At 44.7% G+C, this 144,179-nt stretch overlaps 1 protein-coding gene, 3 long non-coding RNA genes and 2 pseudogenes across 5 annotated transcripts; 4 read left to right on the top strand and 2 right to left on the bottom strand.

The window, feature by feature from the left end:
• The first annotated feature begins 27,606 nt into the window (after positions 1-27,606).
• Positions 27,607-37,532, top strand: LOC124251372 (uncharacterized). Of its 2 annotated transcripts, none has more exons than XR_006891739.1 (3): positions 27,607-27,797; positions 35,535-35,636; positions 37,447-37,532. It is a non-coding gene; the product is annotated as an uncharacterized LOC124251372 (long non-coding RNA). The 2 variants fall into 2 exon arrangements; XR_006891740.1 differs by lacking the exon at positions 37,447-37,532 and adding an exon at positions 34,314-34,395 and having other exon boundaries at positions 35,535-35,772.
• Positions 37,533-42,613: 5,081 nt separating this feature from the next.
• LOC124250373 (carcinoembryonic antigen-related cell adhesion molecule 1-like) lies at positions 42,614-95,159 on the top strand (annotated as a pseudogene).
• LOC124251374 (uncharacterized) lies at positions 57,104-65,290 on the bottom strand. The gene is made up of 3 exons (XR_006891742.1): positions 65,188-65,290; positions 60,498-60,548; positions 57,104-57,622 (listed from the first exon to the last, which is right to left on the bottom strand). It is a non-coding gene; the product is annotated as an uncharacterized LOC124251374 (long non-coding RNA).
• On the top strand, positions 65,345-76,399 carry LOC124251369 (C-X-C motif chemokine 17-like). The gene is made up of 4 exons (XM_046684125.1): positions 65,345-65,533; positions 72,210-72,290; positions 72,943-73,044; positions 75,989-76,399. The coding sequence occupies exons 1-4, from the start codon at positions 65,455-65,457 to the stop codon at positions 76,084-76,086; spliced, it is 360 nt and encodes a 119-aa protein (XP_046540081.1). The 5' UTR covers positions 65,345-65,454; the 3' UTR covers positions 76,087-76,399.
• LOC124251351 (hormone-sensitive lipase-like) lies at positions 76,535-78,860 on the top strand (annotated as a pseudogene).
• Positions 95,160-111,327: 16,168 nt separating the features above from the next.
• LOC124251373 (uncharacterized) lies at positions 111,328-129,081 on the bottom strand. The gene is made up of 3 exons (XR_006891741.1): positions 129,010-129,081; positions 127,084-127,259; positions 111,328-111,405 (listed from the first exon to the last, which is right to left on the bottom strand). It is a non-coding gene; the product is annotated as an uncharacterized LOC124251373 (long non-coding RNA).
• Positions 129,082-144,179: the final 15,098 nt, after the last annotated feature.

Genomic DNA, 144,179 nt, shown 5'->3' with positions numbered 1-144,179 from the left:
GGTAAGGGCTATGCCAGCTGGCTGCAGTTTAGATTTAGCTATAGTATTCCATAAACCCATTAAGACCTATAGCCAGCTTGTAAAATAGCAAAAATCTGAACTTTGGCTTTAATTTTTTTAAAAAACTGACACCAAGGCCTTGATCCCATTTCTGCTCTCCCCATGCCATCTCTGCACCAGTTCTTCAATTGGTTTAATGAGAAATGCGTCCAAAGTTATCTATGATGAATCATTCGTTGATAACAGAAATATTTACTGAGCATCTATTATGTGACAGAAACTTTTCTAGGCCCCAGGAATGCAACAATGAGACACGGAGGCCCTGCCTACAAGATGCTTACAGTACATTCACCAGGTGGTCTCAGGAGAGCATAATAAGTGCTATAAAAGGGGTGAGCACTGGGAACTGCAGGATCATAAACTGGGGTTGGTATGTTAGTGTAGGATTACAGAAGAAGTAATGTTTAAACCAAGGCCTGAAGGATAACTAAAACTGGCAAGAAAATAAAGAGGCAGGACAACAGTGTTCTAGGCAGACCAAGTAAGTACAAAGTCCCTGACGATATAGAGAGCAGGGGCATTTAAGGAAGTAAACTAGTTTGGTGTGACTAGAGCAGAAAGTGCAAGAACTGGGGTGGGGTGAGGGGCAGGGATGGCACAAATGAAGCTGGAGAAGACTGAGGTCTTTTAAATTTGTAACATGACAAAAAACTTGGGAGCTGCACTGAAAAGAACGAAGTGCATCCTGGAGCAATAGAAAATGATTAAAGGACTTTAATAATGGAAAAAGATATGCTCAGAATTTTATTTTCTAAAAAAACTCTAGCTACACCATGGACCATGAATTAGAAGGGGAATGGAATTAGACTGGAGGCAAGGAGGGGAGTCAGAGAGAAGACCTTTGCCGTGATCTAGAGAAGGAAAAGGTGGTTGCTGAATTACTGGTGTGAGTAAGGTTGGAAAAATGATTGGACAGGTTAGAGAGATATTTAAGTGGCAGCATTGTCATAACTCAGCGACTGACTAGATGAGAGAATGACAAAGGGAGGACTCAAGGATGTGGCCAGGTTTCTGGCAGAGATCACTGTGGGTACTAGCCACTATAAATGTACATATTTTAAAGAATCAGGTTTGGGGTAAGGGAAGTTCAGTGTTGGACATGTTGATTATTCAAAAGCAGATATCCAATACAAGTTGAGATATATGACTCAACAGAAGGTAATTATAACTGAACTCACAGAGGGACCAGCAAGTATACATAGAAAGAGAAGAGGGCATAAGACAGAACTCTAAAGACCACTGACACTTATGGGATGTGCAGATCAGAGCAGGTGGCCAAACTGAAAAGGAACGGCCAGATTGGTGGGAAGCCACAGAGTGAGGGCCACGGCAGCAGCTCCAGAGTCAAGCAGTGGTCAACAGTGGCGAGTGCTTGTGACATCAGGTAAAGCAAAGCTGAGAAGGGTTTGTTGTATTTGGGGATGTCTTCACCATTGGAGACCTTGGTTAGAGAGTTTTAATTGCACAACAGGAAGAAAAAGTCAACTCCTTGATGCTGAGGAGTAGATGGGAGATAAGTAAATGGGGACAGTGACTAAAGACAACTCTATAAAGAAGTTTGTTTATTAAAAAAGAAGAGAGTGATATCATGGAAGTCAACAAGAGAAAAAAGGTTCAGAATTGGTTTTTTTGGTAAAAATATAAGAAAGATCTAAATATATTTAAATATTAAAATAGATACAGGGAGTTTATAGTTTTATATTACATTCATAACCTTACCTCTAAATTCCCCCTTCTTCTCACAGGAGACCCGGAGGGAAGATCTATCCTATAATATGTTAGATGCTAAGTATTTTAAGCCAGAGCAGCTTCACCGCAGACTTGACTTACTAACATCTTCTCAAACAGGAAGCCTCTAGTACCTCATTAGAATCTGCTCTCCTACCAGGTCTTTTCCCTATTTGTGGCCACACATAATATAAAACTACTGATTTTCTCATCTTTTAAAATAGTCTATATTCTTCTAAAATGGAACTTTTAAAACTATAAGTATTTGCTAATTATAAAGATCCAATGGAGATATGCAAATGGTTGCTGTCTCTCTTCCTGTATTGGCAGTAGAATCTCCATTGCTACCTCAGCGGGAGTGCTTATTTGATATTGTTTTTAGAGGAGCTGTGGTTTCAGAGATAGAAAAGGGAAGAATCTGTCAAAGTAGTAAGTGCATAGGAGGTGCTGAACCTGAGACTGACTCCCAGAAAGGCGATCCTACCTGCCCATTGGGTAATTACTCAAAGATAGCACCTTCACTCTGCCTAAAATTCTCACCCCACTTTATTAAACTACTTGCTATTTCACCCAATTCATTTAGCAAATGATTCTGTGAACGGTAGAGAACTTTCAACTATACACGAATCACTTGAACAGTCAGACTGCTTTTCCCCGCTACGTAACTCCCATCTACCACCCTGAGTTGGGAGATTCAATGGGGTGGAGTTGGGAAGAGGACTCAAAAGCAAGGAATATGTGGGCTTTAAGTGAGGAACAGGGTGGACCTAGGTCAGATATTACAGTGGAGGGCTAGTGGAAGCATCGAAGTCCTATGTGCCTGAAATCTTGGAAAAGGGAAAAGACTTCAGATGAAAAGTATTCAGGAGATGAAAAGCTATCAAAGGTAGGCATCGTTTTAAAAGGGTGCCTCATGTTAATTCAGTTGCAGGAAAGGCAAAATAGAACTTTTCCTTTCTCTAGAGTATTTACAACATCCAGACCCTAAGTATATTAGTGAGGGTTCTCCAGGGAAACAGAAGCAAAAAGATGGCTATATATCTAGATATAGAGATAGATAGATAGATAGATATAAAGAAAGACATTTATAAGGAATTGGCTCACATGATGATAGAGGTTGGGAAGTCCCAATCTGCAGCGTGAGTGAGAAAGCTAGGGATACAAGACAGCCAATGGTATAGTTCCAGTCTGAAGGCCAGCAGGCTCAAGACCCAGGGGAGCCAAAGTTTCAGTTCAACTCTGAAGGCAGGAAAAAGCAGATGTCCCAGCTTGAAGACCTTCATGCAGGAGGAATTCTCTCTTAGTCAGAGTAAGGTCAAGCTTTTTGTTCTATTCGAGTCTTCAGTGAGGATGAGGTCCAGCCACATCAGGAAGGGCAATCTGTTTTACTCAGTCTACTGATTTAAATATTAATCTCATCTAAAAACAGCCTCACAAAAACACCGAGAAAACTCTTTGACCAAACATCTAGGCACCCCATGGCCCAGTCAAGTTGACACATAAAATTAACCATCACACTAAGTTAGTAATACAGTTCAGTCACATCATCCATTCAACATTTACAAGGCCCTGGGCTATGGAATACATATAGTTAAATTATTTATATATGATAACCCATATATAATTCTGGTAGGGTAGTATGAAGTACCATGAGGGGGTCTAAAAGTTGACATGTTTGGGGTAGGGAGAGACTATTTCTTCGACAGGGTCTCAGGGAAAGAGTGTAGCATTTCAGCAGGACATTGAAGGATGATGATAGTGGCATAAAGGAAAAGGACATTCCTAATGAAGGAAAGAAACAAAAGACAAAGAATTAGGAAAATGTGGAGTGTCGTCTTGTTCAACTGCAGTTTAAAGTGCAGGAGGAATAAGGAAAGTCATTTTTCTAATGGTAGCTGGTAAAGGGAACCCAGAGCTTCCCAATCTCCATAATACGACGTTCCAAGAATCTACAACCTTTGCCCCAAGGCTTTCTGAAATTGTTTCAGTTCAACTGCTAAATATTTCTGGGAAGTAACTTACTTCCCATTCTGCTAACTTCTGCCATTTTAGAGTTCTCTCCTTCTCAGGGATTAGATACGCCCAGTTACCCCTATTAGGCTACAGATTTAAAAGCTTTCTTAAGGGAAATCATCACCTAATCAATCTTTACATGATATTTCATGAAACATATTTCAAGTCCAAAACAACGAATTTCAAATTCATGAACCAAAACTAGCATCACCTACTATGTATCACGCACTGTGAAAAGTCCTGGGAATACAAAGTAAATCAAAATACATTTTCTGCCCTAAAGGAATCCACTGTCTACTTTGAAACAGACTCATCATAAGATGGAGAATGTCTTTGGAGAAATCTTGAGAAGGCCATGCAAAATATATCTTCAAGGTTAGCTCTAACCTGGAAACAATTTTGCCTGGTTTGTGACCTCAGGAAAAAGGGTACACACCTTACTTTCAAATCAGTGCTTAGTGGCTGCTAGCACAAGACAAAGCATGGGAGCTAACCAACAGGTACCAGGCACTTCCAAGTATCAGGCTTGTGTTAGGCTTGGGAGATACAAAGAGGAGTGAGATATATAAGAAGCACTTCTCAAATGTCTCCCATTCACCAGGTACTATGGCAGGTACTAGAGACATGGACCCTAAAGATGGAAAGGAGAATCCTGGAGAATAAGGAAGCAGCAATCACAGCTAACTCAACTTATGCTGTCCCTGGGGTTTCCCTAGCTAAATTGCCCAAGTTTTAGCTCATCTTCCCTCAGCTCATCTATTCCATTTGTTCTCCACTTTGATAGTCAAAGTGCTCTCCCTAAAACACAAATCTGATCATGTCAATTCCCTGCCTAAAATCTAGATGCCACCTCCATCACCTTGAGGATAAAATCCAAACTTCTTCTCCCAGCATGCCAGGCTCTTCATAATCTTTTCCCTGCTTATTTCTAACCCCCATCCCTCTATACTCTCTGTTACAACATACTCAGCTACTTGCAGTATCCTGAATATAGGTAATCCCTCACATCACTGACTTTAGATGTGTTATTGCCTCTGCCTGGAAGGCCCTTCCCTCAATTTTTACTTCTCCTTTAGAATTTAGCTCTTGGAAAGAAAACAAAAGAAAAGAAAAAGTCTTCTCTGACTGGCCTCAACACTTCCACCCTCACCCCAGGATGAGTTAGGAGACCCTCCTCTGTGCTCCTGTAACATCCACCTGTCCCTCAATCACAACATTTGTTATTCTGATCTGTAATTGTCTATTTATTTGACTGTTTCTCTCATAAGTCTATGAGCTCCATAAGGATCACACAAAGGGGTTCCTGGACCAGATTCCAAGTTTGTGTGGAGGGTTCACCACACCAACAAGCTGTTCTCAGATGCCAGCAGAGTGTCTGAAACTTCAACTCAATTCTGACAGTACCTATTCAGAGATAGTATCAGATTCCACATGATGAGAGCTCAGTCTTATAAGATTTCCCCTCTCCCCATTCAGACACCAGCCACAAGTCCCAGGTTGTTAACTGTGCTTCTGAGAAACCAGCTACAATCTGGAGGTGCCAACAAGCCCCTCCAACTCAGGAGGCCAATCTCAAGTCAACGTTATTACCTGTACGTTTGACTAACTGGCTATAAATCATAGGTTCCCACGAGTCCCTCCTCAGGTTTGATTAATTTGCTAGAACAGCTGACAGAACTCAAGGAAACACCTACTTACATTTACCAGTTTATTAAAGGATATGATAAGTGATAAAGATGAACATTCAGATGACAGAGATGAGTAGGGCAAGGTATGAGGGAAAGGGCGCAAGGCTTCCATGCCTCTCCAGGCAGGCCACTCTCTCGGCACCTCTATGTGTTCACCAACCTGGAAGCTCTCCAAAAAAATGCTCAACTAGCTGTCCTTGGGTTTTTATGGAGGCTTCATTACATAGGCGTGATTGACTAAGTCATTGGCCATTGGCTGTTGATTCAACATCAAGCCCCTGTCACCTCCCCAAAAATCAGGGGGTGGGACCAAAAGTTCCAATCCTCTGATCACATGGCTGGTTCTTCTGGCAACTAGCTCCCACCTTGGGTGGGGTCCAAAAGTCACCTTCATTAATATAAACAAGAAATGCCAAGAGTTTTGGAAGTTGTGAGCCAGGAACTGTGGACCAAGACCACATATATATATGAGAAATTTATATTTGGTCATTTAGATGTATTTCTCATAAATCACAATCACAATCACTAAAATCTTTACTTTCTATTCCCATTAGTATACCCAGTGCCTACTTTAAGGCTTAGTATCTAGTAGGCATTCAAGAAACTAAGTACCTACTAAGGGAATGAATGAATGAATGAATGAAAAGTTACCAGAATCCATGTGTGAGACACATGGAAAAGTCTTCAGTTTAATAAATATTTATTTGGTACCTATAATGTAAGTAGTATCTTGCCAGACACTTTAAAAATCAGAAACAAAGATTTAGTTTCTATCCTTAAGTTGCTTTCAGAGGAGCATGAGAAATTGAATATGTACTAAGATAAAGAACAAGGTGTAATAACAGTGCAATAGGTACTATTAAAGTTATAAAAAGGGCTATGGGGCAGCCATGGCCACCACCACCTACTTTATAGGGTTTCTCTTCCAACCACCCTAGTTAAGCTGACTAGGTTGGAACGAATCTTTTCTACCTAGCTCAGCCAAGACTGACTAATTTTCCAGTGGGAACTAACAACAAGAACAAGAAAAGAAAAATACATAGAATTTTTTTTGAAAAGGCAGAAATTTTTGAACAAAGACAACAGAAGCCTAACAAGAGAATTCTCACTGGATATCACATGCTTAGGTCTGAACTTCCTTGGATGACAGATCCAGGCTCCTCAGGACCCTAAACAGCATTCCGAGTCTGACCTGACTTACTTTTCACTCTCTTTCACTAAACCTGGGCAAAACTGGAGGTAAGCAGATCCTGACCAATGGGAGAGCAGAGCCATTCTCTTTCTGCCCTCTAGGCTCCTCTCCTGATCTTTAGCCTGACCTGAGCACACCCAGCAGCAGCCTCCTTTGCCCTACCTAGAGAACACTCCAATTCTGAGACCCTGGAATTTCTTCTGCTGCCTGAAACTCACCTCCTCTCTATCTTTTTCTTTTAAACCTTTCTGAAATATATGCCTTACCCTGATCTTTGTCAAGTTGACACATAAAATTAGCCATCACACTAAGATGGTTCTACCCTTTGGGGTATCTTCATATTTTTCACCAAGGGCAACATCTGGGCCAGGCTGCAATGGCAGGTTTCTGCTTCCTGAGGTCTTCCTCATGTCCATTCTGGCCAAAATGATAGAAAATAGGTTCTTTTCCCATTTCAAAATCCCTTACCCAGACTCATATAATGTCAATGGAAGCACAGATAATTCTAATAAGTTTTGGGAAAACAATTTGGCAGTATTTATCACGAACCCAAGTAACTCCTTTCACCAAATTATCTATTCACTTTAATAAATCTAGCCCAGGAAATAACAAGAAATGCAAACTGAACTTAATGAAAAACATGTTTATTGTAGCAATATTTAAAAGAATAAAAAATTGGAAATAACCCAGATGTCCAATAGAGAAATTATTGTTACTAATTTTTCACTAATATAATGTTAAACAGCCATCTTCTAAATGTTTGTAAAAATTTTAATAATATGAAAACATTCATAACAAATGAAAAAAATCAGTTTACAAAGTTATATACATAGTGTTATCTCAATAAGCAGAAAAATGGGCCAAAGAAAATCTAAATATATCCACGTTTCCAGGTGGTGCCATTAAGGGAATCTTTTCTTCTACTCTACAAAATTTCTATAATAAGCATGTATTGCTTTTACAATCAGCAAAAATATTTTTTTTTAAATATATGCCCTTTAGTGGACCTCAAATTAGTGGAGTACCTGATGCATATTAGGCACTTGATAAATATGTGTTGAATTAATTAATTAATAGAGGAAGAGAGCTCCCATTTGATGTCTGAGGAACATGAAGCAGAGGAAGTTAACTGCACTGACAATGAGGAGGCCTAGATCTGAGAGACCCTGAGAAATTAAGGCCTCTCCTCATCCATAAAACGGAGGGAGCCCCTGCCTAACCTCCCTCAGGAGACTGGTGAGAAGCAAATGAGACAATGCCTGTGAAACTACTTTGTAAATTGGAAATCTCTACACAACGTAAAAATGTAAAGATGGACAATAAGGAACTCCTGTTATTTTTGCTCTTTTCGGTTTACTGCAGAACAGGAATGATATACACCTGAAGCCCACCGAATAATCTCTCCTTTCCTGGAACAGCTGACCAATTTCCCCACTTCTTCTCCAGGTGCCCCAAGAACGGGTGTCTCCTGGCGAGGAATCTTGCAGAACTCAAATTATTATAGATTTATAACATCAAAGTCCCTAAAACATACAGGAAAGACCTTCCCCACCCACACCTGGAGTCTCTAACAAGCGGCAGAAAGAAGCTTCATGCTTGACATTGCACTGGCTTCCTAAATACTCCCTCTGCTTCCAGTTTCTCCCTTCCAACCAATTCTGCACTTTCTCATCAAAATAATCTCCTCTATCACAGAATCACAGACTCCTTAGCTACAGAAACTCCTTTATAATCACATGGTCCAAACTCCCTACTTTAAAGATGAGGGATCTAAGATCCAGAGAGGTTAAAAGAATAAGTGACTGAATCAAGGTCATAATATTAATGCCATTTCTCTCCTCAAAAATCTTCAGATAAACACCAATCTTTTTAGTGTGGCATTCAAAGCCCTCACAACAGCACCAACCTACCTATTGAACCTCATCTCCCTCTAGTCTCCCCCATAAACCATTTGTTCCAACCCAACCAGTTTCTTCTCCGTCTCCTGAACTTATGCTGCTTGGCCTCACCTTGGATGTTTTCCTGGAATGCCCCTCCACCTTCCTCTCCAACCGTTGCACATTCTCAAGGGGCACCTGTTCAGGAAGCCCGCTCTGGCCAGTTTAGCCCATAGGGCAGCTCTCTCACCTCTGAACTCCCAAAGCTCTCACTGTCCATTACACCTGCTGACCTGTGTTATAGAACATGCGATCCTGATGCTGTGAACTATGTTTACCTGTCATACTGCCTCTCTCCACACCCAGACTATAACCGCCTTAAAGATGAAGGATTATATTTTCTATTTCCCCACATCCCCCACTGCACCCACGCGTGACTGACAACATTTACTGAGCACCTATGGCATGTAAGTTGCTGTTCTAAGTGATTCATGTATGTTATTTCACTTGATCCTCACAATTTTGTCACAGATGAGAAAACTGAAGCTAAGAGAAGACGAATAAATGGTCAAAGTCAAACAACTAAAAAGTGGCAGAGACATCATGGGAATCCACGTCCCTCAGCCTCCAAAAGCCTTCAGCCATAAGCCACGCTGCCTCTAGCCCAGTCAGCGCCTGGTGTGGGGCAGGTGTGCCGGAACCTCACTGCTGACCGAGCCATTCCCCAGGCCAGGTGGAGAGCCAAAGTACACATGACAGGGAAACAGAGCCAGCTTGATACTCCCTCCTCAGAAGCCCACATGTGGGTTTTCCTGGGTCCTTGTAGGGTCTCCTTAGCTTCCTGGCATTAACCCTTCACCCTGTGCCAATTTAGGCAGCAGCCCCACTCTGTTCCACAGGTAGCTTATCTGGGAGCCCTGACCAAATGGGCAAGACATCAGGAAATGAAAATCCAAATTCCTCTGAAGTAGAATCAAAAAGCGATTCTTGAGCAACTGGCTCACTGGAAGGGAGCCCCTCCCTGTGAAAATCTGGTTACAGTTTCTGTGTTTTCCTTTTGGGGCCTGTCAGGAAACTTTGGGATGACAGGGACAAGACTTTTGCCAACAAACCCTGTAGTACAGAACTAGGTTGGAGGAAGCCCTGACACTGTGCAAACCCCCAGGTCGGCAGGAGAACCCTTATCTCTCCTGCCTCACCCTGACCCAGGGCCACATCTTCCTCATGCCCACGTGGAAGCAGGCTTCTCAGCTCTGGTGGTAACAGCTACCATTTACTCAGTGCCTACTGTGTGCCAACCTCTATACCCAGTGCTTCAAATTTTATCTCAATTAAGCCCTTGTTAACATTCTGTGAACTACACAGTCTACTGCAGTAGTTAAGGACGCAGGTTGTGGGGTTGGACTGTCCAAGTTCAGAATCCCAGCTCTATCACTTACAAGTTACATTAATTTGGGCCTGCTAAATAACTTCTCTGTGTCCCAGCTTCCTCATCCGAAAAATGACAAATATGTTAGTACTTAATTCCTAGAAATGTATGAGGATTAACTGAATTAATATGTGTAAAGTGCTCAATACATGTTAGCTAGTATTATAACTATTATGTAGACATCATCTCCATTTTATAGATGTAGCAATGAAGCTTAGAGAGCTTACATCACTCGCCAAGGTCAAACAGCTAATAAAAGAAAAGCAAAGATTTAAATCCAGATCTGCTCTACTTGATTCCAAAGGCACATGGACACCTGACACATCCCACTGCTTGAGACCTCTCTCTGTCTCTCCTCTCTCTATCTCTGTCTCCCTCTATCTCTATCTTTCTCTTGCTAACAGTGCTTAGCGAGCAGCTGGGCTGGTGAAGAGCCACAACAGGACCCATATTAGAATTAAGTTCCCAGGGTCATCCTGGAGAAGTAGAAATGTGCAGGGGCCAGAGCCAACCCTAAGAACATGGGGTCTGGAAAAACTTCACTCAACCGCCCCCAAATCATTTTACACAAGTGGCATCAGGCTAAAATGATTATCAAAGGCAATACTGAAGGAGAAAAGAAGTCACAAAAGGGCAACACAAAGCCTTAGTAGAATGGGTTTTCAACAGAGAGGGGGTGTCCCACCCCAGCTGACTTACCGCCTCAGTATGATAGAGGGGACACAATATAGTAGAGTGAGTACGGTATCTAGAGGGGATACCATATGGTAGAGGGGATACCATACAGTAGAGGGATAGAAAAATTTTGGCACCAGTTGGTTTGAGCATTTCTAGCCATCTTTCTCTCTGCCTCACCCTCAGCTACTGCTCAATCTCCTGGTCTCAAGTGAGTAAAGTAAGTGCAATTCCCTAGAGACAATTCCCCAAGGCCTCAAATTGACCTACCTTCTCACTGCTAATGTTCTTAAGAGTAGCTAACAAATCCTGTTTCCAGTCCCTCAAGGAAATACACTCAATCTCTATCTCTGGGAGTGCTGGAGGGCACGCTGTCATAGCCTGAGCAGCTGAGAAATGAGCTGAGGGATGATCAGAGATGCCATCCCCACCATATCACATACCACAGCATTCCTTAAGGAGCTCAGTTTCCTACTTCCCATGGTCCCTGTGCTCCTGAAAAGGAGAGACAGAAAATGCAAGGGCTGGACCCCTGCCTCACTCTCCTCCATCATTCCGGCATCTCACCTCACCTGTCTGGTTCTGAGAGTCCAAAGGCTATGAGTGATAAAGAGTTGGGTACTGAGGGAATTAGGCCCAGAAAGCCTTGTTCAGGAAAAGACCAACGATTAGCTCCTTAGGATAGTGACTGAATTTCATTTATCTTTGAAAATTCAGTGCGTGGCCCTTGATAGGTAGGTGACAGTATCAGTGAAATTAAATTGTTTTTAAAGGTCAGAATGCCTAAATATTGGATTGAAATAAGCCACAAATCTGACCCATTTCCAGCTTCTCAACTTGGCTCTAATCTTCCCAGAACAGGATGATACCTCTGCTATAGAAGCTCTCAAATCCCCTGGGTGCTACTCACAAATACAAGGTGTGGTGATGGCTAAACAATCAACACCTAATTTATGTCAACTGACCTCAGACTGTTCGGGAAGTTCTGGGGTTCATCCTCCACCTCCCCATACCCTCACACATTGTATACACACCCAAGGATAAAACAAGGTGAATTGCAGACCAGATTAAGGAAATTTCCAACATCTTTTTAATCAGCCCTCTGACAACACAAGTTACCAGTACATTGCGCAAAAGCAGAAACATAAAGAGAGCAAACCTATCTCCTGAATTACTTCCTCTCAACATCAACTGCCATTTACCACACACTCTGACCCACATGCACACACGCAGGCACATGTAATACTATTTTGCACATTCATAGCACCCACTGTAAACGCTTAATTGGCAGCTACATACAAGATATTAAGATGCCACACGGGCTCATGTATCTGTTATGCTGGCCCTCAGACAATATTAAGAATATAACCCCACCCCACCCTTCACCATATATGAATGCTGGGAGCTACAGCATACATTTGTGTCTCTCTGTGCCCTGTGTGTTCTGTTAGGCTCAATGGGTAATGAAGAAGAGATGAAGCAGAGACTCTGAAGTTTATGAGAATTTTCTGGTATCTGTTTCAGGGACCCACAGGCAGGAAATAGGAAAGTTATCGAAAAAATCATAACCCACTCCGGAAATGGTCATGATGCTCAGGGGTAGATTGTGGAAGAGGGGGGAGAACAGGGAGGGAAGTCCCATCAAACCAAATCATGAGAAATCTGTGCAATGGCAGGGAACCTACCAAGCAGGCCGTCCTTCCCCAGGGCCCAGGGGGCCCCGGGCTCCAGAGACTCTCTTCACCACACCCACAGTGGGCATCTTCAGGCCACTGAAACACAGAGCTGTGCAAGAGGAGGCACAAACAAAACCAACTGTCTGCTCATTTGGGGGAAGGCAGTCACATGAGACAGAAATAAAGAAGAAGCATCCAGGGCTCTGCCACACCTGCCCCCGCCTCCCTGCTGCTAATCACAGAAGCAGAACTTGAGAGCAAGAAGGAACATGCACGATGATCCCACCCAAATCCAACAATTTTCAGATAAGAAAACTCAAGTGCAGAGTGAGGGAGTGACTTTCCCAAGGTAACAAAGGAAACTGATAACTTAGCTGATACGGAACCAGCTCGCTTCACTCTCAGCCCAGGGTCCTCCCCACACCTCTGGATCTCCCCAAGGCCACAGTGTGTGAACAACCCCAAAATTGAACCATGTAAAACTCTCCATTTTCCTCATTCAAGGTAGAGAGTGTAAGTGGATCAGCCCTGCAAACTTGCTAGTGGATGAGAGAAAGATTCACATTTCCTCCTGTTTATCAGCATCACCTGGTTCCGAGCCCTTAGGGAGATTAACCCTCCATTTCTGAAATGATGAGGACATGTGCAGACCACCGCTGTGGGTGACAGGGTTTCCACTTTATATCCCAGACTGCAACTCCACTCTCGCCACCACTGCTCTCAGTATGAAGCAGTTAAACTTCATGGAAAGTTCCCCCTCCACATGAGAGCCTGGCTGGGCTTGAGAGGAACCACAGGGCAACTGCTCCTCTTCCAGGGCACATCCCCCACTAAGCACCAAACCACACCATGTTCCCCTGTCCTCCTCTGTCTCTGTCTCACCCAGGTGGTAAGCTACCCAGGTGTCAAGCAGAGAAGTGAAACCCACCCCTGAGGGGGAGTGGGTGGGGTGAGGTTAAAAACGGGAGAGAAGCAAATGAAGGGTGAAAGGAAAATGTAAATAAAAGATACTGCCTCAAAATACCCCTTCCAGCATAACATCTGCATGACTTCATCCATTCTCGGAGTGGAATGCACCCTCCAACACCCCAGAGAAACAAAGAAACATAGACTACAATTTCGCTTTCAGAAGGACAAGACCCAAACTGCAGGGGACTAGAGAAGCCAAGATTCCAGTGCCTTCCAGAACCCAGACACCCAGCCCCAACTCAGTAAGTCTCAAATATCAGTGTTTGAGAAATTCTGCTTTCAGTTGGTCCAAGGTGAGACCTAAGATCTCAATTTTTAACAATCATCTCAGATAATTCTGATACAGATGATCTGAGAACCACTCTACGAGAAGTCCTACTATATCACTTCCCCACTGGACTGCTGAGAGGTTAAGAGCACCCGCTATGGAGTCCCCCAGGCAGTCTGGCTGCAAATTCTGGCTCTAACTCATGAACTGCAAGGCCCAGCACGAATGACTACCTTAGTCCCCTCATCTGTAACATGGGGCTAATAAAAGCACCTACTGCCTGTGCTCTTGTAAGGATCAAATGAGATAATCCAGTTATTTAAAATATTTAGCATACTGCCTGGCATGTAGTAAACACATGGTATTTGTTGGCTATAACTTGTTCTATTACTACCCACTTAGTTGTTCTAGTTGTCAGTTGTACAATAATTAGTAAATACACTATGTTTTTTGGCTATTAGTGTTTTATGTTGCAATATGTACATATAAAACTCATTACTCCCAGGAAATTGACAGGTCAAGTAATTTTTAAGCTACAAGGAGCCTTCCAAGGAGATTTCCAGCCTAGCAGCCTAGCTATTAGCTTAATCCTTCTAAATTACTTCTTCTCCTTTGCCCTCCTAGTCTCACCTTTTCCCTTTCTGCCCCATGGACTTGGTGTTCTCAACAAAACTTTAAATTTACATTGTGCTTTTAAGTTTTATAACGAGTGTTAAAGTGTTTTATAGGATGTGGTTTGATTGCCTGCTTTTCTCTATTATCTTTTCCAAAAGTCCTTTCTTTCTTTTAGGCAATTAATATGTGACTCCCACGCTAAGAATATCTGTCTGGGACAAAACCTTGCAAAGTCACTCTGATCAACAGAGAAAATGCTGAAGGAGAGTAGAACCCAGCCTTGTAGCTTATGAAAAGGACACCAGGCTGAGCAGTACCCCACAGGCACAGACTCTGAGCTCATTCCCTCTTCTCCATCTCAGCCTCCACTGCTTACTTGCTCTAAACCCAGTCTCCTTCTAGAGCTTCTCCCCAGTGCCCATATAGTATTTCCACCTAGACAGTCCCTAGTCATAGTATCTAAACATCCAAAGCTGAGTTTAGCATCTCACCCCCTAGCCAACCAATCCTTCATCCTTATCTCAGGGCTAATGACATCTGATCCACCCAAGAGCTCAAACTGAAAACAGCTCTGAATCATCTTCTGGCCTCCTCCTTACCACTCCCTCCTCTCTGGTCACTCACCAAGGCCCGTCAATTCTTCAAATGGCTCTCCTGTCCCCTGTTCTCCATGTCCTCTGACCTCCCAGTTCAGATCTCAGACTCTCATGCGGACTCTCCTCTTCCACAGTTCTCCCAATAAATCAGCTGTCAGAGTGCATGTCCCAAAACACAGGTCTGACCAGGTCACTTTCCACTTAATGCCTCTGGTAGATCCCCACTCACAAGAGTCCCCCCACTCCTTAGGCTAATCGTCAAGACTTTCACAAGTTGGTAGGACCCCATCCTTCCTGCTACCAAAGAGAGCTCCAGTATAAAACGAGGCCAAAAGTAGCCACCCACTCCACTCTAGCCTAAAAGGCCAGCCAACTGGATACATGATACCTGGCAGTTGGTCCCCTCTCATACAGACTTTAACCAAATTTATTGTATCTTTGTGGTGGATCCTTGGGCTCTGAAGGGATGATATAGACTTCAGTGAGGAAGAGGAAAGACAATGCACGGCCAGGGCATTCAAGCTGTAGGGCTTGAGTTCCTCTAGTCAAATCTCCCCATTGTGCGGCAGGCAAAACTAAGGCCTAGAGAAATAAGTCTCCTCATTCAAGGTCAGAGCTCAGTCACCAGCACCAGGACCCAGATGTCCTAGCCCACAAATCTGCTTCTTCTGCCAACAGGCCTAGAAGACTTTCCTGAGCACAACTGTCTGGGGTCCCCAAAAGCTTCCCGTTTCCATGGTCACAACTTAGGACCCCTATGCCACCCACAAGCCTGCAGATTCCAAGATGACCTGGAAGGGACAGAACAGGAAGTCTTGAGCTTTGGCACAAGTTCAGGTGAAACTCCTGGGCCCGAACACAAAGGGCCTTTGACTGTAGAAAAAAGTAGGCCCATTGTCTTGTGGGTGGAACCAAATCATAGCAGGAGCAAGGAAACCAGCTTTGTACCCAGAGATCAGGACTTGGCCCTAAAATCCCAGCATGGAGCGGAGGAAGGGAGAAAGGAACACACACTTTAATAGAGGCAGTTAAGTAACAACAGTTCTTACTTACCCCTGTTTTTTCTCTTTTATTGTTATTGGCTTTTTTCCCTCACAGAGCACTCTGCGTGGCCTCTGAGTCCCCAGGGATCTAGGAGGGCCAGGAAAAGGTCTGGCTTTCTAGAGGGCAGAGGAATCAAGATGAGATTTAGATGGCTCTATTATGAGATGATTAGTAGAGAAAGGAGCCACATTATCATTTCCCCAATTGCTGGTGAAAGAAACAAAAACAAAAACAACTAAAAGAGCTACACATCCACCCCTCAACAAACAAAACAAACTCTCCTGCAAAATACAGGGGCCTATTTGGGGATGTGGACCCTCGCCACTTCAGAGATGCAAGAAACAAGAGGAGGGAAAAGTAGAAGAGCCTGAGCCTTAAACAACAAATATTTCAAAACGAGCACATTCTCCACAGCTACCAAGTCCAAAGCTACTTTATATGTTTCTGAGTTGCCAGAATGTCTTGTTTCCCCCCAATAAAAGGTCTCTGACCATATTCCTTGGTGCCTAGAGGTGCATTCCTGAAGTGATGGACCATTTAGATTGAAGGACAAAGTCTCACGCTTCCCCTCAGGACAAAGTCTATCATTTCTCCTCTCCTTCCCTTGCACAAGCTGTACCACTACCTGCAACATCCTTCCTTCTCCTGCCCTTCCCCTTATCAAACTCAAATGGCATGCTCTTGTGGAGATCTTGAAGGAGCTCCCAAAGGCAAATGAATGGTTCCTTCTCTGTGCTCCCACAGTACATTGAACATACCTTTATTTATAACATCATGAAATAATTATATTTAATATTTTTATTTTGGAAAATTAGGATAAAATATGAGCAAGAAAATACCACCCATATTCCATTTTCCCCCTATAATCTAGATTTAACCATTGTTTAACATTTTGGCATGTATTTTCCAGTCTCTTTTTCTGTGTTGCAGACTGACCTTGCAGAATGCAAAGACTATATACTTTCTTTTTCCAGTTGTTATAGTTCTGGAGGTCAGAAGTCCAAAATGGGTTTCACTGGCCAAAATCAAGGCGTCAGTAGGATGGTATTCCTTCTGGAGGTTCAAAGAGAAAATAACTTTCTCATCTGATCTAGTTTTTAGAGGCCACCTACATTCCTTGGATCACAGCCCCTTTCCATCTTCAAAGACAGTGAGGGCTGGTGAAGTCTTTCTCATGCAGTATCATTCTTCACTTATCAGGGCCCTTGAGGTTACATGTGGCCCGCCTGGATCATCTGGAGTACCCTTATCATCTCAAGATCCTTAACATCATCACATCTACAAAGTTCCTTTTCGCATGTAAAGTAACATTCACAGGTTCCAGGGGTTAGGATGTGGACATTTTGGGGAGGCCAGTACTCTGCCCACCACAGGTACACTTTCTAAACTTTACCCACAACGAAAAATTACTTTGTCTTCCTTCTTTTTCATTTTTCTTCTGATATGGAGGCAAGAGCACAAGCTTTGAGGTGAAACACACTAGCTCTGTCATTAATTGGCTGGATGACCCTGACTGAGTCACTTCACCTCCCTTAGACTCCTTTACTCAGCTGTAACACAGGTTAACTCTCACTGCATTAGGAAATGACAGTAAAAGAGTACATTAAGACACATAAGGCAGTAAACTTAGTGCTGGTATGTGATGAGCCCTCAGTAAACACTCTTTGCAATCCTTTCCTTTTGCCATCCCATTTTCTCTCACTCTTGCCCATCTTCTCCTTCACCTCCTTTCTCTTCAGTGACTTAGTCCAACCTCAGTCTAACCATTTAGCAAAGAAGGCCATATGATCCATCTCTTATGATTCTGCTTCAATACTTTTTAGGATGGAGCCTAATATCTACTTAAGGCAGCCCGCTATATTTATATGGAAAGGTCTGTTTCTTTAAAAAAAAAAGTCCTTTATGTTCACTTAAAACTTATAAATACTTCCTCATAGACATGCCAGTCCTAATTTTGCCCTGTTAATTTATACATTCATTAACTTGTTTCATCCTTCTTCAGTCTTTTTCTTTACACCTTATAAATAAGGACAGCACAGAGACAAAAGTAATGCCCATGCCACAATAGGGAATTCCTTTAGCAAGATGAATGCTATTTGAAAGACATCTCCTGAAATCCATCTCTAGGCCTGGCTTTCAGCAAAACCATTTAATTCTAGAACACATTCCCAAACCCCCAGGGACAATAACTGTGACAGAAGCCACACAACCTCTGAGTATTTCTGCCTTGGATTAAGACATTTTCCAGAATATTGTTCATAAGCTACTGCTATCCAACCCTTCCACTCTACACTCTTCATTTTTATCTCCAGCTAGCCTACCAGGACCCCAGCTAGAAAATGCCTCTCCATGCTAGAAGACCAGGGTGGCACACAGTTACTCAGAACTCAGTATGTGCCAGGCACTATCCTTGGGGCTTCATATTATAGCTACAACCTTCACAAAAAAATCTCATGAGAGATATCATCCCTATTTTCACAGATTAAAAAAAACTGAGTCAGGGGCCGGCCCAGTGGCTGAATGGTTAAGTTTGCGCGCTCCGCTTCAGTGACCCAGGGTTTTGCCGATTCAGATCCTGGGCGCGGACGTGGCACTGCTCATCAGGCCATGCTGAGGCAGCATCCCACATGCCACGACTAGCAGGACCCATAACTAAAATATACAACTATGTACTAGGGGGATTTTGGAAGGAAAAGCAATAAAAAAAAAAACCGAGTCAGAGAAGTTAAGTAATTTACCCAACATCACCCAACTTATAATTTAACCTCATCTCCCACCCATATACATGTTAATAATTTAATCTTGTCAAGGACACCCTAAGATTTCTAAGCTCTCCTGAATAAAATCCACCTTCCAGAATGATGTTTGCCACCTCCATTTTCAAGACTCAACCGTCAGCATTTTCTTTTCTGTCTTGCCCTTCACTTACGCACCTCTTCCCTGACACTACACGCACAATTACACATCCCTTCATAAAAGTTCAATGTCTTTGGGGAAGAAACAGAGTCAGATACCTGGTCCCCATGAATAGTCATTTTTACTGAATTGTCAACTATTTGCACAGCCATTCTCTGGCCATAAAAATGGTGAACTAAGGAAAGATAGGGTAATGAGAAGGAAGCAGGAGGGAGAGTTCCTGCATTGGTCACTAAGGGGAGGAGACTCCAAATGCAGAAACAGTCATAAAACACACCCAGATCATGTGGCCTTTGAACAATGGCAGCCCCACCTGTTTCTTTCCATGCCTATTGGCATCTGACTTCCTTCTCACCCTACTCTTTCCGGCCTTGTTTTCTCAGACCACCTAGAGGCCTGGGCCTGGGACCAAACCAGAGCACCCTGCACTGAGCTGTGTGGGTGGAGGGAGCAGAGAAGCGAGTAAAGTGTTCAGTTTATAGGGGACCTGACTCACCTATGTCCATATCACTTGGGCAGGGAATGGATTATAAAAGGGCTGCTATGCAAGACTCATGGTTTAAGGAGTTTTACTAGGGAGTCACACTTCCTTAATGCTGTCTGAGAGGAAAGGGGTGGATGTGGGAAGCTTCACAGCTTTCTCCCATTTAGATACCCATTGTCCCTCCCTCTCCCTCTGTGGGGTTATGTTCCTCTATCCAGAGATCACTTATTTACTAAGTTGGGTCCCAGGAAAAAAATCGCGGTTGAATTCCTTTAAGCCCAAGCACTCAATTCAGTTCAAGAGTGTCTCTCATCTTAGTGATGACCAGACACAAACATCTTTTAAAAGCTTTGCAAGAAATTTTTTTTTCAATTTTATTTTTTTTCCTTTTTCTCCCCAAAGCCCCCCGGTACATAGTTGTATATTCTTCGTTGTGGGTCCTTCTAGTTGTGGTATGTGGGACACTGCCTCAGCGTGGTCTGACGAGCAGTGCCATGTCCGCGCCCAGGATTCGAACCAATGAAACACTGGGCCGCCTGCAGTGGAGCGCGTGAACTTAATCACTCGGCCACGGGGCAGGAAATTTTGACAAAAGCCTTTGTACCACCCACAATCCCTCTGGGCACCACTGTGCTACACACAATAGGATGGAACATACTGTGTGCTGGGGACCTTTATGTTTGCACCTCATCTAACGATCACCATGATCCTCTGACATCAGGACTATTCTCCCTGTTTTGCAAATGAGAAACCAAAACCAAGAGGTTAATTAATGTGTCCCTTATCCAAGAACTAGGAAAAGATGGAACCAGGATTCAGACTCATATAGTTTTGAATCTAGAGCTCATGTTTTCACTCTACACCATCCCAGTGACTAGAATTCAAAGAATGGAAAGATGGCTGCTTCTAACAGAAATGCTTATAAAAGTCTTGAGTGAAGAGACAGGATCTGAATGGGACTTACAATGAAGAATAATTCAGGAGGCTGAGCAAGAGGGCAAGGGTATTATAGAAAGAAGGAAAAGAACTAGAATCAATTCAGACATGAGAAAGTAAAATGCAGGTTAAGGTCTTACTGTGTAGATCAAGGGAGCCGACTGAGACCATGATACAGGGTTTTTGAATGGCAGCCTAAGGAAAGTGAACTTCATCCTGCAGATGACAGCAGTCACTGGAATGCTTTCAGAAGTTCAGGAACAGGACAAAACAGCATTTTTAGGAAGATTACTCTGGAAATTACCAGGCAAGATGACTTAAGGAAGTGGTTCTCAACTCCGGAAACTAATTACCTGGAAGTTTCTTGCTTTTCTTTTTTTAACTTTTCCTTTAACATAATTTCAGACATTCAAAAATGTTCCAAAAGTAGTCAAAATTCCAATATACCCTTCACTCAACTTCCCCAAATATTAGTGTTGTAGATAACCTCAGTACAATTATCAAAATCAATAAATTATCATTGATAGAATACAGTGAACATTATCTACAGATCTCATTCAAATTTTATCAACCTTCCCACTAATGTCCTTTGTCTAAACTAGGATCTAATCTAGGATCATACTTTGCATTTAGTTGTTTTATCTCCTTAGTCTCTTTAATGTGGGCCAGTTCCTCAGACTTCCTTTTACATTCATGACCTTAATATTTTTGAAGAGAATAGGCCAGTTATTTTCTAGAATGACCCTCAGTTTGGGCTTATCTAATATTTCCTCATGATTAAACTTAGGATATGAACTTTTGGCAAGAATACCACAGAAATGAGGCTATGCCTAGTCAGTCCATCATATCAGGTCCGTCATATCAATATCTTTCCTTACTGGAGATGTTAACTTTGAACACTTCACTAAGATTTCTCCACTATAAACTGAATATTTTATGTGGAAGCTTTTTAAAACTACAAATACCTGGGCCATACCATAGACCAAAGAATTCACACTTTCTTGGGATAAGGCACAATCATTAGTAGGTTTTGAATGTGCTGCAGGTGACTCTAACCAGATCCAGGGTTGGAAGCAACCCTCTTAGAAAGTGAAGATTAGAATCCTGGAAATCAGCAAGGAAGCCAGTCCTTGGGCCTCTCTTTTTAAAATAGCAGCCAGTTCCAGGCACAGATAAACATATCTGGACTTTAGCACGGACCCATGGTAGGGAAAAGGAAAGGCCAAAAATCCCCTCATTGAGAAACTCACGAGTGAGTAGACTGCTGTCCAATAAGAAGAGAAGGCAGGACACTCAGTGAAGTGCCCAGCCCTCCTGGTCTACTTTCTCTCCAGACATCAGAGAAACCTTTGCTCCAGTAAAAACACATACCATAAAATTTTACTGTCATAAGCCTGATATGAGCTCCTAATTGCCACTGAGGGAGGGAATTATGGATCATGTGATATAAATATACCACCACACAGGCAAACACAAACACTTCCGGGTACAGCTGAATCAATAATTCACAGAATCTAGGTCAGAGGTACATAACATGCCTTAAACAACCTTGCCCTTGCCACTTGGTCTTTTGCGCTTAATCTTTTGTGAAATAAGAAAGTACGGACACTGTTTTAAATTTCATGAAATAGGAAAGTGTACACAACTCCTGTCACCAGACTGTTGAAGCAATTAATACCCTGCTCAACTTCCTTAGTGTTATTATCTTGGGGTTTCCATAAAGAGATTTCAGCAACCCCATCCTTGAAGGGGCTGTCTGATAAAATGTAAAGGAAACACAAATTTAACAAAAATCCAGAGGCAAGAAGGACACTGAGGAGAGCTAGCCCTAAAGTATCCAAAAACTAGCAGGATCTGGTGCTGCTGGTGCAGGAGGAGCCACTGCTGGTCAATAAGTGACAAAAGAGAAGGCAGCTCAAACACCTAGGGAGTACTAACAAAGACTTAACTCAACTACCTCTCAATTACTACACAGTCAATTATCCCTCAAGCCTCTCTAAGGGATTTCACTGACAGAGCTGGCACATAATTAAGTGCTAACACATGGGTGAAATAATTTATAGAAGGGTGGGATCAACTAGGTCAGGAATGGCTGGGAAAGGGTTCAGGAAACAGGTGGGATTCAGTTTAGCATTTGAATGCTTAAGTCTTAGGGAAACAGAAACAAGGAGAAACACAAACACAGGGAATCAGGTGTCAGACACCACTGTAGATGCTAGTTTTGAAGGAGATTTCAGGAATGAGAGTGGGTTTGCGTATGTTACTTTATTTACTCCTCTCAACCACTGTATGGGCTTATTTCAAAGGAGGATGGTGATCCTCAGAAAGTGAAGTAACTTACCAAGGTCGGTGGTGGATCTGGGATTAGAAAGTAGCTACATCCAACTCCAAAGCCCACGCCAATACCGCTACCACTGAGAGAGGACTGAACACAGTATGTTCAGGGCAGAGGAAGGGGCAGGGACGGCTATAGCAGAAAGACAGGGTTAAGACACAGGGCAGTTAGGTAAGCTTGCTAACATGGGACCTTGTGTTGTACAGCCATGAAAACTAGACAGAGACATTTGAACTTGGTCTTCTGGTTACAGAAGAGCCACTGAAAGTTTTGAGTAAGGGAGAAACCAAAGTGAAGACTGAGCAAAGACCAATGGGATTGAGGTGAAAATGGGAGTTCTGGGTTCCTAAGCTAATGAGATGCCACTAACAACGGTAAAGGGAGCCACACAGTATAATGAAGTGAGAAATGGACTAAGAGTCAGAAGCTTGGGTTTAAATGCAAAAAGTTATGTGATAAAGTCATGGATATGACAGACAAGTCACATTCTCTCTCTGGACTCCAGTTTCTCTTCATCCACAAATCGGGTGAAGTGAAAATTAATCTCTAAATGACCTCTAAAGTTTTCTTACTTCAAGTGTGGTCCACCAACCAGCAGCAAGTCATCACCAAAAAGCTTATGAGAAATTCAAAATCAGGCCCCACCAGAGAATCAGATCTGTAGTTAAACAAGATCCTCAGGTGATCGGTAAGTGCGTTAAAGTTTGAGACACTTTTCTAAAATGTTCAGACTCACCTCAACTCTGTCACTTCACAGGAAAAAGGAAAAACAAAACACAAATGTCTCCCTTCTCACTTCATCTGTACTCTTCCTAATCCTAACTTCTCTCAGATTTGCCCTCTTCGGGGTAGAGGTCTTAGGAACATCGGTGGGGCAACGCTGCCTCTTTGTGGTCATGATCAGTAAATGCACTTAATCTTAGCACACTCCGTAATGAAGGTGGGGTAGGATTGGCAGAGGGGGTAAAGTCCAAATCAGATTAGATAAGAGACTCACAACCAACCACGATGACTGGAAATAAATGTCAGACAGAGCTCAGCCTGCGTCATCATGTCACATTTCAAAGGGCAGTTTTTATAATACCTAATAAAATGTGGTCTTAGTGTGAAACCTGGGCTTCAGGCCTCAACGTGCCCTTACAACCTTCAAAAAAACGCACTGTGACAGTTATTTTCAGACCTCCAGGCCCTGCTGGAACTCTGCCAGTAAACTTGCAGTTTTCCAAGGAAACTAACTTTACTGTGTCAGCTGTTTCTCCTCCTGAGTCAAAATGGGTCTGATGCATACTCACCAGTCTTAGTCCTACTCTGCATAGGCACTGAAATAAGTTTAATACCTTTTCACACAACAGACCTTCAAAGACTTGTGAACAACAACCATGTACCCCTGGATCTTCTCTCAGCCATTTCCAAAATGACGTGTTTTGAAGTCCCTGCACCCCCCTATCATTTTACAGTGGGCAAGTGAAGTGTGTCAACCACAGGGGAAACTGAATTCTGGGAGTGTTCTAACTAGAGCAGCAGAGCCACAGGACCACCCGCTTCCCCGTTCTGGGCACTATACCTATATACAGAAAGCCAAAGGCCACTCAGCTGATTTGAGGTTACTGCTCTTCCTACTTGTGCTGCTGCTCAGGCCTCCCATGCTTGTGTAGGTGTATATTTTCTTTTAGTTTTATTTTTTAAGAAATATATATTAGAGTCTGCTATCTAATATGCACCTGAGAGACAAAGATGAATCAGACATGGTCCCCGCCCTCACTGAGCTCTGGGTTATGCAGGGAACCCAATTCTAAGCCAGACATTACAGTTCAGTGAGAAACACCTTGATATAGGTGAACTCAGACTTTTGCGGACCATCTCATCAACCCCATGAAAATCTTCCGCTCTTGGTTTTCTGGGCAGTTTTCCTCATTTCAAGCTCAAAGTTTTAAAAAAAGACAAAAGAAAAAATTTTTAATGTCCAGATGATCCTTTTGCAGTCATGGTTGAATTGGGCATTTCCTTCTGGCTAACCCAAGGTGTTGGAGGCTCCCACTTCATTCTTTATGTCCTCTTTCTCCTATTAGCGCTCACCACATGTGCACATACAGCAGCCAGGTAGCTGCACACTGACAGAAATTCTATCAAGTCAGGAAACTTGAGTTTTAGTCCTGTGGCTTTGAGGCTAACTGACAGTGTGATGTTGAACAAATCATATAACTTCCCTGCGCTGTAATTTCTACTTCCGTAAAATCGGGCAGTTGGACTAGATTTCCATGGGTCTATGTCTATAGTGAGAGCTTATCAGAGACACAATCCCCCCTTACTCCTCTTGGCAACCACCACCTGGCAAATATCAGGCACACATTAGGTGCTCAAATGTTCACTGAATGTGAGTACAAATAAATGATGCTTATTAGAGCAACATGAATCACGGAATTGATTGACAAATATTTCTGAATGTCTGCTAAGTACACTATAGAGTGGGAAGACCAAATAGCTGTGGCAGAATAATATTTTCTCCCCACTTTCCCCTTACCTCTTTCCCAGCAGAGGGTTTTTGTAAGTCAGAGAGACTGTGCTGGCACAAATAATGTTCTGGAAGTGGGCTCTAAGTAGTTGACAATATTAACAAGAGGAAAGTCTGTTTGTCTTGGGGGTGTTTTATATCAATGGACTTGAGAGACCCAAAGCCCCCTCCCATGGTACATAGGACCCAACACCCCACCCCAAGTCTATGGAGGGAAACACCAGACAGAGTAAACTGATGGGGAGAGGGGACTTGGGGAGAGCAGAGGAGTAAACAGACTGGGACACCTGGAGGAAGGTCTGAGGAGGAGCTCCCTGATCATGAGCAGCCTCAGAGGGGACTGATGGCAACTCAGTGTGAAAAGCAAAGCACCCCCATAAGCTTCTATGTGTATGTGTGATCATTTATCAGTAAAATCTTCTTTCTGGTAACAGACTGCACTTTCACATGCTTTCTAACACTTCAGGCCTAGTTAAAGTGTTATAAAAATGTCATTCCGTTCAACAAGCATTTATAGAGTACTCACAAAGTGCCAGGCCCTGCACAAGTTCAGGAAAACAAAAATGAACAAAACCCAGCTCTTCTTCTCTGCACTGCCCTCCTCTGTGCCCTCCGCCAACCCAAACATACCCCACCTTTGAGTCCCAGCAGAAATTCCACTGACCCAGAGTCTTTAGAGCTACTCTGAGGGCACAGTGAACTCCCACTGATACTGGCTCTACAAAAGGTTGACATAAGGGAAGCCATATTGTAGAAAGGAAACCATATTGTAACTTTAAATGACCTCTGACTAACTAGCCCAGACATGCTCTGCAGATTTTGTGGTCCCTCCCGGCTGCTTTAAGATGATAACTTTTGTTCTTTTGAGTTCCTTAGGAATGTGATGACCCCCAGGCAGAGAGCCTATGCTGATAGCCATCATCAATGACATCGGCAAGATCAGGGTATAAGGCAGCTGCTCCATTCCCTGATGCATATCTAGTAAAACAAAGGACTACCAGGAAATGGGACCAGATGTCTGCCCCAACCAGAGACCAGCTATCTCCCCCACCCAGAGACTGGCCCCATATATAACTGGCCTGTAGTCTTTGTTATGTGAGATGGTTCTTTTGGACATGAGTCAGCCATCTTCCCTCTTGCTAGCAAGCTGTAATAAAGTCCCTTCTCTCCTACCACTTTGCCTCCTGACTATTGGCATGTCTTGCAGTGAGGAGATAACCCCACCTTGGGCGGTAACACCACCACTTATGAAATTTGGTTCCACTTATATCTTGAGATTTTATGAAGGGTATGTAATCTACCTAGTTACTCTTGAGCTTTCTGAGGACAGATACCATTGTTAGAATTTTCCAGAGAGAAGTCACACCAGTGGTTTATATAAGACCAAGCTCAGATCAAACTCAAGCCTTCAACTCGAGGACAATCTCCACTGCCAAACACAATGCCTGGCCCAGTGTTTTATAAATCTTCTGTAGCAAAGTCTAGAATCACCTTTCCAATGTGTCAACAGGCAGGGATAATCTGAAAATCAAGAGGGTAAGAATGATCAAACAAAAAATCAAAAAGGGTGTGAGTCATGCCTTGCCTATTCCCACTTCTAGGGTCAAAGTCACACCACCTGTTCTCATTCCTGGCTGGAGGGTGCGGGTGAGGACTTCCTGGTTAACCATCCTTTCAGTCCCCACAAATTTCACCCAGCACTCAAGCTCACCTCTCCTATTTTGTTGAGCACTTTTCCTAAAGTCTCTGGAACAGGAGTAGAGTTGAGTAAGTGCTGCTGTTCTGCAACCTTAATGTTCACTACAAGTCATAGTACCTCCTTCTTTTGCCTTGGACTGTTTCCAAACAAGGTCTGGAGCCAAAAGCCCCAGCAGGCTGGGCAAACAGCCTAAAAGGCTCCATCCTTCCTGTGGTTCCTATTTCTGAAACCCTGTTTCTTGGATCTGAAGCCCTGGGGGTCTTCCATCAACCTGCTCCCCTCTCCTTTAGGCTGGAGCAACTAAGCCACAGCCACCTTCCTGACGAATAACAAGAAGGCCTGTTGTAACCCAGTGCTCCAGGGGCAGTGTTTTGGGCAAGAGAGAATAGCCTCTCCTCCTTGATCTCTCTGCTTCCCACTTCATGTGGACACAGAATTGGAGGAAATTGTCAACAGAGTGAGAACAGGCTCACTTCCCATGCAAGAATATTACTGTTACTGATACTGTGCCAAGGAGGGGAGTGGGGACGACAGAGTGGAAACAGACCATGTCATCCTCTCTTCCGCCAATGCTTATACTCACTTTCTGGCCAGGTATTAAGGTAGACGGTGTCACTACAAGGTACAAGGAAATTCAAATGCGCAAAAAGACTTGGGGAAGAAATCATAACACATTGCGGGGTAGGGAGGCTGGATGGGAGGGAACAAGTATTACTGCCAGGTTATTAGTCACCTTCTTATGTTCTTAAGAATGCTTTATTTCTGTTATTTGGCCAGTTGCACCTCCCAGAGTCCTGTAAAGCACATGGCCCAACCCGTTACCTAACAAGGCCAATGACATTTTGCTGATCTCCACTCTAATGGGAACACTGGCCTGGCATTAAAACGCAAGCACAGACTGCCCAGCCAAGTACCGAGGCCTTGGCCATCCCTATAAGTCAGCAGCCTTGAACTGTAAACCTTCCACACCCTCTTCAAGTGACTTAGAGCAGCACCAACTGTCACCATGAAAGCTCTAGTCTCTTCCCTCCTTCTATTGCCGCCACTAACGCTGACATAGGTGGTCGCCAGCAGCCCAAATCCAGGTAAGTAAGATTAATTTTCTATAAAGGGGAATAAGGAGGGAGAAAATGTGACAAAAAACATGCATTGAAATGTAGCCCCTTTTAGCTACAGGGATTTGGAGCAAGTTATCCTCTCTCAGTGCTCATTTCCTCATTTACAAAATGGAGAAAACTGTACTTACGTCAAAGAGTGTTGTGAGAGTTAAATGAGACAGTGTATATAAAAATGTTGGAAACTGTAGCTGGCAAAAAATAAAATAAAATACTGGCTCAACAAAGATTTGCTCTCCTACCTTCCCCCTAATCCCTTTTCCAGAAAAGTAATGAATCTCCTCAAGGCCAACCTTGGTTGTGGTGGTGTAAAGGTGTGGAAAGCAATTATACCTTCCTAGAAGATAAAGAAGTCCTTGCTTATATTCTTTATAGCACACCAGACATGCCACTAACAATTTTTAATGCTATTTATTGATAAAGTAATATCTAGAAAAATCCTGGTTTTCCATATTTGAAGCTTTAGCCATACCAAGCTCAGTTCTAACACCTCCTCTTTTGGGAAGCAGAACTTTGATTGTTGGTTCTGAATCGGCTCCAGTTTCACTACAGTTCAAGTGGCCCAGCCCTTAGCAGAACAACCATGCAGAAGAGAGCTCATCCCCATGTATGTTTCTGCTTGACAGAACCAGCTCCCTAAAGGCTACTTTGAGGTGAAACGGCTTTGTTACATACTGAGCATCAACTCCGTGCTTAAAATCAGAAGTTCACTGTACTCCACCCCAATTTCAAACTTCCTCTCCCTTGTAGAGAGAGCTCTCTGGAAGCTGCTGGGCCCCATAGCCCTAGTGCCTAGACCAACCTTCTGGAAGGGAAGGCTTTTCTATCACTATGACAGACACCAAGACTAGAGTCCTCAGCCTGGATTCAAAGCTCTAACCACAATCTGCCTTTCCAGTCCACTCCCCTCCACCACTAACCAATGTTCTATGCTGCACCTAAACCAGACTGTTTATGTTCCCTAAACAGGTCTTGTGCTTTCCTACCAGCTCTACTTTGTTCATACACGCAGCTCAAAACCACCTCCCCCCACAACCTCTCTTGATTCCTCCCATGATCGGATGTGAGTGCTTCCTCCTGTGAGTGTTCTTAGCCTTAATTTGACTCTCTCTCTGAACTTAGCATATTTGGCCTTAGACTGAAGGTGTTGCTGTGCCTCTCCTGCCTCCACCCCCTGCCCTTCTACACTGTAATCTCCTTGGTGGCACAATATACTGTATTGCTTCCATATCCCTCACATTATCCAGCACAGCGCTCAGTAAATATTTGCTAGGTGAAAGAATAAATCCTCAAGTTTCTAAGTTCAAAATGTTGCCCTTGGAAAACTCTACACCTGGGTTTAATAGCAGCTCTACTGACATTCGAGGATGGATAATTCTTTGTTGTAGGGTGGTTTTCTGTGTATTGTAAGATGTTTAGCAGCATCTGCATGGCCTCTACTGACTGGATGCCAACAGAAGCCTCTCTATGCCCTCCCCCTTAGTTAAGAGAGCTCCAGACGTTGCCAAATGTCCCCTGGAGGGGGAAACCACTCTCCTGTTGACAATCACTGCTCTACATCAATAGTTCTCAAACCTGGACCTTTAGACTCAGCCTTGAAGTCAGGGGAACCTAGATCTAAATCCTGGCTCTGCCTCTTACTTTGCAACCCTGGAGAAGTTGCTTAACTTATGGGAGCCTCAGTTTTATCCTCTTAAAATGAATAAAACACCAGTTAGTACATAGAATTGTTGTGAAGACAAAATGATCTATCATGTGCACCTAGTAGGGCTTCAACAAATGAACGGAGTAGAATTTCTAAGTAGCTCCTAGAGAACAAGGACAATGACCTGGGGAAAGCTCACTGTGCCACCAGGTAGCGTAATTACTAACCACATTGGATGAGAGTTGCCCACTCAATTCTTGCAACATCCACTAAATCTGTCTAGAGGAAATGACACCCCCCACCTATCTGCTAAAAATAAAACCTGATCTAACTTTCTCTCTTAAAATAACTATGTACATGCTCAATATGCTTTTCACAGAAAAGAGGGGAAAAAATAGATTACAATATGTGATAATGTTAGGAAATAAATTACTTCTAATAATACATTACTCCTTACTTTTAATATTACTTATTAATTATAAAATTTCTTATAATAACAGATAACATGTGTTGAGCAAACCTATGTGGCAGGCATTGTTCTAAACACTTCATACTTATTACCTCATTCTGTCCTCACTGAAATCTAATGTATTTTTTAATTTTTAACTTGTCATTTTACAGACTTAAAAAATACTGTAAACGTAATCAGAGTTTCAATGTATCCTTCATTCAGTTTTCTTCAAATAATATCTTACATGACCATAATACTATTATCAAAACCAAGAAATTAGCATTGAAATAATACTATTAACTAATGTACAAGTATTCAAATTTTGCTAATCATCCCACTAATGTCCTTTTTCTGGTCCAGAATCCAATCCAGGATCCTACACTGAATAAAGTTATCTTGTCTCCTTGGTCTCCTCCAATCTAACGTAGTTCCCCAGCCTTCTTTGTCTTTCATGACCTCGACACTTTTGAAGAGTACTTGTCAGTTATTTTGTGCAATGTCCCTCAATTTGGGTTTGTCTGATGTTTCCTCATGATTAAGTTCAGATAATGCATTTTTGGCAAAAATACCACACAAGTACATGTGCCTTCTTGGTGCATCCCATCAGAAGGCCCACGATATCAATAATTCTTATTACCAGTGATGTTAACTTTGAACACTTGGTTAAGGGAGTGTCGGCCAGGTTTCTCTACTGTAAAGTTACTATTTTTCCCATTGTAACCAATAAGAATCTTGTGGACAGATACTCTGAGATGATGTGAATAACCTGTTTCTTCTCATCACAATTTTGTCCATTAATTTTTAAAGCCCATTGATGATTCTTGCCTACAACAAGCGTTACTGCGGTGCTGGCCAAATGGTGATTTTCTGTTTACATCATTCCTTCTACATTAATTCCACTATACTATAAGAGCTGTTCCTCCTCTCCCAATTATTTATTTATTCAATTATTTATTTATATAAGTAAAGATTCATAAATCTTTGTGGATTATTATCCATTACTATCATTATTTATTATGTTACCCATATTGTCTCAAAATTGGCCATGGATAGCTCCTTCAAGTTCTGTCTTTTTCACATATCATTTGCTTTGCAAATTCTGACTTTCTGACACCACAAGATGTTCCAGACTCATCTTGGATGAAATTTCCTGCCCCGGCTCTGGAATCAGCCATTTCTCCAAGGACCCCTGGTTCCTTACATGGGAGAATGGTATTCACAAACCATGACACTAGGTATGGCCCATTGCTACTAGGTGCTATTCCTTCCAGGCCCTCTAGTGGACAGAGCTAGAAACAGACGCATGCATACACACACTAATGTGCTATTAGCCCTGTTTTACAAATTAGGTAAATGAGGCACAGAATAGTTAAGCAACTTGTCCAAAATCACAAAGCTAATATGTAGTGGAACTGAGAAGTCAAAATAATGATGGATCTACCACAAATCCTCATAAGTGGAACTAACTTCTTTACACACATAAGTCAGCAGAAAGCAATAAGCCTAGCATTCCAGCATAGACTCTCTCTTTGGGAAAAAACTAGAAGTCCATGAAAATAACCACAATAACCATCATGTACTGAACACTTACTTGGGCACTGAGCACTGGGCACACACAGTAGCTCATTTAATCCTAACTCTGCAAGGTGGATACTATTATCCTCCTTTCAAAAATCAGAGAACCGAGACCAAAGAAGCTAAGTCACTTGTGCAAGACTTACAGAGTTCAGAGAGAGAACAATAGTTGATCCCAGTTCTCTCTGGATATAAAGTCCATGCTTATTCCACTGTTTCATTATTTTCCAAGTTTCATTTTAGGTAGAACACAAATTAGCTTTTACTTTAATAATTCTATGTTTATTTGAGTGCATGTTAGAAAAAAATCAAAGAATATATCAAACTTGTAATCTCACAGATAATATTGCATAGGAAGAATCTGTTTTGTAAATTTAATTTAAAGAAAAGGTATGAAGTAAATAATAGTAGAAGCGATACAAGATATAGCAAAAATAATAAAGGTGGCCCATATATGTCTGAGAATTGAGAGACACTGGACTATAGTAATGTGCAGCTTCATTGTCAGAGCTGCACAAAGAAAAACATACTGAGAATCTTGGACCTGTGTTTTAGCTCCAGATATGTCACCATTACCTTTGTGAACTTGGGCATTTCATTCCTTCTCCCTGGGGCTCAGTTTCCTCATTGGAAAAAAAAAGTGATAGTGATTTAATTAATTGGAACAACCCTTTAAAAGTAATTTGGTAAGGATATCAAGAGACGTAAAGCTATTCTTAATTCTCAACCCACTAATTCCACTTTGGGAATCTTGACGAAGACAATCCAACATTTGGGAAACAGTTGCAATGTGGAGCACATATACTTGCTGGGAGTGTTATGCAGTCATTAAAAATGTTATGAAGATGACATAGCAACATGACTATAAAGTGAACAAAAATTTGTGGGGCTGGCCCGGTGGTGCAGTAGGTAAGTTCACATGCTCTGCTTCGGTGGCGCGGGGTTTACCAGTTCGAATCTGGTGTGCAGACCTCCACACAGCTTGGCAGCCATGCTGTGGCAGCCATCCCAAATATAAAGTAGAGGAAGATGGGGATGGATGTTAGCTCAGGGCCAGTCTTTCCCAGCAAAAAGAGGAGGATTGGAGGCAGGGATAATCTTCCTTAAAAAACAAAAGAAATTTGTTCACATGCCATGCTTATTATCATATACAGAACATCATATGCTGGAAACATACTAAAATACCAAGAGTTAGTAAGGGTAAAGATTTCTTTATTTGTACTTTCCAAATTTTCTCTAATATAACTATATTACATTTAGAATGAAAAAACTTATCTATGAAGGGATTCAACTAAATAATCTCCAAGATTCCTTCTGGCTCTAACTTTCTGTGGTTTTCCTCTGGAACCAGGAGTACAGGTCAGGTGAGAGTGAACTATTAGAACACTTGGGATGGCAGGGGCTATGGATGCCTGTTTACATTACTTTAACAGCTCTCAAAACAGCACATGAGAACATTTGGAAACTAGCTCTCAGGGAAATGATGCAACACCCTCCATCTGTGTGGCAGAAAAGGCATGAGTCTGGGAAATAGGAGACCTGGATTGAACCAGATGATCTCTGAGGGCCCTCTCTAGACAACTTGTCCAAACGTTTACTGAATAAACATTTACCAAGTGCCTACCATGGATCAGGAAGCATGTAGCTGAATGACTACTGAGCCACTGATTCAGGGTCTAATGAGGGAGAAAGAGCTTTAGTTTGCTAGGGCTGCCATAACAAAATACCACAGACTGGGTGGCTTAAACAACAGAAATTTATTTTCTCACAGTTCCAGAGGCCAGAAGTCCACAATCAAAGTATCAGCAAGTTTGGTTTCTTCCGAGGCCTCTCTTCCTGGCTTGCAGATCACCACCTACTTGCTATAACTTCACATGATGTTTCCTCTGTGCACGTACATCCCTGGCATTCCAGTGTCTCTTTGTGTTTCCAAATTTCTTCTTCTTATAGGGACTCCAGTCAGATTGGGTCAGGGCCCACCATAATGGCCTCATTTTAACTCTATCACATCTTCAAAGGCTCTGTCTCCAAATACATTCATTCTGAAGTACTGGGGGTTAGGGCTTCAACATGAATTTTGCGGGGACAAATTCAGCCCACAACAGGTGTCAAACAACAAACTCTAACTGTGCAATAATAGAGCTGCATTCAAACACCGTGAGGAACCATGTGAAGGCTGACGGGGAATATCAGAACTACTACACAGAGGAAGCATCAGCTGGGCCCAGTTCTAGCTCCAGAATCTCAAGTCTATAAACCATCATCCTCAATTTCCATAAAATATTTTAAGTATCCCCAAATGGGCATAAGACAGCATCAGGTGATAAGACAGACTTGAATAGAGGCCAACAGAGGAATGGATTTGTTCCAGAGGAACAAAGGTAAATACCATCCTCTTATGCTTGAACTAGGATTATGGATTCGAATACAGCAAACTTGGAGGTCAGTGAAGACTCTGACTAGTTTATGGGATAATCTGCTCCTTTCTCTCATCTCTTAAGCCATGAGGATTTTAATGTGTGTTTTACCGGAGATGGGGAAGTAAGGTCTTGATCGATCCCCACCTTTTGTCCTCTCTTCCATCCAGAAGCCATTCTGTCTCCATCCACCTCCAGCTGAGCATTTCTCTAGGCTGGATTTAAACCTCATTCCTATTCCATTTAAAATACTCCTCTCTTAAAGTAGCCCAGATCTCCGAGCACAAAAAGGAAGAGAAATGGAACTGTACTGACTTAGGTAGCACAATGTTAGGTGACAATTTCTGTTGGTTCCTTCCCTTTTCATCGCCTAGAAGTGACCAATTTCCTTCCAACAGTGGTTGCCAGAGGCCCCAGGGACCAATGCCAGGCTTCTGGGAGGCAGGATCCTGGCAGGCTGCCAAGAATGTGAGTGCAAAGGTCAGTAACTTAGCATCAACCACAGCAATGCACCATCATGATCCCAACTCTCTCCCTTGAGTCCCTCTGAGACCGGTGCAGATGTTAACTGAGCTGACCTCACCCATTCCCTTCTCCACCAGCCCACTACATGCAGCACCAATGCTTGTTTTCTTCCAGAGTCACAGGCAAGAGCAGGACTCCTCCAAGGTCCCAGGGAGAGCTGGCTGAATCTCTGGCTGCCCTCTCCCCCTGACCCTTTTCCCCAAGAACTCAGGGCTGCTTTCCAACAGCTTCTTGGATCTGATTCTCAAACTTATTATACTCATAGGTAAGACTGAACTCAGGCGAAATGCCTTTCTTAAGGTAATGCATCCACTAAAAGGCAGACACCTAGGTCTTATTCCTCATTTTTTGGTCTCCTTAATGATATCCTGATGCCCCCTCCAAACCTGCCACAAAATTCTTGCCAATATAGCTCAGGCAAAACAACTCAGAAGTGCTGGGGATCATATAACTGGATACCTCCACTGATCTGTGTTGACCCTTTTCCTCATCCCTCTGCAGTAGGAAACAGGAAAAAGAAGGCAGGAAGATGTTAAGTAAAACCCTGCTCTACTCTTGACTCTCAAACATATTAACCTGCCATCTTGTTGGGTATTCCACCGGAGGCCTTGGGCCCAAGAAAGTGGGTCTGTGGGCGCCTGCAGGAAAGAATCCAAGTGAGAGTCACAGAATAAAGTACAAAACAGTTTTATTAAACAATTAAGGAAGACTTAGGTAAAGGAAAGGGACAGGCTACAGAGAGCCTGGGCTGTGACAGAAAGCAGAGTAGCCTCAAGCTGGGTCGAGGGGGATTCTTTAAGGGGTTCTGGATGGGGAAAGTGGTCACCGCAGCTGGGGATTGGACCTTGGGATGCATGATCAGTTGGCTGATTGGTCCTGGAGCTGCATGTTCAATTTGTGGTCCCTCTGCAAACTGAGTGGTTTGCAGCAGGCATGGACAGGTTGCTGAATTGCTCCATTTGCAGGATGTGTAGTAAACTACAGGTGGATGTGGCTTGATGTATGTGTAGACTTGTTTAACCTAGGGGTCCACCTAGTCCACCAAGATGCCTGTCTCAAACCCTCTGGTCTAACCAATAACCCTGTTATTTTAGATTGGTTCCTGAGAGCCCCTAAGAGAAAACTCATGACAATACCTGGGCTGCCACAGAAGCAGTGTCCCCGTGATAATTTCAAAGTCAATGTGAAGAAAACCAGTAAGTTTCAAAAGAAAGACCTTTCTTAAAGCAAAGTCCCTCTGTGAAATCAACCAAGGATAAAGCAGGGGTTAAGAATAGACAAGAGAGGTGAAATGAAGACCAGGATAAGCACATATCTCAGCCCCTCCTACTCAATGTCAACTTGTGGGGAAATAAGAAGAGGAATAAAAGCAGGACATAATTCTCCTCATACTAGAAAATATTAAACAAATTCTTAGATTTAAAACCCCATTGATTCTCAAAATGGAGAGAGATGGAGCTGGTGGAGACCTGGTCATTGACCTCTGAAGATGACACCAGTGTCAGCGTCAAACAGATTTTGATTCCTCCCTAGTCTAGCAGTTTTTAAAGGTCATAAAAAGGAAATTGGTTGGGGCTGGCTCCATAGCCAAGTGGTTAAATTTCCCCATCTTCTGCTTTGGTGGCTCTGGTTTACGGGTTCACATCCCAAGCATGAACCTACTCAACTCACTGGCCATGCTGTGCGGGTGTCCCACACACAAAAAATAGAGAGGGATTGGCACAGATGTTAGCTCAGGGCTAATCTTCCTCAAGCAAAAAAAAAAAAGAGGAGAATTGGCAAGGGATATTACCTCAGGGCTAAGCCTCCAGAAAAAAAAAATAACAGTAATACAAAAAGGAAATTGGCAAATATTAAACTGATTAATATTATATTATCAAGAATGGTGTAAACTAGAATCTTTATCACTGTTGATGGAAATAAAATACAATTTGGCAGTACTTATCAAAAACTTAAATGTGTGTACTGTTTAACCCAGTAATCTCACTTCAGGAAATCTCTAGGATAGAATACTAGCATGGATACTCAAAGATATGTGTACAAGAATACTAATTATAGCAATATTTGTATTGAAAAATAAATGGAGATAAAATGTGTTCCTCAAAAGCAAATTGGGAAATTGTGCAGTTTTCAAAAACAAGGAGGTAAATCATTAAGTGTTGATCACAAAGTTATCCACAATATATCAAGTGAAAAAAAGATGCAGAGACTCCTACTTCACACTTTTCATGAAAATAAATTTCAGGTGGATTAAAGATTAAATTTAAAAGATAAATTTATATGGGAATATAAGAGAATATATTCATGACCTTGGGGAGCAAAAATATTTCTTAAATAAAATACAAAAGTAAAAAGCCACAAAAGAAAAGATTAATAAATCTGACTTCATTGAAGTTAAGAAATTTTGGTCATCGAAAGAATAAAATGACAGTATAAAAGTAGGAGATGATATCTGCAACATATATAACTGACAAAGGATTAATATTGAGAATACAGAAAGAATTCCTACAGACCAATGAAAAAAAGGCAGGCAACACAACAAACAGGCAAAAGACTTCAATAGGCACTTCGGAGACAAGGAAATCCAAGTAGCTAATCAACATATGAAATGGTACTCAATCTTACTAGCAAGTGGGAAAATGCAAATTAAAACCAAACAGATAACACTCTACATCATCAGATTGGCAAAAATGTTAAAGTCTGATAATACCAAGTGTTGACAAGAGTAGGAGAGAGAAACTCTCATATCCTGCTAATGAGAGTGTAAATTGGTAAATCACTTTGAAAAAGTGCTGGCAGTTATCTAGTAAAGTTTAAGTGCTGTGACTAACCAACACCTTCCTTAGGTATATACTCAAAAGGAATGCAGGCTTATATACACCAGGAGATGTGTAAAAATTTCATAGCAGCATTGCTCATTAACTACCCCAAACTGAAAACTGAGCAATGAATGAACAAATGGTGGTACATTCGAATATTATACATAATATATATATGCTATTCCAGAAGGTCACCCAGAAAGATACAGGATACTACACCCTACAAGCTTTGGAGAGAAATTTGCAAAGTGAGTTAGGAACTGGACAACTCCGTGTATACTGTGAGTGACTCTTCTTTGACCTCTGGGTGTTGGGTGGGGTGAATTTTACTTCACACACACAGGATTGACACGCCTGAACTATGCCTACACCCACCTCTGCATTGTCTCATGTTGGGGTTTGAGCATTTAGTGCAGGACACACACAGTGGAGACAAACATCAAAAGATCAGAATTCACTTCCCCCAATGCACCCCATGTAAACATTCCCTGAAGAGAGAAGGACCACTCTAGACTGATGGGAGTAACTCAGCAGATGGAGATTAGTCTCAGCCCAGCACCCGGTGCCCCTCCATGGGACTATGACCTTGAGAAAGACCCTGCAGGGCTTGGTCAGGGCCTGGTCTGAGAGGCCCTCTCGGATTCTCACAGCAAAGCTCAGCCCAGGAAGCCTTTGTCTAGACCACTGTCCCAGAGTTCCTGACTCCAGTGATCCTGAGGAGCCTATGCCAGGGTTGGGTTTTGGCCTCCTGGGCAGGGCTGACTGGTAGCAATGATTTCCCAGATGCCCAAGTCCCAAAGTTCCTGAGCTGGTCACCAGCCAGGCCTCAGCCCCAAGAACCACATCTTGGCAGGGACAGAGCCTGATCCTTCACCTGAGACTCAGCATGGAGAGCACAGATGGACACGGTCTCCAAGCCATTAGCCAACTACTCTAGGGGACTTAGGATCTCCAGAAAAGGTCACTGTCCCCAGGAGAGAAATGGGAGAATAGATGCTCCTGGGAGTGCCTCATGCACCAAGGATCAGACCAAGGGAGCCCTCTCTCTTGGATGAAATAATAACAGATACTGTTTTGGAAGCATCTCCTCAATACCAAGCTTTAAGTCAGGTATTTCAGGATTTTCTAAGGTTAACTCAGCATGGGGAACCTGAGATCATTTACCATTTCTCTGATTTTATTTAGGGAAAACTGAGGCACAGGCACTGTACCAGGGCCCCACAGACCATGGGTGGCAGACCAGAGTCACTCAAGGTTGTCTGTAGTCATAGTCCCATCCTCCCCTCCACCTAGGGGAACTTAATAAGGCATCTGTGGACCCTGAGAGCAGCTGTTGGGACAGGCCCTTTCTTAGTTTTCCCCAGCTCAGAGGGAAAGATTCTAGCCTGGGGGAGTGGGAGCAAACGGAGAATTAATCTGTGTTTACTCTAGAACAAAATTACCTGTATCAACAATCAGAGACAATGCTAGGAATGCCCAGGCCACCCCTTCTGGTGGCCGATCCACACCTCCCTGCACTGGACTTGAAATCACTTGTTTCCTGATGGGTTGGTGTCACTTCCACTGGAAGATAAAGGAAAGCACTTTGCCTTTTCCCTTCCCACTCTACACCTGCTGACAGCACATATTGACACTTGAGAAAATCTGTGCTTTCTCTCGGACACAGAAGAGGTGGCCTTACATTCTCTGCATGCTCAAATCCTCATGCATTTGTCTTGAGATACACAAGCCTGCCATATTCTTTTAAAGACAGACTGTCTGGGAGCTGAGAGATGCCAACACTGACTGAAGATTCTTGGGAGGAATAAAGATACTATACAGGGCAATTTTCTCTATTACCTGCACAGAAGAGTTACCCACACCTGTCATCACAACCAGCAACTCCAACCCCATGGAGCACGAGGACCCTGTAGTGTTACTGTGAACCTAAGACTCAGAAGACCACCTATGTGTGGTCAATCAGTAGTCACAGCCTGAAAGTAATAGGTCACGTTTTTGAAAAAAATTTTATTTTCAAAATTTTTTGAATAATCACCATACCATTTCCCACAGTAACCGCATCATTTTACCTTCCTGTCAACAATGAACAAGGGTTCCAATTTTTTCATATCCTCTCCAGCACCTGCTATTTTCTGGGTTTTTTGATAGTAGCCTTCTAATAGATAGGAGGGGTTATATCACTGTAGTGTTAAGTGCTTTGCCCATTTTTCAATTTGCCATTTTTCAAACAAAAATTCATATTCAATTTCAGTATTTGCTGTTATTGTTGAGTTTAGGAGTTCCTTGTGTATTCTGCATATTAACCCTCTATTTACATATAATTTGCAAACTATTTTCTCCCATTCCATAGGACACCTTTCACTCTGTCGATTGTGTCCTTTGATGAACTGAAGATTTTTATTTTGACAAAGTCCAATTTATCTATTTTTTCTTTGTGTTTGCATGCATTCCTAGTGTCATATTAAAGAAATCATTGCCAAATCCAATGTCATGAAGCTTTCTCCCTATATTTTCTTCGATGAGTTTTATAGTTTTAGGGCTCACTTTAGGATATGATCCATTTTGAGTTAATTTTTGTATATGGTGGAAGGCAATGGTCCAGCTTTTCTCCTGCATGTGGATATCCAGTTTTCCAACACCATTTGTTGAAAAGACTGTCCTTTCTCCCATGAGTGGTCTTGGCTCCCTTATCGAAATCATCTGGTCATATACTTGAGGCTTTATTTCTGCATCTCTATTGTATTCTATGATCTTTATGTCTGTATTTATGCCCGTGCCACACTATTTTGATTCTTTAGCTTTGTGGTAAGTCTTGAAATCAGGAAGTGTGAGCCCTCAAATTTTTCTCCTTTTTCAAGATTGTTTTAACTATTTGGGGTCCTTTAAGATTTCATATGAATTTTAGGTTGGATTTTTCTATTTCACAAAAACAGCCATTTGGATTTTGATAGGGATTTTATCCTATACATAGACAGTTTGGGGTATATTTGCATCTTAACAATACTAATTCTTCCCACCCATGAACATGGATGTCTTTCCATTATTTGTGTCATCTTTAATTTTTTTCACAAGATTTGGTAGTTTTCAGCGTGTACATCTTTTATTTCCTTGGTTAAGTTTATTCCTAAGTATTTTATTCTTTTTTTTTTTAAAGATTGGCACCTGAGCTAACAACTGTTGCCAATCTTCTTTTGTTTCCCCTTCTTCTTCTTCTCCCCAAAGCCCCCAGTACATAGTTGTATATCCTAGTTGGGAGTGCTTCTGGTTGTGGCATGTGGGATGCCGCCTCAACATGGCCTGATGAGTGGTGCCATGTCTGCACCCAGGATCCGCACCTGCAAAATCCTGAGCCAATGAAGCAGAGCGTGTGAACTTAACCACTCAGCCACGGTGCCAGCCCCAGTATTTTATTCGTTTTGATGCTATTGTAAATGGAATTGTTTTCTTAATTTCCTTTTTGGATTATTATTGTATATAAATGTAACTGATTTTGAGCATTGATTTCATCTTTTGCAACTTTGCTGAATTTATTAGTTCTAACAGTTTTTGTGTGTGTGTGTGTGTGTGTGAAATCTCTAGGATTTTCTGCATATAAGAGTATGTCTTCTGCTAAAAGACATAACTTTTCTTCTTCCTGTCCAGTTTGGAGGCCTTTTATTTCTTCTTCTTGCCTAATTGTTCTGGCTAGAGCTCCTATACTATGTTGAATAGAAGTAGTGAGAGCAGCATCCTGGTCTTGTTCATGATCTTAGAGGACAATTTTCTGTGTTTCATGATTGAGTATGATGTTAGCTGTGGGCTTTTCATTTATGCCCTTTGTCGTATTGAGTAGTTTCCTTCTGTTCCTAACAGTGCCTGTCTTTTGTTAAAACTGTAACACTTCCCTCTAGAGATTTCCTTCACATAATATTTAAACCATGGACCTGGAAGTAAAAGTCCTCTTCAGAGTGAGAAATCCTTTAGATTGGAAACTCTTCAATTTCTTTTATTTATTTATTTTTAATTGCAGTAACATTGGATTATAACATTATATAGCTTTCGGATGTACATCATAATATATTTTGAATTCTGTGTAGATTACATTATGTTCACCACTCAAAAACTAATTATAGTCCATCCCCTCACATGTGAGCCTAATCACCCCTTTTGCCCTCCCCCCTTCCCCTAGGGTAACCCACCAATCCAATCTCCATTGCTATGTGTTTGTTTGTCGTCGTTTTTATCTTCTACTTATGAGTGAGATCATACGGTATCTGACTTTCTCCCTCTGACTTATTTCACTCAGCATAATACCCTCAAGGTCCATCCATTTTGTCACAAATGGCCAGATTTCATCATTTCTTATGGCTGAGTAGTATTCCATTGTGTATAAATATCACATCTTCTTTATCCATTCATCCCTTATGGGCACCTAGGTTGCTTCCAAGTCAAAGACTGAGCAGGGATGTCCTCATTCCCTAATAAATAATATTTAATAAGAAGTAAATCCATTCTCACTTTATATAAAGTTCCCTTGGCCCCAGGGACAGAGCTGGCAAGTCTGCCATCCCAAACACATATGAAAGTGTATATAGCAAATGGGACCTGATCTTTTTTGTATTCAAAGACAGTTCTAGAAAATGGTCAATGAAAGTTCATGGGAGAAAAATTCAAACCTTGATGAGGTCGTAGGACATGTGGGATGAGAAGTGGTTCCTGGTGTTGATACTACAAAGATGTCCAGGAGGACTGGTCAGGGATCATTCTGGCGTGATATGGGGGTCAAATAGAAAGAGGCAGCCTTCTCCTTACAGATCATCACCTGAACAAAGACACTTGACCTCCTGCTGAGGGTCAGGGCTATCTTCTGGGTCACCTTTACAGAATTCACTATGGCCCTGTGAGTGGCTAAGATCTCTGAGGAAGGAGCATGGCTCCAGGCCCCAGGCTGACTCAGAGTCAGTGACCTCCTCTGTTTCTCCACAGACCCAGTGGCACAGCCCTCCTCCCAAGTCAGCAATGCAACAGTCACAGAACACAAGGACACCATGGTCCTGACCTGCTTCACAAATGACACTGGTATTTCCATCCAGTGATTCTTCAGTGACCAGAGTCTGTGGCTCACAGAGAAGATGAAGCTGTCCCAGGACAACAGCACCCTCACCATAGACCCCTTCAGGAGGGAGGATGCTGGGGATTTTCAGTGTGAGGTCTCCAACACAATCAGTTCCAGTAAAAGTGACCCCATCAGGGTGACTGCAAAATATGAGTCACCCTCTTCCCCTCCTATATATTGTTGAATTCTAAATAGAGATTTTTTTTTCTGATCTGTAAAATGATGGTTATGATGTACTTTATAGAATTGTGAATAGGCAATGGTAAAAGGTGGAATAATTGAGCCAATAAATGTTCAAAAATGTGAACTGACATTGTCAGTTCTTTTACTTGTCCACAAGCTGCCTGAGAATCTTGTGGGGTATGGCTGGTACAAAGGCATGTAATAGACACACAACAAATTACCCCAGGGCCTGGTCACAATGATCAAGAGACAATATACCCCAATGGTTCCAAGCTGTTCCAGAACGTCACTCATGAGGATGCAGGATGCTATACCCTACAAATCATAAAGAAAAATTTTCACAGTGAAGTAGGTATTGGACAACTCTGCATATACCATGAGCGATTCCTCTCTGACCTCTGAGTGCTGGGTGGGTTGAATCCTACTTCACACACACAGGAGTGACAGGTCTGACCTGTGCCTACAACCCCCTCTGCATTACATCTTATGTTGGAGTTTGAGCACTTGTTGCAGGACACACACAGTGGAGACAAATTGCAAAAGATTGGAATTCCTTTCCTGGAATCTGGATCCTGAAGACATTCCCCAAAGAGAGAAGGACCAGTCTGAGGGGAGTAACTCAAGAGAAGGAGATCAGTCTCAGTCCAGCCCCCTGGGCCCCTCCATGGGCCTATGACCTTGAGAAAGACCCTGCAGGGCTTGGTCAGGGACTGGACTGAGTGGTCCCCTGGAATCCTCGCAGAAAAGCTCAGCCCAGGGAAGCCCCACCCTAGACCCTGTCCCAGGGCCTCTGACTCCAGTGACCAGGGCTGACTGGGAGCAATGATTTCCCAGCTGCCCAACTTTTGAGGTCCTGTGCTGGTTTCCAGCCAGGGCTCAGCCTCAAGAGCCACATCTGGAAAGAGGGGGAGCCTGCTCCTTCACCTGAGATTTGGCAGGGAAAGCACAGATGTACAAGGTCCATAGGCCACTATCCAACTGCCCTGGGGGCATAAGGGACTCCAGAGGATGGTCAGCATCCCCAGGGAGGAATGGAGGACAGAAGATGCTGCTGGCAGTTCCTCATCCACCAGGGATCAGTCCCAGGGAGATCTCTCATGAACACAAATAATAGTAGTTCCCTTCTATTTTGGCAGCTCCTCCATATTAAGTTTTAGGTCAGGTATTTGGGATGTTTTAAGGTCAATTTATAGACAACATGGTAACTCAGAAACCAGAGACCATTTATTTGATTTTATCCAGAGGAAACTGAGGCACAGGGAGATACAGTCATTGAATCAGGGTCACACAGCCCATGAGCAGCAGATCAGAGTCATGGCAAGATCCCAATGCAACTACAGCCCCAATCTCTCCACCACACAGGGGCCTTATTAGGCATCTATGGACCCCAAGACCAGCCATTTGATCTAATTCTTTCCTCTTAGGGACCCACAGCTCAAGGTAGATTTTCTGGTCTGGGGAGTGAGAGCAAATGAAGAATTTATCTGTTTTTATTGAAGAACCAAATTACCTACCTCAACAACCAGAGTCAGTGCCAGGAATGTTCAGGCCTCTCCTTGAGGTGGCCAATCGACACCTTCCTGCACTGGACTTGAAATCACTTATGTGTTTCCTGATGTGTTGGTGTCACTCCCACTGGAGTACAAAAGAAAGGACTTTGCCATCTCACTCCTCACTCTATACCTGCAACCAGCACAGGTCCCAGTAACTCAATTGCTCTTTCATGAAGGAGGGAATGAATGAATGCTGAATGAATGAATGAATGAATGACCCCTAATCTCCTCTGTGACTGGAACCTGGATGCAGAGTCCTAGGAGGTTATGGCAACACCTGTTCCCCGTCTCTCCAGGGGCAGAGATCCTCGTTCCATCCCTCTGACCACCAGCCCCTAAGGCCTCTCTGAGAGGAGAGTATCATGATGACTGTGCAGCTGCTCAGCATGGGAAGGTTTTCAGGGCTACATTGGTCCTGCCCCTGGGGCAACCATGGGCTCTTGGTCTCTGGGGTCTTTGAAGTCACTTGTAACCCCCACTGCTCACAGCTTAGGATGTTACTGGCTCTCTCTGCTCTTTCCATGTCCCTCATCTTCCTCCTCCTTCATTCCAGCTTCGACTGCCCCCCGCTCTGCAGAGCTCACTCCACCTTCAAGGCTTCCCTAGATTCTCCTGCTAACACCTGTGGTCAGGCCCACCCTCCCAGGCAATAGTAAAGGACACAGAAACCAATGGGAGCAGCAGCCCCTTGAGCCTCCCTCATGAGTCAGATTTCCTGGGTCACCAGAAGAAGGAGCTTCTGCTGTGCCCCCTTCCAGGGCTCTTTCCTTCCATGATGCCAACAAGTGAACCATGTCACATGACAGGGATGTTTGACCCCTAGATCTACTCACTACATGACTCAACCAGAGACTCAAAGACAGAACAACAGGTCTGTAGTGGCCAAAAGCTCACAGGGTCATTTCACCCCTTTGAATCCTGACTCACATCCTCATCCTTATGAGGCTCCTGGTCTCCAGTGGTTCCTGAGACGTTCCCAAGTTGCTGGCCAGACCCTGTTCCGTCTAACTGGTTTACTGTCTATTTCACACACACGGGTCCTCACGATTACACCTTTACCATAGGGTGGGATGCTTTCAACTGGTGAGATCCTTAGACGCTGCCTAGTTTGGATGAATTTGATCAAATTTCTGTTTCCTGAAGTCAAAAGAAAGCCACGTGCAAGTGTTACATCTTCTTCACATTTTATCTGACTGTCCATACAAATTGGTGACAGAGACCTTTTGCCTAAATTTACTAACACAACATTTTGTGTAATTTCATAGCATTCCTCCCTTTATATAACACAGACACCTCAGACTTTCCCCTTGAGCAATTCTCTCCTCTTAACAGGACTCTCTCTACCCAGGAAGTCACTGATTTCAGACCTACTTTGGCATTTTCGTTGATCATAATGTGATCCTGCTTGGACTGCAGAACTTGGTCAATGACCTTTAGTGCTCTCTAGAGAGATATTCCTCCAGAAATTGGTCTTAGGTCTTTGTGCATTAATTTTCAATTTAGCAATAATTTGACTTCTCCTCAGGTTTCTGTCTCATAACTGTGTTTACAAATGGTCCATGAAGGCTAGATTCCCCCCTTTCCACCGGTCACCTCTTCTGCATTTGAAAATATCCAGTAGTGTATCAGGAAAGATCAACATGGTCCTCACTGCCCTCTGCAGTGGGAGAAGAGACTTTAAAAACTAAGGGCACAGCACATGGTTCTGCTGCCAAAGCCAGCCAGCTCCTGCCTGTCCCCCTCACTCTTTTCTGGATCACTTCTAATCTTAACTGCTCTATCCTTTAAGGAGTCACTGTCTCATGTCAGTCACCATGGAACACCTGGGCAGACCTGCCCCACTTCATGGCCCTCCAGCCTGGGTACTGAACTTACCTCTTGGCTTGTGCCTGATCTCGCCATATACAGTTTTGCTCAAATACTCAATTCCAGGCTATGCTGCTCAGTCCTCTCTGGGTTTAAGAACTATAAGAAGGCCCTTCATTATCCATCTTTACAACAGCCCTGGAAATCAAGGCGTCAGGGAAAACACAACTAGGCTGGGCGATGTGTAGGTCTGTGTAATTGAAAGGGCCTCAGCACCTGCACTTTCCAGGTGAGGACCCCAAGGTTGGTCAGACATTTAACAGGTCAGTGAAGAACCAGGAGAAGCTCTTGGTGGTCTCTGACTCCCAGTCCTATGTCTTTCCATGACTAACCCTGATGCTTATTTAACTTGGGAAGTCTGTGTTTTCTCCCAGACATAGAGCAGGCAGCCTTACATTCTCTGAGCACTCAGATCCTCATGCATTTGTCTTGAGATACACAGACCTACCATATTCTTTTAAGGACTCAGGTTGGCTGAGAAGTGAGAGATACCAACTCTGATTGAAGATGCCTTTGGAGGAATCAAAGATACTGCACAGGGCAATCTTCTCTCTGTTACCTGCATAGCAGATTTACCCACATCCATCATCACGAGCAACGACTGCAACCTCGTGGAGCACGAGGACACTGTAGTGTTAGCATGTGAACCTGATACTCAGGACACCAGCAAAATGTGGTTGATCAACAATCAGAGCCTCCCTGACAGTGCCAGGCTTCAGTTGTCCCTGGACAACAGGACTTTCACTTTACTCCATGTCACAAGGAATGAAACAGGACTCTATGAGTGTGAAACCTGGAACCCAATGAGTGTCTATTGCAGTGACCCATTCTTCTTGAATGTTCTGTGTGAGTAACTTCTGTCCCTATCTGGCCCTGACAGGTGGCCCAAATCCACACTTCCAGAGGCCAGGCCACATCCATCCCTCTCCAATCCAAGTACATGGACTGTCACCCCTGGACACCCAGGCGGGCCATGCCTTCTTGTGCCAGGCCAATCTGGGTAGGTGCAGCCTTGAGCCAACACTAGGAAGAGATAGGCTGCTCCTGTCTTGATAGGCTGGGGGTCAACAACAGAAGGAGCAGTGCCAAAAAGTTTACAGTTTATGGAGAGGGCTAAGAAAGCACCAGCCTTTTGTTAAAACTGACCACTTGAGAGATTTCCTTCTGTGCGATATTCAATCCACAGGCTAGGAAGTAAAAGTCCTATTCATACTTAGAAATCCTTTAGATTGGAACTTCTCCAGGTTCTAAGGTCATGAAGACTGGCTGGGGTGTGCTTATTGTCTAATAAATTATTTAATAAAAAGGAAACACCTTCCTTTCTCTATATATAGCTACCATACTAAAGAAGAGGACTGATCATTCATTAAGTCACAGAAAGCTCTAGCAAAGGGTCATACAAAAGCCAATGGGAGAAAAATTCCATCTGATGATGAGGACACTGGACATGTGGCCTGAGAAGAGGTCCCTGGTACTCTGATACTATGGAGATATCCAGGGGAACCATTCTGAGATTATCTGGGGGTGATCTAGAGATCAAAGGGGAAGGTATAGCCCTCCCCTACAGATTGTCACTGGAACAAAGACACTGTAACTTTTGCAGGGGTCAGGGCCATCGTCTCAGTCGCTGTTATAGAACTCACTGTAGTATCTGAGAGCTGGTTGAGATCTCTGAGGAAGGAGTATGGCCCCAAGCCCCAGGCTTACTCTCAGTCAGTCATCTCCTCTGTTTCTCCACACGCCCAGTAGCACAGCCCTTGTCAACACTCATTTGTTTTTAATATATATATATATATAATAGCCATCCTAGTGGGTGTGAGGTGGTATCTCATTGTGGTTTTGATTTATATTTTCCTAATGATTAGTGATGCTGAACATATTTTCATGTGCTTATTGGCCATCTGCATATCTTCTTTTGAAACGTCTGTTCAAGCTCTTTGTCTATTTTTTGATTGCTTTTGTTGTTGTTGTTGAGTTGTAGTTCTCTATATATTCTGGATGTTAATCCCTTATCAGATATATGATTCATAAATATTTCATCCCACTACATGAGCTGTTTTTTTACTTTGTTGATAGTGTTCTTTGATACACAAAAGATTTTAATTTTGCTGAAGTTCAATTTATCTATTTTTTTCTGTTGACTATGCCTTTGCTTTCACATCCAAGAAATCATTGCCAAATCCAAAGTCATAAGGCGTTCACCCAATGTTTTCTCCTAAGACTTTTTATAGTTTTAGCTCTCACGTTTATGTTTTTGATCCATTTTGAGTTAATCTTTTGTATGTGGAGTTAAGTGAGGGTTCAATTTCATTCTTTTGAATGGATATCTAGTTTTCCCAGCACCACTTGCTGAAAAGACTGTCTTTTCCCCATTGAATGGTCTTGGCACCCCTGTCAAAAACCATTAGATGATATATGTGAGGGTTTATTTCTGGCTCTGTATTCTATTCCATTGGTCTTTATGTCTGTCTTTATGCTAGTACCACACTATTTTGATTACCATACCTTTGTAGTAAATTTTGAAATCAGGAAGCATGAGTCCTCCAGGTTTGTTCTTTTTCAAGATTATTTTGGACATTTGAGTCCCTTGAAATTCCACATGAACTTTAGGATGGACTTTTCTATTTCTGCAAAAAAAAAAATGTCATTGGGACTTTGATAGGGATTGCGTTTACTCTGTCAATAACTTTGGGTATTATCATCATCTTAACAATATTAAGTCTTCTAATCCATGAACACAGAATGTCTTTCCATTTATTTATCTTTTTTTCCTTTCAGCAATATTTTGTAGCTTTTCAGTATACACGTCTTTCACCTCCTTGTTAACTCCTAAGTACTTTATTCTTTTTGGTGTTATTGTAAATGGAATTCTCTCTTAATTTCCTATTCAGATTGTTCGTTATTAGTCTATACAAACACAACCGATTGTTGTATGTTGATTTTGTATCCTGCAACTTTACTGAATTCATTTCTTAGTTCTAACAGTTTTTATAGAATCTTTATGGTTTTATATACATATGTTTATGCCATCTGCAAAGAGACGTAATTGTATTTCCTTTTCAATTTGGAAGCACTGTTTCTTTTTTTGTTTTCTTTTAAGATTTTATTTTTTTCCTTTTTCTCCCCAAAGTCCCCCAGTACATAGTTGTATATTCTTTGTTGTGGGTCCTTCTAGTTGTGGCATGTGGGATGCTGCCTCAGCGTGGTTTGATGAGCAGTGCCATGCCCGCGCCCAGGATCGAACCAACGAAACACTGGGCCACCTGCAGCGGAGCACGCAAACTTAACCACTCGGCCACGGGGCCAGCCTCTAGAAGCATTGTTTCTTTTTCCGGCCTAATTGTTCTGGATTTCTGGACTATGTTGAATAGGGGTGGTCAAAACAGCATCCTCTTCTTTCTCCTGATCTTAGATGAAAAGCTTTCAGTGTTTCACCACATATGTTAGCTGAGGGCCTTTCATATAAGGCCATGATTATGTTGCAGTTGTTTTCTTCTATTCCTGACTGCCAGTATTTTGTTAAATCGGTAACCAGTTCTCTAGAGATTTCACTTACCATGACAGTCATTCCGAAGACCTGGAGGTAGAAGTCCTCTTCAAAGTGAGAAATCCTTTAGTTTGAAACTCTTCAATACCTAAGGTTATGAAGACTAAGTGGAGCCATCTTTATTTAACAAGAAGTAAATGTCTTCTCTGCTATATAAAATTCCCTTGGCCCCAGAGACGGGCAGAGTTGGCAAGCCTGCCTTCCTCAAGATACATGGAAGTGTATTTACAGAATAGGATCTGATCTTTTTAAAGTCAAAGAAAGTTCTAGAAAAAATTCAATGAAAGTTCATGAGAGAAAATCTGCACTTGATGATGAGGATGCTGGACACATGACCTGAGAAGATGTTCCTAGTGCTGATACCATGGAGATGTCCAGGGTAACTGCTCAAGCTAATCCCAGGTGATCTGGGGGTTATAGAGGAAGTGCAGCCCTCTCTTTACAGATTGTCACCTGAATAAAGAATTGCAACCTTGTTCACAGAATCACAGCCGTACTCTGGGTTACCTTTACTGAGTTCACTGGGGCTCTGTGAGTGGCTGAGATGTCTGAGGAAGGACTGTGGCCCCAGACCCCAGGCCCATTCTCAGTCAGTCACCTCCACTGTTTCTCCACACACCCAGCTGCACAGTAACAGAAAATAAGGACACCATGGTCCTGACCAGCCTCATAAATGATACCGGTATCCATCCAATGATTCTTCAATAACTAGAGTCTGTGGTTCACAGAGAGGATGAAGCTGTCCCAAGACAAGAGCACCTTCACCACAGACTCTGTCAGGAGGGAGGATGCCAAGGATTATCAGTGTGAGGCCTCCAACGTGGTCAGTCCCCACAAAAGCAACCTCCTCAGGCTGGATGTGAAATGTAAGTGATCACTTGCCCCCATCCTATATCTTCCTGGGAAGATGACTCTATCAATATTGTACAAAATGGATAGAAGTCACAGGGGGGAGAATATCAATCAAGAGCCCATTTACAGTAAACAAAATGGCAAAGTGGTTAAGAGCTCAGTCTCTGAATCAAATATATTAGGTTTCTTATCCTGGTTCTGGCATTTACTTGTGATCTTGCACAAGATTGTTTTTTTTTTTCTGTACTGATTTTAATGTGGTAAAATATACATAAGATTTACCATTTTTAAGTGTACAGTTCTGTGGCATTAAGTACATTCATATTGTTGTGCAATCATTACCACTATCCATCCAGAACTTTTTCATCTTATCATACTAAAACTCTGTACCCATTAAAGAATAACTTCTTACTTGCCCACACCAATCTCTGGCAACCACCATTCTACTCTTTTTCTCTATAAATTTGATTATTCTAGATACTTTGAATAAGCTGAATCAAATGATATTTGTCCTTTTGAGTCTGACTTATTTCACTTAGCATATAATGTCTTCAGTGTTCCATCCATGGTGTATCATATATCAGAATTTCATTCCTTTTTAAGGCTGCATTATATTCCCAGTATATATATATGACATTTTATTTATCAGTCATCAGTCCATGAACTTGCGTGTTATTTCCATCTTTTGACTATTGTGAATAATGCTGCTATGACTATGGGTGTACAAATATCTGTTCAAATGTTTGCTTTCAATTCTTTTGCTTATAAACCCAGAAATGGAATTGCCTGATCAAATAACAATTCTTTGTTAAATTTTTTTATGAATTGCCATACTATTTTCCAAAGTGGCTGCACCATTTAACATTCCCACCAGCAAAGCGTAAAAGTTCCAATTTTTCCACATCCTTGTCCATGCTTATTGTTTTCTGTTTGTTTGTTTTTTTATAATAGCAATCCTAATGGGTGTGAAGTGGAATCTCATTGTGGTTTTGATTTGCATTTCCCTTAAGGTTAGTGATACTGAGCATCTTTTCACGTGGTTATTAACCATTTGTATATCTTTGGAGAAATGTCTATTCAGTTCCTCTGCCCATTTTTAAATTGGGCTTTTTTGTTGTTGTTTTGTTGATGTGTAATAGTTCTTTATATAGTCTGAATATCAATCCCTTATCAGATATATGATTTGCAAATTATTTCTCCCATTCTATGGGTCATCTTTTCACTTTGTTGGTAGTGTCCCTTGCAGCACAAAAGTTTTTAATTTTTAAGTCCAATTTATCTATTTTGTCTTTGTTGTCTGTGCTTTTGGCTTCCTAATCAAGAAATCATTGCCAAGCCGAATGTCATGAAGCTTTCACTCTATGTTTTCTTCTAAGAGCTTTATGGTTTTAGCTCTCACATTTACGCCTTTGATACATTGTGAGTTGATTTTTTATTTACTGTTAGGTGAGCATTCACCTTCATTCTTTTGCATGGATATACTGTTTACTCAATACCATTTGTTGAAAAAGACTGTCCTTTCCCCATTGAATGGTCTTCATAGCCTTGTCAAAAATCATGTGACCATATATGTGAGGGTTTATTTCTAGGCTGTCTATTACATTGGTCTTTATGCTAGTATCACACACTTTTGATTACTGAGGCTTTGCAGGAAATTTTGAAATCAGGAAGTGTGAGTCCTCCAGTTTGTTCTTTTTCCAGATTGTTTTGACTATTCGGGGTCTCCTGAAATTCCATATAGATTTTAGGATGGATTTGTTATTTCTGCAAAAAAAGGTCATTGGGGTTTTGCTATGGATTGCAGTGAATGTGTAGATCATTTGGGGTCATATTGTCATCTTAACAATATTAAGTCTTCCAATTCATGAACACAGAATGCTTTTCCATTTATTTATGTTTTCTTTAGTTGCTTTCAGCAGTGTTTTGTAGTTTTTTTCAGTGTATAAGCTCTCATCTCCTTAAATTAACTCGTAGATATTTTATTCTTTTTGATGCTATTGTAAATAAACTTTTCTTAATTTCTGTCGTGAATTGTTCATTGTTCGTGTAGAGAAACACAACTGACCTTTACGTATTGATTTAGTCTCCTGCAGCTTTGCTGAATTTCTTTATTAGTTCTAACAGTTTTTTGTGAGATCTTTAGGGTTTTCTACATATACGATCATATTATCTGCAAACAGAGATGATTTTACTTCTTCTTTTCCAATTTGGATGCCTTTTATTTCTCTTTCTTGGCTAATTGTTGGCTAGGATTTTCAATACTATTTTAAATAGCAAAAGCAGGCATCCTTGTCTTATTCCTGATATTAGAAGAAAATCTTAAGGTCTTTCATCATTGAGTATGTTAGCTGTGTGTTTTTGACACATGGCTTGTATCATGTTGAGGTAGTTTCCTTCTATTCCTAGCTTGAATGATTTTATCATGAAAGAATGTTGAATTTTGTCAAATGCTTTTTCTGATTTAATCTCCTTACTAATTATAGGTCTATTCATATTTTCTATTTCTTTATGATTCCATCTTGGTAGGTTTTGTGTTTCTAAAAATTGCCAATTTATCTAAGTTATCCAACTTGTTGGCATACAATTATTCATAGCACTCTTAAAATTCTTACTATTTCTGTAGAATTCGTAACAATGTTTCCACTTTCATTCCTGATTTTAGTGATTTGAATCTTCTCTTTGTTTCTTAGTCAATCTAGTTAAAGCTTTGTCAATTTTGTTAATCTTTTTTGAAAAATCAACTTTTGATTTTGTTTTTCCATGGTCTACTTTATTTATCTCCAATGTAATCTTTATTATTTCCTTCCTTATGCTAGCTTTGGGCTTAGCTTGTTCTTCTTTTCTAGTTCCTTAAGTTGTAAAATTAGGTTGTTTATTTGGAATCTTTCTTCTTTTTTAATGTAAGCAATTACAGTTAGAAATTTCTTGCACAAGATTCTTAACTTCATTGAGCATCAGCCAATCAACTGAAAATCACAATAAGAGTACACTTGGCCCTCGACAGGCACAGGGTCTGCATCCATGTGGTCAACCAACATGGACTGAAAGCCCTACTATAATTGCATCTAAGATAAATACATGCAGACTCTTTTTTTCTTGTTATTATTCCCTAAACAATACAGTATAAGAACTATTTACATAACATTTACATTGTATTGGGTATTATAAGTAATCTAGAGATGATTTAAAGTAAACAGAAGGATATGCAAATATTATGCCATTTTATATAAGGGACTTGAGTATCTGTGGATTTGGGTATCCACAGGGGTCCTGGAACCAATCCCCCATGGATACTGAGCAATGACTGTACCTGCTTCATGGAATTGTTGTAAAATTTTAATGTAATATCCAATTAAAACTTTAGGAAAATGCCACACAAAAGGAAATGTTCTATAAGTGATAGCTGCTATTAATTACTACTATTATCATTAGCCTCTATGAAATCAAGCAGTCATAAATTTAAGGACTACCTCATTCTACATCCACCATTTACTAGAAATATGACTTTGGGTAAGTTCTTTCACCACCGTAAGCCTCAATTTTTTCATCTGTAAAATGGAAATAATGTCTATCTGACAGGGTTATTATATGAATAAAATGAGATATATGAAAAGTATATAGCACAGAGCCTGGCACATGGTAAAAGCTTTATAACAATCGCTAACATTAGCATTAATCATCAGTCTTGAGTTGAGTTGTGAGGGAAACAGAAATAGAAAAGAAGAAACAGATGCAAAATGTGATATATATTTGGGGGAGGGGAGGTATAACACAAAAAAAAACCCACTGGGACATGGTTACTGATTAAATATAGGAGAGAAGAAAAGGAGTTGACTGCAAAGTTTCAAGTGTGGTATGTTAGATTTCATCCTGAGACGCAGTCAAGACGGGATTAGACACACAATATATTTATTGGGGAAAATGCCTGTGAAGGAAAGTGGAGTGGAAGGAGCTTGGGAGATTCCTCAGACCATGACGCAGATCTGACCTTATGAAGGAGAAAGAGAAGGAAGGAAGCTTTAGCTTGCAATTCAGTTCTAAGAGAGTGTCTACAAGGCTGACAGGGAGTCCTTGAGCGAAAGTCACCCATCAGAGGAAAGTTGTTTCTCCCAGAACTGGGATTGCTTTCATATCCCTGCTGGGAGCTTGTGGAAAGCACGGTCTCTGTGCAGTGAATGGTGGTGGAGAGTATGATGGCATTTCTTAGTGTTTCACTTTCTCCAAGGCTAACCACCATGCTTGTGAGAGGGAAGGAGACTTCAACTCTGTCTCTGGGCCTGCATCTCCTCCTCCTACTTCCTAAACCCCTGCTTCTCAGCACTAATTCCTGAAGGTCTCATCTTCCCTAGTCTTCAGGCTTCCTATACCCCAATGTCTATTGGACATGGTTATTCCTATCCTCCTCTGGTTTAGAGGGGGCAGATCCAACTATGTTCCTCTGTCCCTTAGTCAGGGAAGCCAAGGTCCAAGAAGGAAAACAAATGAGGAAAGGAAAGGAGGGGCAGGAAAAAGCAAGTTGTGTGCTCTCTCAGTCATAGGAGGAGGAGGGATGGATAAGATGGGAAGAGAACCTAAGAAAAAACAGAAACAATGGCTTCTTAGGCAATAAATAAAGTTAGAAAGAAAATACCATCTACCTAGAAAAGGGGAAAGGTGTCAGGATAGAAGGAGGCTCAGAAGCAGTTGATAAAGAATGGACCTAAATGTGCACACCCAGCAAACAGGAAAGGAGTAAACACCAGAAGGAATTAAGGGTAGACTGAGGAAGGAGGCCCTGAGAGGAAAGACAGTACCAATCATGTTGGAAATGAACATTGAGGAGCCCCGAGGAATTATCTGCTGACAGTGTCCTTCCTCATTCAAGGAGCAAAGATCCCATGCTTGGGAATAGCAGTCACAGTGTCTGATATTTATACAGGGTATGTGACCAGTGCAATCTCACAGAACACAAACCATCAGCCTCCAAACACAGTAAGTAAAGCCACAGTTACCTAGTGAGAGCTGGTGGGTTCCACCACATACCCTGTCCTAGCAGGGAATCTTGGATTCCCAAACCACTCCCTACCTCCTGAATTTTCAGAGGGGATCTCCATTTTCAACCTCAAGTTAATATATGTCCTCACACCCTTCCTAGCCACAGAAGATTCCACTGAGACACAGCCCCAGGTGAGATGCTCATTCTGCCTAGGTCAGGCAGGACTGAGTAAGATGGACATGTTTCTAGGAGCCATTTTGTCATCCTTCCTCCTTCACCCTTGTACCTCTTTATGGATGAGGGCAGTCTCCTTTGGTGAGACTTTCCCTGTCGTATGGTGCTCTGGGTGCTGTGGGCTTCAATGTCCCTCCTTGCCGCTGAAGCTTGCTGCTGAGAAACACATCAGTTAAAAACTCAAGGCCTTATGACATGGCAAAAGTCTTCAGAAGTGGATGAAGGCCTCCTCTGGCTCTACCCCTGTCCCTCCTCTGGTACTAATGCCCTGGGTTTGGACCACACACTCTGAGGGAAGCCAATTCTTAAGTGATCATGGGCCACTCTCCACCCTACCCTCCCATCACCTACCACCTCCTTCAGCTAGAAATCACAATGGCTTAGGAACACCATCATTCTAAGGCCATAAGTCAGCTTTGCATTTCCATGGGTTGGCAACTCTTCTTTTGCTTCCCCAGGTCAAGGCCACACTAACAACAATCATAACAAGGTAAGCACAGTCAGTCTCACTGGATCACATGCTCATGGAAATATCTCTATGAAGAATAGGTTATTCTCGAAGACACCAATGTGAGACCAGGTTTGAGTCAAACCTCCTCAATATAGCAGCAAAGAAGTATGGGTAATGACTCCCATGAGTCTCCCTCATTGCAAGCATGCGGACTTTGGAATTATCCCCACTCTGTGTTTGAATCCTGGCTGAGACCCTTCACAGTTCTGTGACCTTGGACAAGTAGCTTAACTTTTCTGATCCTCAGCTGTGTCATCTGTAAAGTGGATATGCTGTCTGATTCAAAGAAAAGCTGAAGGAATTCAATAAGATACAAATGTATAGCACCCAGCACAGTTCCCAACACAAGGAAGGGCTCAGTCATTCTCTCTACTCTACCTTCAGTCTGACTCTGCTCGTACTGTCAAAGGATAATTTCCATTCTAGTGGGTCTGAGGTCTTAGTTCCTTTATAATAATTTTACCAAATTTTTCTCATCTTATCCTTTCAATAGCATACACATATATAATGAAAAGTGCTTAAATCATAAGTATATTTTAAGAATGTATGAATTTTCACAAGTTGAACGTACCGATGTAAGGAGCACCAAAATCAAGAAACAAAACATGTCATCCCCCGATAAAAACCCCTCCAGCTACTTCCCTTCGAAGAGTAACCACTATCCTGACTTCCAGTGCACTAGATTAGTTTTGCCTGTTTATGCTATTTCATAAATGACAGACACAGCATATCCATATATGTGTCTGGCTTCTTTCATTCACACTTGTTTTGTGAGATTCATCCATATTGTTGTATGCATTTGTAGTGTGTTCATTCTCATTATTGCATCATCATATTCCATTGTACTAACATCATAATCTCTCTCTTCCAATGATCATTGGATGTTAGCAAGCAGAGACAATGGGTGATAAAAGCTCTTCTCCAAAGCTAAAAGTTTCAAAGTGGTGATAGCAGGTGGTACTGAATCACACTGGACCAGGTGAGGGCCTGACCTATGACACTGATTTAACTGACCGATGCTCAAGTCTTTCAGATGGATGAAGCTGCATTTTCTTCCCTGAACTTCAATGTCCTGGAATCAAAGAAACCAACTTCAGCCTCCTCAGCTCCATCAGCCATAGAAACAGTTTCTTCAGAAGTAAAAAAGAAGTAACGTAACCTGCCCTGTTTGCTGCACTGCTGACTTACTCCAAGCTTGTCATCCCCATCACTGGAAGGATCCCTTTACCTTTAGGGAAGAGAGGAAGAAGCCTCCCGCCGACCCCTTAACTTCAAAGTGAGGCACCTCCAGCCTGCCAGGTCATAGCCCCTCCCTTCAGTGTCAATAAATGAAAAGCTACATCCAGGAGTCTGTAGGTAACCCAACCTTCCCAGTCTTTGAATATTTGGCAAAGCAGACTTTGGGAGAGAGTTGCCAGAACCTCCCATCTCTCCCCTTCTTGTTTTAAACTTATTTATTAAATGCACACTCACCTTCCTGCTCCAGTCATGTCCTACAGGAGACTATGATGAATTTGCCGTAAGCTTTAGAGATACTTCCTTATCCACTGAAATGCACGTGCCAGAAAAGAACAGAGAAAAAGCACAAGCTTATACTGCATCACTTCTTCAATTGGTTTAATGAGAAGTGTGTCTAAAGTAACTACAATAAATAATTCACGGATATCACAAATGTTTACTGAGAATCTATTATGTGACAGGTACTTTTATAGGCCCCAGGAATTCAAAAACGAGACACAGAGGCCATGCCTAGAAGACACTTACAGTACATTCACCAGGCATTCTCAGGAAAGCATTATAAGTGCTACAAGAGGGGTGAACACTGGGAACTGCAGGATCATAATCTGGGGTTGGTGTGTCATCATAGGATTACAGAAGAGGTAATGGTTGAACCAAGGCCTGAGGGATAACTAAAACTGACAGGAAAATAAAGAGGTATGACAGGGGTGTTCTACGCAGACAGACTAAGTACAAATTCCCAGATGCTATGGAGAGCAGAGGAGGTCTTGTGAATTTGTTAACACAACACAAATTTGGGAGCCATGCTGAAGAGACCAAAGTGCACCCTGGGGGCAATAAGGAACAATTAAAGGACTTTAATAATGGAAAAAGATATGATCAGAATATTGTTTTCTAAGACCACTCTATATGCACTGTGGAGCATGAATTAGATAGGGCATGAAATTATACTGGAGGCAAAGAGGGGAGTCAGAGAGAAGACCCTTGCAGTGACCTAGAGAAGGAAATGATGGTGGGGAATCTCAGCTGAATTCTTTAAAGCCCCAAGCAGTCAATTCAGTTCAAGAGTGTCTGTCATCTTAGTGATGACCAGACACAAATATCTTTTAAAGGTTCTGCAGGAAATTTTGACAAGAGCCTTTGCACCACCCACAATCCCTCTGGGGACCACGCAGCTACAACAAGAATAGGACAGAACATGCTGTGTGCTGGGGACCTTTATTTTTCCACCTCGCTTAATGCTCACAGTAACCCTTTGACATTGCAACTATTATCCCTATTTTGCAAATGAGAAATCAAAACTCCAAGAAGTCAATTAACTTGCCCTTTTTCCAAGGACAAGGGAAAAAATGGAACCAGGATTCAGACTCACATAGTTCTGAATCTAAAGCTTATGTTTTCACTCTACACCATCCTACCTGCTACAATTCAAAGAATGGAAAGATGGCTGCTTCTAACAGAAATATTCATAAAAGGCTTCAGGGAAGAGACAGGATGTGAAATGGGCCTTAGAATGAAGAATAATTCGGAGGCTGAGCAAAAAGGCAGGGGTATTATAGAAACAAGGAAAAGAATTAGAGTCAATTCACACATGAGAAAGTAAAATGCAGGTTCAGGTCTTATTATGTAGATCAAGGGAGCAGATTGGGGCCATGCTACAGGGTATTTCAATGGCAGCCTAAGGAAAATGAACTTCATCCTATAGATAGGAGTCACTAGAATGCTTTAAGAAGGTTAGCAACAGGGCAAAACAGCATTTTCAGGAAGATTACTCTGACAGTATTAGGCAAGATGACTTAAGAAAGTGGTTCTCAACTGTGGCAACTCATTAATTCCCTGGAAGTTTCTTTCTCTTCTTTGCTTTTCTTTTTATAACTTTTCATTTTAACATAATTTCAGACATTCAGAAATGTTCCAAAAATAGTCAAACTCGCATATACCCTTCACTCAACTCCTATAAATATTAATGCTACAGACAACATCAGTACAATTGTCAAAATCAATAAATTATCATTGATAGAATACAATGAAGTAATCTACAGATCTTATTCAAATTTTATCGACCTTGCCTCTAATAGTCTTTGAACTAGGATCAAATTTAGGATCGCACTATACATTTAGTGGTTTTGTCTCCTCAGTATCTTTAATCAGGATCAGTTCATAATTCTTTTACCTTCATGACTTAATATTTTTAAAGAGTATCGGCCAGTTACTTTTTAGAATGAGCCTCAGTTTGGGCTTATCTAATATTTCCTCATGATTAAACTTAGGTTATGCCCTTTTGCCAAGAATACCACAGAAGGGATGCTGTGCCTTCTCAGTCCATCATATCAGGCCCATGATATCCATATCTCTCCTTACTGGTGATGTTACCTTTGAACATGTAGCTAAGGTTTCTCCACTGTAAAATGACTATTTTATGTGGAAGCTTTTTTAAACTACCAATGCCTGGGCCACACCATAGGCCAATCAAATCAGACACTCTGGGGATGAGGCACAGGCACTAGTAGGTTTTAAATATGATGCACATGATTATAACCAGCATCTAGGGTTGGAAAGCACCAGCTTAGACAATGAAAATTAGAATCCCAGAAATTAGCAAGGAAGTCATTCCTTGGCCCTCTCTTTTTAAAAGAACAGCCAGTTCCAGGCACAGATAAATATATCTGGACTTTAACATGGACCCATGGTAGGGAAAAGGAAAGGCCAAAATCCCCTGATTGAGACAGTGATGGGTGAGTAAACTGCTGTCCAATAAGAGGAGAAGGCAAGATATCCAGTGAAGTGTCCAGCCCTCCTGGTCTATTTTCTCTCCAGACCTCACAGAAACGTTTGCTGCAGTGAAAGTACACACCATATAATTTTACTGTCATAAGCCTGACATGAGTCCCAATTGCCACCGAGGGATGGAATTATGGATCAGGCGATATAAATATACCACCACAAAAGCAAACACAAACATTTTCAGGGATGGGTGAATGAATATTTCACAGAATCTGGGTCAGAAGTACGGGACCTCCCTTAAACAACCTTGCCCTCCCCATTTGGTCTTTTGTTCTTAATCTCTTCTGAAGTAAGAAAGTAAGGACCCTGTTGTAAACTTCATGAATTAGGAAAGTGTACACATCTCTCACCAGGCTGTTGAAGCAATGATACTGTGCTCAACTTCCTTAGGGTTATTACCTTGGAGTTTCCATAAAGAGATTTCATCAACACCTCCCTGAGAGGGTCCATCTGATAACACACAAAGAGAAACACCAATGTAACCAAAATCTGGAGGCAAGAAAGACCCTGATGAGAAGTAGCCCTAATATATTCACGAACCACCAGGATCTGGTACCACTGGTGCAGTAAGAGTCGCTGCTAGTCAATAAGTTACAAAAGAGAAGGCAGCCTAAACATTCAGGGAGTACTAACAAAGAAGTAACTCAATTATCCCTTAATTATTATACAGCCAGTTATCCCTCAAGCCTCTCTAAGGGATCTCACTGAGGGAGCTGGCACATTAATTAAATGCTAACACATAGGTGAAACAATTTATAGAAGGGTGGGATCAACTAGGTCAGGTTGACTGGGAAAGGTTTCAGGAAAGAGACAGGATTCAGGTTAGGTCTTTGAATGGTTAAGTCTCAGGGAAACAGAGACAAGGAGAAACACATGAACAGGGAACCAGGTATCAGGCATCACTATAGATGCTAGTTTTGAAGAGGATTTCAGGAATGAGAGTGGGTTTACATATATTATTTTATTTACTCCTCTCAACCACCATATGGGGTTATTTCAGAGGAGGATGATGATCCTCAGAAAGGTGAAGTAACTTGCCAAGGTTGGTGGTGGATTTGGGATTAGAAAGTAGCTATGTCTGATTGCAAAGCCCATGCCAATAGCACTACCACTGAGAGAGGAATGAAGAGAGTATCTTTAGGGAACATGAAGGGGCAGGGACGGCTACAGCAGAAAGATAGGGTTTAGAAACAGGGCAGTTAGGTAAGCTTGCTAAAGTGGGACCTTGTATTGTACAGTCATGAAAACTAGACAGACACATTTGAATTTTGTTTGTGGTTACAGAAGAGCTACTGAAGGTTTTGAGTAAGGGGATAACCTAAGTGATGCCTTTGAGCAAAGACCAAAGAGTATGTTGATGAAAATGGGAGTTCTAGGTTCCTAAGCTAGAGATGCCACTAACAACAATAAATGGGGTCACACAATATAGTGAAGTGAGAACTGGACAAAGAGGGAGAATCTTGGGTTTAAATGTAAAAAGTTATGTGACAAAGTCATGGCTACGTAAGGCAAGTGACACTCTCTCTGGACTTCAATTTCTCTTCATCCATAAATCGGGTGGATTGAGGCTTACTCTCTCAATGACCTCTAAAGATTCTCTACTCAAAGTGTGGTCCACCAACCAGCAGCAAGGCATCATCCAAACGCTTATGAGAAATGCAGAATCTCAGGCCCCACCAGAAGAATGACATCTATATTTAAACAAGATCCTCAGGTGATCTGTAAGTGCAATAAAGTTTGAGATGTTCTAAATGTTCACTCACCTCAACTCTGTCACTTCACAGGAAAAAAATAAAAACAAAACACAAACTGCTTTCCTTTTCAGTTCATCTGTGCCATTTTCCTAATGCTAAGCTCCCCTCTCAGACTTGCCCACATCAGGATAGAGGTCCTTGGAACACTAGAGGGGCAGCGCTGCCTCCTTGTGGCCATGATCAGTAAATGCACTTAATCTCACCACTCTCACCAGCCAAGGATGGGGAAGGTTGGCAGAGGGGATGAAGTCCAACTCATAGATTAGATAAGAGAATCACAACCATCCACAATGACCGGAAGTAACTGTTACACAGAGCTCAGCCTGCATCATAACGTCACATTTCAAAATGCAGTTTTTATAATGCCTAATAAAATGTGGTCTTGGTGGGAAACCTGGTCTGCAAGCCAAGCTCTGCCCTTGTAACCTTCAAAAAAACTCACTGTGACAGTTATTTTCAGACATCCAGCCCCTGCTGGAACTCTGCCAGTAAACTTGCAGTTTTCCAAGGAAACTTACTTTACTGTGTCAGTTGTTTCCCCTCCTGAGCCAAAATGGGTCTGATGCATACTCACCAATCCTAGTCCTACTCTGTGTAGGCATTGAAATAAGTTTAATACCGTTTCACACAACATACACACACTGGAGACACAAAGATGAATTAGACCTAGTCCCTTCCCTCATTCAGCTCTAGGTTATGGGGAGAACCCATTCAAAACTAGACATTACAGTTCAATGAGGAACAGACTGATAGAGGTAAACACAGCCTTTTGTGGCCCATCTCATAAATTCCATGAAAATCTTCCACTCTCAGCTTTCTGGGCTCAGTTTTTCTCATTTCAAGCTCAAACTGGAAATAAAACCACAAATGTCCAGATGGTCCTTTTGCAGTCATAGTTGGATTGGGCATTTCCTTCTGGCTAACCCAAGGTGTTGGAGGCTCCCACTTCATTCTGAACGTCCCCTCTCCCCTATTAGTGCTCACCACATGTGCACATGCAGCAGCCAAGCAGGTGCACACCAACAGAAATTCTAGCAAGTCAGAAATCTTGAGTTTTGGTCCTTTGGCTTTGAGGCTAACTGGCTGCATGATGTTGAACAAATCATATAATTTCCCTGAGCTTTAATTTCCACTCCTACAAAATGAAGGAGTTGGATTAGATCTCCATGGGTCTATGTCTATAGTGAAAGCTCCTCAGAGACAGCATCACCCCTTACTCCTCTCAGGAGCCACCACCTGGCAAATAGCAGGCTCACATTAGGTACTCAATTGTTCACCAAATGCATGTATGGATAAATGACGATTATTAGAGCAACACAAATCATGGAATCAATCGACAAACATTTATGAATGTCTGCTAAGTACACTGTAGAGTGAGGAGATCAAATAGGTGTGGTAGAAAGGTAATTTCTCCCCACTTTCCAGTTACCTCCTTCTCAGAGGGGAGCCTTAGAAAGTCAGAGAGACTGTCTTGGCACAAATAATGTTGTCAAGGTGGGCCCTAGTAGTTGTTGTTATTAACAAAAGGAAAGTCTGCTTGTCTTAGGGGTGTTTTATATCAATGGACCTGAGGGACCCAAAGCCCCTCCAATGGTACACAGGACCCAACACCCCTCCACAAGTCCACAGAAGGGAAAATGAGACAGAGTGAACTGACAGGGAGCCAGGACCCAGGGAGAGCAGAGGAGTAAGCAGACTGGCAGACCTGGAGGAAGGTCTGAGTAGGAGCTCCCTGATCCTGAGCAGCCTCAGAGGGAACTGATGGCAACTCAGTGTGAAAAGCAAAGCATCCCCATAAGCTTCCATGTGTATGTGTGATCATTTATCAGTAAAATCTTCTTTCTGGTAACAGACTGCACTTTCACATGCTTTCTTACATATCAGGCCTAGTTAAGGTGTTACAAAAATGTCATTCCATTCATAAACATTTACAGAGTACTCCCAAATTGTCAGGCCCCACATAAGCTCAGGAACACGAAAATGAACAAACCCAGCCCCTGCCCTCAAAGATTCCCCCCCAACTAGCTCCATGCTCCTTCTCTGCACTGCCCTCCAACAACCCAAACCTACCCATCCTTGAGTCCCAGCCCAAATTCCACTGACCCAGAGTCCCCTGAGCTACTCTGAGGCCACAGTGAACTCCCATCACTTATGAAATTTGGTTCCGCTTATATCTTGAGATTTTATGAAGGGTTTGTCATCTTCCTAGTTACTTTTGAGACTCCTGAGGAGAGAGACCATTGCTAGAATTTTCCAGAGAGAAGCCACATCAGTGGTTTGTATCAGATCAAGCTTGGATCAAGCCCAAGTCATCCACTTGAGGACAATCTGAACTGCCCAGCACAGTACCCGGCCCCCTGCAGTGCTTGATAAACCTTGTGGTAGCAATGTCTGTAATCACCACTCCAACATGTCAACAGGCAAGAATAATCTGAAAATTGAGAGGGTAAGAGTGATCAAACAAAAATCAAAACAGGTGTGACTCTTCCCTCCTCTGAGGTGAAACAAAGTCATACCACCCATTCTCACCCCTGCCTGGGGTTGCTGGGGGGGACTTCCTTGTTAACCATCCCCTCAGTCCCCAACCTCCACCCAGCACTTAAGCCCACCTCTCCTCTTCCTTTGAGCATATTTCCTAAAGTCTCTGGAGTAGTAGTCAGGTTTAATAAGTGCTAATGTTCTGTAACCTACACGTTCACTCCAAGTCATATTACCTCCTTCTTTTGCCCTGGGCTGTTTCCAAACAAGGTCTAGAACCAAGAGCCCCAGCACCCTGGGCAAACACCCTGAAGGGTTCCTTCCTTCCTGTGGTTCCTGTTTCTCAAACCTTATTTCATGGACCTGAAGCCTTGGGGGTCTTCTACCAACCCAATTCCCTGTCCTTTAGGCTGGAGCAACTAAGCCACAGCCACCTTCCTGATGAAGAACAAGGAGGCCTGGTGCGACCCACTGCTCCAGGGGCAATGTTTTGGGCAAGAGAGAACAGCCTCTCCTCCTTTATCCTCTCTGATTCCCACCTCATGTGGCCACAGAATTGGAGGAAACTGTCAACAGAGTGAGGACAGGGCCACTTCCCAAATAACACTACTATTGTCGATATCATGCCAAGGATGGGAGCAGGAAGGACAGAGGAGAAACAGACCATGTCATCCTCTCTTCTGCCAACCCCTATACTCACTTTCCTCCCAGATATTAAGCTAGAAGGCATTGCGGCAAGGTATAAGGAAATTCAAATGAGCAAAAAGACTTGGGGAAGAAATCATAACACATTGGAGGGTACTGAGGCAGGAAGGAGGAGGGGAAGGAACAAATATTGCTGCCAGGTTATTAGTCACCTTCTTATGTTCTTAAGAATGCTTCATTTCTGTTGTTTGGCCAGTTTCGCCTTCCAGGTTCCTGTAAAGCACAGGGTTCAACCTGTTACCTAACAAGTCCAACGACAATTTGCTGTTCTCCCCTCTAAAGGGAACACTGGCCTGGGATTAAAGCACAGACCGCCAAGCCAAGTATCAAGGTCTGAGCCGTCCCAAGAAGTGGGCAGCCTCCAACTGGGAACCTTCCACACCCTCTTCAAGTGAGTTAGAGCAGCACCAACAGTCACCATGAAAGTTCTAATCTCTTCCCTTCTTCTGTTGCTGCCCCTAATGCTGATGTCTGTGGTCTCTAGCATTCCAAATCCAGGTAAGTGAGATTAATTTCCTATAAAGGGGAACAAGGGGGGAGAAAATATGGCAAAACAGAAAAGGTGACAAAAAACATGCATTGAAATGTAGCCCCTTTCAGCTACAGGGATTTGGGGCAAGTTAGCCTATCTCAGTGCCCATTTTCTCATTTGTAAAAAAGAGAAAACTGTGTTTCAAAGAATGTTATGAGAGTTAAATGAGATAATGTATATGACAATGTCTGAAACTGTTGCTGGCAAAAAAAGAAAATAAAATACTGGCTCAACAAAGATTTGCTCCATTACCTTTACCCCAATTCCCTTTCCAGCAGAGCAATGAGTTTCCCCCAGGCCAGTCTTAGTTTTGGTGGTGTAAAGGTGTTGAAGGCAATGGTACATTCGTAGAAGATAAGGAAGTACTTGCTTATATTCTTTATAGTGCACCAGACATGCCACCAACAATTTTTAATACTATTTAATGATTAAATAACTAACTAGAAAAATCCCATCAGCAGATAACATTCATATTTGAAGCATTAACCATACCGAGCTCAGTTCCAACAGCTCACCTTTTGGGAAGTAGACCTTTGGTTAGGGGTGCCGAACGGGCTCCAGTTTCACTACAGCTCAAGTGGCACAGCCTTTAGCAGAACAACCACGCAGAAGAAAGCTCATCTTCACGTATATTTCTACTCAGAAAAATAATCTCCACAAGGGCTACTTTAAGGTGAAATAGCTTTGTTAGACATTAAGCATCAATTCAGTCCTTAAAATCAAGAAGTTCACCATACTACATGCCAATATCGAACTTTCCTCCCTTACAGAGAGAGCTCTCTGGAAGCCACTGGGCCCCATAGCCCTAGAGCCTAGACTAACCTTCTGGAAAGGAAGGCTTTTCCATCTCTATGACAGACACTAAATCTGAAGTCCTCAGTTTGGAATCAAAGCTCTAACCACAATCTACCTTTCCAGCCCACCCCCTCCACTCACGGACCAACGGTTCCGCCACACCTAAACCACACTGTTGGCTGTTCCCTGAACAGTCTTGTGCTTTCCTGCTAGCTCTACTTTGTTCATACACCCAGCTCAAAATCACCTCCTCCCCAGAGCCTCCGTTGATTCGTTCCACGACCAGATGTGAGCTCTCCCTCCTGTGAACATGCTTAGTCCTAACTTGACTCTCTCTCTCTGCACTTATCATATTCTGCCTGACACTGAAATTGCTGCTGTGCCTCTCCTGCCTCCACTCCCTGCCCCTCTACACTGGAATCTCCTTGGTGGCACAGTCTGATGTATTGTTTCCAGATCCCTCTCATTATCGAGCATAGCACTCAGTTAATATTTTCTAAGTAAAAGAATAAATCCTCTGGTTACTAAGTTCAAAATGCTGCCCTTGGAAAACTCTACACCCGGGATTGATAGCAGCTCTGTTGACATTTATGGTTGGCTAATTCTTTGCTTGTGGTGTTGTTCTGTGCATTGTAAGATGTTTAGCAGCATATGTGTGGCCTCTACCCACTGGATGCCAATAGCATCCTCTCCATGCCTCCCCCCAACCCCCCAGTTAGGAGAGCCAAAAATACCTCAAGACATTGCCAAATATCCCCTGGAGCAGGAAACCACTCCCCCTGCTCTACATCTCTCTAAACCACCGCTCTATATCAATAGTTCTCGAACCTGGCTATGTGTTTAGACTTACCTAGGCCTTTACACCCAGCCTTGAAGTCAAGGGAACTGAGATCCAGATCCTGGCTCAGCCTCTTTGCAATCCTGGGGAAAATGCTTAACTTTTTGGAGCCTCAGTTTTATCATCTTAAAATGAATAAAATGCCACTTAGCACATAGAATTCTTGTGAAGATTAAATGATCTATAATGTAGACATAGTCAGGCTTCAATAAATGGACTGAGCAGAATTTCTAAGTAGCTCCTAGAGCACAAGGGCAATGAACTGGGGAAAGCTCACTGTGCCACCAGGTGGTGTGATTACAAACCACATCGGATTCACAGTGCTGGCTCAATTTTCACAACACCTGAGGAAGTCTGGCTAGAGGAAATGACATGCTCCACCCACCCCCTAAAAATAATATCTGATCTAAATTTATCTCTTAAAATAACTACATACATGCTCAGTATGCTTGTCATAGGACAGAGGGGAAAAATAGATGAGAATATGTGGGAAAATTAGGAAATAAATTACTTATAATAATAGATTACTCCTTACTTATAATATCACTTATTAATTATAAAATTACTTATAATAATAGCTGATATATGTTAGGCTATCCTATGTGGCAGGCATTGGACTAAGCACATCACACATATTACCTCATTCTGACCTCACTGAAATCTAACGTATTTTTTCTTTTTGAGGAAGATTAGCCCTGAGCTAACTACTGCCAAACCTCCTCTTTTTGCTGAGGAAGACTGGCCCTGAGCTAACATCCATGCCCATCTTCCTCTACTTTATATATGGGACGTCTACTAAGCATGACTTGCCAAGCAGTGCCATGTCCGCGCCCGGGATCCAAACAGGCGAACCCCGGGCCGCCGAAGCAGAACGTGTGCACTCAACCATTGTGCCACCAGGCCGGCCCCTTAGTGTGTTTTTGTTTTATTCATTACTTTTCATTTTACAGACTTAAAAAATATTGTAAACGTAATCAGAGTTTCAATGCATCCTTCATTCAGTTTTTTCAAATAACATCTTACATAACCTTAATACGATTATCAAAACCAGGAAATTAGCATTGATGTAATACTACTAACTAATGTACAAGTATTCAAATTTTGCTAATCACTCCATTAATGTCTTTCTTCCTGGCTCAGAATCCAACCCAGAATCCTACAATGAATAAAGTTATCAAGCCTCTTTAGGCTCCTCCAATCTAGGGTAGTTTCTCAGCCTTCCTTGTCTTTATGACCATGACACTTTCGAAGAGTACTGGTCAGTTATTTTGTAGAATGTCCCTCAATTTGTGTTTGTCTGATGTTTCCTCATGATTAAGTTCAGATAATGCATTTTTGGCAAAAATATCACAGAAATGATGTGTGCCTTCTCGGAGTATCCCATCAGAAGGTCCATGATATCAATAACTCTCATTACTGGTGATGTTAACTTTGAACACTTGGTTAAGAGGGTGTCAGCCATGTTTCTCTACTGTAAAGTTACTATTTTTCCCATTGTAACCAATAAGAATCTTGTGGACAGATACTCTGAGATGATGCGAATAGCCTGTTTCTTCTCATCATAATTTTGTCCATTAATTTTTAAAGCCCATTGATGATTCTTGCCTACAACAAGTGTTACTGTGGTGCTGGCCAAATGGTGATTTTCTGTTTACATCATTCCTTCTACAGTTATTAATCTCACTATACTATAAGAAAGAGCTGTTCCTTCTCTTCCATTTATTTATTCAATTATTTATTTATATAAGTAAAGATTCATAAATCTTTGTGGATTATTATCCATTACTATCATTATTTATTATGTTGCCCATATTGTCTCAAAATTGGCCATGGAGAGCTCCTTCAAGTTCTGTCTTTTTCACATATCATTTGCTTTGCAAATGCTGACTTTCTGACACCACAAGATGTTCCAGACTCATCTTGGATGAAATTTCCTGCCCCGGCTCTGGAATCAGCCATTTCTCCAAGGACCCCTGGTTCCTTACATGGGAGAATGGTATTCACAAACCATGACACTAGGTATGGCCCATTGCTACTAGGTGCTAGTCCTTCCAGGCCCTCTAGTGGACAGAGCTAGAAACAGACGCATGCATACACACACTAATGTGCTATTAGCCCTGTTTTACAAATTAGGTAAATGAGGCACAGAAAAGTTAAGCAACTTGTCCAAAATCACAAAGCTAATATGTAGTGGAACTGAGAAGTCAAAATAACGATGGATCTACCGTAAATCCTCATAAGTGGAACTAACTTCTTTACACATGTAAGTCAGCAGCAAGCAACAAGCCTAGCATTCCAGCATAGACTCTCTCTTTGGGAAAAAACTAGAAGTCCATGAAAACAACCACAATAACCATCACGTACTGAACACTTACTTGGGCACTGAGCACTGGGCACACACAGTAACTCATTTACTCCTAACTCTGCAAGGTGGATATTATTATCCCCCTTTCAAAAATCAGAGAACCAAGACCAAAGAAGCTAAGTGACTTATCCAAGACTACAGAGCTCAATGAGAGAACAATAGTTGATCCCAGTTCTCTCTGGATATAAAGTCCATGCTTATTCCACTGTATCATTATTTTCCAAGTTTGATTTTAGGTAGAACATAAATTAGCGTTTATTTTAATACATGTTAGAAAAAAATCTAAGCATATACCAAACCCATAACCTCACAGATAATATCGCATAGGATGAGGCTGTTTTGTAAATTAAATTTATTTAAAGAAAAAGTATGAAGTAAATAAGAGTAAAGGTGGTACAAGCTAAAGCAAAAATCATACATGTCTGAGGGTTGGGAGACATTAGACTGTAGTAACGTGCAGCTTCGTTCTCAGTTACACCATGAAGTTAGGGTTATCAGAACTGCAGAAAGAAAAACAGACTAAGAATCTTGGACCCGGGTTTAGGTCCAGCTGTGTCACCATCACCTTTGTGAATTTGGGCATTTCATTTGCTCTCTCTGGGCCTCAGTTTCATCATGTGAAATAAAAAGAGATAGTGAATTAATTAATTGGTACTACCTTTCTAAAATCAATTTGGTAATAATATCAAGAAACACAAGGCTGTTCTTAACTTTTGACCCACTAATTCCACTTTGGGAATCTTGACGAAGACAATTAATCCAACATTTGGAATACAGTTACAAGCACAAAGAAATTTATCAAGATCCTAAAAAATCTAAATATTCAGCAATGGGAGAACAATTAAATAACGCAGAGCACATATACTTGTTGGGAGTGTTATGCAATCATTTAAAATGTCTATTATGAAGACAATATAGCAACATGCTTACTATAAAGTAAACAGAAAGAAATCTGCTCACATGCTATTGTTATCACCATATACAGAAAACCATATGCAGGAAACATGGCAAAATACCAACAGTTGGTAAGAATAAAGACTTCTTTATTAGTCCTTTCCAAATTTTCTCTAATATAATTACATTTAGAATGAAAAAAACTTCTCTATGAAGGGATTCAGCTAAATAATCTCCAAGATTCCTTCTGGCTCTAATGTCCTGTGGCTTTCCTCTGGAACTAGGCGTACAGGTCAGGTGAGAGAAAACTATTAGAAAAGTTGGGATGGCAGGGGCTACGGATGCCTGTTTAAATTATTTTAACAGCACTCAAAACAGCACATGAGAACATTTGGAAACCAGCACTTTGAGAAATGATGCAACACCCCCATCTGTGTGACAGAAAGGGCACGAGTCTGGGAAATAGGAGACCTGGACTGAACCAGATGATCTCTGAGGGCCCTCTCTAGACAACTTGTCCAAACGCTTACTGAACGAACATTTACCAAGTGCCTACCATGGGTTGGGAACCATGTAGCTGAATTACTACTGAGCCACTGATTCAGAGTCTAAAGAGGGAGAAAGATTTTTCGTTTGCTAGGGCTGCCATAACAAAATACCACAGACTGGGTAGCTTAAACAAAAGAAATTTATTTTTTAACAGTTCTGGAGGCCAGAAGTCCAAGATCAAACTGCTGGCAAGCTTGGTTTCTTCTGAGGCCTCTCTCCTTGGCTTGTAGATGCCCCTACTTGCTATACTGTCACATGGTCTTTTCTCTGTTCATGTACATCCCTGATGTCCCTGGTGTCTCTTTGTGTGTCCAAATATCTTCTTCTTAAGAGGACTACAGTCACATTGGGAGAGGGCCAACCATAATGGCCTCATTGTAACTCAATCACCTCTTTAAAGCCCATGTCTCCAAATACAGTCATTCTGAGGTACTGGGGGTTAGGCCATCAACATGAATTTTGGGAGGACACAATTCAGTCCACAACAGATTTTAAGCAACAAACTATAACTGTGCAATAATACAGGTACATTCAAATGAGAAGAGGAACCATGTAAAGGCTGACAGAAAGTATGAGAAACTATTAGGCAAAGAAAGCATCACCTGGGCCCAGTTCTAGCTCCAGAATCTCAAGTCTATAAACCATCATCTTTGATTGTCATAAAATACTTTAGGTATCACAAAATGGGAAGAAGATAGCATCAGGTGATAAGACAGACTTGAATAGAGACAAAAAGAGGAATGGATTTGTTCCAGAGGAACAAAGGTAAATACCATCCTCTTATACTTGAACTGGGATTATGGATTCAAATACAGCAAACTTGGAGGTCAGGTAAAAATCCTGACAGGTTTATGGGATAATGTGCTCCTTGCTCTCATTCCTTAAGTCATGAAGATTTTAAAGTGTGTGTGAGTGGGGAGTGGGAAGGTGTAAAGTCTTGATTGACCCCAACCTTTTGTCCTCTCTTCCACCTAAAGCTATTCTTTATCCATCTACCTCCAGTTAAGCTTTTCTCTAGGCCAGATTTAAACCTCAATTCCTTATCCATTTAAAATACTCCTCTCTTGAAGTACCCCAGGTCCCTGAGCAAAAATGGAAGAGAAATGGAACTGCACTGACTTAGTAACACAATGCTGGGGGACCACTTCTGTTGGCCATTTCCTTTTCCAGTGCCTAGAAGTGACCTTTTTCCTTCTGACAGGGGTTGCCAGACGTCACAGGGACCAACACCAGGCTTCTGGGAGGTGGCTCAAGGCCGATGGCCAAGAATGTGAGTGCAAAGGTCAGTAACTCAGCATCAACCACAGCAATGCACCATCATGATCCCAACTCTCTCCCTTGAGTCCCCCCGAGACCAGTGCAGATGTTATCTGAGCTCATTTCACCCATTCCCTTCTCTAACAGCCCACCACATGCAGCACCAATGCTTGCTTTCTTCCTGAGTCTCAGGCAAGAGCTGGACTCCTCCAAGTTCAGGGGAGAGCTGAGTGAATCTCTGGCTGCCCTCTCCCCCTGACCCTTTTCCCCAAGAACTCAGGACTGCCTTCCAAAAGCTTCCAAGATCTTATTCTCAACCTTATTTTACTCAAAATAAGAAATCAGAGAGGCAAAATGGCTTACCTGTGGTACTGCAGCCACTAAAGGCAGACACCCAGATCTTATTCCTCATTTTCTGGTCTCCCTAATGATATCCTGATGCCCCCTCCAAAGCTGCCACGAAATTCTTGCCAATACAGCTCAGGCAAAACAACTCAGAAGTCCTGGGGCTAATATAACTGGATACCTCTAATGCTCTGTGTCTATCCTTTTCCCCATCCCACTGCAGTACGAAACAGGAACTGAAAAGAAAGGAAGATGGCAAGTAAAGCCTTGCCCTACACCCTACTCTTAAACTTATTAACCCTACCATCTAAGCAGCAACCTTGTTATTTCAGATTGGTTCCTGAGAGCCCCTAAAAGAAAACCCATGACAGTGCCTGGACTGCCACAGAAGCGGTGTCCCTGCGATCATTTCAAGGGCAATGTGAAGAAAACCAGTAAGTTTCAAAAGAATGACCTTCCTCAAACCCTCTGGGTATCGACCAGGGATGAAGCAGGGGTTGAGAATAAACAGAGGTGAAATAAAGACCAGGATTAACTCACATCTCAGCCCTTTCTACTCAGTGTCAACTTGTTGGGAAACAGGAAGAGGAAGAAAAGCAGGACAAGATTCTCTTAATACCAGAAAGGGTTAAACAAATTCTTAGACTTTAGAACCGCATTGCTTATTAAAGTGGAGGAAGATGGGCTGTGGGGGACCTGGTAATTGATCTCTGAAGATGACATGAGTGTCAGCATCAAACAGAATTTGATTCCCCTCTAGACTACCAATTTTTAAATGTCATAAAAAGTAAATTGGAAAATGTTAATCTGATTGATATTATGATATTATCAAGAATGGGATAAATCAGGATCCCCATCATTACTGATGGAAGTAAAATACAATTTGGTAGTACTTATCAAAAATTTAAATGTGTGTACCTTTTCACCCAGTAATCTCACTTCAAGAAATCTCTAGTATGTAATATTTGCATGGGTACTCAAAGATATGAGTATAAGAATATTAATTATACCAATATTTGCATCAACAAATAAATGAAAATAAAAATTGTTCATCAAAAGCAAATTGGGGGACCGGCCCAGTGGTGCAGCGATTAAGTTTGCACATTCTGCTTCGGCAGCCCCAGGCTCACAGGTTCGGATCCCAGGTGCAGACCTATGCATTGCTTGTCAAGCCATGCTGTGGCAGGAGTCGCTCATAAAATAGAGGAAGATGGGCACAGATCTTAGCTCAGGGCCACCCTTCCTCAGCAAAAAAGAGGAGGATTGGAGGCAAATGTTAGCTCAGGGCTAAACTTCCTTAAAAAAAAAAGCAAATTGTGCAATTGTGCAGTTGTCAAAAACAATGAGGTAAATCATTATGTGTTGATCAGAAAGATATCCACAACATAGTAAATGAAAAAAAGATGCAGAACCACTACTTCATACTCTTCATGAAAATAAATTCCAGGATTAAAGATCTAAATTTAAAAGATAAACTTATAAGGGAATATAGGAGAATATATTCATGACTTTAGGAAAGATTCCTTAAATAAGATACAAAAAGTAAAAGCCCTAAAAGAAAAGATTAATAAATCTGACTTCATTGAAATTAAGAAATTTTGGTCATCAAAAGAATCAAATGACAATCTAAAAGTAGGAGATGATATCTGCCACATATATAACTGACAAAGGATTAATATTCAGAATATAGAAAGAATTCCTAGGCAGGCAGGCAACACAACAGACAAATAGGCAAAAGACTTAAATATATTTTGGAAACAAGGAAATCCAAACAGCTCATAAACATAGGAAATGGCACTCAACCTTACTAGTAAGTGGGAAAATGCAAATTAAAATCAAACAAATATCACTAGATAGCATCAGAGTGGCAAAAATGTTAAAGTCTGACAATACCAAGTATTGACAAAGAGCAGAACAGAGAAATTCTCATATCCTGGTAATGGGAGGGTAAATCACTTGGAAAAAGTGCTGGCAGTTATCTGCTAAGGTTTGAGCTTTGTGACCAAGCAACTCCACTCTCAGGTATATACTCCAAAGCAATGCAGCCTTATATGCACCAGGAGACATGTACAAAAATTGCATAGCAGCATTGCTCATAACTACCCCACACTGAAAACTTTCCAGTGAATAAATGAATGGTGGTGCATTCAAATATTGTATATCAGGGAGAATGAACAAACACATAAAAATGTAAACGAATCTTTCAAACATAACGTTGAGGAAAAAAAAACAAGATACAAGAAAATAGCTATAGTGTGATTTCATAAAGTTCAAAAACAGGCAAAATTTAACTAACATATTTAGAAATACATAAGTGAGTGGTAAAACAATAAAGAAATGAAAGTAAATTCTTATTATAAGAGTCAAGACTACCTCTGTGAGGGGGAGAGGGAGGACAGTAATCAGAAAAGGAGTCTAGGGTCCAGCCCCGAGGCCAAGTGGTTAAGTTCCCGCATTTCACTTCAGGGTCCAGGGTTTCACGGGTTTGGATCCTGGACATGGACATGGCACCACTCATCAAACCATGCTGAGGCAGAGCCTCACATAGCGCAACCAGAAGCACCTACAACTGGAATATACAACTATGTACTGGGGAGCTTTGGGGAGAAGGAAAAAAATTAATTCATTAAAAAAATTTTAAAAAAATAAGATTGGCAACAGATGTTAGTTCAGGTGCCAATCTTAAGAAAAGGAGGCAATAGGGGCTGGCCCCGTGGCCGAGTGGTTAAGTTCGCGCGCTCCGCTGCAGGCGGCCCAGTGTTTCGTTAGTTCGAATCCTGGGCGCGGACATGGCACTGCTCATCAGACCACGCTGAGGCAGCGTTCCACATGCCACAACTAGAAGAACCCACAACGAAGAATACACAACTATGTACCGGGGGGCTTTGGGGAGAAAAAGGAAAAAATAAAATCTTTAAAAAAAAAAAAAAAAAAAGAAAAGGAGGCAATATTCTATTTCCAGGCCTGGGTACCAGTTTCATGAATATCTGTCTCATAACTATTTATTGAACTGCATATATGAGTTTTTATGGACCTCTATAGACGTATCATTTTTGCAATAATAAAAGATTTGTTAAAGGTGCAGAGCAAAGCAGTATGTATAGTATAATCTCATTTTTGCTTTTTAAAGTAAACCATTACATTTACATATAAAAGATATGGAAGACTATGGAGTAAAATATTAATAGTAGTTAACTCTAGAGAATGGAGAGTGGAGGTTGGAGTAACGGATCATCCTTTCACTTTTTACTGGATATATTTTTTATTTTAATTTTTTCCATGGCACAAGTATTACTACTAAAATTTTAAAAGCTCTCATAAAAGTTAAATTCTTAAAATGTTTTTAACACTAGTCTCTCCCCTTTATTTTCACCCTAGGGCACCGAGGGCACCACAGGGAGCCAAACAAGCGCTCCAGAGCCTGCCAGCAATTTCTCAAACAGTGTCAGCTAGCAAGCCTTGCTCTGCCTTTGTAGGAGCTCTGAGAGCCCACTCTCCCAACAAAACACTCTCAGTCAAGGGACAGTGAGTGCACCTGGAGGATGCTCATTTCCCACCTCAAGCTCCCCCTCCCTGTCTCCACTCCAGTGGTCTCAGGAAGCATTTTCCCAAGGTTATTGCTCCCTCTAGTGCCTTCTGCTCTCCTCAGTCTTTTCCCATGCCCTCCCTTTACCCAGGCTTAAGCTTAATTACCTGAAAAAAAAAAAACCCAGGAAACCCCAGTTTCCTAGCTGGTCCCACCAACCAGGCAAGTAGCACACAGAGGTCAATAAATATTTTTAAATGTAATAGGTTAAACTCATTTCTTTCAAATGGGGTCTGGCAACTCACATTCAATCCAGATGATCCACTGTTCACTCCAAACCCCACCCAGATTCTACACCCACTTCTTCCCACCACCACTCTCACTCTTTCCCTCCACTGCCCAACTTTTCACTCTTTTACTCATTCAACAAAACTTTCCGGGGTAAGAGCTAGGTGGGGCAATGAAAGTAGGTATAGCAATGATTCAGACATGCTCTTATATAAAATGGAGGAAGACTAGCACAAATGTTAGCTCAGAGCTAATCTCCCTCAAGCAAGAAAGGAGGAATATTGGCAACAGATGTTAGGTCAGGGCTAATATCTTCATCAGCAAAAAAAAAAAAGAAAAGAAAACACAGATTTAAAAAACAACCTGGCACAATTTCCTAGCATGTACAATGCCTTTAGTCTTTATTATTGTCATCATCATCATCATTACTGGTCATTGTACTCTGTGAACTTCCAATGTAGTACAGATGACATATATGCAGAACCACATCAAGACTAGAGAGATGCTGTGTTAAGATCTCAAATGACATTTAAAAGCGCTTCAAGCTGTAAAAATGGGAAGACAGTATTTTTTTTAACATAACAGTGAAATGATAAAAGCAATAATATAAGGAAATTAAACTGGTAACCATTTGAAAGAACGAGTAAAGAAGAAAAGTTTACTACAATAGTATAGAGACTGCTTCTCTATTGGGCCCTTTCCTCAAATATCAGAAAGGGACAAAAAAAAGGAACGCTCATCCAGAATCTGGCTTCTGTCATCCCAGATGAAACAGAGGACTAAGTTAGGATGCTTGCCTTAGGAGAAAAAACATTTTAACTGAGTGGTGAGTGGGGTGGGGCCCTATTTATGACACAAGAAAACAAGCCCCTCCCCTCTGGTAGGACAGTGCTGGGCACACAGCCTCCTGTTCCTAATCCCTCCTCCCACAGCAGGAGGCACAGAAGTGCATCACCTGGCACAGGAGTGGGGGCCAGCAGTGGTCGGCCCACTTGCCAACTGCCTTCAAAAGGAAGACCAGGGATGTCAGGATGAAGGAGTGGAACCCAAAGGGAGATGCCATCATGAGGAATCAATGAGGCATCTGAGACAAGGGAGGCATGAAGGAGGAGGGGCAGCAGAATGAAGCCCGAGAGATCAACATCTCCTGTGAGGGAAATAACAACAGTGGAGCCAGGTTCTAAGTCCAAATCTAGGCTTGCCGGGGAACTTGAGCCACATTAGACACCAATCACCCAGCCAGAGCCTGGGCCAGAAAAGGCACCCACAGCCCAGCCAGCATCTAAGACTTAGCAGGGACCCAACACCCAACAGGAGCCTGCTTCACAGCAAATGCCCTTCACTCAGCAGGAGCCCCTTGTTGAACATGAAGCTGAATCCCAGCAGGAACCTAGAACCCAACAAAAATCTGCTTTGCAGCAGGAATTTCTTGCCGCACAGGAGCCTGCACCACAGCAATCACCTCCCACCCAAAGGGTGCCCTTCATTCAACAGAAAGCTGCCTTGCAGCGGAGACCTGGGCCAGGAACAGAATCTAGAAGTCAATAGGAACCACACTTGAGAGAGGGATGTGCAGCCCAGACAGGATCTGGCCCAGGAGAGCCACCTCTAGCTCAGCGAGAAGCTGGATCAACACCTTCAGCCCAGCCTAGACCTAGACCCCAAAATGGGCCACCTGCCCAGATTGGATCCATGTCCAAAGAGACACCAGGACAGTCAGACCCTACAGCCCAGCCAACAGCTCCAGTGCAGGGAGCCAAAACAAATCCCAGCAGGGATCTTTGACAGAGTGGGGATTTCTATCAGAACTGCACCAACTGTCCTCACAGCGACCAGCCTCAGGGTGGAAGACACGCTTTGAGTGGGTCACAGATCCGGACTCAGAATCAGATTAGGGGTCTCTTTTAGGGACCGATTCGCCATCCATGAGGGTGGGACAGTACAGTGGCCCAGTAAATGAAGCTCGCCTTCAAGGGGAAGTCTGGTTATGGAGTGATGTCAAGATGTGGTGGGACATCAGCACCTGGGAAGAACAGCCCCAGCAAGAAGCACAGACACTACCGACACACGGGTGAGTGTGAGCCTGGGGGACAGGGAGCCTCCCAGGACAGTCATTCATTCAGTCAGGGGTACTAAGGACCACCGGTATGTCAGTTAGCCCGGGTGATCCCTCCCCAGTCCTGCCAGACAAAGAGCCCCAGCCCCAGTGACGGATGAGGAAGCCGAGGCCTAGAGAAGAGAAGGCTGTGCCTGAGGCCGCACAGTGAGGAAGCGGCCCAGCCAGGATCCAAGCCAGGGTGGGACTTCTTCCCCTGCACCAGGCTGCCCCCCACGGAGGATTGGGGGGCAATCACACAGAAGTGGGCAAGGGCTCCGGGCTGGGGGGCCAGGAAACCGGGGAAGCTGCCCTCCTGCCAGTATTCACCCACCCGTCCCCAAACCACCCAGCACAGCCCTGTGCAGACACCGCCACAGGCACTGACGACACAGGCTGACGCGGACCCTTACCCTTGGGGGTTCCGTCCTGACTTAGGATCCTGAGCTCCCAGGAAGACACCGCTCCCCGGCCAGGCTGCCCCCCAGGGGAGTCGCAGGCCAGCCAGGCCTCATGGCCTTGGGGCTGTTCTCAGGAAGGGAGCCTGCGAGAGGGGCTGTGGGGTCCGCCAAAGTCCGGGCAAGGTCGGGGCTGGATGGAGGGGGCAGCGGAGGGGGGGACGGGCCAGGACTCAGCGGCCGCCAGCTCTCCCTCCCCTCCTCCGAAGCGGGCAGGGGCCCGCCGGTGCAGGCTCGGCTCCTGCTCAGGCCCCGACCCTCCTTCCCTGGGCTCAGAAGCCCGCCATGCAGAAGGCAGGCGCGCACGTTCCATCCGCGGACAGAGGGGTCCCTCGTTGAAGCGGCCTGAGGGCAAACAGGGCAGCCCAGTCGGGCGAGTCCGCAGGCCGCCATGCTGCTCTCGCCGAGGCCTGTCCTCCCGGAAGGGCTGCGTCTCCCAGGGCGGAGGAGAAGTCGGAACGGGAGTCTCTCAGGGCTGCTCGCCAGCTTTGGGAGGGCGAGGGTGGGGGTCGGGAGGGAAAGAGGGTCCCAGGTCTGCTTTTTCCGGCGGTGACGATGAAGAGCTGTTTCTTCAGGCCTCCAGAACCCAGACTCAAGGCACGTCGTCTCCACAGCGCTGCCACAGACCAAGCCACTTCCCCTCAGGCACCTGAGCCGCAGTTGACTGTATGCGCATGCGCGAGCCTGGAGCCTGCCCTTGTCTCCCGCCTTTTCCCAGGCATGCGCCCCTCCCTCTACCGCCTGTACTTCGCGCAGCGGTCCTGTGGTTTGGGATTAGTGCACAGGCGCTGACCATTCTCCCCTTCCCTTCCATTCTTGCTCAGGGGAGAGGGTGTGGAAAAGAATCCAGAGAAAGAGCAGTAGCAGAACTAGGAGACAAAGTGCAGGGGAGAAGGCGGGTTTCCTCCTCCCAGGGCTTGCAGGCAGAGCCCTGCCTCCAGTGCTTCTGTCCTGCCCTGGCTTTGAATCGCTCCAGGACCTAGCCCTCCCAGCCTCCTGCGCCCCACCACTGCCCACAAGTAGGGGCCCATTGGCGCCCCTGCTCTCTGCTTGCAGCGGGCAGGCAGGGACTTGTTCCACAAAATCCCTTTGTGGTGAAACGGGTAAACAGTTAGTCATTGATGATTAAGTAGCCAGTAACTAAACATTGTTTTTTCTTTTTCGCAATTACTGATTATAGCTTTTAGTTTTTCACCAGCCCATTGTTATCTGTGCTGCTTAGGCAATATGCTATCTGACTCCCACAAGGTTCATACAGATAACATCTCCCCAGTGCTGGGGTCACCATGGTAATGAGTGTTTGAGCTGTTTTTCAGGAATTAGAACCCTTTGTCCACATCTGGCCAGTTTAGACCACCAACCCATCCGTGGCTGCACAGATGCCCGACAAATGACCTTTTGACGTCAAGAGGCTAAAAACTCCACCCTCAGATCACGTTAATGCCACCATTTTGTGAACATGTGTCATAGGAAGAGGCACGATTTGACTATGCTTGTACAGATCATCAATTACCTCACCTCTCCTCACCTGCAATCATCCATCTTCACATTTCAGACCACCTTGCCCCATACCCCATAAATATCCCTGAGTCCTCATTTTTGGTGAGGTGGATTTAAGGCTCTTCTTCCGTTTCTTCACTTGGCTACCTTGTGATTAAAACCCTTTCTCTGCTGCAGTCTCCTTCTCTTGGTGTGTGGCTTTCTGGGAGATGGGCAAAAGTGAACCTGGTTCCGTAACAATAGGAAGATGAGTGGGAAGGTGAGGCTGAGAGCCAACACAACACGTGAGAATATCGACGCTTCCCTACTGGGGTGATCCCTGTGAGACTCCCCAGTAGTCCTGCCAGAAGGACACTTTTTTCTGCCTCCAGGGAAGCATTTTTGCTGGTCTCTAGCCCTTTAATGTGTGTGAGGGGGCATGGCCAGGTCACAGGCCCTAGTGGTTGGAGGCAGGCCACCAGCAGTGGAGTGAGGCCAGGATTGCTCAGAGGGTGGGACCTAGAGAGGAGGGAGCCCAGGATTTGGTGATGTGGGGTGCCGGTGGTGGAGTGTAGCAAGGACTGGCCCTCAGGGAGGAGGCCTGGTAGCTGAAATTGGCCCCCGCACTGGGACTGCAGAGTTGATGGAGTCAGCCAGGGAGATCAGGCCTGATGGGGCCACTTGGGCCCCTGCCTCAAGCTGGAGTAGGTAAGGAGCAAGGAGCATGAGTAGCCCCCTCCCCAGGACCCACTCCCAGATGCCCTCCCACTCTCGCTGCTCACATCTGCCCAGCCTTTTGTCTCTCTAAGCACATCTGCTGTGTGGGATGAAGCCCAGGCAGGCCACCCCAGCATCAGCCACCTCCTTGTTCCTCACCCCCAGGAGAGTGAGGAGCTCAGCAGCCTGGTGAAGTCAGAGGGTCCACACAGCCTGGAGCTGTGGCCACACCCCAGCAGGCAGCCGGCTCTAGTAGTCCCTGGTAGCGCACATCTAGGGTGGTGGCTTCATGGCCCAGACCTCCAAATCCCACGAGCCCTACCTCAAGAGCTGGGCCCAGGAGCTGGGTGCCCCCGTCCTCTCCATCGACTACTCCTCGGCCCCCAAGGCCCCCTTTCCCCACTCGCTGGAGGAGTGCTTCTATGCCTACTGCTGGGCCATCAAGCACTGAGCCCTCCTTGGTGAGCACCGGCCCCTCACTGCCACCAGCTTCCCCTCCCTGCCCCAGCCTGCTTCAGTCCCCACCTGGTACTTCAGGGGTAGTGAGCCATCTAGTGGCTCAAGACTCAGTCTCCCACCAAAGCCACCCCTTCTATCTCCTACCACCCAGCCCTCTGCCACCTGTTCACCCCCCAGCCCCCACCTAACTCCTCCATCTCTGCCTCAGCACCTTCTCTGGCTGCCCTACGGCTCACCTGACCTTCCATCTCAACCACTCCTGTAACTGAAAGTTTGGTCTCTGAACCTAATGCCAATCCAAATAATGAGAATGGAGTCTTGAGTGGAAAGGAGAAGGTTTATTTTGCCAGGCAGAGGGAGCAAAGCAAGGGCTAGTGCCTCAAGAATTGCTAGCTGCCCATTAAGAAACAGGTAATTTTTATTTGGAGTTTTGGGTAGGGGAGGAGGTGCATGTAGCCTTCCTGTCTGGTATTTTCCCACCAGCCTGCGTTTGCCCTTGAGAGGCTGCTTGCAGGGAGGGGATAGATAAGGAATTCTACAGGTGGCTGTCCTTGGTGAATTCCTCTGGGAAGCTTCAGTTTCTTGATATTCTCTGGACATTGGCTTTTCTGTAAAAGAACTTCAAGGACCTGTGATTAGCTACAACTTTAGTGGGAGTCTAGCTTGAGGCTACCTGGGCTTTAACAGTTTGTAACTTTTATTGGGTTGTAAAGCTCAGAGAGTCAAAGGTTAAGGAGACAGATATTTACATGAGTGTAACAAAAGAAGCAGTGAACCAGATGAATGCTTTTGGTTTTAACCCCATATATGATGGGTTCAATGTAGAGGGACCAACATCAGGGCAGGTATTAAGAGCCTGTAACACTTCCTCCTTCTGCCTCCTCCTTCCCTACTCCAGCCCTGATGCTCCATCCCCTCCAACTCCCCATCTACCCTGACCTTTTATTTCCTCCTCTTGTTTCTCCAACACTGCTGTCCTGCACTGGCCTATGATCTAGCCTATTCTTCCAGCTCCTCTGACCTCCCACTTCTGACATCTTGGGAGGCACAGAGCAGGGTGGGGCCACACCCCTCGGCACAGGGCCTGTGGCCCTTTAATGCTGTCAGCCTAAGCCCTGTCCTTCTATCTCCTGGCCAGGAAGGCACCTCCCTCCTGAAACAGCCCTTGATCTGTTGTTTCCCTTGCTTCTGACCTCCAGCCTCCCAAGCTTCCCTAGAACTACCTGATCTCTGGGCCTCTCCATGTCCGAAGTCAGCCCAATCCTCTGGCCACTGTCCTCCTAATGGATCCAAATCCTTCCCTCAGTTTACCCAGTCTCTAAAATTGCAGTTGGCTAGACCTTGGGGTTGGGGCCCTAGACCCCACCTCTGAGAGCCCAGGGTGCCTAGCCCAGAGGTCAAGATTCTCCCTGCCACACGTGACTAAGCCCCTTTCCAAATCAGGCTCAACAGTTGAGCAGATATTCTTCACAGGGAACAGCGCAGGCAGCAACCTCTGCTTCACTGTGTCCCTTCAGGCAGCAGCCTATGGAGTGGGGATGCCAGGTGGCATCATGGGAGCCTACCTGGCCACAATGCTGCAGTCCACAGCCTCTCCCATCAGCCTTCTGAGCCTCATGGACCCCCTGCTGCCCCTCAGTGTGCTCTCAAAGTGTGTCAGCGCCTATGCTGGTAAGGCCACACCCACAGAGCTGGGGGCCTGGTGGTGCTTGGATGCCTGGATCCTGCAGGGACAGGGGCTACAGGCCAGTCTCCTGGATCTGAGGGAGGAGGGGCTGAGAAAAGGAATCTGAGATCCTACTGAAGCGATTAGATATTGTTGGGTCCTTGGGGTCACAGATGCCTGAAGTTCTAGATGTTGAGAAGAGGCCTAGAAAGAAAAGAGACCAACTCAGCCCCACATAACTCCACAGATAGGGAGACAGAGGACCACTCTGACTCAGACCAGAAGGTGCTGGTCATGACGGGGCTGGTGCAGTGGGACACAGCTCTGCTCTTCTGAGACCTGCACCTGAGCACCTCCTCATAGCTCAACTCCTTCCTGAAGCCAAGTAGACACAATTCCTACACCAACTTGGGACCCGTGACAGGTGAGTGGAGACCTCACTTCACACACCCATCCAAGGTGGCCATGAGGGACAGCCTGGCACACCAAAAGTCCTAGGGGAGGATAGAGGCCATGGCCTGGGCATAGAGGGAAGCAGAGATCACCTTCCAGGTTCTGCCCTGTATGCATCCCTGGTCCCTACCACAAAGCCTTGATTTCCAAATCTGGAAACTCTCAGACTTCTGGTCCCCCAGGTCATCTCGGAGCCCCAGGACCTGTAGGATTTAGCTTTCCAAACAGCCTCTCCCAGAAAGGCACCCTGGAAAATGACTCAGAAGACCTACCATGTGTCATGATTTTCAGTCCCAAAAGTGACGCTGAAATCCGTTGGGCCCTCAGGTGGGAATCCAGCCCTCCTAGATTCTTTCTAGACTTTTAACTGAGGTCTGTGGGGGTAATACCCCACTCCAGGGGCTGGCCTAGGAACCTGGGGTGGGGAAATCAGCAGACTGGACAGCCCTCAACAAGTGGAGGAGATTCCCAGTCTTGGGTGGGTGGCAGGACCCTCAGGCAACCGAAAATCACTTCCATTCAGGGATCCATTTTGTTCCCACCATTTTTTAACATTTTAAAGATTTTAAAGCACAACTAACACATGAAAGTTATTCCAATTGGATATGTTTTATTTTAAATTGTTTTTAATTTTACAGTATTTAAATGGATGCAAACAAATATACACAAAAACAATTAAAAGTGATTTGAATTTTAGGCACGTGGACGATTAAGCAGTGGGGTTTTCCTTGTAGGATAAGGTGACAAGTGAGCCCCTAGAGGCACACATGTCACTCTAGCTCCTTATGGTACCAGGTACTCACTGGGTGCTGGGTGACATGGGCAAGTAACAGTATCTGTGAGCCTTGCTTTGCTCCTCTGTGAAATAGGTACACTAAGAGTACCTGCCTCATAAGGTTGTTGTAAGGACTGCATGCATCTTTGTGTCAAGCACCCAGCACAATACCTGGCACACAGTAGGTGCTCTTAGAAGATTCTGGCACCCCTGGCAGGCTGTACCCTGTGATTCTAGTCAACAATTCTGTTCCAGTGACCCTCTGGGTCATGGTGCACTTATGCAGTTCTTCTCATATAACCTTGCATTTTGCCTCCATGGATTTATAAAGACACCGAGATTTGGAGGTGCTTTCCCAGGAGGCAGCCCTGATCCCATCACCTGGCCCTTCTCTCCAACACCAGGAGGGTCACATGAGACAGAGGGTTTGGTCAGCTCAGTACCTGACAGTGTCCAGACCCCAGTGCCAGAGAGGCAGTGCTGAGGCCTCAGGCAGTGCCAGGATGGGAGGCAGAGGTTTGACAGGAACTGGAAATGAGAGCAGGAGGCAGATCCAGGGAGCAGGCCACCACAATTAATCCCTGATGAGACATGGAGACATCGGATCCCTTCCTTGTGCCCAAGTGGGGACTCTGAACAGTAGCCTGCACTCCAGCGACAATGTCTGTAAGGAGCAGACCTAAGCCAGGCCAGGTATCCAGCCATCCCTGTCTGCACCCAGTAACAGATGCTTAATAAACATGTCAAATAAATTTCTCAAATGGTTGAGGAAACCACACAATGGAAGCCCTTCACTCCTGTATGACACCTGGAGGTCACAGCACATTCCATGTAGACACAGGGGTATTGGCATCAGCATGGGAGGCCTGTGGCTATCCCGGGGAGAGGCCTTTACCCCTTGTTGAGTCAGGAGGGAGGACAGGGGCCTCCTAACAGTGAGGGGTTCGATCCCCATTCATCCAGAAAATCCCACCCCCTTCCCATGTCTACCTTGTGAGGGACTTCTCTCCCTGGACGGCCTGGGCTGATAGCCTGTGTTCTTCCTCTTCTCACAGAGACCTGACCTGACACAAACTCTGGATTCTCCACCCTAGGTAAAGTTACCCTAAGGGGAGGAGGGAGCCCCACTCTGACCTCAGAGTAATCAGGGGGTGACTTCTCACCTCAAGGGTCTCAAGTCTGTGGGGACACTAGTTGTAGTCCCCTGAAGACATCTCACCAGCCCAAGGCAGCAGAGTGAACAAGGGAAACTTCCAATGCAGGATGGGATAGGAGAACCAGGACCTGTGTTTGCTTCCATGTCAAAGGGGCTGAGGGTCCCATGGAGCCTCCCCTCTCCTAACAGAGGAACCCACAGGATCCCCTGTCTGAGTCTTCATGTGGAACTGATCTAGGTCCTGGGCCCTGTGGAGAGGCCTAGAGGAGATGACAGACAGGGACACAGATGACTCGGATGCCATGCCCCAGTGCTGTGATTGGGGAAACACAGGTCATTCTGGGGACCAGCCCTTCACTCTCTCTTGAAAGCCTCAAGAGACCCCTCACCCTTCCTTTGAAACCACCAGAACAGAGAGCTTCTCCGGAGGCAGCACATCAACCAGGCAGCACAGGACACTGGATCAGGAGTCCACTGGACAATGCCTGTCCTTTCCCTGGGCTCACCCTACACTGGGATGGAGTTGGGCAGCCTCGCAACCAGCAGTGACCAGGACCTAGGCTTAGAGGACCTTCAGCCTGGAGATCAGAACTCATGTCTGTCCAGGGCCCAGTGCCAGTGCACACCTTCTAGAGCCTGGTCAGCATCCTTGGTGCAGCCCCTGACACTGGCAGCATTCCCTTTGGGGGGCGAAATTGGGACACACAGAAAATTAACTCATGAACCTGACTTTGGCTAAGGAGGTGAAGAAGGAGCCTGACTTCTATCCCTTGCTCAAGAAGACCCTTCTGGGTCCTTCCTATCCGTTCCTTCTAAGGGCCTCAGAGCACCCTGATCTGTCAGGGGTCTGTGTGCATCTCCCCACTCCCTGCCTGGTACCACCCATGGGGAAGGCAGAATGACCACAGGAAAGTCAGCCAGTCAGAGGACAGGGGCCCCCAGGATGATCAGGGAGCAAATAGACAGGCTCTGAGCCACACCTCAACCAACATGCTTGGGTGGGGGGTCTCCCTGAAACTTTCCCCCAAGGATCAGGGAGCCCACAGCCACCTGATCTCCCACCACCACTGTCCTCTCACCCAGGACACATGGGAAACCTCTACCTTCACACCCGAGAATTGCAGCTCCTGTGACACCCTATATTGAGTGTCTATCCCTGAAAGCAGAGGCCAGGCTGGAGACACTGGAGATAGAGGGTGGGTACCCTCACTGGTCATCACTCAGCTTGCCCCTTTCTCATGCCCAGAGTCATCTCTGCGATCTTCCTGCCAGGAGTAAATCCAGCATTCCCAGAGCATTTGAGGACACTGGGAACATCCTGGTGCCCAGCTGGATTTCTGTGTCCCAAGAGAAAATAATCCCCTGAGTTTGGGACTCCTGGTTCTCTATGTGGTACTGACAGAACCCAAGGCCAGGACACAGGATACAATAGAGGTCAATGCTGGGATGGGTGGGTCATCCTCTCAGGGGACAGGGGTCCCCATTAGCCTTCGTATTGAAAATATATTCCACAGGCCAGTGTGATCAGCATCACCTGAGAGCTTGTTAGATGCAGACTTTCAGGTCCACCCCACACTTGCCAAGTCAGAATTTGCGTCTTAACAGGATCTGCAGAAATCTAGCCACCCTGGGTCTATACTCCAGCACAGTAGAACTCTGGAAGGACTGGATGGGCCACATTCCCATGGGCTCACACTTCAAAATGGTAAATTTTAGGTATGTGAATTTTTTCTCAAGACAAAAAATTTAGGAGAGGAACCTACACATTACCTTGTATAAAAATGGCACCAATGCACCACTGCAAGTGTATGTGAATGTCCATTTCTTCACACTCACAGCACTCCCATATTAATTATGCGGGAGCAGAAGCAGGTGTCACCCAGTTATCCGTCTTACTTTCTTTTATTCATTCTCTGAACACGTATAGCCATTTTCCTGTTTGAGGCCCTTGTGGAGGAGCAATGGGGCCATTGAGAACCACATCAAAAGTTTGGAATTCCTTTCCCCCAATCCAGACTCTGCAGACATTCCCTGCAGAGAGAAGGACCAGTCTGATGGGAGTAACTCAGCAGAGGGAGATGAGTTTCAGTCCAGCCCCCTGGGCCCCTCCATGGGACCATGACCCTGAGAAAGATCCTTCAGTGCTCAGTCGAGGCCTGGCCTAAGGGGCCCCCTGGGATCCTCAAAGAGAAGCTCAGCCTGGGAAGCCTCTGCCCAGACCCCGGTCCCAGGGATCCTGACTCCAGTAACGCTGGGGAGTCCGTGCCAGAAGTGGATTTTGGCCTCCTGGATGGAGCTGTCTTGGAGCAACAGTTTCCCAGCTGCCCGAGTCCCCAGGCTCCTGAGCTGGTCACCAGCCAGGGCTCAGTCCTAAGTTCCACATCTGGGCAGGGGCAGAGCCTGATCCTTCAACCAAGACTCAGGATGGAGAGCACAGATGGACAAGGTCGCCAGGCCATTAGCTGACTGCCCTGGAGGACGTAGGGCACTCAAGAGTAAGGTCAGTGCCCCTAGCAGAGGAAGAGGAGAGAAGATGCTACTGGCAGCTCCTCATCCACCAGGGATCAGGCCTAGGGGCATTGTCTCTTGGAATCAAACAGTAACAGATGCCATTTATTCAGGCAGCTCTGCTCCACCAAGATTTAGGTCAGCTACTATGAATATTTTAAGGTTAATTCACTGACAATCTGGCAGCCAAATATTTATTCTACTTCATTGAGGGGAAACTGAGGCACAGGGAGATAGTCACTGAATCAGAGTCACACAGACCATGAGTGACAGATCAGAGTCCTGCAACTTCTGTTGCAGCCACAGCCCCATACTCTCCTCCATACAGGGGCCTTATCAGCATCTATGGATCCCACGACCAGCTCTGAGATAGATCCTTTCTTGCTAGGCATCCCCAGCTCAGAGAGAGAGATTGTGGTCTGGGGACTGAGAGAAATTAGAGAATTCATCTGGATTTACTCTAGAACTAAACTACCTGCATCAGCAATCAGAGTCAGCACAGGGAATGTCCAGGCTATCCCCTAGGTCCACACCTCCCTACACTGGAGTTGATATCATTTATTTGTTTCCTGATGTATTTTTCTCACTCCCACTGGAGTAGAAAGGAAAGGACTTTGCTTTCTTACTTCCCACTCTACACCTGCATCCAGCACAGGGCCCACATGTAATAAAATCCCAATTGACTTTGATGGAGGGAAGGAGTGAATGGTGAAAGAATAACAAATGACTTATAGTCTTTTCAGAGACTGGAATCTGGGTGCAGAGTCCTAGGAAGTTCTGGACACACCTGTCCCCTGTCTGTCTCTTAGTGGTTGAGACCCATGTTCCATTCTCTGACCACCAACCCTTAAGGCCACTCTGAGAAGACACTCTCATGATGACTGTGAGGCTGCTCAGCCATGGGAGGGTTTTCAAAGCTGTTCTAGTCCCCTGGGGCAGCCATGGGCTCTTGGGCTCTTAGGTCTTTGAAGTCGCTTGTAACCCCCACTGCTTATGGCCTTGGATATTTCTTCCTCTCACTGCCCCTTCCATGTCCCTCATCTTCCTCCCACTTCATTCCAGCTGGAACTTCCTCTGCTCTGCACAGCTCCCTCCACCCTCAAGCCTTCCCCAGATTCTCCTGCTGACACCTGTGGACGGGCCCACCCTCCTGGGCAATAGTAAAGGACACAGAAATCAGTGGGAGCAGCAGCCCCTTGAGCTCTACCATGAGCCAGTTCCCCAAGTCACCAGGAGAAAGAGCTTCTGCTCCTATCCAGGGCTCTTTTCCTCCATGATCAACAAATGGAATGTGCCATGTGTCAGGGATGTGTGACCCCTTGGTCTACTCTCTACATGACTCAACCAGGGAGTCAAAGGCAGAAGGACAGGTCTGCAGTCCCCAAAAGCTCACAGGCTACTTCACCCCTTTGACTCCTGACTCACATCCTCATCCTGGTGAGGCCGCTGTTCCTCCAGTGGTTCCTGAGACCTTCCCAAAGTGGGGCTGGCTAGACCCTGCACTGTCTGACTGGTTTACTGCCTATTTCACACGCGTGGGTCCTCAAGATGACACCTTTACCACAGGGTGGGATGCTCACAGATGGTGAGATCCACCAGCCACCGTCCTTTCACTTAGATGCTGCTCAATTTGGACATATTTGATAAAACTCTAGTTGTCTTTCCTGAGGTCAAAGGAAAGACAAAAGCATGCCACTTGCCTGTGTGGGGGCTCCTCCTCATTTGCCTCCCGAACCATAGAAACTGGTGACAGGGACTCTCTTTCCTAAATTTACTGACATAACATATATCATTTCTACTAACTTGGTATAATTCTGCCCTTTAGATAAAAGAAACACCTCAGACTTAACTTCACCAATTCTGTCCTCTTACCAGGACTCACATGTCCCTCTCTACTCAGAGAGTCACCGATTTCAAGCCCATTTTAGCATTTTCCTTTGATCATAATGTGATTCTTTTTGTGTTTCAGAGCAAGCCTGTGGCCTTACAGTGTTCTCAAGAACCCAACTGCTATTCTAGCAAATTGGTATTAGATCTTTAGGCCATTAGTAATAATTTTCACATACGGAAGAAATTTAATCTCTCCACAAATTTGTCTCATATCCTCAAACACAGATGGTCCATTAGAACCAATATTCAACAAATTCATGCCACCCACTTTCTTCCTGTCACCTTCTGCATTTGCAAGCATCCACATTTATTTCAGGGAAGATCAACATGGTCTTCACTGCCCTCAGCAAAGAGAAGGTGACATTAAAAGGCAAAGCACATGGTTCTGCTGCCAAACCCAGCCAGCTCCTGCCTGTCCCCCTCACTCTTTTCTAGTTCATTCCTTGGACTCATGTTCTGACATTTATGGGATCACTGGCTCACGTCAGTGATTGTCACCTGGGCAGAACTGCCCCACCTCAAGGCCTGAGTACAGTCATACCTCATTTTATTGCACTTCACTTTACTGCACTTTGCAGATATTGCAGTTTTTACAGATTGAAGATTTGTGGCAACACTGTGTCAAGGAAGTCTATCAGTACCATTTTTCCAACAGCATGTGCTCACTTCGTGTGTCTGTGTCACATTTAGGTTATTCTTGCAATATTTCAAACTTTTTCATTATTGTTTTATTTTTTTTGGTGATCTTGTGATCTTTGATGCTACTGTTGTAATTGTTTTGGGGCACCACTAACTGTGCCCATATAAGATGGTGAACATAACCCATAAATGTTGTGTGTTCTGACTGCTCCACGAACCACCTGTTCCCTTGTCTCTCTCCCTCTCCTTGGGACTCCCTAGACCCTCAGATACAACAGTGTTGAAATTAGGCCAATTAATAAACCTACAATGGCCTCAAAGTGTTCAAGTGAATAAAAAAGTCACACGTCTCTCACTTTAAATCAAAAGCTAGAAAAGATTAAGCTTAGTGAGGAAGGCACGGCAAAAGCCAAGACTGGCCAAAAGCTAGGGCTCTTGTACCAACATTTAGCTGGTTTGTGAATACAAAGGAAAAGTTCTTGAAGGAAATTAAAAGCAGTCTTCCAGTAAAGACACAAATGATAAGAAAAAGAAACAGCTTTATTGCTGATATGGAGAAAGTTTTAGTGTCTGGATAGATCAAACTAGCCTTCTCATAAGCCAAAGCCTTCTCGTAATCCAGATAAAGGCCCTAACTCCTTTCAAATCTAAGGTGGCTGAGGGGTAAGGAAGCTGCAGAAGAAAGGTTTGAAGCTAGCAGAAGCTGGTTCATGAGATTTAAGGAAAGAAGCCATCTCCTTAACATAAAAGTGCAAGGTGAAGCTGCAAGTGGTGATGTAGAAACTGCAGCGAGTTATCAGAAGATCTAGCTGAGATAACTAATGAAGGTGGCCACAGCAAACAGCGTATTTTTAATGTAGATGAAACAGCCTTATATTGGAAGAAGATGCCATCTAGGACTTGATAGCTAGAGAGAAGTCAATGCCTGGCTTCAAAGCTTCAAAGGACAGGCTGACTCTTATTAGGGCCTAATGCAGCTGCTGACTTTAAGTTGAGATCAGTGCTCATTTGCCATTCCAAAAATCCTACAGCCCTCAAGAATTATGCTAAATCTACTTTCCCTGTGCACTATAAATGGGAGAACAAAGCCTGGACGACAGCACATCTGTTTACAACACGGTTTACTGAATATTTTCAGCGCATTGTTGAGATCTACTGCTTAGAAAAAAAGAATCCTTTCAAAATATTACTGCTCGTTGACAATGCACCTGGTCACTCAAGAGCTCTGATGATGTACAATAAGATTAATATCGTTTTTGTATCTATTAATATCCATTCTGAAGCCCATGGTCAAGGAGTAATTTTGACCTTCAAGTCTTATTATTTAAGAAATACATTTTGTGGGGCTGGCCTGGTGGCATAGTGGTTAAGTTTGCATGCTCCACTTCAGCCCTAGGGTTTGCAGATTCAGATCCTGGGTGCAGACCTATGCACCACTCATCACATGATGCTGTTTCAGCGTCCCACTCATAAAATAGAGGAAGATTGCCACAGATGTTACCTCAGTGACAGTCTTCCTCAAGGACCAATCTTCCTCACCAAAAAGAAGAAGAAGAGGAAGAAGTTTAGGAAGAAGAAGAGGAGGAAGAGGTGGAGGAGGAAGAGGAGAAGAACAAGAACAAGAACCAGAAATACATTTTGTGAGGCTATAGCTAACACAGATAGTGACTCCTCTTATGGATCTGGGAAAAGTAACTGAAAATCTTCTGCAAAGGATTCACCATTCTAGATGTCATTAAGAACATTCATGATTCATGGGAAAAGGTCAAAATATCAACATTAACAGGAGTTTGGAAGAAGCTGATTCCAACCCTCATGGATGATTTGAGGGGTTCAAGACTTCAGTGGAGTAATTAACTGCAGTTGTGATGGAAATAGCAAGAGAACTAGATTTAGAAGTGGAGCCTGAGGGGCCAGCCCCATGGCACAGTGGTTAAGTGCATACATTCCGCTTTGTCAGCCCGGGGTTTACCGGTTCGGATCCCGAGTGTGGACATGGCACCGCTTGGCAAGCCATGCTGTGGTAGGCGTCCCACATACAAAGTAGAGGAAGATGGGCATGGATGTTAGCTCAGGGCCAGTCTTCCTCAGCAAAAGGAGGAGGATTGGCAGTAGTTAGATCAGGGCTAATCTTCCTCAAAATAAAAAGGAGTGGAGCCTGAAGATGTGATTGAATTGCTGCAATCTCATGATAAAAGTTTAATACATGAGGGGTTGCTTTTTATGGATGAGCAAAGAAAGTGGTTTCTTGAGATGGAATCTACTCCTGGTGAAGATGCTGTGAAGGTTGTTGAAACGACAACAAAAAATTTGAATGTTACATAAATTTAGTTGATAAAGCAGCAGCAAGGTTTGAGAGGATTGACTCAATTTGAAAGAAGTTCTACTGTGGGTAAAATGGTATCAAACAGTATCACACGCTACAAAGAAATCGCCCATGAAAGGAAGAGTCAATTGATGTGGCAAACTTCATAGTTGTCTTATTTTAAGAAATTGCCTGGGCCAGCCTGGTGTGTAGTGATTAAGTTCATGCACTCTGCTTCTGTGGCCTGGTGTTCACAGGTTTGGATCCCGGGTATGGACCTAGCACTGCTCGTCAGGCCACATTGTGGCAGCATCCCACGTGAAATAGAGGAAGATTGCCGCAGATGTTAGGGCCATTCTTCCTCACAAAAAGATAAGAAAGAAATTTCCACAGCCACCCTGACCTTCAGCAACCACCACCATGATCAATCAGCAGCCATCAGCACTGAAGCAAGCCCTTCTATCAGCAAAAAGATTGCAACATGATGAAGGCTCAGATAATAGTTAGCATTTTTAGCAATAAAATATTTTAAATTAAGGTATGTATGTTGTTTTTTTAGACATAATGCTATTGTACACTTAATAGACTACAGTATAGTATAAACATACTTTTACTTGTACTTGGAAACCAAAACATTTGTGGGACTTGCTTTATTGTGATATCTGCTTTATTGCAGTGGTCTGGAATGGAACCTACAATATCTCCAGGGGATGCATGTACTCACCTGACTGCCAGACTTGCTCCTGGTCCACCATGTGTTATTTGTGCTCAAATGCCCAGTCCCCTCCCCTCTGATTACAGCACATGTGGCTTTATTCTGTTTGCTCCAGATGGCCTGGATGCCCCGCCATTTCTCCCTCAGACTCTTATTACCATCCAGGGGCAAACTTCAGCTTCTCCTGCCACACAACCTCTAACCTGCCCACACAGTATTCTTGACTTATCAATCAGAGGCCTCAGCAATCCATACAGGAGCCCTTTATCCTCAACTATACTATGTAATAGCAGATCCTATATTCTGTCACCACCCAGGGTAGGACCACAGCCAAAAGACCACAGCCTCTGGCAAGCGGTCTCTGGAGCATAGGGACTGAGCCTGGGGTGAAGATCTCTCTGATTTTCTCAAAAGAGCCTGGAAGTAGTTATTTACCAGCCTGTATGCCAAAAGACAGTGCCCAAAAGTATACCATTTATAGGAGGACCAAGTGTACAGCCTTTTGTTAGACCATAACCACTTCTCTCTCAAAATTTCCTTCACCATGATATTAAATCCACGGGCCAGGAATAAAAGATTTCTTCAGAGTAAGAAATCATTTAAATTGGAAACTCTCTAAGGCCATGAAGACTAACTAGGCCATCCTGATTCCCTAATACACTACTTAACAAAAAGTAAATACCTTCTCTACTTATGTAAAGCTGTCCTGGCCCCACAGGTGGACAGAGCTTGCAGGCTTAATTTCCCCCAAACACATGGAAGTGTATATAATGAGCAGGGCTTGATCCTTTATAATGGCACAGGAAGTTCTAGGAAAAGGCCATATAAAAATCTATGGGACAAAAATTCTACCTGATGATGAGGTTGTTGGACATGTATACTGAGAAGAGGTTCCTGGTGCTGACAATGCAGAGATGTCCAGGGGGACCAGTCAGGGGTCATCCTGGGGTGATCTGGAAATCAGAGAGGATGTGCCGTTCTCTTTACAGATAGTCACTTGAACAAAGATACACAACATTGTGCAGGGGTCAAGGTCATGCTCTGGGTGACCTTTATAGTACTCACAGTGGACCTTGACCTGGATGAGATCTCTGAGGAAGGAGCACGGCCCCAGGACCCCCACTCCCAGTTAGTCACCTCCTCTGTTTTTCCAGGCTCAGTGGCGCAGCCCTTCATCTGAGCCAGCAACACCACAGTCATAGAATATAAGGACGCCATGGTCCTTCCCTGTCTTACAAATGGCACTGGAATCTCCATCTAGTAGTTCCTCAATGACCAGAGTCTGTGACTCATGGAGAGGATGAAGCAGTCCTGGGACCACAGCACCCTCACCACAGACCCTGTTAAGAGAGAGAATACCAGGGATTATCAGTGTGTGGTCTCCAACTGGGTCAGTCCCAGCAAAAATGATCATGTCTGACTAGCTGAGAACTATCGGTCCACATCCTATTCCATGACTTATTAAACTCTAAATCAAATTTTTCTTACATTTTAAGCAATGGTTATGATGCACTTACTCTACAGAATATGTGAATTCTTAATTAAATGAAGGTAGAAAGTCCATAGAGGACTTTATTGAGTCAGTATGTGCTCAAAAATGTGAACTGACATTGTCAGTATTGTTGGCTTAAGGTCATATTCAACTTCAGACCCCACTGCTTGTCAGTCCCAGAGGCATCATCACCAAAGTGGGGATGACACAATGTCCCTCAGAAGATGCACAGTAGTTATGTGTGATGAGAGGTGGGAGCACTGAGCACCATACCCTGCACAAGATAAACTCTCAGGATGGAATATTCTATATGGGTCTGTTAGGTCTCATTGGTTTATATTGTTGTCCTCTATTTATAGTGTTAAAGTCCTCTATTTCCTTATTGATTTTCTATGTGGCTGTTCTATCCATTATCAAAAGTGTGGTTTTGAAGTCTCCAACTATTATTGTAGAACTATTTCTCCCTTTAATTCTGTCCATTTTTGCTACATCTATTTTGGTACTGTGTTGTTAGGTGCATATATGTTCATAAGTGTTTTATCTTTTCGGTGAACTGAACCTTTCGACAATATATAAGTTCTTTCATGGTCTCCTGTAACCTTTTTGATAAAGATTATTTAAAACTCCCCACATGGCAGACAGCTGCATCTAGAGGGTGGCCCTGAGGGACTGAGAGCCTGCTCCAGCCTCTCAGGGAATCTCTCTGTCCCTGAGAGTCAAGCCACTGTCTTGCCTAGAATAGGGGGGAACCTTTCATAATTAACTTCTCCCCCTCAGTGCCTGACCTTGAAACAGACCCATCACCCAGCCTGAAGCACCCCCTGAGCACAGCATCCTGTTCCCCAAGCTCTAGGTGAACACTCCAGGCAGCAGGACTGAGCCATGCCCTGGGCTACTCTCCCTGCTTCTCCAGACTGAACCCCATGCCTGGTGTCCTTCCCTGCAAAGCAAATGTTCCTCCCGAGGGAAAGTTGGGCATGAAGACCAATCTCCCAGGGTAGAACCCAACACCTGAGGGTTCCTCCATCTGTCTGTAAACCCCAGGGGAAGAGAAAAGACTGGGGCCCTCACAGTCATTCTCATCTTCCTCTTTCCCATAAATACCCCATTCACAGAGGTAACTCTGATCCCACACACCCAGGCCTGCCCTTCCCAGGGGCTCAGGTCCACTTCATCCAGTGTCCCTGCGGGTCGCTCACTCAAACCACTGAAGATACCCAGTTTAAGTGTCATCTGGGTACCCAGGGGGCCTCCCCTGCCTTTCATGGAGACAGACATCACCTCCCATCCCACATCTGAGTAGTCACCAGCATCCTCTGTGCCCTGTTGTGCACCCCGTCTCTGTCCTGGGTCACTCTCATAATCTCTCCTGGACACAGACACAGCTCCTGCCAGTTAGAGTTGAGGATCTGCCCTTCCATAAGTCCTTCACACTCTGACCACATGAACCTGCTTGGCACAATCTGACACTCCCCACACGAGGGCCTTATGCTCTGGGTGCTTGGATACCAAGGTCTCTTTCATTTAGACCTCAAAACAATGACAACCACAACAGCTATGACACCTTCAGTCAAGGCATATGTCTGAAGAAAGTCACTGGGAGAAACACGTGCAGCTCTGCATGTCTGAGGTTTAGGTGTGCAGGGGTGTCCTCATCCCTTTTCTCCCTCCATGGGGTCAGTGGATACCACAGGCTACCTCAGAACACCATCTCCTTCCCCAAGATCTATGCTGGCCCCCTACATGGTAAGGTACTGGATGGTACAGATACTAGAACAACCCACCACCTGGCTACCGCTCCAGACCCCAGCCCTCTTCATATCTATAATGGGGAAAAACGTACACACCTCTGCTCATCAATCCAGTCCCCAAGTTCAATCCCAAGTTCAAAGTTGTACCCAGGATGAACTCCTTGCTGTTCTTGGTCATGCAGGTAGGTTCCAGTCTTTTGTTTTGCCTGAGATGCCCTCCTTCCCCTTCTCTATCAGCCTAACCCTACCTGTCCTCCTGCCTTAACACCAAATTCATTAGCCACTTTCTCCCCTCAGTCTTCCCTGAGCTGGCACATGGATGTGATGACCTCTCCTAGAACACCCACTACTCACTACTTGGCCTTGGGTGGTTATGTCAGGTTCTTCAGGACTTAACTGTGCTCAGGCATACCACTTGTAGAATCAAGATTCCTGGAGGGACCAGCAGAAGGAGCTGTTCAGGGGAATCTCAGAGCCCCCTGGCATCTGGTCTACCACAGAGGTATCGCTAAAAGCATTTAGTGAAAAGATAAATGGGTGGATGGTTAAAAGGATAAATGAGGGATGGTGTGTGGACAGAGATGGACATATGGACACTTGAAATTTCTCCTTACAGGATTATTCCAAGAAAGGTGAGGATATCAAAAACATTTTCATATACTCCTGATAGGATTGCAGTTTAGTACAGACAACAATGTTGGCCTCGTATTGTTTAATATGCACACATGCTGACCAGTACCCCAGTCCTAAGAGCCTACCTGAGCTTTGTCCTGTCTCTACCGAATCCAGCAACCAGCCCTCAGCCTGGCATAGGGTGATTCATAAATATGTGCTGAATGAATGAGCTCCTGGATAATACTCCACATGGGGCAAAGAGATGTGTGGGTGAGGGTATTCACTCCAGAATCGATGGTCAATATGAAAAGTGGGAAACAGCCTCAAATTCATCATCAGGGGTGTGGATAAACACATCTGGACTTCTGATTCCATCTGGCTCTGCCCCACTGCTCTGACGTCATTGGGGCGAGGAGGAGAGGAGGGAATGAAGCCTAGTCTGCCTGAACACTCTGGCTCAGGGAGGACACACAGACATTGCTCCTCCCTACGCCTACTTGCAGACACTCCTGCTTGGCTCCAGGGCCATGCAAGTTGTAACTAGATCCCCCTGGGTAGACAGAATTTGGCCTTGTATTAGAGCACACATCTTAAGGTGGATGAAATCTTGTTGGGGTAGATAAGAGAAGATCCAGGATGAGAGAGATTGAAAATTTAAGAGTGGGACATGAGTCAGCATTAAAATTATCTGTAAACACCCGAAAAATGCTTGAGATGTCTCAATAAAAACTATTTGATGCATCAGACTTTTCCTGCTACACTTTATTCCTTGTCCACCAGAGAGTGGCAGAGCTACTCCACAGACTCGAGCCTCCCCAGGGGGCTGCTGACCTCCCTCAGCATCACCCACAGCCCAGCAGGGTCTGACCCTCACCAGCCTCACTCAGTCAATTATTCTTCTCGCTCTCTAAGCTCCCCAAACTGGACGCTGTCAGTCCCTCCATCCAGCCAGGCATCTGCCACCTGAAGGCTGGTCCCTCCCTCCACACCCTCTGTCCTTCATGGGGTGAACATCCACTCATGCTTCAGGTCTTAGCCAAAAGATCACTTCTTCAAGGATGTTCTTGGTGATCCCCAGACCACTTGAGACTCCATTACATGCTACGGATGCACCAGACACTCCCTTCAGGGCTTTTCTCTGGATTAGAATTAACTCCTTAGTTTCATGATTTTCTCTGAGGGCCTGTCTCCCCATCACAAGGTAAACTCCATGGTCAGGGCCCTATGGGTGTCCTGTTCTCTGTGGAGTTCCCAGGGCCAATACCAGGCCCTGACACATCACAGATGCTCAGTAAATACTCATCAGATGGATGAAGGAAAACACACAGTGGAAGCCCATCACTCCCCTGCATGCTCTGTGTAGGCACAGTGATACTGCCATCAGCATGGGAGGAGGCCAGCAAGATCCTGAAGCTGTCTCAGATATGGACCTATACCCCTTGTACAGTCAAGAGGGAGGGCAGGGGTCTTCTAACAGTGAGGAGTCAGATCCTCATTCATTCCCAGAAAATTATACCCCTCCCTATCTCTGCCTTGTGAGTGACTTCTCTTCCTGGAGGGCCTGAGCCAGCAACCTGTGTCCTTCCCCTTCTCGCAGAGACCTGACCTGGTACAAACTCTGAATTGTCAACATCAGGTGGACTTACCACCAGGAGAGGAGGGAGCCCCACCCTGACCTCAAAAGAATCAGGCGACAACTACCCACATCCACGGCCCCTGGTCAATGGGGACAGCTGGCTGTGGTCTCCTGAAGACATACCACCAGCTCAAGGCATCTTGGGGAATGAGAGGAACTTCCCATCCAGGATAGAACAGGAGAACCAGGATCTGCATTTGCTCCATCTCAGAGGGGCTGTGGGTTCCATGGGGGCCTCCCCTCTCCTAACAGAGGAACCCATTGGATCCCATGTCTGAGTCTCCAGCTCCTGGGCCCTCTGAGGAGGCCTTGAGAATATGACAGACAGAGACACAGAAGACTTGAGGTAATACCCCAGTGTTGTGATGGAGGAAACAGGACATTCTGGGATCCAGCCCCCAGGCCAGTGTCCTCTCCTGAAAGGTTCAATAGATACCCTGCCAAGCCCACCTTTTAAATCTTAGAGACAGAAAGCCCATCCTAAGACAGCACATCCCCCAGGGGTAGTTCTTCTGACACTAGACAAGGAATCCTGTGGACAAAACCTTTCCTCTCCCTGGGCTCACCCTGCAGTTGATGGAGTCAGGCAGTCTGGGATCCCCAAAGCACAGGATGCAAACTCACTAGCCTCTCAGCCTAGAGGTCAGAGCCCACCTCTGTCCAGGGTTTAGGATCCCCTCACATCCTCTGGAGCCTGGTCAGCATCCCTGGTGCAGCCCATGACATTGGCCACAGGTCTCTTCATACCTTCTAGGGGTGGGGGGCATTGGGGGGCATTGTGACACAGAGACAATACACAGGAAATTAACACATGAACCTGGCTTTGGCCAAGGAGGGGAAGAAGGAAACTGATTTCCAAACATCCCTCTAACAGACCCTTCTGGGCCCCTCCTATGTGCCTGCTCTGTCCCACCTGTCACTTCTAAGAGCCTCAGAGCACCCTGCTCTGTCAGAGGTCCCTGTGCAGCTCCCCACTCCCTGCCTGGTACCACCCATGGGAAAGGTGGAAGGACCACAGGAAAGTTAGCCAGGCAGAGGGCAGAGTCCCCCAGGACAGTCAGGGAGCACATGGGCAGGCTATGAGCCACAGCTGAGCAAACAGACATGGAGACGGTGGTGGTCTCCCTGAAGCCTTCCCCTGAGGACCAAGGAGCCCACAGCCACCTGACCTCCCACCACCACCGCCTTCTCATCCAGAACACACAGGAAACCTCCCCCTTCACACTTGGGAACTGCTGCTTCTCAAACACCAGTACTAGGTGTCTGTCCCTGAAAGCAGAGGCCAGGCTGGTGACACCTAGAGAGGGAAGGCTGGTCCCCTTACCAGTCATCACTTAGTTTGTCCCGTTCTCACCCCCAGAGTCATCTCTATGACCTTGTGGCTGGGAAGAAATCCAATCTTCCCAGAGCATTTGGTGCCAGCTGGGTTTCTGTGTCACAAACAGAAATAATACCCCTGGGGTTTGGAGCTCCCTGAGTTCTGTGTGGTGGTGACAGACACAAAGGATAGGACACAGCAGAGGCCAATGCTTGGATTGAGTGGGTCACCCTCTCAGGGTTCGGGTTCCCCATCAGTCTTGCTATTGAAAGTGTTCTCTGCAGGCCAATGTGATCAGCAGCACCTGAGAGCTTGTTAGATGCACACACTCGGGTCCACCCAACACATGCTGGGTCAGAATCTGCATTTTAACAGAATCTTGAGACTCTGAACAGGAGAAGGAAAGAGGCTACCCTAACCCCACAAAATGGAGCCTCAGCCTGACTGGGTAGCCACAAACCTGGGCAGCAGCTAAAGTAGCATTTCTATTATGCCATCTAGGCATTCACAATCTTCATAAAGTTCTATAGGTGATTCTGACACAGAGCAGGGTTGACATCCCTGCGACAAGAGTTCTTGATGTAGCCCCAGACCTCCTGCTCTGAAGGGGAAAGTCAAGTGTGAAAGAGAAAGGGCTGCAGTGGAGACTGACCCTGGACAGAAAGGAAAGGAGAAAGAGGGGACGAGGGAGACTGGAATGAGAGGAGAGAGAGGGAGGGACCTGGACAGAGACTCTGTCACAGGCTCCTGCCCTGGGAAAAGGCTCGGTGCAGTGGGAGGAAGGACTACAGAGCTGAAGCATCTGGACAGCAGCGCTTGTGAACATTTCTGGAGCCCAAGCACTTCTCACAGAAGGAGGGACAGAGCAGGCAGCAGACAGCATGGAGCACCCCTCTGCCCCCTCCCACCGGGGGTATGTCTCCTGGCAGGGGCTCCTGCTGGCAAGTAAGATGGGATGATTCCCCAAGGGTGGGCAGGAGGTGGGAGAACAGAGGCTGGTTGGGGTCTCCTGGAGAGGATAGGGCTCTGAGAGGGGAGAGAGGACTTCTGTTTGGACCTGAGGAGAGAGGACATGGGAGCAGAGTAGGATGGGGGCGGGGCTTAGCAACAGGAAATTCTTAGTGAACTGGAATTGGTGAGAGGCAGGAGAACATCAATCGCTGTATTTTTTCCAAGTTACATTTTGAAAATAAGATAACTATATGAGACTGAAACTTCAGGAAAAAAATAGCCAGGGTCACTAAACTTTGTTCTTATTAATAAACCTCAGGAATTGACAAATAAATACCAAGATGTGGAAGGCCCTGGGAACACTCATTCATTCACCCACAGGTATTTGCAGCTTGTTCCAGGCACTGGGGGGACAACAAGATCAGACCAATCCCTGCCTGGACTGAGCTCATATACCACGTGGAGGAAGACAGACAAGCAAAGAGATCTAGAATGTGATATCAGTGACTGACAAGTGTCATGGAGGGAACAGAGAAGGGAAAGGTCAGAAAGTGAAGACAGAGGATCTTTAGAGCAGGTGGTCATGGAAAGCATCTCCAAAGGATGCGCCTGAGCATGAGCAGGGCACTAAGTGCAGGGAAGGAGTGAGCTAGGCAGACACCTGGGGAAGAAGATTGGGAACAGAGGAAATAACAAGTTCAGAGGGGCTGAAGTAATGGTCGTGCTTCTGACCTTGACAAGTAGGAGACACACACACACGTATGCACACAATCCAAGTCTAAGAGATGAAGAGACCTGCTAAGGACCCAGGGCCTCATCTTTCTATCCCAATACATAGGTCCAAATATTAATTAATCTCTCTCTCTCTTCCTTCCTAGTCTCACTCTTAACGTTCTGGAACCCATCTACCAGTGCCCAACTCACTATTGAATTGGTGCTGTCCTATGCTGATGAAGGAAAGGATGTTATTCTCCTTGTCCACAATCTGTCTTGGAATCTTGAAGGCTATGTCTGGTACAAAGCAGACAGAGTAAAGCCCAATCAACAAATTGCATCATGTGTGATAAACACACAAGAAATTACTCCAGGGCCTGTATACAGTGGGTAAGAGGCAATACACTCCAATGGATCCCTGCTGTTCCAGAAGTTCACCCAGAGGACACAGGATACTACACCCTACAAGTCGTAAAGAAAATTTCTAAGGGAAGTAGGAATTGGGCAGGTCCAAGTAGTGTGAGTGATTCCTCTCTGACTCTGGGCATTGGGTGGGGTGAATTCTACTTCACACACATGAGATTGACAGGCCTGCACTATGCCTACATCCCCCTCTGCATTATGTCTCATGTTAAGGTTTGAGTATTTAGTGGAGGCCACGCACAGTGGAGACAAACTTCAAAAGATCAGAATTCCCTTCCCAGAATCCAGCCCCTGCAGACAGTCCCCACAGAGAGACAGACCAATCTGATGAAGATAACTCAAAAGAGGGAGATCATTCTCAGGTCATCCCCTTTGGCTCCTCCCATGAACATGACCCTGGGGAAGACACTGCACAGCTCAGACAGGGCCTGGCCTGACGGGCCCCCGGGGACCCTCATAAAGAAGCTCAGCCTGGAAAGCTCCTACCTAGACCCCTGTCGCAGGGCTCCTGACTACAGTGATCCTGCAGAACCTGAGCCAGGGTTAGATTTTGGCCTCTTGGGCAGGGCTGACTGGGAGAAATGATTTTCTAGATGCCCAAGTCCCAAGGCTCCTGAGTTGGTCACCAGCCAGGGCTTGGCCCTAAGAGCCACATCTGGACAGGAGTGGAAGCTGATCCTTCACCGGAAACTTGGCATGAAGAACACAGATGGACAATGTCCTCAGGTCATTAGCCAACTGTCCTGGGGTACAGTGGACTCCAGAGGATGGTTACCATCCCTAGAGAGGAACAGAGGACAGAAGATGCTCCTGGCAGATCCTCATTCACCAGGGATGAGGCCCAGGGGACTCTCCCTTAAATGCCATTTATTTGGGCAGCTCCTCCATATTAATCTTTAAGTGAGGTATTTGAGGATGTTTTAAGGTTAATTCACAGACAACAAGGTAATCCAGAGACCATTTACATTTACCGGAATTATTAAGGGGAAACTGAGGCACAGGGAAATACAGACATTGAATCAGGGTCACACAAACCATGAACAGCAGATCAGAGTCACAGCAAGATTGTTGTGCAGCCACAGCCCAAACCTATCCACCACCCCTGGGGTCTTATCGGGTATCTATGGATCCCAAGACCAGCCATTGGATCAGATTCTTTCTTCTTAGGGATCCACAGCTCAAGATAGATTTTCTGCTCTGGGGAGTGACAGTAAATGGAGAATTAATCCGTTTTCACTCAAGAACTAAATTACTTTCATCAACAATTAGTCAGTGCAGGGAATGTCCAGGCTACCACCTCAGGTGGCCAATCCAACCTCCCTACACTGGATTTGAAATCATTTGTTTCCTGATGTGTTGGTGTCACTCCCACTGGAGTATAAAGGAAAGGACTTTGCTTTCTTACTCCTCACTCTACACCTGCAACCAGCCCAGGCCCCAAGAATTCAGTTGCTCTTTCCTAAAGGAGGGAAGGAATGAATGGTGAATGAATGAATGAATGATCCCTAATCTCTTCACAGACTGGAACCTGGATGCAGAATCCTAGGAGGTTATGACCGCACTTGTTCTCTGTCTCTCCAGGGACTGAGACCCATGCTCCAACCCTCTAACTACCAGCCCTTAAGGCCACTCTGAGAGAAGAGTCTCATGTTGACGCTTAGGCTTCTCAGGCATAGGAGGGTTTCCAGGGCTCTTCTGGCCCTGCCCCTGGGGCAGCCATGGGCTCTTGGTGCCTGGTGTCTTTGAAGTCACTTGTAACCCCCAATGCTTGTGATCTTGGATGCTTCTGGCTCTCTCTGCTCCTTCCATATCTCTCGTCTTCCTCCTGCTTCATTGCAGGTGGGACTGTCACAGCTTCCTACACTCTTAGGCCTTTTCCGAATTCTCTCTCTAGCACCTGTGGCCAGGCCCACCCTCCCGGGCAATAGGAAAGGACACAAAAATCAGTGGGAGCAGCAGCCCTTTGAGGTTCCATCAAAAACTAGTTTCCCCAGGTGACCAGGAGAAGGAGTTTCCATTGCGCCCCCATCCAGGGCTCTTTCCCTCCATAATGCCAACAAGTGGAATATGCCATGTGTCAGGGATGTGTGACCCCTTGATCTACTCTCTACATGACTCAACCAAGGAGTCAAAGGTAGAAGGACAGGTCTGCAGTCCCCAAAAGCTCACAGGCTCATTTCACCCCTTTGATTCCTGCCTTATATCCTCATCCAGTGAGGCTCCTGTTCCTCCAGTGGTTCCTGAGACCTTCCCAAAGTGGGGCTGGCCAGACCCTGCACCATCTGACTGGTTTACTGTCTGTTTCACACACATAGGTCCTCGTGATGACACCTTTACCATATGGTGGGATGCTCACAGATCGTGAGATCCACCAGCCACTGGCCTTTCACTTAGATGCTGCCCAATTTGGATGAATTTGCGTTTCGAGGTTGAAAGAAAACCACATGCAAGCATTGCACCTTCTTCCCATTTTACCTGACTGTCCATATAAATGGGTGATGGGGACCTCTTTCCTAAATTTACTAACATAAGACGTGTCATTTCAACTAATTTGGTAGAATTCCTCCCTTTATATAACAGACACCTCAGATTTGCCCCCTGATCAATTCTATCCTCACAACAGGACTCATATGTCTCTCTCTACCTAGGGAGCCACTGATTTCAAAGCCACTTGAGCATCTTCCTTTCATCATTATGTGATCCTGCTTGGACTGCAGAACTTGGTCTATGATCTTTAGTGCTCTCTAGAGAGATATTCCTCCAGAAACTGGTCTTAGATCTTTGCAGCATTAGTATCAACTTTCAATATGGAAACAATTTTACTTCTCCTCAGATTTCTGTCTCATAACTGTGTTTACAAATGGTCCAGGAGGGCTAGATTCCCTCCCCCTATCCACCGGTCACTCCTTCTGCATTTGAAATAATCCACTTGTATTTTAGGAAAAATCAATATGGCCCTCATTGCCCTCTGCAGTGGGAGAAGAGGATTTAAAGATAAAAGGAAGAGCAGATGGTTCCACTGCCAAAGCCAGCCAGCTCCCACCTGCCCCCCTCACTCTTTTCTGCATCATCTCTAATCTTAACTCTGCTCTACTCTTTATGGAGTCAGCCTCATGCCAATCACCGTGGAACGCCTGGGCAGACTTCATGGCCCTGCAGCCTGAGTGCTGAGCTGACCTCCAGGCTTTCTCCTGAACTCCCTGAACCTCACTCTGCCTAGGCCAGGCAGGCCTGCATAACATGGATGTGTTTCCAGGAGCCACTTCTTCATCCTTCCTCCTTCCTCCTACTGCCTCTTTATGGACGTGGGTGAGATTTTCCCAGTCTTCTGGTGCTCTCTGTGGTAAGGGCCTCAATGCCCCTCCCTGCTACTGAAGCCTGTTGCTGAAAAACAGAGAATCAGGGAAAAAATCAAGGCCTTGTAGCCTGGAAGAAATTTTCAGAAGTGGATGGAGGCCTCCTCTGGCTCTACTCCTGCCCCTCCTCTGGTACTAATGCCCTGGGTCTGGACCACAGACTCTGAGGGAAGCCAATTCCTTAAGTGATCATGGGCCACCTCCCCACTCCACCCTCCCACCACCAGCCACCTCCTTCAGCTAGAAATCACAACAGCTTAGGAACATCATTATTCTAAGGCCATATGTCAGCTATGTATTTCCATGACTTGGGAACTCTTCGTTTGCTTCCCCAGGTCAGGGCCGCTCTGACAACTCCCTTAACAAGGTAAACACAGCTAGTTTCACTGGCTCAGTTTCTCATGGAGGTATGTCTGTATAGAACGGGTTACTCTTGAAGACATAATGTGAGACCAGGTTTGGGTCAAAGTTCCTCAATGCAGGAGCAAACAAAGAATTTTTCATAATGACTCCTATGAGCCTACCTCATTACATGCATGTGGACTTTGGAATTATGTCCATCCTATGTTTGAATGCTGGCTGAGACTCTTACTAGCTCTGTGACCTCAGACAAGTAGCTTAACCTTTCTGATCCTCAGCTTTGTCATCCGTAAATGGGCATGCTGCCTACTTCAAAGAGAAGTTGAGGGAATTCAATGAAATACAAAGATAAAGCACCCAAGACAGTACCCAACACAAGGAATACCTGGATCATTCTCCCTCTTCTACCTTCTTCTGATTCGGCTCTTAATGTCAAAGGATAATTTCCATTCTAAGGGGTCTTAGGCCTTAGTTCCTTTACTTTATAATAATTTTATCAATTTTTTCTCATCTTAACATTTTAATAGCATACAGATACATACAGAAAAGTGTTTGAGTCATAAGTATATTTTAACCATTATGAATTTTCATAAGTTGAACATACCCGTGTAAGCGGCACCAAAATCAAGACACAAAACATGTCATCCTCCCCTCAAAAATCCCTCCAGTTACTTCCCTCCAAAGAATAACCACTATCCTGACTGCCAATGTACTAGATTGGTTTTGTCTGTTCATGCTCTTACGTAAATGAACGACACAGTATATCCTTATATGTGTCTTGTTTCTTTCATTCAAATTTATTTTGCAAGATTCATCCATATTTTTCTATGACTTTATAGTGTATTCATTCTCGTTGCTGTATTATTGTATTCTGTCATACGAATGCCATAACCTCTCTCTTCCGATGACCATCCACAGGATGTCAGCAAGCAGAGATAATGGGCGATAAAAGCCCTCCTCCAAAGCTAAAAATTTCAAAGTGGTGATAGCAGGTGGTACTGAATCACACTAGACCAGGTGAGGGCCTGACCTATGACACTGATTTAACTGACCGATGCTCAAGCCTTTCAGATGAATGAAGTTACATATTCTTCCCTGAACTTCAATGACCAGGAATCGAAGAAACCAACTTCAGCCTCCCCAACCCCATCAGCCACAGAAACAATTTAATCAGAAGTAAAAGAGAAGTAACATATCCTTCCCTGTTCACTGCACTGCTGACTTACTCCAAGCTTCTCATTCTCACCTCTGGAAGGATCCCTTTACCCTCAAGGAGAAGGGGAAGAAGCTCTTCCCCCCCATTATCTTCCAAATCAGTCATGTCCAGGTGACTTGTCACAGCCCCTCCCTTCACTGTCAGTACATGAAAAGGTACATCTGGAGTCTGTATGAAAGCCAACATTCCTGGTCTTTGAAATTTGGCAAAACAGAACTTAGGAGAGAGTAGCCAGAATCCACCCCGCTCTCCTGATCTAAACTTGTTTGAAACTTACCTATTCAGAGCACACTCACCTTCCCACCCTAGTCCTGTCCTTTAGGAGTCTAACTTGACTTGCCATAACCTTGAGAGATTATCCTTTCGGCTGAAATGCATGTTCTGGGAAAGAACAGAGAAAAAGTAAAAGTAAAAGCTTCTCCTGTCTCTCTAAAGCCCAGGTTGAACCCATGAGACACAGGAAAGCAAATATATAACCAATTCTGAACTTGGAAATTCTACACCTTTGTCCACTGTCAGTGTAGTCTACTTGTAGGACCGAGACCTAAGCACCTTTCTGCTTAGCTGGAATACTACCTAAGCCCTTTGGCAAGCCTGTCTTCAGAGAACCCACTACAAGCAGCAAGGAGAACTATCTGCCAAGGTCCACAGTTGAGTCCTAATCGAAAATGCCAAATAAAAAAAAATAATACATGCATGTTTTAATCACTTTATGGGCTTTATTCAAGTAAATGTCCACAGAAGGAGGGGTTGCAGCTTTAGGGAATAGCCAGCTGTTAACAGAGACAACCTGCTGGGAATCTGGGAAAGGAATCAGAGAGCTACCCCTCAGAGATTATTTAAATAATTGTTAAAGAATGCACTTTGGGATATTAGATGTTTTCCCTTTTCTCTGAGACATTCTGCCGTTTTAATTTTTGTAACTGCTTATTTACGTGAGGGGGTTATTTTTATTTAGCTTAGCTGTGTAAGCCAATCTGACTGCCTTAGGTTAAAGAAGCCACCAAAACCCCTCAAGTCCCCTTGGCCAGGAGCTCCTCAAGGCTTTTATGTCAGGGGCTTCAAACAGAAAAGAAGAAGCAGCCGTTTTCCTCATTCATGGCTAGAAATGGATCTACCTCAGTTTCCAGGCATCTCAGGCAAGTCACCAGCCATCATTCTATCCTATGAATCTGCCTGTGTATGTTCTGTCAGCCCTACTCACTTTCTCAGGAAACTTTGGCCCCTGCTAAGGTGCATTAGGTCCTTGAGAAGCGAGAATGCCTGAAGGAAACACTGTCACTCATGCCATTGGCATTGCTTACAACCTAGAAAACTGCACTGGTGCTGATGCTCCTTAGGACAGAGGGGAATATTATAGCAGGTTCCTAGCCTTCTTGAAGAGCCTCTGAAATCTGTTTTCTCTCATGGGGTCTATGGGTCCCATTGTGACTTAGGATAAAAGGAAGGGCAGGACAAGGAGGGGCAAGTGCACTTCCCACCCAGCCTCTTCTACACAGATGGAATCTCTTTGCGGCTACTCAAGCACCTCTTTCAGGGTTTTCTAACCCTGATACAGACTGTATAAACGTCTCCTCATCCACGCTGTCCTGTAGTATTTAATTTTACTTGGCTACGGCCACTTTTGAATTATCTGTAAAATGTGCTCTATATTTGTAATAAAAATTATATATCAGACATCAACATGCTGCTTCATTGTTGATATCACTTTAGACAATGTCTTCTTTACAGGCAGAAGAAAGAGAACTTGCTTAACTGGGCATCAGAGTAAGTCTCTTTCTAAGTCTACAGATATTTGATCTAGTGATCAGAGAATTAGCTAAACTCACTTGCTAACAAAGTGGGTCTATCTAGAACCAACAGGCCACAGCTCCAACCCGCCTGGAAGAAACTGCCTGTCTTTCTCCCACAAAGAAGATGATTTCATGAGTAAAGACCTCGCAGCCTCTTTCTTAGAGACAAATAACCCCTCCCACACGGGGGGCTCCAGTGAATCAGATGCAGCAACACAACTTTCCCTCACAAGAGTCTCCACAGGTTCAGTCATATAGAAATCTCTCTAGCACCTTCTATCTTCCTTGTCCCCAGTTCCATTGTTCTGCCTCCTCAGAAGGTCAGATCTCTTCTGTCCTGAATAACCTTCATTTATTAATTCCACTGAGTATTAACCTGTTATCTCATTTCCTTCACTTCCAAGCAATTGAAACATATGTGCTGTGTTTCCCCTTCCTCATCACCTCATTTCCTCAGGGGCTCTGCCATACTGCCTCCAGACCCAAGACTGCTGGAAGCAGCATAAAATCAGTATCCATCTCTTGGCCAAACTCAAAAGTGTTTTCACTGTCCTCACAATTTTCACTTTTATAACATCTAAGACCACAGATAACCTTTTCCTTCTTGGATGCCCTCCTCCTCCCATCCCCACCGATGCACTGCACCCCCACACCAGATTTAGTTCTCAGACCCTGCTTGTCTCCCTCCACCACCCTCTTTCCACAGTTCAATCACCTCTCTGCAGGTGCCTCCTACATCTCTATCTCTAGCCCCAAATACTTCCCAGAACTCAGGACACATCCAAATACCTTCATCCCTTGCTCTTTTGTTTCCCAGATTCAATACATCATCAAAGCCTGTTGATTCTTTTCTATCATCTCTCAGTTGCATTGTTCTCTCCATTCCCATAAACCTTAATAACCCAGGCCTCAACAACTCTGCTGCTGGAAGTACAACTTGACTTCTCATCTCTGTCTCTCTCCTGAAATCTTCCTTGTATACTAGTCTCTCATTACCTTGCTAAAAACTGGTTCACTCTCCTACTTAAGAATCTACGATAGCTAACCCTGGCCAACAAGATAAGTTCACATTTCTTCCTCTTTACTAACATTTCTTACTTTCTTTACCACTACTCTCTAGTATAATTCCTCCATTCTAATTAGATGTCTCCTTACCCATCCCTGCCTCTCCACCCCATATATACATGTAATTCTCTTTTAAAGATTTTATTTTTCCTTTTTCTTCCCAAAGCCCCCTGGTACATAGTTGCATATTTTTAGTTGTGGGTCCTTCTAGTTGTGGCATATGGGATGCCACCTCAGTATGGCTTGATGAGCGGTGCCATGTATGCGCCCAGGATGCGAACTGGCGAAACCCTGGGCCACTGAAGTGGAGCTCGACCTTAACCACTCGGCCATGGGGCCAGCCCCTAAACATGTAATTCTTAGTCCCAATGATATGCCTGAAAACAAACACCAAACAGGGCAATGTTCTCCCTGTTCTCTCACAGAGGAGTTACCCACCCTGGTCATCACAAGCAACAACTCTGACCCCGGGAAGAATGAGGACCTTGTAGCACTAACATATGAACCTGAGACACAGGACACAACCTAGCTGTGATTGAGAATCTTTTCCTGATGACCAGTTCCTGTGCTCATGAAATCCTATTGAGCACCTACTGTACCTCAAGTCTCAGTGTTAGACTCCAAGAAAGATACAGAAATGAGAAAGGCAGTGTCCCTACCTCAGGGGACATAAAGCCTACGACAGCAAATAAGGCATGAAAAGTTATCATAATGCAAAGATAGAAAGGGATAAATGCCACAAGAGAAGACAGAAGAATCCAATGGGAAGGAAATACGGCTACACATTAGAATGACTGGGAAAAATTTTAAAACAACTAATACTCAGGTCCCACCAAGAGATCCCAATTTAATTGATGTGGAGTGGAACCCAGACATTGGTAATTTTTTAAAGCTTACCAGATACTTTTAATGTGTAGCCAGGATGGAGAACTGCTTAATGGCCTCATCTCAATGTCCCATCACTTCTACACAAGGCCTGAAACAGGAAAATGGCTGTAAGTGTTCATAGGGGTCTAGATTCATACTTAAGGAATGATGCAAATGTATATGATTCTGAAAATAAAGAGAAACTCCCTCGATATAATTTTCTTCTTAAGAAAATATTTTTCCCAATGATAGAATGACTTCACATTCATTGCTAAGCTGCCTCTTAAGATGGTAAGATCATCAGAGTAGACCGTCTAATGACATTGCATATAGATTTATCATGTATTTTTCCTTTTCAGTGTCCACAAAATTTTGATCATCTGACTTTGCAATATAACCCAGTGGTGCCATTGTGACTTGTGGTTACACCCTTTAGAAAACTAGTGTTCCAGCTGGTGAGCCACAGGCAGCCATAAGTTACTCATCCCTAAATATACCTCCTTCTGAACCTCAACATGCACTTGGTCCAAGGTCAGCTCTAATCTCTCAGCTCTCCTGGCCCCTTTTGCTCTTCTTCCAGCAGGAACCATCCACTAGAGGGCACTCATGCTTCTCCTGAGCGTCTGTGGATTTTTCCATCACCTGAGACCAATGCAACTATTCTTACTGCCACAAGCCCCAGCCCTCATATACTCTTTAGATTTGCTCTGGGTAAAGCTCCTGGGACAGAGATCAGGGACTCAAGGGAGATGTCTCCCATTGGAGGAGGTGGCAGCCTGGACTGGTGACCTTGAACCAACCCCAAGAGCAAGTCATTTTGGAAAAGGATGGTTCCAGGCATAACGGACACTGAAGACTGGACACTCAGGGCCAAGATGACCCTGCCCAGGTGTAGACACTGGAGGAAACGATTGTGAGCCTGTGACCCTGAAGGCCCTGTCATTTAGGATCTGTGCACATGCGCCTTGGCTGGGATGCTGTGGAATATTCCAGACTGGGCGTTTCACAGCAAGAGATGGGCCCCCCCAGGTATTTCAAGAAACTTCCTAACGGGAAGAATTAGGAGAGATGTCATTCACTGTGGCACAACTTCTTTCAGGGCCTGAGGGAGCAGGTGGTGTCAGGGATTCACCATCAACTCCAGATCAGGATACAGGTTGTTGGGAATGTGAAGTCCTGCCAGACCCCACCTCTCAGGACAGCATTGCTGGGCTGTCAGTGGGAACTCAGCCTCCCCTCCCCCTCCATGCAGTGCAGGAAAGGGACCCCTGAGTCCATTCATGTACAATTGGACAGTGAAGGGACACAGGTGAGTTTGGATATGGGGACAAGAAGAGAGGCTGTTACTCCTAGAGGGAAGAGGGGTGGATGGTGGGCAGACAGTTCACAGCCCTCTGAGCTGCTGCAGTTAAGTCATTTCCTCTGGAGAATCCAGCCTTTTCCCTGCAAAGGTTCAAGAACTTCCCAGTTCAGTGCTTCAGGCTGAGGCCCCTCCATTCTGTTTTCCAACCTAGTCCTACATCAACTCTGTGTCCCCGTCAAACTTGGGTAGCTCTGTTTGAATGTCCAAGTTTCCCCAGGTCTTCAGATTGGTCACTACCCCCAACCCCACCAGTCTGGAGGCCAAGTCCTGCCTTCCTGGTCAGCTGTGGGACCAGGCTCTCAAGCTACATCATCCTGATTATCAATCATCTGTCAGGAGGTGTCAGCAGCTGTACAAAGGAGAGATGTAGGGACAATTGTGAGCGACCCTGTGTGTCTGCAAGTGGACCTGTGGGCGAGGAACCCAGGAAATGACTGAACTTCCTGCTAACTTAGATGTGAGCTGTTTGTACCCTGGGGACTTAGAGAATGCATGGGCATTTTCCTATTTTGCAGGACAGGCTTTTGAGTTTGGAATTACTGGTTTCCCTTGATATCAGCATCAACCTCAATCCCACCCACTTGGGGCCCACACTGCAAATTCTTCACCCTAGAGCAGGGTTGGTGGTGGGGCCAAGGCACTGGCAGCCTGGCCCGGGGACCCTCTGTATGCACAGCTGCTGCAGACAGGTGTTCTCTGTTGGGAATAGTTTGCCTTCCTGGATATTAGTACCCAGCTCTCTGATGCCCTCACTCCTCCCAGCAGGTCCCCCACCCCTCAGAGGCACCTGCCTCTGTAGTTAGCCCCATCTCAGCCCTCATAGTTGTCGCTGAGCTGACTGCCCCAAGGACAGCATGAGAGTCATTTTCTCTCTTTGCTCTGCTCCTGATGCCTGCCTAGTGCTGTCCAGAATCCTGTATGTAGGTTCCCTGAGGGATGTGTGTATGTGCTTGTGTGTGTGTGTGTGTGTGTGTGTGTGTGTGTGTGTGTGTGTGATGGTCCCCTGCACACACACGAAATCTCAAGGTGAGGGAATTTAAATATAACTGAACAAATATTTACTTATTTTAAATTCATGATTAGGACTTCTACATCTAATAAACAAGAGTTCACGTCATAGTCTGGATCATTTGTCTTAATCTTCCTGTCTTCCCAATGTTAGAGTGACACATCCATGCCTTTTGCCTGCACCTTGCAGCTTCTGCCACTAGAAGGAGAGCATATCCCCACCCCAGCCCCGTTTTTCTCAGGCTTGGCCATAAGAACATGGAATCCAGTGATCTCCATTCTAAAAAGGCACCCCTGGTAATTCTCAAGAGCAGTAGAGAATATGAGAAACATTTCCCTAAATAGTATAACTTGAGAAATTCCACCAGTAGGACGGATTGTTGCCATATGGTAGGTTACAGGAGATCTGCAAATTGGGTCTCCTTATCCTAATCTATAAAATGAAACCAAAACATTCAAGCAATCATGTCATCAATTATGTAGAAGCACCTGGAATCTTAGGAGATAAAAACACTACCTGTGGCTCTGGACCTTCCTCAAAAAATAGCAGAAAAGGATTATAGTTAAGTTACTATTCTCCATTCTCCCACATGGGAACATCAAACAAGCACATATCACAGAGTCCGTCACTTTTTGGATCAGATGGATCAACAGCTCACCTGTGTTTTGGACTAAAGTTAGGACCCAGTCCTTAAAGTGGTTGGAATGGGTACCACAAAAGATCATAGCTGGGCCGGCTTGTATAAATAGCTACACTAGGGGGTCTTCCTGGAGAAAATGCTCAGGAGATTTTAGTCTTCATGACCTTACAACAAAATTAATGGAAATGGAGATCTAGTCTAAGGAATGAAAGGACCTGGAGACCCACCCTCCCTACTCACAGCCACACCCACATCCCCTCAAAACGAGGAGTGGTCAGTGTGCCTGAAGCCTGGGGGGAAGATCATGCAGGGCCTTGGGTGCCATCCATCCAGAGTGACATGAGTCTTACAATATTGACCTGCACCTTTGGGTCTTCAGACTTATAAGGCAGGGATGAATTTGAGTGGGCAATGGGACAGCCAACAGAGGACACAGGCCTGAGATCTGACTTGAACCAGTACCTTACTGGGCTGCAGTCTCTCATGCTGTTTCCTGGCTGCCCTGCTGGTGGCCAGCACTGTCCTGCACTTTACAGCTAAAGAACCGCAGAGTCATTGGCTGGGTCATTATTAACCCGTTGAATCCTCCCATCTCCCTTGTTTTCTGTGTTAAATTGTGATCAATTGCATGTCTGAACTTTACTGGCCCAAGTAGAATGAAAGTGATTCAAGCTACACTTTGACCTGAGTACCCTTTGTTTCCTTTTCTTGTGCAGCTTGAATATATTAAAAAACAAAACCAAATAAAAACCCACCATCACTACGGTACTGGCAGAAGCAAACACCCCTTTACTCAAAAGACTTACCCTCCCTTCTTCCCTGAGACGCTATTTCTCCTCACACAACCATGAACAGTAATACAAACCACAGAAATAGGCACAGGGTGTTTCTTGAAAGCCTGTGACTATTGACAAATAAAAATGGCAAGCAATAGGATATATTGGAGTATATGAGGAAGCCATTTGGTATAAACCTAATTCGGCCTGACTTCTTTTTTGTTCCTCCTAAAGGGCCTGACTGACTATTGAGCACGCATTGCATATCTGCTTAGACATTTCCTATGGCCAGAACAAAGGCCCTTGTGATAAAGATGCAACTTCCCCCCACATTAGCATTTTTCCTTAGGCTAGGAACTGATTGCTGCACTCACCTCCCAGCTCACCTGTGACCACCCAGCTGGAGACAACAGACTGCCACCCTGCTGTGTTCACAGAGACAGAAGACCTACCTGCTATTTCCATCAATCGCTGTGCCGACAGAGCAGTCTCGCGACTATTGTAAAAGGGACATTTCAATCCTATGTGAAACATCCTCTTTGAGGGTATATAACCACCCTTATACCCCCACTTCTTTGGAGTGCTCTGTTCCTTTGTGGAAAGACTCTCCCGGGTTATAATCCTCAGATTTAAGCTCAGAATAAACTCACCCAAATTTTCATTTATAGATTGGTTATGGATTATTTTCGTCGACACTATGCACCTCTCAGCACACACACTTCCAACTCAGAGAGTCAATGCCTGCTACTCCGTGGAGCCCCAGGGCCAGCCACATCCAAGGGAACCCTCATCTTCACAGGTCCTTTGCTGATGTAAAGGAAAAAAATGACAGGAATGCCACGGCCTAAGGAACATTCTAAGTTTTGTCTGGTGACCAGCATACCAGAAAAACTTGCTAGGTTCAGATTTCTAAAACTTCATACCTACAGGGCACCTGCCTAACTTTGTCAATATCTGAGATCACAAGTTTAAGAGGTTCTTGCAGACAGACGCAATTTAGTATAGGTTTCAAGTCACATCATTGGCTTGTGTAATGACATGCTTTTCAGCAGATGATGAAAAAAGAGTCTAGAAGTATCATCTGGACAAAGAGTCATTTTGGCAATGGACAAGCAGCTGTCTTATTTCTGACTATGATTTTCAGTTTGTCTGTTCCGAAGCACACTTTATAAGTTTGGATTTTCCAGTCAACTCACATTTAACACCATAAATAGAACACCTGTCCTATTTTCCTCACCTCTGGTGAATGTGAGTTAAATTCACTGTACTTCACCCAGAACTCCCATTTTTCATCGAAATAAATAATTGTTACACTGACAGTTTCGTGCACCCCCTGCTAAACTTGAAACTATACCCACTGATTGGTTGTCTGATATTCACGCAATCAGAAGAACTCCCCCGGCAAACTTTAGCAGGCCCCAGGGTTCTGGAAAGGCATCCATCAAGGGCCCCAAGTGTCCCTGCACCCACTTGTCAGGTGCATCAAGAACATGATGGAGTTCAGGGCAGCCTGCCCCAAGATGTGCCACTCTGGTATGCAGATTATTTCCAGCTGAAGACAAGAAAGGCTCAGAAGACTCAGGAAGAACATTCCACCTTCCCCTGCCTAACTGCTTAAAAGAAATTTAAAATAAAGGCCTGTCCCCAGGACAAGCCTTCACCATAGATAATTCTGGGTATCAGTAGACTGGGAGGATCCATGCTAAACTCACTCTTATCCAAGTTCTATTTACCAAACATTTGCTTTTCCATTTCTATGTGAATTGCCTTCCTCCCCTTTGAAGCCCCAAATCACTATCCCCAACATCCTCCTTGTCTGTAGCTGAAGATACTTAAACAGGCAGCCTCGGCCAATTGGCTGAGTTACTCAGTTTCTCCTGAGTTTCTCCCACGTATGCATGCTATTAAACTTTGATTTTCTCCTGCTAACCTGCCTTTTTAGTTATTTGACCAGCCATAAGAACCTTAAGGAAAAGGGAGAATTCTCCCACTTCCACAACAGTTTTGGTATAGTTGGCAGGATCTCCACTGGCTGGCAAGTTGCCTTCTCTGACTGGAAGAAGTGTTTCCTCCCTGGGACCAGTGCAGAGGAGGAGATCCTGGGTCGCCTGATGAAGGCTGGCAAAAGGAAAGATTCCTTACCATGTCAGCCTCCTGGAATCTCTATCCATGGGGTCTGGTGGAAGCAAGTGGTGAGAATTTTTTCTCTTTCTAAATTTAGATTAGCAGGAGAAAGTATTTGGGAAATTAGTTTCTTGTGTGACTCTGATAAATTTGGTAGAGTACACTTGGCTTTATTGATCCATTTCCTCCCAGAGATAGCCACTCTGTGTTTTTCTTTTGGCTCTGTCTCTTGTGTCATGTGTCATAAGAAGGATATACTATAGGGTAGGATGCAGGCATAGACCCTGTAAGCCTGCTGTCCGGGCCAGCCCCACAGGCTGGTGAGTTTGTGTTCTCATCAGACTGGCATCTAACTAGACAAACTTTGCTGTGGCTTAATATGCACATGAAATGAAAGCTATTGCTAAGGGCATCTTGGAAGCCAAAAAGGCCCCAACTTTAGTGGGCATGGGTCAGGCAGTTAAGAGCCATTATGATGCTCGCCACCTCAAGAAGTCTCCCATGGAAGGATAAGCTGGTCACGGAAGTGGGTAGGTGACACAGGGCCCCCGACAACTTCAAGAAAAGGTCTGTGCAATGATGAGGTACTCTGCAATCATACACAATGCCCAACCCCATGGCACCTCCCTCCCAGGTATTCTTCTGGCTCCAAGAGACCCAAGGTTTAGCTAAAGCTGTCACTGTGCATATAAGAAAAAAACCAGATGAAGTTTTTCCTTCTGTCTTGTTCTGTGTCCTCAGAATTTGGCTTCTTGAACAGTGAGAATATCCTCCTTGGTCTCCACCATATGGAAGGTACATTTACCCAGGCGCACTTTAGTGGCCAGTCAAATAGACTAGGGTTCTGAGCTCTTTCTCTCTCTGTCTGGTTATGCCAAGCTCTCAGGGAAGTTTGTCATAAAGTGCCCACTCCATAAGGGCCTTTGTCATCTCAACCTTCGTTTCTTCATAGTGCTGGAAAAACCCCATTCCAGTAGCACCTGACCATTGTCACAGATTAGCAGGTCTGTGACTGGAGGCATCCCACTCTCTCGTGGGAGACTCGAGACACCGTTTGCACTACGCCATTCTTACCACCTGTGCAATGAAAGTCTTTCCTTTCTCTGACTATTTCTGGGAGTGAACTTTTGGATCATGGGGGCTACATAGTCTGTACTCTCTCCAGGGACGCCTCTTGCATCCATGGTAAAGATTTATTCTAAGCCTGGAAACTTACCTCCAGGTCTTTCCTTAAAAAGGCTTATTGGGTTGAGTCACTATTGGAATAAATATACAAATGGAGATGCTACTTGTCAATGGCCAAATGATGAATCTTTTGAATTGGAAAAACTTCTATATTTGAAAAATATTGTAGAGAGCTCTCATAACAAGCAGCTGTCTTATTGGTATTTATGGGAAGATCAAATTGAAAAGAAAACCCCCAAAAATATAATGGCTAGCCTTAAGGAATCTCTTAATAAATTGAAAGCACAGAAGTTAGACAGAGCAAAGATTAAAAAGCAAATTCAATGAAAATGCCCCTTCTCCTCCCTCCTACGCTTCCCTATATCCCCAGGTCCCTGGCCCTGATTCCCCAGAAGATCTGTTGGATCTCTGGGCCCCTAGTTCAAACCCTCCCCCTCAGGACTTAGCTCCTCAGCCAGCTCCTCAGCCAGTTCCCTTAGATCCCAAAACTCCAACTTCTCCAAAGGGCATTCAGCTGCCTGTTTTAACTTCTCTCTCTCTAGAAGACTTACAGGGGGCACTCAGGCCTCACCTCCAAGCGGGAGGCATACAGGTTACTTGTGTAATTGCTGAAAGCCAGGAAGTGAATTTAGTAGAAGTGGCCAGGAAAAGCAGAAGGGTTCTCTTTGCTGTCCCTTACAACTCCTCCTACTTTCCAGGGCTCTGTAATCAGGCTCTGCCAGCTTCAGGGGTTTCTATGCAGTGTCCATTGCGGATGTATCCTGGACCTCCAGTGCAGAGAATTCATGTCCCCTGGACAGAAGTCAATCTATTGAATTCTAAAACTCTCCTGCCTCCATTGTCAGAAGACCCTATTAAGTTTAGAGAGGAATTAAAAAGATTAGTGGCCATTCATGACCCCACCCTCAGAGATCTTGACTGGCTGCTAAGGGGCGTTCTTCCAGCCCATGATTACCGCTGTAGTTATCAGAAATGCCAGATGATCCCCTGGAGAAATCTGTTCGAAGGATTTATCTCTACCTGTCACCTCTGATTCTATTCAAGCTGTTGGAGTTTCTGGGCAGCCTATTTCAGTACCCATATCTCAGCCCACTCCAGTATCTTTAAGCCCCCTTACCACTCATCATGCCTTTCTGGTCTGTGACTGTTCACCAGCAAACCTCTTTGGCAGAGATTTGGTACGTAAATTTAATGCCACTATAAATTATAATGAAAAAGCTGTTTCTATCTCCTTGCCTTCTGACCAAATGTCAAGTCTCCTACTTTCCTTGCTAGAAACTGAAGAGGATGAGTCTTTAAAAAATGTCCCAATTAGTCTCTGGGCTACACATGCAAATGAGGTAGGATTGTTGCTTAGTGCAGAACCCGTGCACATTGCTTGGAAAAAGAATAAACCATTTCCATCAGTAGCCCAATACCCGCTCTCCAGAGATGCAGAGCAAGGACTCGAACCCATAATAGACTCCCTTTTGCAACAGGGTGGACTAGTTTTTACTTCCTCACCCTGTAACACTCCAATCTTGCCAGTAAAAAAAGAAGGCAAATTCGACTCAGAAGGGAACCAAATCTATAGATTTGTACAAGACCTCAGAGCCATAAACTCTTTTGTAATTTGTCAGCATCCTGTAGTCCCCAATCCAGCTGTCATCCTGACCTCAATTCCTGCTGCTGCCACCTGGTGTACAGTCAGTCACTGACCTCTGCTCAGCTTTCTTTTCAATCCCATTGTACCCTGACTCACAACTTCTTTTGGCATTTACATTTAAAGGGAGACAATTAACATGGACCTGCATACCTCAGGGATATTGTGAGTACCCCTCAATTATTTTCCCAAGTCCTTAAAGCTGACTTGGATTCTGTAGCCTTTACTCAAGGCTCCACTCTTGTTCAATATGTGGATGACTTTCTACTCTGCAACCCAACTAAGAAGGAAGTCCTTACAGACTCCCTCGTTCTCCTGAAGGCATTAGCTGAATGGGGCCGTAAAACCTCCACATCTAAACTTCAGTGTGTGCAAACAACTGTTACCTACTTAGGGCATGAGATATCTCAAGGCATTCAAAAGCTAACCCCCAAATGCCTTCAGTCAATTTTGTCCATCCCTCTCCCCAAAATGAAAAAACAGTTACATAAATTTCTAGGGGCAGCTGGTTATTGCCACCAATGGATTCCTAATTTTGCAGCCCTTGCTAAACCCCTATCTGCTCTTCTCCCAGATATCACTCCAGAGCCTATTCCCTGGCCGTCAGAGGCATTAACCTTCTTTGAAGCCTTAAATTAGCTTTGTCCACACCTCCAGCTCTCGGCTTACCTAATTTTGGCAAACCTTTTCATCTATACTGTCATGAAAATAATGGAATTCCTGCAGGTATTCTAGGACAATCTTTTGCCTCTCAAATACATCCTATAGCATATTTCTCATGCCAACTAGACTCTGTGGCATCAGGTATGCCCCCATGCTTATGTGCAGTGGCTGAAGCTGCCACCTTGATTGACAAAGCCAGTACTTTGATGATGAGGATCAAGGCTGCCCCAGGGAGAGACGCCCAAGGCATCCTGCCCTACACACCGATCATCCTCTAGCAAGCATAGGACGTCCTGACATGATCCGACCTCATTCCTATCCAAAGTTATAGGGCCACCCAATAATCAGACCCCACCTGCACTGATACCATTTTAATGATTTTTTTCATGATCTTTCCTTTGTCTTGTAAAGAAATAACTCATATACCCATGCCTTATAAATTTAGCCCTACCCTCAACCCATTGCAGCTCTTTACTGCCCATGGGTCCTGTCCCCACGCTACTCCATGCTATTCTCTGAATAAAGGAGCAGTACTACCAGACCTTGAGAGTCCAAGAAATCTTTCTTTTGACTCCTCGACTCACCGAGCCTACATCATTTAATATTAGGCTCTCCCATTCATTTCTATGTTCCCCATGCTGTGTCTACTATTTTGCAAGTACATAAGACCCAATACGTCTCTACATGGCAACAGACTACCCATGAGCAGGCTCTTTTAACCAACCCTTTCACCAACATCATTGTAACACTTTAAATACAGCTACTTTACTGCCTCTCCCTGATGATGAAGAGCCCTGCTCCATTCCACACGATTGCCTTACAACTATAGAAATGGTCTCAAAGCCACAGGAGGATCTCTCAGACATCCCTTTAGACAATCCAGACTTACTTCCCTTTTGTGATGGCTCCTATAAGTGCAATTTCCAGGAAAACATAATAACTGGTTATGCCACAGTTTCTCGACATGAAATGCTTGAAGCTTATTCTCTGCCCACTGTAAAATTAGCCTAAGCTGCTAAACTCATAGCTCTTACTAGAGCTTGCATGTTAGGAAAAGGAAAAATGCCACTATTTACACAGACTCCAGATATGTTTTTGGAGTCTGCCATGCTCTTGGCACAATTTGGAAATCCCGTGGATTCTTAACTTCTGCAGGAACTCCTATTGCTAATGGATGTTTAATAGCAGGCTTACTACAAGCTATTCACCCACCTTCTAAAATTGCCATTGTTCATTGCTCAGCTCATACTAAAGAGACTGATGTCATATCTTTCGGAAATGACAGGGCTGACAGAGCTGCTAAAGATGCAGCTCACAAGGGACCCCCTTATCCTTTTTCCACCCTAAATGCCAGCCAAATTGCAAGCCTGGGTTCCTTTGCTCATACGATTGTGCCACATAAACATGCCAGTCGGGAAATCATGGAGAATCCGCTTGTGTATCACAACTCCAAGTTCTTTTCAGCATTGAGTCTTATTCTCCAGCCTTGGAGATTATGAGTTGGAAAAGGTGATCTTAAATCTCTCCATGGTGATGGAACAAGAGTTCAACACCACCATGCAAACTTTGAAAACACTCCAGTCAGAGATTAGCAGCCTAGCCTCTGTGGTCCTCCAAAATCGACATGCCCTGGATACACTGAATGCCCAGCAAGGAGGAGCCTGTGCAGTCATCGGTGAAAAGCATTGCTTTTATGTGAATCAAACTGTCACCAGCTCAACTTTTTATATGTGAAACTTCCAGGGACGTTTCAGAGGAGGGAACTGATGGGGTTCAGGGCAGGCCACCCCAAGATGCGCCACTCTGGTATGCGGATTATTTCGAGCTGAAGACAGTAAAAACTCAGAAGACTCAGGAAGAATATTCCACCTTCCCCTGCCTAAGTGCTTAAAAGAAATTTAAAATAAAGGCCTGTCCCCAGGACAAGCCTTCACCATAGATAACTCTGGGTATCAGTAGACTGGGAGGATCCTTGCTAAGCCCACTCTTATCCAAGTTCTATTTACCAAACATTTGCTTTTCCATTTTCATGTGAGTTGCCTTCCTCCCCTTTGAAGCCCCAAATCACTACCCCAAATATCTTCCTTGTCTGTAGCTGAAGATACTTAAACAGGCAGACTTGGCTAGATGGCTGGGCTACTCAGTTTTTCCTGAGTTTCTCCCATGTACACATGCTATTAAACTTTGTTTGATTTTCTCCTGCTAACCTGCCTTTTTAGTTATTTGAGTAGCCATAAGAACCTTAAGGAAGAGGGTGGGAATGCCCCCACTTCCCCAACAAATGCAAGGCCCTACCTACTCTTTATCAAGCTTTTGGCTTATCAGCACAGGGGGATAGTGGTACCATCTTATGATATGGGGAACACTAGGGAAAAACATACTGGGGAAACAAAAAAAAATCAAGACCCCCCATTTGGACATAAACCATTGAGATGCCTATTAGACAGCTGAAATATTCTGGACACTTGTTCTATGGAGGCCTTATTTTCCCTGCCCACAAAGATGGGCTTATTTCTTTTAATCTCTCTAACCTATTTTCCTGGTCTTTTGTTTCACTTTTAAACACCAATACAACAGACTTATTTAAAATTTCTCTTGGTTTCCAGAAGCCTGGACTTTAACAGCACCAACAAAGGGAGCGTGTTGCATTGAAAAGAACATGCCCTTTGTAGTCAGGAAGATATGTACTCCAATTCTGTCATCGATGCTTTCAACCTCCATGAAATCAGACAAGCTACAAAAGCTCCTTGACCCTGGCATCCTAACATGCCCCTCAGGGCTTGACAACTGAGAATGGCCCTGTGCAGAACAGGACCCAGTTTACTGACACTTGGTAATAAACAGGTGCTAAGATCGCTTTCCCTTTTCTTCTCTTAAGATGAAGCTTTCTAACAGTGGAATCAGACTGCCATCCCCTAGTTTCCCTTCTTAACTCCTCACCTCTGCTGCCATCAATGTCCCTGTCCCCGATGGCTACAGCATAAAACTCACAAGTCCTCTTCTAGGTATGCAGACCACTACCCCAGGTACCTACAATGCATTCAAGCCTGTCTTCCATCAGCGCCAACAAGCATCCACTGCTCCACTCAGGCAAGTCTCTGCTCTGCCCACCTCCCCAGTCCCATGTGCCATCCCCACTTCCAACTCTAGGCCTCAGCTCATGCTCCTCCCACAACCAGAACTCTTCTCATTTCTCTTGGAGGGTTCGAGTACTAAATATCCACTAGGCTGAAGTTCATGTACCATAACCGTCTACCTCATGCTTGGGATTCAAATCCAAATAATACTCAGCTCCTGTCCTCTAAGAATTTAGGGTCTAGTCAAGAAAAACAGACATAATGTAAATAAATAACTTGAAGAATTGTAGGTTTTATAGACTCAGACTCAGAATGCATCTAGCTGTGAGTCTCCGCCCTATCCCTCACTTTTGTGGGCCCTTTGCCAAATTAACTTCTCCTCTTCAAAATGAATGTATTAATAGTATCTACTTTAAAGAGTTGTTGTAAAAATTAAATAAGATAATGTGTGTAAAGGGCTTAGCACAGTGTCCGGAAGATATGAAAAACTGAGAGTACTCACAAAATGTTAGCTAAAAAGCCTGGGTGTAGCAAGGCTTAGGCACACAGGGTATCAGTACATCCAAGCACACATTCGTCTACAATCTCACCGACACTGACCGCTGCTGACTCGCCCTGAGACCTTAAAGACTGAGAAGTGGAAAGAGAGTTGAAGTAGGAGATACAACGTGATCATCTCAAAACGTAAGTCAGACAAACGTGTTCTTCTGCCTAGCTCTCTTCATGGCTCCCACTGCTCTGTGACTGAGATCAGAGCTCACTCAAGAGACAGAGAATGGGAATTTGGGGGTCAGTGTCTGGCCTTGTCATAGGTGAAGTCGTTTCCCAAACATAGAAGAGTAGGCGAGTTCCTAACCATCACTGGTTTCCAGGAGCACAGGGCGGAGGTAGAGTTCCACACTGTCACACCTGTACTTGTCTGTCACAGACAAGTGATTGTGGATCACTTGTCTGCACTTTGCTACTAAATATTTGTGTGGTTATTCACTGTTTTCTGCCTCCCTCAGTCAACTACAAGTGCCTGGAGGGGGAGCGAGGTTTCGGCTAAGTATCCCATGCTCGACCTCTAGTGCTGAATCAGGTAATAAATCCTCATAAGTGCCCGTGGAATGCATGAATATGCACTTCCCAACAGCCTCAGCCAGTCCAGGTCAACAGGCATCGCTGTTTCACTGATCACATAGGCCAGCTCTGTCCGCTCAAAATATAAAGGAAGTTGTATGTGCAATTTTAAGTTTCCTAGTAGCTATGTTACGGGTTGAATTGTGTCCCTCCCTCCCCAAATTCCTATATTGTAGCCCTAACCCCAGTACCTCAGAAAGTGATATTATTTGGAAATAGAGTCATTGCAGATGTGATTGGTTAAGATGATGTCACTAGGAGGCCCTAACCAGTATGACTGCTGTCCTCATACAAAGGGGAAATTGGGACACAGAGACAGAGACCCAGGGAGAATGCCATGTGAAGATTGGAGTCACGAGGCCAGAAACCAGGGAACACCACAGAAGCCAGGAGAGAGGCCTGGGACAGATGTTTCCTCACAACGGTCCCTGATGAGACCTTGATCTCAGACATCCAGCCTCCAGGACTGTAAGACAATAAATTCCTGTTTGTTCTAAGCCACCCAGTTTGTAGGACTTTGTAATGGCAGCTGCAGAAAACTAATAGACTACACTTAAAAAGTAAAAATAAACAAATGTATTTTATTTTACTTAATCCAAAATATTGTCATTTCAATATGTAACCAATATAAAATTATTAATGAGATATTTTACACTCCTCTTTTCATTCTAAGTCTTTGAAATCCAGTGTGTGTTTTACACTTCAGCACATGTCAACTTGGACTTGCCCCATTTTAAGCGCTCAGCAGCCACATGTGGGCAGTGGCTCCCACCTTGCACAGTGATGAACTTAAGTGTTAACTATCAGAACTCTCAGCTGCAGGTTCTCACCTGGCCACGCATCTTTCCATACTGCAAAGCTGTTCTTCTTGCTCCAGTTGGGACATAAATTAACTTTTTCAGACCCCTGCTGTTTACCACTAGCGCCAGGACCCTACCTTTTTCAGTTTTTTCACTTGTCTTTATAAATCCATGAAGACAAAATGCAAGGTGATATGAAAAGAACTGCAGAAGTGCACCATGACCCACAGGGTCACTTGAATAGAATTGTTGACTAGAGTCACAGGGCACAGCCTGCCAGGGGTGCTGGCATCTTCCAAGAGCACCTACTTTGTGCCAGATATTGTGCTGGGTGCTTGACCCAAAGAGGTGCATGCGGTCCTTACAACAGCCTTAAGAGGCAGGTACCCTTATTGTACTTATTTCACAGAGGAGCAAAGCAAGGTTCACAGATACTGTTATTTGCCCATGTCACCCAGCAACCAGTGAGTACCTGGTACCATAAGGAGGTAGACTGACGTGTGTGCTTTTAGGGGCTCATTTGTCACCTCATCCTACAAGGAAAACCCCAGAGCTCAATGTTTCACATGCCTAAAATTCAAATCTTTTTTAATTGTGTCAGTGCGTATTTATTTGCATCCATTTAAATAACCTAAAATGAAAAACTTAATTTAAAATAAAACATATCAAATTGGAATAATTTTCTGAATCATAGGAACTGCATCCAGTTTTGAACATACAATTCCTATTACTCAGCAAATAGTGTTGATTTGCTAGAGATAGAAAATGAGTTGGTTGCACTTTAAAATTCCTAAAATGTTAAAAAATGGGGGGAAAAAATATATCCCTGGAGGAGTGTGATTTTCAGCTGCCTGAGGGTCCTGCCACCCCCGCAAGGCTGGGAATCTCGTCCATTTCCTGAGGTCTGTCCAGCCTGCTGATCTCCCCATTGCAGGCTCCTAGGCCAGTCCCTGGAGGGGTGTATTACCCCCACATGTCTGTTAAAAGTCTGGAAATAATCTAGGAGGGCTGGACTCCCACCTGAGGGCCCGAGGGATTTGAGTGGTGCTTTGGGGACTGAAAATTCAGATATGTGGCAGGCCTTCTTAGTCATTTCCCAGTTTGCCTTTCTGGGAGAGGCTGTTTGGAAAGCTAAATCCTATAGTTTCTTGGACTCCGAGATGACCTGGGGCACCAGAAGTCCTGAGGTTTCCAGGTGTGGACAGGGTGGCAAATCAAGGCTTTGTGGTAGGAACCAGGGATAGATATAGGGTAGAGCCCGGTAGATGATCTCTGCTTCCCTGAGTGCCCCAGCCACGGCTCCTATTCTCCCCCAGGACTTCTGGTGTGCCAGGCTGTCCCTCCTGGTCAGTCTGGATGGGTACATGAGGGGAGTGCTTCACTTACCTGCCATGAGCATTGAGCTCCTGTGAGACCTGTGCCTTCCCAGCTCCCGGAAAGAGTTGAGCCATGAGGAGGTGCCCAGGTTCAGGTCTCGGAAGAGCGGAGCTGTGTCCGCCGCACCAGCCCCATCATGCCCTGTGCCTTCTGGTTCGAGTCAGAGTGGTCCTCTGTCTTCCCACCTGTGGAGTGTATGTGGGGGGCTGAATTGGTCTCTTTTCTTTCTGGGGCCCTTCTCAACGCCCAGAACATCAAGCATCTGTGCCCCCAGGGACTAAAGAATATCTGCTCAGTTCAGTAGGAACAAGGAGTCTCAGATTCCTCTCCTCAGCCCCTCCTCCCTCAGACCCAGGAGACTGGGCTGTAGCCCCTGTCCCTGCTGGACCCAGGCATCCAAGCACCGCCAGGCCCCCAGCTCTGTGGGTGTGGGCCTTACCACCACAGGCACTGACACATTTGAAGAGCACGCTGAGGGGCAGCAGAGGGTCCATGAGTCTCAGAAGTTGGGAGGGAGATGTGGTAGACCACAGCATTGTAGCAGGGTAGGTTGCCATGATGCCATATGGCACCCACAGCCCATAGGCACATGGTGAAGCAGAGGTTCCCTCCTGCACTGTCCCCGGTGAGGCATATTCCCTAACCTAGTGGGCCTGGTTTGGAGGGGCCCACACCTGGCAGGGAGGAACTGGAACTCTGGGCCAGGAGCCCTGGGATCTCAGAGGTGGGGTGTGGGGCCCCAACCCCAAGGTCTAGCCAACTGCAATTTTAGAGACTGGGCAAACTGAGGGAAGGATTTGGACCCATCTGGAGGACAGTGGTCGGAGGATCAGGCTGACTTAGGACATGGAGAGGCCTGGAGATCGGGAAGCTCTGGGGAAGCTTGGGAGGTTGGAAGTCAGAAGCAAGGAGGATGGGTGGTGGGAAAGGAGAGACTAAGGGCTCATTTCAGAAGGCCAGGCATCTGAGGCCAGGAGATGGCAGGCCAGGGTTCAGGCTGACAGCACTGAAGGGCCACAGGCCCTGTGCCCTGGGGTGTGGCCCCACCCTGCTCTGTGCCTCCCAAGATGTCGGGAGTCAGAGGTCAGAGGAGCTAGAAGAACGGGCTGGAGCTGGGCCAGTGCAGACAGCAGGGATGGAGAAACACGAGGAGGAAAGACAAGGTCAGAGGAGATGGAGAGGTGGAGGGGATGGAGCATCAGGGCTGGAGTGGGGGAGCAGGAGGCAGAGGAGGAAGTGGTTGAGATGGAAGGTCGGGTGAGCAGTGGGGCAGTGGGAGAAAGCGCTGAGGTGGGGGGTGGGGGACAAATAGATGGCAGAGGGCTGGGTCGTAGGAAATGGAAGGGGAGGCTGGGGTGCAAGGCTGAGGCTTTAGCCACTAGATAGCTCATTCCCCCTGCCTGATGGGGTAGGGGCTTAAGCAGGCTGGGGCAGCAAGCCGGAGCGGGTTTCAGTGAGGGGCTGGCGTTCACCAAGAAGGGTGCAGTGCTGGAAGGCCCAGCAGTATGCATAGAAGCACTCCTCCAGCAGACGGCGGAAGGGGGCCTCGGGGGCCAGAGAGTAGTGGATGGAGAGGATACCAGCTCTTGAGGTAGGGCTCATGGGAATTGGAGGTCTAGGCCATGAAGCCACAGCCATGGATGTGCACCTCCAAGGACCGCGAGCGGGACGCCTGCTAGGGGCGTAGCCGAAGCTCTAGGCTCCGCGGACCCTCAGACTTCCTCAGTCTGACCCAGGCTGCTGAGCTCTTCGCTGTCCTGGGGGTGGGGGACGAGGAGGCAGGTTGAGGTTGGGGCGGCCTGCCTGGACATCACCCCACACAGCGGATGTGCTCAGAGAGACAGGATGAGGGGCGGGTGTGAGCAGAGAGAGGCGGGAGGGCGTCTAGTGGGGAGTCCTGGGGAGGGGGGCTGCCTGTTCTCCTCAGTTCCCTACCTGCTCCCGGCTGAGGCGGGTCCGGTTTCCCCGACGAACTGCCTCACCTCTCCGTGGTCCCTGCGCGGGGCCAACTCCAGCCTCCAGGCCCCGCCCCGAGGGCCAATCCCTGCTACACTCCACCGCCAGGCCCCCATATCACCCAATCCTGGGCTCGCTCCTCTCTGGGTCCCGCCCCCTGAGCAATCTGGGCCTCACTCCACCGCCGGGCCCCGCCCCCAACCGTTAGGTCCTACGGTCTGGCCACGCCCCCTCACATGCATTAAAGGGCCCCAGACCAAAAAAATACAGCCCGGGAGGCGGCGAAAACTGTCCTTCAGGCAAACTAGCGGGAAGTCTCGAGGGGGTTACCCCAGAAGGGTAGCCTAGACGTTCCCACGTGCTGACGCTCAGCATCGCATTCCCACTCACCTTCCCGGGAAGAGATTCTTTACAAAGCCACCCGAACTGCCAGAAGGATCCAGAGAGCAAAGATATTCCAAAGGAAAAGGGCGAGGCGGGGCGCCAACACTGGAGGCGTGGCGCTCTGCCTGCGAGCCTTCGGAGGAGGAAGCCCCGCCTTCTCCCGCACGTTGTCTCTTAGTTTTCCTATAAGAGTTTCCCTGGGTTCTTTGCGCTCTCGCTCTCCCCTCTCCAGGAGATGAAAGGGTGGGGAAAGACTGATCGGCGCCTGCGCACTAGCCCGGAGCCTCAACCTGGTCAGCTGAGGAGGCCTGGAGGAGGGAAAAGCACGTGCCTGGGAAAGGCGGACAGAGATGATGTTCGTGGTCCGCGCATGCGCACACAGTCAACTGCGTCTTGGGCGCCGGCAGAGGTGGTTTGGTCTGTGGCGGCGCTGTGGAGAGGGCGTCCCTAGACGCTGGGTTCTGGAGGCCTAGAGAAATAGCTCTTCATCGTCACCGCCGGAAAAAGCCAAACTGGGACCCTCTTTCCCTCCTGACCCTCCTCCCCGCCCTCGCAAAGCCGGCGAGCAGCCCTGAGAGACTCCCGTTCTGACTTCTCCTCCGCCCTGGGAGACGCAGCCCTTCCGGGAGGACAGGCCTCGGCGAGAGCAGCATGGCGGCCTGCGGACTCGCCGGACTGGGCTGCCCTGTTTGCCCTCAGGCCGCTTCAACGAGGGACCCCTCTGTCCGCGGATGGAACTTGCGCGCCTGCCTTCTGCATGGCGGGCTTCTGAGCCCAGGGAAGGAGGGTCGGGGCCTGAGCAGGAGCCGAGCCTGCACCGCCGGGCCCCTGCCCGCTTCGGAGGAGGGGAGGGAGAGCTGGCGGCCGCCGAGTCCTGGCCCGTCCCCCCCTCCGCTGCCCCCTCCATCCAGCCCCGACCTTGCCCGGACTTTGGCGGACCCCACAGCCCCTCTCGCAGGCTCCCTTCCTGAGAACAGCCCCAAGGCCATGAGGCCTGGCTGGCCTGCGACTCCCCTGGGGGGCAGCCTGGCCGGGGAGCGGTGTCTTCCTGGGAGCTCAGGATCCTAAGTCAGGACGGAACCCCCAAGGGTAAGGGTCCGCGTCAGCCTGTGTCGCCAGTGCCTGTGGCGGTGTCTGCACAGGGCTGTGCTGGGTGGTTTGGGGACGGGTGGGTGAATACTGGCAGGAGGGCAGCTTCCCTGGTTTCCTGGCCCCCAGCCCAGAGCCCTTGCCCACTTCTGTGTGATTGCCCCCCAATCCTCCGTGGGGGGCAGCCTGGTGCAGGGGAAGAAGTCCCACCCTGGCTTCGGTCCTGGCTGGGCCGCTCCCTCAGTGCCCGGCCTCAGGCACAGCCTTCTCTTCTCTAGGCGTCAGCTTCCTCATCCATCACTGGGGCTGGGGCTCTTTGTCTGGCAGGACTGGGGAGGGATCACCTGAGCTAACATACTGGAGGTCCCTAACTTAATGAATGACTGTCCTGGGAGGCTCCCTGTCCCCCAGGCTCAGACTCACCCGTGTCTCCATAGTGTCTGTGATTCTGGCTGAGGCTGTTCTTCCTGTGTGCTGATGTCCCACCATATCCTGACATCACTCCATAACCAGGCTTCCCCTTGAAAGCCAGCTTCATTCCCTGGGCCACTGTCCTACCCCTCATAGCTGGCAAGTCAATGCCTAACGGAGACCCCAAGTCTAATTTTGAGACTGGATCTGTGACCTACTCAAAACATGTCTTCCCCTCTGAAGCCGGCTGCTGTGAGATTAGTTGGTGCAGTTCTGATAGAAATCTCCACTCCATCAAAGATGCCTGCTGGGGTCTGGCTCCCTGGGCTGGAGCTGTTGGCTGGCTTGTGGGTCTGACTGTCCTAGTCTCTCTTGGGACGTAAATCCAATCTTGACCGGTGGTCCATTTTGGGGTCTAGGTCTAGGCTGGTCTGGAGGTGTTGATCCAGCTTCTCGCTGAGCTAGAGGTGGCTCTCCTGGGCCAGGTCCTGGCTGGGCTGCACATCCCTCTCTCAAGTGTGGTTCCTATTAACTTCTAGATTCTATGCCTGGCCCACGCCTCTGCTGCAAGGCAGCTTCCTGTTGAGTAAAGGGCACACTTTGGGTGGGAGGTGATTGCTGTGGTGCAGGCTCCTGTGGAGCAAGAAATTCCTGCAGCAAAGCAGATTTTTGTTGGGTTCTAGGCTCCTGCTGGATTATAATGTGATGAGGATTATTTTGGGCTGGTTACTTTTAAAAACTGCAGACGGGAAGGAGGCTCTGAGGAGTAGAATTTACTTACCCTTTGTTAGGAGACATTTACATTGTAAAGGAGATCTCCATCTGTAAAGGTGGCTCCCTCTCTGTACCAGGAAGAAGGGGAGATGACCTTATCTCTAGAAACTCTTAATCAATGCCAAAGGCAAGGACCTAAATCTGCATCTGGTTTACTGTACTTGTGTGGTCATCTCCCATGATAGGCTCCTCCTCCACCCTCAACATCCTCCTTTGTCTTTAGCTAAAAATAATATTTAAGGTGCTGGCTTCAGCCATTTACTTAATCTGGTTTGATTCTTATCTAAAAATTATGGGACCACCCAGTAACCAGACCCCACCTGCACTGATACCATTTTAACAACGTTTTTTTTACATATTCTTTCCTTTGTCTTGTAAAGAGATAACTCACATACCTATGCCTTAAATTTGGCCCTACCCTCAACCCACGTTTGCAGCAGCTCTTTACTGCCCATGGGTCCTGTGTCCATGCTATTCCACACTATTGGCTAAATAGAAGAGCACTACTGCCAGACCTTGACAGTCCAAGAAATCTTTCTTTTGACTCCTCGGCTCGCTGACCCCGCATCATAATGCACAAATATTCATGAGTCTTTACTTCTGCAAATAAATAATTAAGTAAATAAGTAAATAGGAGAGAAGGAGCAGCTCTTTCTTAGAGTAGAATCCCAACTAATAAATATAGAAGGAATGATACAAATAGAAAATCACCATTTGGCGAACACTATAGTAATACTTGTAGGCAAGAATCATCAATGGATCTTAAAAATTAATGGGCAAAAGTATGATGAGAGGAAACAGGCTATTTGCATAGTCTCAGAGTCTCTCTCCAGAAGATCCTTACTAATTACAATGGGAAAAGTAGTAACTTTACAGTAGAGAAACCTGGCTGACACTCCCTTAACCAAGTGTTAAAAGTTAACATCACCAGTAATGAGAGTAATCACTATCAAGGGCCATCTGATGGGATGCACTGAGAAGGCACACATCACTTCTGCAGTATTTTTGCCAAAAATGCATAATCTGAGCTTAATCCTGAGGAAACATCAGACAAACCCACATTGAGCGACATTCCACAAAATAACTGACCAGCACTGTACAAAAGTGTCAAGGTGATGAAAGACAAGAAGGCTGAGAAACTACCCTAGATTGGAGGAGACCAAGGAGACGTGATAACTTTATTGAGTGTCCGATCCCAGGATGGATTCTGGACCATGAAAAGGACATTAATGGGATGATTGACAAAATTTGAATATTTGTACATTAGTTAATAGCCTTGCATCAAGCTAATTTCCTGGTTTTGATAACTGTATTATGGCTATGTAGGATATTTAAAAAATATTCTACAGTTATTTGAAAAAAACTGAATGAAGGATATATTGGATTCTGATTACTTTTACATTTTTTAAGTTTGAAAAATAAAAATAAAAAATATGTTAAATTTCTTTGAGGACAGAATGAGGTGATATGCATGAAGTGCTTAGAATAATGCCTGCAACGTAGGATAACTTAACACATGTCAGGCATTATCAAAAGTAACTTTATAATTAATAAGTAATATTACAAGTCAGGAGCAATCTATTACTATAAGTAATTTATTTCCTCACATTCTCTTATATTCTCATCTATTTTCCCCCTCTCTTCTGTGAAAGGCATATTGGGCATGTATGTAGTTATTTTAAGAGATAAAGTTAGATCAGATTTTATTTTGGGGGGTAGGTGAGGAGTGTCATTTCCTCTACCCAGACTTCATCAGGTATTGCAGGAATTAGGCTGGCACCTCAGATCCAATGTGGTTTGTAATCGCACCACCTGGTGGCACATGGAGCTTTCCCCAGTCCATTGCCCTTGTGCTCTAGGAGCTACTTAGAAATTCTGCTCAGTCCATTTATTGAGGCCTTACTAGGTGCACATTATAGATCATTTAATCTTCACACAATTCTGTATGCTAAGTAGTATTTTATTCATATTCAGATGATAAAACTGAGGCTCTGAAAAGTTAAGCAACTTGTCCAGGGTTACAAAGTAAGAGGCAGAGCCAGGATTTGGATCTCAGTTCCCCTGACTTCAAGGCTGAGTCTAAACATCTAGGTAAGTCTAAGTGGGTAGCCAGGTTTGAGAACTATTGATATAGAGCAGTGGTTCTCAATGGGGAGTGGTTTCCTCCTGTAGGGGACGTTTGGCAATGTCTGGAGGTATTTTTCACCCTCTTAACTGGGGGTCAGGAGGGTGTATGTGCAAAGGCTGCTATTGGCATCCAGTGGGTGGGAGACACGCGGATGCTGCTAAACATATTACCATGCACAGAACAGCACCCTACAACAAAAAATTCCCCAGCCCCAAATGTCAATAGAGGTGCTATCAAACCTGATTGTAGAGTTTTCCAAGGGCTCTACATTTTCAAAATTTTGAACTTAGAAACCTAAGGATTTATTCTTTCACTTAGCACACGTTTTCTGAGTCCTGTACTGGATAGTATCGGGGATATGGAAAAAATACACCAGATTGTGAGACCAAGGAGACTACAGTGTAGAAGGGCAGGGAGTGGAGTTAGGAGAGGCGCGGCACCACCTTCAGTCTAAGGCAGAATATGCGAAGTGCAGACAGAGAGTCAAGTTAGGACTAAGCACTTTCACAGGAGGAAGAGCTCGCATCTGGTCATGGGAGGAATCAAGGGAGGCTGTGAGGAGGAGGTGATTTTTGAGCTGGGTATATGAACAAAATAGAGCTGGTGGGAGAGCATAAGACCTGTTCAGGGAGCAGCCAACGGTCTGGTTTAAGTGGAACATAGAATATTGGTTAGTGAGTGGTGAGGGTGGACTGGAAAGGCAGATTGTGGTTAGAGCTTTGAATTCAGGCTGAGGACTCTAGCTTGGTGTCTGTCATGGTGATGGAAAAGCCTTCCCTTCCAGAAGGGTTTTCTAGGCCCTAGGGCTGTGGGACCCAGCAGCTTCCAGAGAGCTCTCTCTACAGGGAAGGAGTGGAGTATGGTGAACTTCTGTTTTAAGCCTCGAGTTGATGCTGAGTATGTAACAAAGCTGTTTCACCTCAAAGTATCTCTTGTGGAGATGGTTCTGTCAGGTAGAAACATACATGGGGATGAGCTCTCTTCTGCATGGTTGTTCTGCTAAGGGCTGGGCCACTTGAGCTGTAGTAAAACTGGAGCCCATTTGGCACCCCTAACCAAAGGTCTGCTTTCCAAATGGTGAGCTGTTAAAACTGAGCTTGATATGACTAAATCTTCAAATATGGAAAACTAGGATTTTTATACTTCTTACTTTATCAATAAATAGCATTAAAAATTGTTGGTGGCGTGTCTGGTGCACTATAAGGAATAAAAGCAAGGACTTCCATATCTTTTATGAAGGTACCATTGCCTTCAATAGCTTTACACCGCCACCATCAAGGTTGGCCTGCGGGAAACTCATTACTCTTCTGGAAAATGTATTGGGGGAAAGTAAGGGAGCAAATCTTTGTTGAGCCAGTATTTTACTTTTTGCAAGCTACGGTTTCTGGCCTTTTCATTTACACTATCTCATTTTTTCTTGTCTCACAACATTCTTGGATGTAAGTACAGTCTTCCCCTTTTTGTAAATGAGGAAATTAGCACTGAGATAAGCTAACACCTCAAATCCCTGTAGCTAAAAGTGAGCCCCTAAATGTGAGACGGCAAAGTGATACTGGCCTTGTTAGGTAACAGGTTGAACCCTGTGCTTTATGGGAATCTGGGAGGTGAAATTGGCCAAACAACAGAGGTGAAGCATTCTTAAGAACGTAAGAAGGTGACTGATAGCCTGGCAGCAATACTTGTTCCCTCCCCTCCTCCTTCCCACCTCTGTACCCTCCAATGTGTTATGATTTCTTCCCCAAATCTTTTTGCACCTCTGAGTTTCCTTATACCATTTAGTGATGCCTTCTATGTTAATATCTGGCAGGAAAGTCAGTATAAGTGTTGGCAGAAGAGAGGGTGACATGGTCTGTTTCTCCTCTGTCCTTCCCACTCCCATCCTTGGCACGGTATCAGCACTATTAGTGTTGTTGTTTGGGAAGTGGTCCTGTCCTCACTCTGTTGACAATTTCCTCCAATTCTGTGGCCACATGAGGTGGGAAGCAGAGGGGAACAAGGAAGAGAGGCTATTCTCTCTTGCCCAAAACACTGCTGCTATAGCAGTAGGAGACAAAAGCCTCCTTGTTCTTCTTCAGGAAAGTGGCTGTGGCTTAGTTGCTCCAGCCTAAAGGAGAGGGAACTGGATTAGTGCAGGATCTCCAGGGGCCTCAGCTCTAAGAGGACTCCAGACTCAGGAACCACAGGAAGGAAGGAGCCTTTAGGGTGTTTGCCCAGGCTGCTGGGGTCCTTGGCTCCAGACCTTGTTTGGAAACAGCCCAGGGCAAAAGAAGGAGGTAACACGACTTGGAGTGAACATTAAGGTTACAAAACATCAGCACTCACTAAACCTGGCTCCTAGTCCAGAGACTTTAGGAAACAAGCTCAAAGAAAGAGGAGAGGTAGGCTTGAGTGCTGGGTAGTACTTGTGGGGACCGAGGGGATGGTTAACAAGGAGGTCCTCCCCAACAGCTGGCAGGCTGAAGTGAGAACAGGTGATGTGACTTTTTTTCACCTACCATTGGGGAAGAGGCAAGGCATGAGTCACGCTCTTTTTGATTTTTGTTTGATGCTTGTTACCCTCTCGATTTTCACGCTGTCCCTGCCTGTTGACATGTTGGAGAGGTGATTGTAGACTTTGCTACCACAACGTTTGTAAAGCATGCAGGGGGCCAGGCACTGTGCTGGACAGTGGAGATTGTCCTCGAGTTGAAGGCTTGGGCTTGGTCTGATACAAACCACTGATGGGGCTTCTCTCTGGAAAATTCTATCAGTGGTCTCTGTCCTTATGAGGCTCTGGAGTAACTAGGGAGATGACGTACTCTTCAGAAAATTTGCAGATATAAGTGGAACCAAATTTCAGAAGTGGCAGGAGTTCACTGTGCACTCAGAGTAGCTCAAGGGTCTCTGGGTTAGTTGAACTTGGGCTGGGACTCGAGGGTGGGCTAGGTTTGGGTTGTTGGAGGGCAGAGAGAAGGGCAGTGCAGAGAAGGAGCATGGAGCTCATTGTGGGGATCTCTGAGGGCAGGCCTGGTTTTTGCTCATTTTCGAGTTTCTGAACTTACAGATGGCCTTGCACTTGGGAGTACTCTATAAATTTTTGTTGAATGGAATGACACTTTTGTAACACTGTAACTAGGCCTGATGTGTTAGAAAGCATGTGAAATTTCAGTCCTTTAGCAGAAAGAAGATTTTACTGAGAAATGATCACGCATACACATGGAACCTGATGGGGCTGCTTTACTTTTCCCATTGAGTTGCCGTCAGTCCCCTCCGAGGCTGCTCAGGCTCAGGGAGCTCCTCCTCAGACCTTCCTCCAGGTGCCCCAGTCTGTTTACTCCTCTGCTCTCCCCAGGTCCCAGCTTCCTGTCAGTTCACTCTGTCTGGTGTTCCCCTCCATGGACTTGGGGTGTGGTGTCAGTTCCTCTGTACCATAGGAGGGGCTTTGGGTCCCTCAGGTCCATTGATATAAAACACCCCCAAGACAAACAGACTTTTCTCTTCTTAGTATTGACAATTATTAGAGCCCACTTCTAGAGCATTATTTGTGCCAGCACAGTCTCTCTGACTTTCAAAGGCCCCTCTCTGGGAAGGAGGTAAGGAGAAAGTGGGGAGAAAATATTATTCTTCCACAGTAATTTGGTTTCCCCACTCTACAGTGTACTTAGCAGACATTCAGAAATATGTGTTGTCAAGTTTCTCTAATAATCATCGTTTACTCATTCATGCATTCAGTGAACATTTGAGCACCTCAGGTGAGCCTGGATATTTGCCAGGTGGTGGCTCCTGAGAGGAGTAAGGGGTGATGCTGTCTCTGAGGAGCTCTCCCTGTACACATAGACCCATGGAGATCTAATCCACCTGCTCCATTTTACAGAAGTGGAAATTACAGCACAGGGAAGTTACACGATTTGTTCAACATCACACAGTCAGTTAGCCTCAAAGCCTCCGGACTAAAACTCAAGTTTCCTGACTTGCTAGAATTTCTGTTAGTGTGCAGCTGCCTGGCTGCTGCATGTGCACAAGTGGCGAGTGCTAATAGGAGAGAGAGGACATGCAGAATGAAGTAGGACCCTCCAACACTTTGGATTGTCAGAAGGAAATGTCCAATCTAACAATGACTGCAAAAGGGACCATCTGGACAATTGCATTATTTCTCCCTCACTCTCTCTCTCTTTTTTTTCTTCACTTTGAACTTGAAATGAGGGAAACTGAGCTGAGAAAACCAAGAGTGGAAGATTTTCACTGGGTTGATGAGATGGGCCAAAGTATTTAACTCTGTCAAGGTGTTTCTCACTAAACTGTGATGGGGTGGCTTTGAATTGGGTTCCCTGCCAGACCCTAGAGCACAGTGAGAACAAGGACCAGGTCTGATTCATCTTTGTGTCTCCAGTGCATAGAACATAGCAGGCTCTAATAACTATTTATTAAAAAGTTACTAAATAAAAAGTATACACCCACACAGGTATGGGAGGCCCGAGCAGCAGCACAAGTGGGAAGAGCAGTATCCTCAAATGAGCAGATGTTCTCCGTATAGGTGTGCGCCCGGAATGGAGAAGCAGGTGGTCCTGTGGCTCTGCTGCTCTGGTTAGAGCACTCCTAGAATTCAGTTTCCCCTGTGGCTGACACACTTCACTTGCCTACAGGAAAGTGACAGGAGGGTTCAGGGACTTCAGAATGTGTCATTTGGGAAATGGCTGAGGGAAGATGGCAGGGACGCATGGTGGTGGTTCACAAGTGTTTGAAAATCTGTTGGGTAAGAAGGTATTAAACTTATTTCAGTGCCTACGCAGAGTAGGACTAGGATTGGTGAGTACGCATCAGACCCATTTTGACTCAGGAGCAGAAAGAACTGACAATAAAGTTAGTTTCCCTGTAAAACTGCAAGTTTACTGGCAGAGTTCCAGCAGGGGCTGGATGTCTGAAAATAACTGTCACAGTGAGTTTTTTTTAAGGTTCCAAGGGCAGAGCTTGTCCAGGAGTCCAGGTTTCACCCTAAGACCACAGTTTATTAGGCATTATAAAAACTGCCCTTTGAAATGTGACATTATGATGCTGAGCTCTGTCTGACAGTTACATCTGGCCATTCTGAGTGGCTGTGATTCTCTTATCTAATCTGTGACTTGGACTTCACCCCCTCTGCCAACCATTCCCCTCCACTACTGGTGAGAGCAGTTAAGATTAGGTGCATTTACTGATCACCGCCACAAGGAGGTAACGCTGCCTCACTGGGCTTCCTAAGACCTCTACCTGGATGTGGGCAAGTCTGCGAGGAGAGGTTAGGATTAGGAAAAGCGCACAGATGAAGTGAAAAGGGAAACATTTTGTCTTTTGTTTTTGGTTTTTCCCATGATGTGACAAAGTTGAGGTGAGTCTGAAGCCATTGCATTTAAGAATTGGAACTCCCTATAGACAGCTGTCTCAAACTTTAATGCACTTACAGATCACCTAAGGATCTTGTTTAAATACAGATCTGATTCTTCTAGTGGCACCTGGGATTCTGCATTTCTCAGAAGCTTATGGACGATGCCTATACTGCTGGTTGGTGGACCACACTTTGAGTAGTGAAGCTTTAGAGCTCATGTAGAGATTAATTCTCACTTTATCTGATTTATGGATGGAGATAAACTGAATTCCAGAGAGAGAATGTAACTTGCATGACGTAGCCATGACTCTATTGCATAACTTTTTGCATTTATACTCCAGCTTCTGATTCTGAGTCCAATTCTCACTCCACTATATTGTGTGCCCCTCTTTACAGTTGTTAATGGCATCTCTGTAGCTTAGCAACCCAGGATACCCATTTTCACCCCCATCCTCTTTGATCTTTCCTCAAAGGCATCACTTTGGTTACTCCCTGACTCAAAACCTCCAGCGGCTCTTCTGTAATCACAAGACCAAGTTCAAATGTCTCTGTCTAATTTTCATGGCTGTACAACACAAGGTCCCATGTTAGCAAGCTTACCTGACTGCACTGTGTCTTAACCCTGTGTTTCTGCTGTAGCATCCCTGCCCCTTCCTGTTCCCTAAACATGCTGTGTTCAGTCCTCTCTCAGTGGTAGTGGTATTGGCGTGGGCTTTGGAGTTACGCATAGCTACTTTCTAATCCCAAATCCACCACTGACCTTGGCAAGTTACTTCACTTTCTGAGGATCTGCACCCTCTTCTGAAATAGCCTCATATGGTGCTTGATAAGAATAAGTAAAATGAACAGATGCAAACCCACTCTCATTCCTGAAATCTCCTTCAAAACTAGCATCTATAGTGGTGTCTGATACCTGGTTCCCTGTGCTTGTGTTTCTCCTTGTCTCTGTTTCCCTAAGACTTAACCATTCAAAGGCCTAACCTGAATCCCGCCTCTTTCCTGAAACCTTTCCCAGCCATTCCTGCCCTATTTGATCTCACTTTTCTATAAATTATTTCACCCATGTGTTAGTATTTAATTATGTGCCAGCCCTGTCAGTGAGACCCCATAGAGAGGCTTGAGGGATAATTGACTGTGTAATAACTGAGGGATAATTGGGTTAATTCTTTGTTAGTACTCCCTGGGTCTTGGAGCTGCCTTCTCTTTTGTCGCTTATCAACTAGCAGCAGCTCCTCCTGCACCAGCAGCACCAGATCCTGGTAGTTTGTGGATACTTGAGGGCTAGTTCTCATCAGGGTCTTTCCTGCCTCTGGATTTTGGTTAAATTTGTGTTTCCCTTTGCATGTTATCAGATAGCGCTTCCAAGGGACGTGTTGATGAAATCTCTTTATGGAAACTCCAAGATAATAACACTAGGGACGTTGAGCACACTATTCGCTTCAACAGCCTGGTGACAAGAGATGTGTACACTTTGCTGTTTCTTGAAATTTACAACTTACTGTTACTTCAGAAGAGATTAAGAGCAAAAGTGCAAGTGGGGAGGGCAAGGTTGTTTAAGGCGGATCAAACGTCTGACCTAGCTTCTATGATTCGTTCATTCAACCGTACCTGAAAATGTTCATCTTCGCCTGTGTGGTGGCATGTTTATATCGCATGATCCATAATTCCCCACTTAGTAGCAATTAGTAGCTCAGGTCAGCCTTACGAAGTAAAATTATATGATTGTGCTTTTACTGGAGCAAAGGTTTCTCTGAGGTCTGGGGAGAAAATAGACCAGGAGGGCTGAACGTTGCACTGAGTGTTGGGCCTTCTTTTTTATTGGACTGCAGTCTACTCACTCATCACTTTCTCCATCAGGAGATTGTGGGCCTTTTCTTTCCCCTGTCATGGGTCTATGCCAAAGTCCAGATATAATTATCTTTGTCTGGAACTTGCTGGGGTTTTTTTCGGTGTAATATTCGCCCTACCCTAACATCTTCACCAATATTCCTCCTTTTTCTTCCCCTTGCAAAACACCCGTACATAGCTGTGTGCATAGTTTTTAGTTCTATATGAGCTGCCACCACAGCATGTCTACTGACAGATAAGAGGTGTGGTCCCATGCCTGGGAAGCGAACCCAGGCCGCTGAAGTGGAGCATGCCGAACTTTAACTGCCAGGCCTTCAAGGTTGGCTCCTGGCTGTTCTTTTAAAGAGCGAGGGCCATGAAATGTCTTCCTTGCTAATTTCCAGGATACTTATGTTCATTTGATAAGCTAGTAGTTTCCAGCCCTATATGGTGGTTAGAATCATCTGCAGTGTATTCAAATCTACCAATGCCTGTGCCTCATACCCAGAGAGTCTGATTTGATGGATCTAAGATGTGCCCCAGGTATTGGTATTTTAAAAAGCTTCCAGGTAAAATAATAATTTTACAGTGGAGAAACTTTAGCCAATCGTTCAAAGTTAACGTCACCAGTAAGGGGATATGTCAATATCATGAGCCTGATATGATGAACTGAGAAGACACAGCATCCCTTCTGTGGTATTCTTGCCAAAAGTGTGTAACATACGTTTAATCATGAGGAAATATTAGCTAAGTCAAAACTGAGGGTCTTACTACAAAATAACTGGCCAATACTCCTCAAAAATATTAAGGTCATGAAGGTAAAAGGAATTCTGAGCTACTGGCCCAATTAAACAGACTGAGGAGACAAAACAACCAAATGTGTTGTTTGGAGCCTAGTTTAGACAAAGTACATTAGTGGAAATGTTGATGGAACTTGAATAAAATCTGTAGATTAGTTCATTGTTTTCTGTCAATGATAGTTTATTGATTTTGATAATTCTATTGAGGTTTTCTACAGCATTAATATTGGGGAAAGTTGAGTGAAGGGAATATGAGAACTTTGACTATTTTTGGAACATTTTTGAACGTCTGAAATTATGTTAAAATGAAAAACTAAAAAAAGAAAAGATAGAAGCTTCCAGGTAATTAATGAGTTGCCAGAGTTGGGAACCACGTCTGTAAGTCATCTTGCCCAATGCTGTCAAAGTAATCTTCCTGAAAATATTTTGTCCTGTTCCTGACCTTCTCAAAGCATTCCAGTGACTCCTATCTTTTGCAGGATGAAGCTCAAATTCCTTACGCTGCCAGTCAAAGACCGTGTAGCACAGCCCCAATCCAGTCCCTTGATCTGTGCAGTAAGACCTGAACCTGCATTTCCTCTCCTGTCTGAATTGATTCCAATTACTTTCCTTCTTTCTATAATACTCTTACTGTCTTGTTCATCCTCCTGAATTGCTCTACATTTTAAGGTCCATTTCAGATCCTGTCTCTTCATTGAAGCTTTGTATGAGCATTTCTGTTAGAAGCCATCATCTTTCCATTCTTTGAATTCAGGTATGTATGATGGTGTGGAGTGAAAACATGAGCTTTAGATTTAGAACTACGTGAGTCTGAATCCTGGTTCCATCTTTTCCCAGTTCTTGGATAAGGGACAAATTAATTGACTTCTTGCAGTTTTAGTTTCTCCTTTGCAAAATAGGCATGATAGTACCTACTTCAAAGGGTCATTGTGAACATTAGATGTGGCGCAGCACACGGTACTTTTTGTCCCCTTGTGTGTAGCTCACTGGTTCCCAGAGGGATTGTGGGTGGTGCAAAGGCTCTTGTTAAAATTTCCTGCAAAGCTTTTGAAAGATATTTGTGCCTGGTCATCACTAAGATGACAGACGCTCTCGAACTGAATTGAGTGCTTGGGGCTTTAAGGAATTCAACTGAGATTTTTTCCTGGAACCAAATTTAATAAATAAGTGGCCTAAAGACAGAGGGATGTAACCCAACAGAGGGAGACGGAGGGACAATGGGTGTCTAAGTAGGAGAAAGCTGTGATGCCCCCCACACCCATCCCTTTGCTCTCAGTCAGACAGCATGGAGGAAGTATGATTCCCTAGTGAAACTCTTTAAACCGTGAGTCCTGCAGAGCAGCCCTTCACTAATCCATTCCCTGCTCAAGTGATATGGACATAGGTGTGTCAGGTCCCGACTGAGCTGAAAACTTTACTCCTCTCTCTGCTCCCTCCATCCACACAGCTCTGTGCCTGGTGCTTTGGTTTGGCACCAGGACCAGACCTCTAGTTGGTCTAAGAGGACAAAGCTGGGAGGGGCAGGCTGAGAAGGAAGTCAGATGCCAACAGCCACAGAAAGAGACAGGTGAGCCTACAATTGTTCAAAGGCCACAAATTCTGGGTGTGTCTCAAGACTGTTTCTGTGTTTGGAATTTCCACCCCTTTGTGACCATCACAGGGACTCTCCCTCCTCCTGTTTCCTTTTCATTACACTATCTTTCCTTAGTGCACCACTTTGATGGCCAGAGAATGGTTGTGCAAATAGTTGATGATTCAGTAAAATGACTTTTCATGGGGACTGGGAACCTGACCCTGTTTCTTCCCCAAAGAGGCTGAGGTTCATAAAAGCAAGCTTTTTTGAAGGGATGTGAAATTCATAAGGGACCTGACTAACCTGTGTGCATATCACTTGGGCAATGTGGTGTCAGGGAACAGGTGCGTAAGTGAGGGGAAATACAGAAAAGAAAATGCTGACCATTTGTCAAGTCCTGAAAACGAGGAGGCAAACATCATTCTGGAAGGTGGATTTTATTCAGGAGACCTCAGGAATCTTAGGGTGCCCTCTGCCCATATTATTAACATTTATTTGGGTGGCAGATGAGGATAAATTATGGAGTTGTGCATTGTTGGGTAAATTACTTTTCTCTCTCTGTTTTTTTAGTCTGTGAAAATGGGGATATCACTCATAGGATTTTTTTGTCAAGATTGTAGCTACATATAAATCCCCTAGGAATAGTGCCAGGCACATAGTGAGTGCTGAGTAAGTGTGAGCTTTTATAATTCTAGGACTAGGCAAAGACAAAGACAGGACAAAGAAACTTAGGTTTAGGGTATGTAATTATTGAGAAATTTGAGCAGAGTTTCAGCTTCAGGTAGTAAATTAGTAAAAATAACAATATTTATTTATACAGGC

The sequence above is a fragment of the Equus quagga genome, chromosome 13 (genome assembly GCF_021613505.1).
Source record: "Equus quagga isolate Etosha38 chromosome 13, UCLA_HA_Equagga_1.0, whole genome shotgun sequence".
Taxonomy (NCBI): Eukaryota; Metazoa; Chordata; class Mammalia; order Perissodactyla; family Equidae; genus Equus; species Equus quagga.
Note: the sequence above shows the minus strand (reverse complement) of the source record. Positions and strands in the feature narration are given on the sequence as shown.

Coding starts and splice junctions, on each gene's coding strand:
- LOC124251369 (XM_046684125.1), top strand. CDS start 65,455: ATGAAAGTTCTAATCTCTTCCCTTCTTCTGTTGCTGCCCCTAATGCTG. Junction 72,291..72,942: donor CCAAGAATGTGAGTGCAAAG/GTCAGTAACTCA, acceptor TTGTTATTTCAG/ATTGGTTCCTGAGAGCCCCT. Junction 73,045..75,988: donor GGGCAATGTGAAGAAAACCA/GTAAGTTTCAAA, acceptor TTTTCACCCTAG/GGCACCGAGGGCACCACAGG.